This window comes from Sarcophilus harrisii, chromosome 5 (genome assembly GCF_902635505.1).
Source record: "Sarcophilus harrisii chromosome 5, mSarHar1.11, whole genome shotgun sequence".
Taxonomy (NCBI): Eukaryota; Metazoa; Chordata; class Mammalia; order Dasyuromorphia; family Dasyuridae; genus Sarcophilus; species Sarcophilus harrisii.
The window spans coordinates 191,854,837-191,973,396 of NC_045430.1; the positions used below are offsets into that span (position 1 = coordinate 191,854,837).

The 118,560-nt window shown below is 36.1% G+C and overlaps 4 protein-coding genes and 1 pseudogene across 5 annotated transcripts; 1 reads left to right on the forward strand and 4 right to left on the reverse strand.

The window, feature by feature from the left end:
* Positions 1-9,524: 9,524 nt before the first annotated feature.
* On the reverse strand, positions 9,525-89,656 carry LOC100922928 (annotated as a pseudogene).
* Positions 12,542-13,487, reverse strand: LOC100915625 (olfactory receptor 9A4-like). The gene is given in 2 exon segments (XM_023505611.1): positions 12,542-13,195; positions 13,197-13,487. Coding segments are annotated over 2 exon segments (840 nt in total). The 5' UTR covers positions 13,383-13,487.
* Positions 26,894-27,988, reverse strand: LOC100915886 (olfactory receptor 9A4-like). The gene has a single exon (XM_031940230.1). It carries the CDS (start codon positions 27,986-27,988, stop codon positions 26,894-26,896), a length of 1,095 nt encoding a protein of 364 aa, XP_031796090.1.
* LOC100919708 (olfactory receptor 6V1) lies at positions 89,194-90,160 on the forward strand. Its single transcript, XM_003772667.2, has one exon. It carries the CDS (start codon positions 89,201-89,203, stop codon positions 90,158-90,160), a length of 960 nt encoding a protein of 319 aa, XP_003772715.2. The 5' UTR covers positions 89,194-89,200.
* Positions 90,161-100,162: 10,002 nt separating this feature from the next.
* Positions 100,163-109,354, reverse strand: LOC105750826 (olfactory receptor 6V1-like). Of its 2 annotated transcripts, XM_031938194.1 has the most exons (4): positions 109,063-109,354; positions 105,834-105,890; positions 104,206-104,315; positions 100,163-101,256 (listed from the first exon to the last, which is right to left on the reverse strand). In XM_031938194.1, exon 4 carries the CDS (start codon positions 101,111-101,113, stop codon positions 100,163-100,165), a length of 951 nt encoding a protein of 316 aa, XP_031794054.1. In that variant the 5' UTR covers positions 101,114-101,256; positions 104,206-104,315; positions 105,834-105,890; positions 109,063-109,354. The 2 variants fall into 2 exon arrangements, with proteins under 2 accessions (XP_031794054.1, XP_031794055.1); XM_031938195.1 differs by lacking the exon at positions 109,063-109,354 and having other exon boundaries at positions 105,834-105,985.
* Between the last annotated feature and the right edge of the window lie 9,206 nt (positions 109,355-118,560).

Genomic DNA, 118,560 nt, shown 5'->3' on the forward strand with positions numbered 1-118,560 from the left:
TCTCTCTGAGTACACACATGCCCTAAGGTTCAATCTTTACTGCAGCCCATCTCCTGTCCAGCCCATACCTTAGGGTCTGCTGATCTGTCTGTCTGTTCCTTGGATGGAAAAGTGACTCATTGTGACTTTTTAATTTGATTTTCCTGATTTGATTTCAGTCTGTCCTGTTTTCAAAGTTGGTATATAGGAGCTATGGCAGGTGAGTTAGGTAAAAATGCTTCCTCTCACTTCACTATCTTGACTCTATCTATATAAAGACTATTTTTTTTCTTTTGATTTGACCACAAAAGATAAAAAAGAACTATGTCTGGTTTTTGAAAGCTGATAACATTTCTTTGGGATAATAATCTCATGATAATAAGCTTTTCAAGGACTCCTGCAGCTAGAACTCTGTATTTCCATATTCTCATTTCCATGGAGGATATAGGGAGAATATATTTCCAGCTTTCTAATAATAAGTATTAAATGAACAGGAGCTTTCAAAGATAAGTGGGAGATTAAAAAAAAAAAAAAACAAGCAGCAGGCAGCAGGAATCCAGTGAGAAGATAAAACAATGAACTAAAGCAGAAGAGCCTTTTCCATCTAGCCTCCTACAATTTCATACTTCCTCTTTCTGTCCTAAGATAAATAGTGCTACTGGACATTGCTGTGGGGGACAGTGAGGTTTTTATCAGAGTTATACCATAAGAATCTGGATCATTTGGGGTTTTGTGGTATTTTATTTTAATGACTCTTCTGAAACCAATTTAAGTATTCTATTGAGCTTATTTGAACTATTGGACTTCCATAGTTAACAAGACTGGCTTCCACATTATCAAAATTGTTGATGACTTTCTTTGCCACTTGTTCTATCCCAAGCAAGATTCAGGACCAGGCAAAGTTCAGCATCTATGGATCACTTCAGATCATTCCTTTACTAAGAACGTATTCCACTATTCTCAGATGGAGGGAATTCACAAGGTGGTCATAAAAGCAATCCAGGAAGACAGAAATGGGCAAAAGCCACTGGCAAGGAAATGATGAGAGAGCACATTTTAATTTCTCAAAGAAACACAAAATGCCAATCAATAATTAGCAAGTTTAATTGTCTATTATAAGCAGGGCCACTTGAATATAGCACTAGAAGCATTAGAAATAAGAAGGAAAAAAACTAAATAATCCCAATCCTTAATTCTGTTGAGAGAAATGACAATAATATGTGCATGAGCAATAGATATACAAAATAATTGGACATTCAGTGTTTTGCCTGAAGTGATATTTGAACCCAAGAACTCTTGTTTCAAACAAAAAAAAAATGGTTCTCTGGAGTGATATTTGCAATATACATTAGGGTAACTTTTAATGAAATGTACTAAAGCATAATTGGCTTGGAATATTAGGACTCAAGCTATTGATACATTATCAAAAACCAGTGACAATCTATAAGGAGGCAACTGTAAATCCCTTAGACTTCTGATACCACCAATTGTCTAATGGAGATTTCAAATTGGACATCCTGAAAATATCACCTATTAGAATATGAGCTCTATAAGGACAGGATATACCTTTAACTTTTTTCTATACCCAGAGCTTAGTAACAGTATCCAGCATATAATAGATGCTTAATAAGTATCTATGACTGACTGACATCTCAAACTCAACTTGTCTAAAATTTTCATTATTATTTTCCTCACATCTTTTTCTTTCTAAATAGTTACATTTTTATTAAAGGCAGCACCATTTTTCTAATCTTCCAGATTCATAACTTCTCTCATAACTTTAATCCCCCTAGCTCTATATATCCTTCCAGTTGCCAAATCGTGCCCTTACTTCATCTATAGCATTTTTCCCATTTGATCTTTTCTTTCCACACATGTATCTACCACCTTAGTTAAGACTCTCATAATCTCCCCCTAATTATTATTGCAATATTCTCCTAATTATATTCCTGCCTCAAATCTCTCCATAGTCCAGTGCAGTCTCTACACAGTTGCCAAAAGAAATCCCATTAAGTATACAGAAAAGACCATTTGATTCCCCCACTTAATAAATTCCAGTGACTCCCTATTGCCTCTAGGGAAAAAAATTATAAACTTCTTTTGGAATTTTTTCTAAATTCACAAACTTGTCCCAAACTATCTTTCTAGCCTCATTGTACATCATTCTCTACCCACTCAGAGATCCAGACAATTGTTCCTCTGTTCTCCATTTTATTTCCTATTTCCAGGTCTTTTCTCTGTCCATTCCCTATTGTTTCCCTCCTCATTGCTTTCTAGAATTCCTCTTTCTTCAAGATGTAGTTTAAACACCCCTTTATACATGAACCTTTTGTGAGACTACCAACTGCTGTTGCCATCTCTCCCAAATTATCCTTTATTTTACTTTTTATGGGCTTATATTTATTTTATTCATATTTATTCTGCCTATATATATACATTATATATATATATGTATATACATGTGAATTCACTGTATTTTACATTGCAAAACAATTTCTTTTTGAATAGATTGTTTATTTTTATTTACATCTTCAACTTTTTGTACAGAACCTGCCATAAGGTGTTTGTTTAAACTGATCAAGCATTAACTCTGCTCCAACCAATTTTATAACCACAGAAAAGACATTCAGCAAATGTCAGCAAATCAGTCCCTTTCTCTCTGGTGTAGAAGTTGTGCTCTCTCATTGGGGATAGAAGATAAATGGATCTGAGTTGCAGCTTCCAAAATGGAATATAACAAGACAATATGAAGAGAGAAAGAAAGAAAAGACAAATTTGCTGTCTTCTAAGATGCAGTTGCCTTTTTTCCTGCCTCAGAAATATAAGAGAGAGTAAATGTTGAGTGTTGTGAATTAAGAGATGGCTCAAAACTTAATGTATAGTCAACAATATATCCTATAAAAGGCAAAAATTCAAGAGACTAGAGCTTCACAGGTTTACTTCTCTTTTTCTTCCCCCTCATCTTCACAATTCTATTTATATAAATTATACAAACTCAAAGAATATTGAGGTACTAAAGAAGACTATAGCATCAGACTCACACTTCCTTTTGGGATTTGTCAATAGTAGCCACAAAATGGTTGGAGAGGGAGTTCAGGTTGTCAAGCAAGAGATGTTATCTAACTAACTTAAGTCATATAGAGCCTTATAGTCAAAGATATTTTTCCTTTTTATATCTTAGAAATGAGTTCCAAAGTACAGATCAAATGCCTATGAGTTCTAATTGGTTCACTAGGTGATGAGCAAATAATCTTGACCTTTGTAGGATAATACTCTGAAAACTGACAAGAGATAGATAAAACTTTTTCTTAATCTAATGAGTATGCATGTATGAGACCTATATGCCTAAAAGATGTGAAGCTTTACCCTTGCCTTATGAGCTTTTAAAGAGAGGGCAGTTGTTATCTGTTCCCTTTTTTAAAATTTTGTATTAAACTAAAAAAAAAAGAATAGAAAAAGAAAGATAGAAAAGGAAAACAAAGCAAAACATTATCTTGTACCCAGTAGAAGATCAGGGAAGATCAAAATATATAACAAATTTCCATTTCAAGAAAGCATATATAAGAATAGAAGAGATTATGTTCATGACTCACCATGTTTTCTTTGCTTTCTTGTAGGTTATCTTTTTACTTTCCTCTTTTTTCCCCTTTCTTCTATCCCCCCTCACCTCCTCCAAGAAGGCTATAGTTAAGTGTGTGTGTGTGTGTGTGTGTGAATACATATACATATATATATATATTTACACAAACAATACACATATCTTTATACACATATACATGTACTTACATGCATACACATACCTATTTGATACATATCTACACATATGTAAACATTCATCTAAAACAATATTAATATGGCTGACATATAATGTAGATTTCTCTCTTAACTAAATCTTTAAGTTTGACTTTATATAAGATCAATGATTAATAGCCCTATTTTTTTCTAAGAAATTCTATTCCTGATCCTTGTTGTAGTGTTTGTATACATCTCTTATTTTCTATTCCTGCTAACTCTTCTACTTTCATTCTATTCTTTAACTTGACTTGCTATTACTTAACCTCTTTCCATCCATGGATTGCTCCCTTATCTTCTCCCCAGACCTTTCCTCCCCTCTTTATCCTTTTTCTATATTAACCTATATCCCTTGTCTCACTGTCATAAATCTACACATCTTTCTATAATTCATCTTGCCCTATTCCCTCTCTTCCTTATTCTTTATAGATTTTGGAGGGTGCTAAATTGTTCATGGAATCCATTTCCGTATGAGCACTCTCCTTTCCCCTCTACTGCCTGTGTCGGTTCTCTCTCCGTACCTAATTTGGGTAGCATAATTATTATTTTTACCTTTTCCTAGACAGTTTTGCTTTTTTAGAGTGAGATAATACCTAATTCTGTTCTAATTTTTATTTTTTGCTACCTAATTACTGATATCAATCTTAAAAATATGATATACATTTCCATGTAAAAATGTAAACAATTTGTCCATGTTGAGAGCCTTGAAATTAATCTTTGATGTTGACTCTTATATGCAAAATTTTCTATTAAATTCAAATTTTGTTGAGACAAAGTCCTAAAAGTCATTGAATGTAAATCTTTGATGTTGACTCTTATATGCAAAATTTTCTATTAAATTCAAATTTTGTTGAGACAAAGTCCTAAAACTCATTGAATGTTGGGTATATTTTTTATTTTCATTCAGTATTATGGATAATTTTGCTGGATATGATATTTTTTACCACAGGCCTAGTTATTTTGCTGATATATATTATTCCAGAGCCTGTGGTCTTTTCTTGTAGCTGCTGATAAATTCTGTATAATCCTAATTGTAGATACGGCACATTTGAATTTTTTTGTTTGTTTGCATCTTGCAAAATTTTCACTTTGATCTGAGGGTTTTAAAAATTTGGGAACAATATGTTTTCCACATAAGTTCTCTTTTAGGTGATGATACTTTGGATTTGTTTTATTTGTATTTTTATTTTTCCCTCTTGTTCTCTCATAAAAGCACAATTTTCTTTTATTATTTTTTGTATCAAGGTTCTTTTTTTGGTCACAGCTTACAGATAGTTCAATTATTCTTATCTTTTCTCTTCTTGATCTGTTTTTCAGATTTGTTGCTTTTCTTATAAGATGCTTCCACATTCTGTTCTTTTTTTCATTCTTTATAATTCATTTTGTTATTCTTGGCCTCTTAGCTTCACTGTCCAATTCTAATTTTCAAAGAATCATTTTCATCTTTAAGACTCTTTATCTCCTTTTCTAGTTGGTTAACATTTTTTCCATAATCATATTGTTTTTCTTGTATGTTTTTCTTTTTCTTTTTAAAAGTTTTTCCTCAATGTCTTTTGACATTTAATATTTAAATTCTTTTTAAAGTCCTTCTATAAATTCTCTCTGGACAGGGAGTCATTTCACATACCTCTTTGTGGTAGAAACTTTTTTTAACTTCAGTATCTTCCTTTGAAGATGAACCCAGTCTTCCTTGTTCCCATAGTAAGTTTCTATAGTTGCCTTTTTTTCTTTTTTTGCCTGTTCACTAAGAAGTTTTAGAATAAGCTCCTATAATTGTGAGGTGAGAGAGATGGTGGCTCCAGCCTCCCTTCAGCTCTGCCTTCTGACCTGGAAGCCCAAACCAAGAGTTTCCCACTCCTGCAAGTGCCTGCAGCCGGCAGTGTCACTGCCCTTCTGCCTCTGTACTCTCACCCAGTGTCATAGTTCTGCAGCACAACTGGGCCTGGCATACCTAATCAGTCTTCCAGGACTTAGACCCCAGACTCCACACGGGACGTGAAAGTTCCCATATTTAGGACTGAAGCTCCAGCCAGTCCCAGCTTGCCCCAGAGCTCTCCAATCGATATTTCTGCACAGCTAACCTGAAGATATTTGCCCTTCATGCAGGTTTTTTGGGTTGTTCCAGGAGGATTCCTATTCTGCCCAGAGTCTTCTTTGTTTTTCACCAGTCTATGTTCATTCTGAGATAAAAATTTGTTCAGTTTGGAGGGAAAATCTGGAGAACTTGAAATTTTCTGACCTTCCCAGAATCCTTCCCTATGTCTTCTTATATGGAAGAGGTAGCATCTCCAATGAGGATTCCAGCTGGATCTCAGGTTGTCACCATCATTTGTAACAAGTGAATTAGTCATTCTTACTCTGTGAATTATTTTAATCAAATCACACTCCTAAAATTTAGCTGACAGGAGCCAGTCTAATGATCTTGTGATGAAGAGAGCCATCTCGACCCAGAGAGAGGACTGTGGAAACCTAGCGAGGTTCACAATATAGCGTTTTCACTCTTTTTGTTATTTTGCTTGCATTTTATTTTCTTTCTCATTTTTTCCTGGTTTGGTCTGATTTTTCTTATGCAGCAAGATAATTGTATAAATCTGTATGCATCTATTTGATTTGACATACATTTCTACCATGTTTAACATAAAAGAATGAAAGTTTAACAGGAATAGAAATGTTGAAAAAGGAGGTTGTAGATTTTAAAGCATAGGAAAACAATGCACAGAAAATTTGGAATGCACATTCCTGGAGATTTATAGAGTATAAAGAAAATGGAACAGCATACAGAAAACCATATAGGAACACAGTGAAGGTCATAATAAAGTTGGAGAGCAAAAGAGCTAAATTAGCAAAGGTATGTAAGAAATCAAAAGAAGAAAAAATGAACACTTGGAGTAGAGGATGAACATCATAGGCATTTTTCAAAATTTGGTCCAGAATCACTCTTATTATTCCTTTCTTAGACTTTGAGAACACCTCCAGCCAGCCATATCTGAACTGTCATCTACCTGATTTACAGCCAATACACTTCAGCCCCATTCTAGAAGGAATTCTATTCCTTAGCCCCAGGCCTGATGGAGGAGCCTGAGAGGTACAACTTAAATAAAGGTTACTCTCCCAGAAACTCTACTCATTACCTGAAATGGCATCTTTGAGACTTTATTTTAAGTTTCTGATCAAACACCCCAGGAGGCTTAAGGCATGAGTAACTCTTAATTAGCTGTTCTTAGATTAAGGGAATGTACTGGTTAAATTAATGCATTAGATGTACTAAGAAGAAAAGGCAGATTGGGGGAGGATAATATTGGGGAGCAAGAATTCAATTTTGTCAAAGGAGATGAAGGCAGGCCTCCTGGGTGGGTGGTTACAACACAAGTCTTTGGAGAACTGAGGTGCAAACACTTGATATGGGTAAGTATTAGGGAAGAGGGAAAGGAGAAAACAATCAGGTATGATGAGTCAAATGTAGTCATTATAATCTCGTTCTAGTCTCAATTCCACTGACTTTCTTGTGAGAGATAAGGGAAAATGAATTTCTCATGTTTAGGAATAAAATGGCCCTATCCTATTTCTATTCTCTCTTTGCTTAAGTGAAGTACAAGTAGAGTTGTTGTGAGCTCAAATGAGATAATAGATCTAAAGCAGGTTACAAACCTTAAAGCATTATATGAATCTCTGCTATTATTATTATTATTATTATTATTATTAGTTATCATTAGCCTATAATCACCAGGCCTCCAATCTGATGATGACATTTTTTCCTGAGCTTTGTACAACACTCCTGATGAACTGAAACAGTGTCTACAAAGAAATAGAAGTTTGCTGGTGAATGTTTTGAAAAGACTCTTGAAAAAGAAAAGTCTGCACACATACTTTAATGTTTAATTTGAATTGTTAACGCTTTCTTAAATCTAAACAGTGAGCAAAGCAATATATCAAATCCTGATATGTAAAGACATTTGTTTCTGAGATATGAATGCCCACATTGAAAGTTTAACAGGATATGAGAACTGGTTTGAATCGACCCATGATACCCCTGAGTACAAAGTGTGAGATTATCTCTTTTTTTTCACCCCCTGATCTAATTAATTACTCATTTTATATGTTATTGCCCTCTAACCTTTTCTAGGTTTTGTAAACTGGCTCATTAATGAAAACAAATACAAAATTGAAGATGCTTCCCAGTTTATACTGAATGTAAAATTATTAACATCAACTAGATAAGGTATTCTAGGGGGCTCCCATTGCAACAGTAATTTTCAACCCCAAGAAAAAGCTACTATTTATTTTTTTTTAATAATTTTTCCTCAATTACATATAAAATAATTTTTACCATTCTTTTTTTTTATTTTGTGTTCCAAATTCTATCTATACCTCGCTCCTTCCCCTCTCTGAGATGGTAAGCATTCCAATATAGGTTATACACATTATAATCATGTAAAATATTTCCATATTAGTCATTTTGCACAAGAAAACTTAAAAGAAAGAAGTTAAAAAATAGTATGCTTAGGTCTATATTCAGATAACAACAGTTCTTTCTCTGGAGGAGGATAGCATTTTTCATCATGAGTCCTTTGGCATTATCTTGGGTCATTGTGTTGATGAAAATAACTAAGTTATTCACAATTGTTCATCATATATAGTATTGCTATTACTAAATAATGCTTTCCTGCTTCTCCTTATTTCACTTTGTATCAGTTCATATAAGTTTTTCCAGGTGCTTCTGAAATTATTCTGCTTGTCATTTCTCATAGCACAATAATATTCCATTAGTTATCTACCACAACTTGTTCAGCCACTCCCCAATTGATGGGGATCCCCTCAATGTCCAATTCTTAGCTACCTTAAAAAGAATACTATAACTATTTTTGTATAAATAAGTTATTTTCCTTTATTAAAAAAAAGCTCTTTGGGATATATATACCTAGAAATGGTATTGTTCAATCAAAGGTTATGCACATTTTTATAGCTTTTGTCTCTTAAACTACTATTTTAAAATGCGTGAGAGAAAAATAAACTTACAAATGAAAAGTATAGAGGGTAATATGAGAGTATATACCAGATCTGGTGGTTGATCTCCATTAAAAAAAACAGTTTTGTTCGTTCCTTTGGCTTATGATGGCAGTGTTTTTCAATGTGGGAACAATTTTCTGATTTCAAGAAGAATATGGTCTGATTCTATAGGATATGTAAATCACAACTCAATGAAAGAGAAAAGGAGTGGCAGTTCAATCTCCCAGTAAAAGCCAGTTTTAATATTATTTTCAGCAGATCTAATCTCACCTTTCTTTTCACCCATTATAGCTATCATCTACTCCTGGACACCTTTCTGGTATTCATCTTTAAGAGAAATTATAACCCTAACTTAGGCATTTACAACAACTTTGTAGGTTGTGATGTTTAAAAAGATTTGAGATATATAGTTTCTGCATAATTTAATCATTTTGTTAATAAAGCCATCAGCAAATTATTAATAAAATAATTATTTGGCCCCAATCAATGGGGGTTACAGTTTACATGCCTTTTAAAGGGGAAGTGTCCCGGAAGGGTGCTTATTCAACTCTAATTAGTCAAATGGGAAGTGGGCTATCTTGGAGTACGTAACTTAGGTCACTCAAATCTTGGTCAAAGAAACATTGATTTCCACTTCACCTACAGAGAAAATCAAGATTTTCCTAAGATTTATCTAAATAAACATAATGAACAAGAATACATCATTTAATACAAATTTAGAATTTCTTTTACTGTCTAACCAGATTTTAATCTGAGTAAATTTTTGAGAGATTTACCAAATTAGTTGATTTTGGATGAGGAAGTAGAAAAGGGGGAAAAACTTGGTCCTAATACAATAATAAGTTATTAAACATAAGAGAAAAATATTCATTTCTCAGAAGTTTAAATCCATCCTTTTGTTCTTCAGATCACCTTGTGACTATGATAGGTGGGACAGAATGAGCATGCTCTTGAATCTGGGATAATGACCAGTGAATGGTGCCTCCAATTCTGTTGGTGATATAGTTTGCCCTGTGAGAAAAAAATAGCACAGGATGAGTAGAAAAAGGATGAGTTGTAATGTTCATCCTAGTAACATAACATTCTTTTCCCTCCAATTATCCTTCTTTTGCACCTCTTTATTTTCATTTTTATGAGCATGAAATCATTCTTCCAGGTTCTCAGACTTTTTAAAAAATCAATTAAACCTCCTGTCTTTGAAGTTACTAAAGATTTATTACTGGCTAAATCTGATGATCTTTTTTTCAGTCTTTATCCTGTTTAATATCTGTGAACACTGTGAACACAACAGTTAGGCACACTAGTGCCTAACTCCTTACCCATACAAGTTTTAGGATAGTTTTTTGACTAGTCTCCCCCACCTCCTTAAAAGGTATTGAAGTATTCTTAAGTCAGGGGACTATATGCTCAAAATGTTGGAATCATTTCTTTTACCCTCAGTACAAAACTGCCATGAATAGTTCCAGGTATAACGTAATGCTTAGCTGGAGGAAAATGATGGATAATTCAGGAAAAGCAGCTTGGCCCAGCTGAAAACTTGAGGTGTCCTCAGTGAATATCTTGGTTGATCATCTTTTCTATTCTATTATGACTCAGGGATTTTTTTTTATTATCAAATGACCTACAAGTGTATCATTTCATTCCAATATTGAACCTCAACAACCAAGCCACTAGCTTGAGTTAGACACAGCCCAGCACAAGGAATTTTTCTTTCCAAGTATATCCTGTCTCTTCTTTGAATTGTTCAACACAATCTCAGTGTTTTATCTTTCAAACATCCACATCTTTAACCTCCAGAAACTTAGAAACAATTTTCTAATCTGTTTAGCAATCTTTCAAATTAAGAGTCTTAGTGGGTTTCTAAGCCATTTGTTAAAAATATAAAAATGTATCACCGTCAAATTAGATTACAGCAATACCAGAGAAGACAAAAATTTACCAGTGAAAATTAAACAAAATCCTTTGCATAATTGACAGATGGGATTAAAAAATAAGAATCATAATTTCATAACTGTGGCTAATAAAATATTACTTTTGAGGGTAATGCAAGTTCAAGAGAAAGGCAAATACTAGGCAATATGAAGAAAAAAAAGGGACAGATAGAGGTAGTATAGAGCCTATCTGGAGTACAGAGTATAGTGGCTTTCTTTTTCCAGCAATCTCATTTGGAGAGCAGAGCAACCATTCAGTTCTGTACTCCCTAAGACTATTCATCTTTACTTCACCTGGGCTATTTGTTTTTCGTTTGCCTTGCTGCTGCTATCCCACACTCCAGAGAAAGCCACCAGAGCTCTTGCATGAGAGAAAATGAGCTATTCGACTCTGAACTTCCTGGGAGAAAGAATGGTCATTTTAACAGTGGCCATTTTTTGCTGCGCTTCTCCCTCAGCCCAACTCCAATCACCCATGGTTTTCACTTCTGTCTCTGAGAATTATACTCAAATCAATGCTTTCTGCCTCTAGAGAAGTTAGTGGACTACCCTATAATTGCACTCATCATCTTTTTGACTTTCCAAACCTTCCCACACAACCACATTACTATATGTGTGTCTCACTGATTAGAATAAAACTTAAGCTAAATGAGAGCTGAATAAGCTTACCCTATGTTATCTTAGTCTTAGCGCTTAGCACAGTACTTCATTTTTACTAAAAGCTTTTATAGATATTTTTCATTTATTCATTCAAACTTCTATTTGTGAATTATGGACACATTTAATACCAAATATTGAAATAAACTTCTTTTAAAATGTGACCTTCACATTGCTATATCACAATATGTTAAACCAAGATTTTCAGTAACAATTACAGATATTCAATTGCATTGTTCTCATTATTTGCTATAAAAATGACATTTTTAGTGAGAGTGAAGGTTTTAGTGCCATTAATAAATAAAATATTATTATCAAAATATTATTTTACATTTATCTCATCCTTTTAATTTCTTTGTGTTTATAAGTACAGAAATGTATATGTACATCACTAATAAATTAGAAAATATGAATATCATTAATGGGAGGTCATATGACCAAAAAAATCTGAAGACAATTGTTTTATGCCATTGACATTCTGAAAAAGCACAAATTCATATATACTTATACATGTATACCCATGAATATATGCACGCATGCATGGAGCATCTCTACAGAGATAAGGGATTCAGTGTCTATCTTCTGGAAGCAACCCTAGGCATTACCATTAAACCAAATTCAACTATGTTTTAGTGTTGTTTTTATTTGTATTAATGTAGTTACTTTACATATTCTTCTTTTTATTTTTCCTCATTTGTTCCATCTGTTCATCCAGGCTGAAATAACAATTTATAATATAAGATATGAAGGAATCAATGTGAGACTGCACAAGAGCTAATGAATGATCATTCACAATTTTGGGGTACTATCAAAGTCCTGAAGAGCAAATCAATTTGGGGAGGCAGAGGGATCAATGCATCAAACAAAACTTTCCCAATTCTTACCAGATAAAGTCTTCACTTTCTACCTCTTCTCATCCTACATATTGAACTTCTTTGAAACTGAGTGACATTTTAGTAAGAACAAAATAATGGCATTGGAACCAGTTGGGAAGAAGACTCCTAAAGGATGGTGGATATGCCCATTAACTTTCCTTGCACACTTTTAAAGACAAGAAAACTCATTGTATAATATTTGATAATTATGACCATTAATTAGCTTAAAGACTGAAAATACAACTGAAAAAAAAAAAATATATATATATATATATATATATATATATATATATATAGTTCTCACTGTAAGATGCCCCCAGAAGAGCTAACTCTTAAAAAGATAACATTTCTTAGGGCTTCTTTGACTTGATTATTCCTAAGAGTAAAAATGAAGGGCGTCAGGAATGGGGTTACCACTGAAATCATCAGAGATACTATCTTGTTATACTCAGCTGCCTGAGTCTGTTTGGGTTTCACATAAAGAAACAAGCAGGTTCCATAACCTATCACCACTACAGTGAAGTGGGAGGCACAAGTGGAGAAAGCCTTTCTCCGGCCAGAGGCAGAAGGAATTTTTAAAATGGTAGAGATTATATAGGTATAGGAGATGACAGTTGGAAGCAAAGAACCCAGTAGAACAACAGTGGCCATCAAGAAGAGAATAAACTCTAGGAAAACTGTGTCATCACAGGAAAGCTTGAGCAATAGCCCTCTCTCACAGAAAAAATGATTTACAAGAGTTGACCTGCAGAAGGAGAGCTGAAAAGTAGCATAGATTGGCCAAATTTGAAAAAGAAACCCAAAAACCCAGGCCAATATTACCACCCAGAGACAAACTTGACTGTTCATGATGATGTTGTATCTTAGGGGGTTACAAACTGCTACATAACGGTCTACTGCCATTGTTCCAAGTAATACAAATTCTATTGTCCCCAAAGAGAGATACAAAAAGAGCTTGAGTGGCACAGGCTGAAAAAGGCATGGTCAAGACTTCAGACATTAACAATCCTACTAACATGGGAGGAATGATAGTGGAGGTAACCAGGATGTCCAGGAGAGACAGATGACCAAGGAAGAAATACATGGGAGAGTGTAGTCGGTGATCAGCACAGACAATGACAATAATTATCACATTTCCCATTAAAGTCACAAAGAAGGAGAAGAAGAAGATGGCAAAGAGTGTGTGACGGAACTCTGGAGAGCCAGAAAAGCCTTCAATATAAAATCTGATGAGTCCAGAGTGATTTCCCACCGACATTAAGTCGTCTGTTCCTTCTGATAGCTAGAAGGAAAAATAAAGTTAACATTATCAATCAAAAGTTTTAATTCACAAAGATGTAGAGATATATCTAGAGTATGCTTAAGATCAGTTTTCATTGGCAACAGTTCAGTACCAAATTGGTGTTTGTTAGTCTGATAACTACAATCATTTGCCAATGAATGAATTTACTTTCTGGATTATGAATATGAAAAATGGCATCGCACAGAAATTACAAAAACCCAAAGAAATCCCTAAAATGCTTTCAAATTAGGTTTCCCATTATGGAGAGATAGCTTGCCATTGTTGCTTTGACCTGTAACCATATTTCCCTTGACCCAACATTTTTGGGTCTTTCTATAAGCTGTTATTTCCGTTACTTTTATTTTTTATTTAATTATTCCTGTTTCTATTATTAGTATTATGAAACATTATTTCTATAAGCTTTTAAACCCAGAATAACCTCATACTCTGTATTTTCTGCTCCTCTACATCTCTTCCTTTTCTAAATCTTGCTTCAGATCTCTACCAATATAGTAGAACTAGAAAGACTTAAGAACCCAACACGTAATTATCCTCTTGCTATATTAACAACAATTAAGTATTGTATTTATATCATAATCATTTGTATTACTAGAGATAACCTATAATTTTATGATCAGAAGGAAACTTAGGTGTCAGGTAGTCTACTCTCACTTATTTATGGAAAAGAAAATATATTCAGAGAGGGAAAGTGTATTGTTGCAGGGCACAAAGCTGGTTAGCAGGAGAGATTGCAATATAATCCAGATTTCTTGATTCTCAATTCTAACTTTTTCTCTCCAAACACTTCTTCCCTTTGTAATTCTTAATTTTACATACTATTGTCTTCTTTTCTTCGGATAGCCATTTAGATATCCTTGTGCCACTTTGGAGGTCTCCTAGGCAGGATCACAAAAATACATTCAAAATGCTAAGTTTTGGGTATCTCTTTTAGATATATTAGTATGTAAAGATCATTTTTTTATGACTTTTGGACACTTTTTAAAATAGTTTTTTTATTTTTCTAAATACATGTAAAGATAGTTTTCAACATTCATCTTGCAAATACTTGTGTTCCAAATTTTTCTCTCACTCCCCCTTCTCCTTGCCCTAGAGAGCTAGCAATCCAGTATAGGTTAAATATGTGCAATTCTTCTAAATATTCTATATTGGCCAAGCTGGGCAAAAAACAATCAGATCAAAAGAGAAAAAATGCAAGATAAAAAAAGAAAACAAGAAAACACACATTAACAAATAAAGATAAAAATAATATTTTTTTGATTTCTCCATAATTCTCTCTATGGATACGGATGACTTTTTTCCATCACAACACTATAAAAATTGCCTTGAATCACTTCTTAAAAACTGCTTTTGTTGCCCTTAAGTGGACTAACAGTATTGTTGGTAAATGTGAAAAAAAAAAAAAGGTGTTGCTGGATGGGATCAAAGGATATGAAGGCTCTGCTGTAGTTCTTGGGAGGAATCCCAAGTTTACAGGTTGTAGAAGAGAATTTAGAATGTTCTTTGTCCCTATCACTTCACCTAGATGAAAGAAAGGATGACATGAGCTAAAGCCAAGCAATCTGGCTATATAAGTCAGAAAGCATTGTGAGGTACTGTTATATAGTGGGCCAGGAGGCATCCAATCTAAACTCCTCCTTATTTCTTTGGGTTAGTTTGACAGAACTGAGGAAATGTTTGTCATTTTAGCTCTTCATCAGTTTTATCAGAAACTAATTCCACCTCCCAAGACCCAGCGTGTCATATTACTTGATACCACTTGAAAAAGGCAGCAGTCTGAGAGAATAAATGGTTTCTCCAAGACTAGAACCAGTACCGGAGTTCAAGTCTTTTGACTCCAAACTTTTAATTAATTGTACTAATGACAGAAAGAGGACAGAACTAGAAAAAGAATACAGATATAGGAAATGAAAGACCTGAGATAGAAATAAGCTGAAATTAAGTATCTGGGAAGAACCAAAATAAATCATAATAATAATTCTTTCCCCTAAACCATAGCTCTTCACCTGTAAACTCAGGGATTAGAATGCAGCACCTATGCAGTTCTTTCAATTGTTAAATTTATAAGATATAAATCAGAGACTACCACTGGCCTCACAATTAGTGCCAGGTTGAGAGGAGCATTCTAGTAATGACACAAAGGAAACACTTTGGAGAGCTGAGCAAATGACACACAAATAGTAAAAGAAAGCCAAGGACTTGCATTGGGACTTTCCCTAACTAGGAACATAATAGAAAGAGCCAAGGGGCCTGTGAGGAACAACACAATATGGAGATAACAGTGTTAAATTTTAGTCAGAACTCCTGAGTTTCATTACTGTCTAGGTCCTTTAGAGTTTTATGAATGTAGTCTGCTTGATCTTCCATTTCTTCATCTGTGAAATGGGAATAATATTTGCAACATTTACTTTACTGGGCTTTGTAAATTGTAACTCACTTCATCAGTGTGAGATATTAGTATTATTATGAGACATAAATTTTGTACATCTCTGAATCATATTTAGATCTAAAAGGAACCCTAGATATGGTCACCTTGTTCAGCCTCCTCATATTGTATAGCAGACTGACAGAGAAAGAAAGGAATAATAAATCTCTAAGCCAAGTCAAGTCCTCTGCCTCCAAATCTGGTATTCATTTTAACATACTATAGTCTTCATATCTCACTCCTCAAGGCTACATAAGAGAATGGCTTGTTGGAAGTAAAAGTAGGAAATTTAAAAAGGGAATGAATGGCACCTAACAGCTGAGAAAGATCCTTAAATGGGAACTGGATAACACTTTCATTTCTAGAGACCATTGCCACTCTGGCAATTGAAGCCCTGGCATCCTGAAATATAATCCCCCACACAACCAGCGTAAATTTAGGGTTCCATCATCTATAAGCTTTTAGATTTGAGCCGAGTATGTTGAGCCGAGGCAGCGTATGTTATACGTTATGTTATACCATTTCTATGTTATGATAGAAACGGTACCAGACTCCAAGTTATGGGGCTGAATTTGAGTTATAGCTTTGGATGAGTGAATTGATTTCTCTGAATTTCAGTTTCCTCAGTAGTAAAATGGGGATAATGATTATTGCAGAGGAAGAGGGAAGGAGCAAAAGCAGGAAGATACAACTTTTAAGTCTTACCTCTATTGACCATGTGAGCCTGAGCTAGTTATTTCTTTGTTCAGTATCTCAGATGACTCCCCAAACTAGAACCCACAGAGATGGTACTGAATGGCATTGGAAGAAGTCACCTCTTCAGGAATTCCTTATATTAGGGAAAATACAGAATACTTGCACTTCCTGCCTCACAGACTTACAATAAATGTCAAAATAGATCATGTATGTGTTTTATATAGTAGTTACATAAAATTATATGTATTACATATGTGTCATATAACATATGGTACATAATATATACCCATATAACATAGCATAGCATAGCATAGCATATCTTGTCCTTAGCCATCAGGTTAGTATATCCATGACATTCATCTGTTTCCAGAGCTTCCCCTTGAAAGCTGGCTTTTTTCCTTCTTCCAATCTCACCAAGGCACATTCTTGAGAGCAATCTGGCTTCTCTATTTCCCTTTTTCCACTTAACACTCAAACAAACAGTGAGGGTATCCCAGGACCAAAAGACAAAGATTTTGTCAGTCTGACATAAGGCTATAGTGTATTCAACATGGATGAATAGATTTTTTTTAAAGTAAGTATGAATGAGTAACCATGAACTGTGCTAAGCAAACCTACTGACCACCAGGTCTGTGAACTTTACCTGAGACACAAGCAATACAAAAATGAAAAGGTAGAATTCAGGACGTAAGTCCAGTTGCTTTTTCTATACCATTGACCTCTATTTCTGTCCAGCATGGGTGACTCAAATAGGAGAACCTTGATTGTATGTCCATCTATTTCTACTCCTTGTTTTAGTGGTCTCAGCCCAGTATTTCTTGCTCTCTCTTCTTATTCCATCACCAAGAGAAATACTAAAGAAAATGCTTACCTCTTTCACAGGAGAACTCACAGATAGACTGTTTCCCAACAAAGAACACAGTTTTTATTTAAGATATTTCCTGGAAGCTGAGCTTCTGTTATTGATGTTGCTCCATCAATTTACAGGGAAGAAAGGGATGAATCTCACCAAGTGCCTTAAGCAAAAGAATAGAAATAAGGCTGCTGAGGACAATCCTGTTGCCTCTCCCTTTTTCCCCTTTTACTCATCTATCCAACCCTGGAGGATTCAGTGCTGAAACTCTTATTTTTAATGAGCCCAAAAGCAAGGATCCCCTCAGGACCTAGCCTAAGGGAAACCAGAGAAACTTCAACCTCTTCCCTTCTGGCCAATCAGAACCAGAGTTTTGAAAGTCTTGTTTAAAGATACTAATCCATTTTTCTAGTCCCACTTCAGTCATCTCTTCTCCAGGTGAATTCATTGAAAGTGCCAATATTATTCTATGTGCAAAGCTGAGTCCCCAGGGGCAGATGCAGGGAAACAAGAAATGTAACATTTATTGATTTTATGATAAAGCTAACTTCCCATGTGCGAGGTTCCCCAGATGGAAAAAGCCAAAAATGCAGAGTATTCATAAAATCTCAGAGACCAAAATACATGTCAGATGTCATATGACCCCAAACACTACCCAAATCACAAACCCAAGTCTCCAACATTTGTGAAAACGGATCATTCTGTCTCTGTTTTAAGAACTGGCTGTTCATTTCACCACCAATATGTCCCACTGTGGGTCTGCTTTAATAGACCAGAATATTTTCTGTTTTTTATTTTGTTGGATTAAAACTTGTCTCCCTATATCATTCCTAAATATTTCATAGTTTTACTATTTGGAATCAAACAAAACCATTCTATTTCCTCTTTGGCATGGTAACCATTGAAATATTTGAAGATTAGGATCATGTCTCTACCAAGTCTTCCCCAAGAATAATATTCTCACTTTTTTCTACAGACTCCCATAGGACAAGGTTTTCAGAACATTGCCCCTGAATACCATGCAAGTGTGCAAGGGCACAGGGCCTTAAATCTAAAAGATTGGAGTTCAAATCTGTCCTGAAGATTTTATTAGTTGTGTGGCTTGTGCATGACCTTGGGGAAGTCATTTAACCACTATCTTACCTCAGTTTCTTCACCTGTAAAATATGGATAATTATATCCTCTATCTCTGTTGGGTACTGTGGTACTTAGGACAGTGCATGGCACATAGTTTGTACTTAATAGATACTTATTTCCTCCCCTTGCTTTTCAGTCCCATCACTACTTTGTCACTTTCTTTGAACTTGTTCCACCTAATAAATATTCATCCCTAAAATTTGATACTCCAAAATGGACCCAATATTCCAGATTAGGTCTGCTTACATTACTAGGTGTGACTTTGTAACTACTGCCTCCAATTCTTGCAATATGGTTGGGTCATTTCCTTTTCCATTCCTTCATATCTTAGATGACACCTTCACACCTCTTCTTGAGAATTACTCATCAATGGGAACAAGATACACCTTTCTAATGCTCATCATAAATTTCTACATACTGTTATTCAATTTAGAACTACTTGATCAATGCTTACTAAATTAATGGATGAGAAGATGGATAATTAGATAAAGGGGAAAAATGTTTAGAAGAGGATGCATAGGATAAGAACAAGTTGTCTTTTCATAAACATTCAAGATATTGGAAAATAGGGATAAGAGTTAGAGACACTCTTTATGAAGGGTGGGCTTCAGATTGAATGAGTCTTCCACAAAGTCAACAAAACAGTCTCTCAGTTTCTTAAGCTACAAATTAATATCTCTTCAAAACATAATGATCTTTTTCCTTGATGATCACAATCTTATTCTCCAAAACCACAGTGTTATTGTTTTAGAGTAGGACTTTTTTTTCCTTCTTTGTATCTCCAGTGTTTAGGACAGTGTTTAGAACATAATAAACATGACAATTTCCCCTGCAAACACCTCTGGTACCTTAGTTGGTGAGTACAGAAATTGTGACAGAAAAGTAAAATCAAAATTGGATTAAGAAATACCAAATTTGTTTTTACTTTATTAACACATACATTTCTATTATATTGGATTTTAGGAATACTAGCATGAAAGAAATCTATTAAAATACAAGGGAGGGCAAAAGGACTTAAGGGAATGAAAAAATTGCATGATGCTCATCACATTATAATTATTAATACAAACATTCTAAGATTTTATAAATGAAGTTTACAAACACATACACACACACATATACACACATATATATTTCTACATTTTTTGGTAAATTTCAGTTGTTTGCTTAATATTTAGCAGAACATGCACCCTAAATGAAATTCTTACCAATGCACCCAAACTCACACAATCCAACTATTCATGGAAAAAAGTCATCCAGTGATGGCTGAATAAGTTTAGGTATATGATTATAATGGAGTAGTATTGTGCTATAAGAAATGATGAGCAAGATGCTTTTCAGAAAAACCTGGGCAGACTTACAAGAATTGATGCAAAGTGAAATGAGCAGAACCAGGAGAACATTGTACAAAGTAACAGCAATATTGTATGATGAATGCTGTAAATGACTCAATTATTTCCAGAATTACAAAGATCCAAGACAACTCTGAGGGACTTATGATCAAAAAATGCTATCATTTCCCAGAGAAAGAACTGATCAAATCCAAATGTAAATAGAACTTTCCTTTTTAAAAAACAACTTTATTAATCTGCAAGGAGAGAAGTTTGTCTGTGTTTTCTTTGGTACCATGTCTCTTAGGGAAATGTTTTCCATGACTGCGTATGTATAATCAATGTCAAATTATTCACCTTTTTAAGGAGATGTGGAATAAGGGAGAGAAGGAGAGAATTTGAAAACCTCAAAAATCTTTTTTTTTTAAATGGTAGTTGGGGAAACTAGATAATACAGTGGATAGAAGACCTGCCTTAGAATCAGGAGGGCTTGAGTTCGAAAATGGCCTCAGACACTTGACACTAACTAGCTTTGTGACTCTGGCCAAGTTACTTACCTCAATTTCCTGGCCACCTCCAAAAAAAATTAATGTTAATTTTTTATTTACCTGCAGTTGAAGAAAAAAAGAAAAGCTTAACATAAGATTTCCATACCCTTGTGAAAGTCATTCGTCACCAAAAAAAACAACCAAAAAAATCATAGTATCATAACTTTAAAACTAGAATAGATCTTAGGAGTCATTTTCTTCAAAGCACTTTATTTTATAGATGAGAAAACTGAGACACAGAGACATTCAGTGTTTTGTCCAAGATGACATTTTAATCGAAGACTTCTGATTCAAAATCTAAATTTAGATTGCCTAGAACAGTATCTACAATGTACCTTAGAGTAGCTTTTCCATAAAAGGTACTGGAATCCTTGAGCTTATTTGGCTCAAGGTACTAATACTCAGGCTAGTGTCAGAGCTAAATGGAAGATTAAGTACAAACAAACAAACAAACAAACAAAAACAGATCCATTTGAAGTCAGCAGTAACAACCTCAGACTTCTGAAATCCAGTCACACATCTACAGTTATCTATAGGATATTTCAAAGGGAATAACCGGCAGATGATATTTACTAGATTGTGAGTTTTTCAAGGACAATAACCCTATCTTTCTAGCCAGAATTCAGCACCAGTATTTAGCACATATTAGGTGCTTCATAAATGTTAATAACTGACTGCCATCTCAACCTCAGTTTGTCTAAATTTCACATTGTGCCTTCCACAATCCTCTTCTAAATGTTTAAAACTCTGCTAATGGCAGCACTATTTTTCTAATTTCCCAGGTTTGTCAGCTCACTTATAATATGAGAGCTTCACTCTCCCTCATGCTGAATATTGGGCCAGTTGTCAAATCATGTATTTGCCTCCTCCATAACATTTTTTCCATTTGATCTCTTCTTTCCATTTGTATAACTACCACCGTAGTTCAAGCTCTCATCACTTCTCCATAAATTACTACAACACCCAACTAATTAGATTCTTGCCTCCAGTCTCCATAGTCTAGTTTATCCTCTACACAGCTGCCAAAATGGCTTTCATTATATACAGAAAAGACTACTTGATTCCCTAATTTAATAACTTCTAGTGGCTCCCTACTGCCTCTAGCATAAAATATAACCAGTTCTATTTAGCACCTTAAAAAATTTATAACCTTACTCCAAATTATATTTCCATCATTCTTAACCATTACTCCCTGCCCATCTCTCAGGGATCCAGCCAAGTATACCTCCCTATTGCCCTGTTTCCTATCTCCAGGTCTTTTTATTGACCATTTGCCATTCTAGCAATACACTCTTTCCTCATCTGTGCTTTATACAATTTATACAATTCCTCTCATTCTTCACAATGGAGCTCAAGCACCATTTTATCCATGTGAAGCCTTTCATGACCCCGCCAGCTGCTAGTGCCCGCTCTCCCAATCTATCCTTTTTTCACTATTTATTTATATGTGTTTTATTTAAATTTTCTCTGTCTGTATTTATATATGAAATCATTGTATTCTCTATTACAAAGCAATCTCCTTTTGAGGGAGGATTGGGCCATTTTTGTATTTATATCCTTAGCTCCTTGTACAGTTCCTGGAATACCTTGATTGATTGAATTGGTTTAAGTGTTACTCCTGGCACAGACTACTTTGTGATCATAGGAATGATTTTTAACCTCTCAGCAAATCGGTACTCTTCCCTTCATTAAGGATGAATCTATTAAGGATGGATCATATGTGAGTCTGAGATTTAGATTCCAAAAAGAAATATAACAGAAGAGGAAGTAGGATAATAATTTAGCTCTCCCTTCATCAGTAAAGTTGGTAAAGATATGGAGAGGGAGAGAAAGAGACAGAGAGAGAGAAAGAGAAAGACAGACAGACAGAAAGACACACACAGAGACAGAGACAGAGAGAGATGAGGGGGGAGAGATAAGGGGAAGGGAGGGAAAGAAAAAGAGAAGACAGATTTGCTATCTCCTGAGCTGCAGCTTCCTTTTTGCTTTTTGCTTTCTCAAATCAAGACCAGTAAGGGACTATGTTGTGATTTAACATAGAATGACTCAAAACTTGGAGGAGATGGAAGAGTCAGCTATACATCCTGTAAAGATCTAGATAAGAAAGTAGAAGTGACAGAAGTTGCATCCCTCTTTCCCACTCTCTCTTTACAACTTCATTCCAATTTCATTCACATATATTATCCAACTCAAAAGATCATGATGGACAAAAGAAAATTACAGTGATCTAGATACACAAAGTCCTTTAGGGTTTGTTGGTGGTAGTCCTCAAATTATGAGAAGAGTACTATAGGTTGTCAATTGGGAGTCTAAGCCCAAGACCACAATTTGATGGCTTACTACAATATATATCAGCAGTCTTGTAAGGGCAGAGGTGTGACTCGCCCTATCATGTGTGCTAAATATGGACCCTCATACATGTAATGCTATTGGTAAAAACTGTTTTTGTTGTTGTTTATCCCAAATTCTAGAAGAGGACCTATGATATCACTTGAGTTGTAAATGAATTGGAAATGAATTCTGCAGAGATATTCAAAGTCATTAGATTGACACTCTCCTCCAGTGTCATGATAAAGGTTAGGAAGCCTCACGGACAAAGCTGGGAGTCATTCAAACCATGTGAATTTGTCATTCATGCTTTGTGAATTCCTTTAATCAAATAAAATTTAGCTGAGATTTTATTGAAGAGAATTGGGTGGTTCATAGGATGGAAAGGGATAGGGAGAAATTTAGTACCATGAAACCAAGAAAAGCTGTATCGATCTTCAGAGAAAATGGGCCAGCAGGTATAAAGGAGATTAAGGGTGTAAACATAGAAACATATTGAAGATGCAATAAAGTTATATGGAAGTTTGAGAACAAAAAGGTTACATTAACAAAGACCAAAAAAGACATGAACATATGGAAAGGGGGAGGAAGAATGTCATAGCCAGTCTTCAAAGTCTGGCTGAGATTCAGTCTTACTTATTCCAGCCTATTTTCTTTGAAAGCCCCCTCAGCCAACCAAACCCAAAGAGTCATTTCCCTCAGTCCTCCAGCCAACACACTGCAGCCTTACTCTGGAAGAAATTCTTTCTTATCCCTTAGCTCTTGGCCTGATAAAGATGCCTGAATGCTGCAACTTCAGGGAAGGTTTCTCTCAGACTACCTGAAAGTCCATCTTTTGAATTTGATTTCAAGTTTCAAATTCAGCCAGAACACTTAAGGAGCTGTTATTTCTCCTTTATTTTTGAAGAGGACCTGTGATATCATGGGGTGACATTTTGCCTTGTGAATTAGATTAAAGTGAGGGAGAGTTGCAAAAAGTTGTCAGTCTCACTCTCTCTTCCTGAGACATTGCAGTCTAGTGGAAGGACAGAAGTCAAGATGAATGGTGATGATCTAGGATGCAACAGGTGAGTTTGGCATTTTCTATGCCTGACCTAGCTCTAAGCTATCCACAGTGCCTGCTTCAGCTGCCATTATGGCCATTGGGATGAATGGTTTTCATCCTGGTATTGCTCGAGGGAGAGTTCATTTTCTGAGGGTAGACAACCCCTAACTCAATGACAGATTTGCAGCCTGTCAATCACCCTCAACCTGATTTAGCCCATCTTCCAGGAAGATTGGCCAGCATGTAGCCACTGTGGATGCTATAGTTCTTGGAACCATAGGTAAAAGTTGGATGAATAAGGTCACACCAATGATGGATGAGCAGCCCTGAAAAGGGCTTGGCAAGCCCTCATACCAGAAGTTTAAGATAGTTCTTTATTAGCCATTTTGTTAGATTAGGGAGGAAAGCTATCTAAATTAATCAAGTAGCTATACTAAGGGGAAAAAATGATGTGGGGAACAGAGTAGATATTGTGGAGCAGGCAATCAATCTTGGAAATGGAGGTGTAGACAAGTCTAGGTGGGTGGCTCTAATCAGAGTCTTTGAAAAGCCAAAGATATTTGATGAGGAGAAGAATGGGAAAGAAGAGGAAAATCAAGACTGAGTGTGTTATGAAACAGAACTAGGCATTTTAGCTTAGTTCAGGCCTCTATACTTTCATTGATTTTCTTGTGATGGATTGGGAAAATGATTTTTTTTTCTACCCCTCCCATTGACAGCAAGCAATCCAATATAGATAAAATATGTGCAATTCTACTACATATATTTCCATAGTCTTCATGCTGCACAAGAAAAATCAGAAAAAAAGAAGGAAAAAAAAAAGCAAACAAACAACAACAAAAGTGATCATATTATGCTTTGATCCACACTTAGTCTCCACAGTTATTTCTCTGAATGGAGATGACTCTATCACAAGTCTATTGGAATTGCCTTCAATCACTTCATTGTTGAAAAAAGTCCATCACAGTTAGTCATCACATAATCTTGTTGCCATGCACAATATTCCTTTGATTCTACTTACTTCACTTAGCATTAGTTCATGGAAGTCTTTCCAGGCTTTTATGAGATCATTCTGCTGAGCATTTCTCATACAACAATATTCCATTACATTCATATATCATAACTTATACAGCCATTCCCCAAATGATGGGCATCCATTCAATTTCCAGTTTTTTGACATTAGAAAAAGGACTGCTACAAATATTTTTGTGTATGTGGATTATTTTTTCCTTCTTTAAAATCTCTTTGGGATACAGATCCAGCAAAGACACTACTGTATCAAAGGATATGCCCAGTTTGATAGCCCTTTGGGGAAAGTTCCAAATTGCTCTCCTGAATGGTTGGGTCAGTTTGCAACTCCACCAACAATGCATTAGTCTTCCAATTTTACCACACCCCACCAACATTTTTCATTATCTTTTCCTGTCATCCTAGACAATCTAAGAAGTATGAAGTGGTACCTCAGAGTTGTCTTCATTTTCATTTCTCTAATCATAGTGATTTAGAGCATTTTTCACATGAATAGAAATGACTTTAATTTCATCTGAAAATTGTCTGTTCATACCCTTTGACCATTTGTCACTTGGCGAATACATGTAGTTTTATAAATTTGAGCCAATTCTCTATATATTTTAGAAAAGAGGCCTTTATCTGAAACACTGGTTGTCAAAATTTTTTCCCAGCTCTCTGTTTCTCTTCTAATGTTGGTTGCATTGATTTTGTTGGTACGAAACATTTTTAATTTAATGTAGTTGAAATTATTGATTTTGCATTTCATAATGTTCTCTACTTCTTTGGCCATAAATTTCTTCCTTCTCCAAAGATCTAATAGGTAGACTACCCCTTGTTCTCCTAATTTGCTTGCAATATCACCCTTTATATCTGAATCATGATGTCATTTTAACCTTATCTTGATGTTATGTGTTAGATGTTGGTCAATGCTTAGTTTCTGACAATATAAGGACATTTAACAAATGCTTTTCATTTATTCATTCATTATTCTATTTGTTTCTTTTTGAGTTATCTTTTCCAGCTATGACAGTCTTTGATATCAAATACTGAATTAGCTGAATTCAGATCATGACTTTTGAATTGCTGTATCACAAAATTTTAAACCAAGAGTTTCAGGAATACTGATGTTCAATCACATTGCTCTCATTATTCATTATTTAAAGTTACATTTTAGTGATGATTTTCTCATTAATAAATAAAATATCAAAATACTATTTTCCATTTATCTCATTCACTTAAATTTGTTTTTATTTATAATGTACATAATACAACTCTGCTAATGAATTTACATAACTGATTAATTAGTGACTATACATGTATTGGGGGTGTTCAAAAATTTTACAAGGAATTGTATAACCAAACAGATTTGAAAACCATTGCTTTTACCATTAATATTCTGAAACAGCAGATACTCACATATGCCCCCCAACCAACACATACCTCTTTTATAACAAAGAAAATCATTTAAGTAAAACAAAAAAATGTAGTAACCAAATCTGACAATATATGCAAAATTCTTCTTCATTAATCCCTGATCCTTTAACTGAGAGAAAGGATATGTGTTTCAGCTTCTGTCCTCGGGGTATTGCCATTAAATTGAGTTCAACTGTTTTAGTGTTGTTTTGAATTATGTTATTGCAGTTAATGAATATTTTTATCCTCCTGATTCTCCTTTGCTGGCCCTTCATCAATTCATCCAGGCTGAAATATTCATTTGTCAAGGTCTTTCCAGAGACTGTAGTATAGAATGGAAGGAAATGGTGTAGGGCTAATGACCATTTACATATTTGTGGTTCTGATTGTCAAGGTCCTGCACAGGAAATCAATTTGGGGAGGGAAAGAATGAGTGCATCAAAAAACCTGTCCTAGTTCTTATTAGAAACTTTTCACTTTCTACCTCTTCTCTAGCAAATCATTTCCTTCAAAACTGAATGACATTTCAGCAAACACAAAACAATGGCATTGATGTCAACGAGAATTAGATTCCTAGAAAGAACATACCCACTAACTTAGCCTTGAATTTTCCCAAGGACAAGAGAATTACTACTTGACGATTACGGTGAGGAACTAGTTTACTCCAAAAATCCAAAATGTATACAATTGCCATTGAAATATCCTTTGCAAAGGGCTTACCATGAAAGAGATGACAGTAGCGTTTCATCCCATCTCTCAGAACTTCTTTAACTTTATCATTCCGCAGAGTGAAGATAAAGGGTGTCAGAAATGGGGTTACCACTAAAATCAGCAAGGAGACAGTCTTGTTATATTCCACAGCTTCGGTCTGCTTGGGCTTTACATAAAGAAATAAACAGGTGCCATAACCAATTACTACATATATGAAGTGAGAGGCACAAGTGGAGAAGGCCTTTCTCCGGCCAGAGGCAGAAGGGATCTTTAAGATGGTGGAGATTATGTAGGTATAGGAGATCACAGTGGGAAGCAAAGAACCAAAGAGAACAAAAACGGCCATCAAGAAGAGAATAAACTCTAGGAAAAGTGTGTCATCACAGGAAAGCTTGAGCAATAACCCTCTCTCACAATAAAAATGACTTACAAGAGTTGACCTGCAGAAGGAGAGTTGAAAAGTAGCATAGACTGGCCAGATTTCAAAAAGAAATCCAAAGACCCAGGCCAAAATTACTACCCAGAGACAAACTTGATTGTTCATGATGATGTTGTATCTTAGGGGGTTACAAACTGCTACATAACGGTCTACTGCCATTGTTCCAAGTAATACTAACTCTACTGTCCCAAAAGAGAGATACAAGAAAAGTTGAGTGACACAGGCTGAAAAAGACATGGAGAGGACTTCAGACATTAACAATCCTGCTAACATGGGAGGAATGATAGTGTAAGTAATCAGGATGTCCAAGATAGACAGATGACCAAGGAAGAAATACATGGGAGAGTGTAGTCGGCGATCAGCACAGACAATGACAATGATTACCACATTTCCCATTAAAGTCACAAAAAAGGAGAAGAAGAATATGGCAAAGAGTGTATAGCGGAACTCTGGAGATCCAGGAAATCCTTCAATATAAAATTTGATGAGTCCAGAGTGATTTCCCACCATTCAGTCTTCTGTTCTTTCTGATAGGTAGAGGGCAAAAGAAAGTTAACATTATCAATCAAAAGTTTTAATTCACAAAGATACAAACATATTTAGAGTATGCTATATCTTTCACCTGCTTATATGATATATATATATATATATATATATATATATACACACACATATATATAAAGATCATCACCTTTAAATGGCAAGAATTTAGTACTAAATTGGTGTGTATTGGTCTGAAAATCACGATCAAATGCCAATGAATGAATTTACTCTCTGGATTATGAATATGAAAAAAAAATGATGTAGTATAGAAATCACAAAAGCACAATAAAACAATATGAAAAATTCGGAATTAATTTATATTATAAGCCTCTTCTTTTCCTTTATGATAGCCCCTTAGATATCCTTGTGCCATTTGGATGTCTCTTAGATAGGATCATAATGATACTTTCCAAATGCTAGGTTTGGGGTGTCTCTTTTAGTTATATTAATATCTAGAGATCATTTTGATAAGTTCTGACCACTTTTTAAACAGTTTTTAAAATTTTTCCAAATACATGCAAAGATAGTTTTCAACATTCACCTTGTGTTCTAAAATTTTTCCCCTCCATCTCCCCCCCCCATTCCAAACAGAAAGCAATCCAGTATATGTGAAATATGTATAATTGTTCTAAGCGTATTTCCATTTTCCTCATTCTGGACAAGAAAAATTGGACCAAAAGGGGAAAAATCACAAGAAAGGAAAAAACAAGAAAAAAAACAATAACAACAAAAAATGAAAATACTATGCATTGATACACAATCTCCATAATACTCTCTCTAAATGTGGATGGCTCTTTCCATCACAAGTCTATTAGAATTGCCTTGAATCACTTTATTGTTGAAAAGAGCCAAGTCTATCACAGTTGATCATGTTGGTTCTGTGTACAATGTTACAGATCATCTTTTAATAGTAAGAAATAAGAAGTAATAAAAATAACAACTAACATTTAAATAGTAATTTCTATGTGGCATCATACTTAGCACCTTACAGATGTCGTCTCATTTTATTCTCACTACAACCTTAGAAGATAAGTACTATTATTAATTTCATTTTATAGATTAAAAAACAGAGGCAAGCATGGATTAAATGATTTGCCCAGATTCAGAAAGCAGTATGAGTCTGAAGTTATATTTAAACTCAGATCTTCCCGATCCAAGTCTAGTGATGTATCTACTGTTCTATCTAACTATTCAGTGCATCGCTAAGCTGGGTAAATGGAATCATATATCAATTTTCCAGGAGCCATGAAACTCCTGGGAAATTAGTTTATACAATGACAGAAAGAAGATGGAACTAGAAAAAGAATACAGTGTAGGGAGTGAGAAACCTGAGCTGGAAGTAAGTTGAAACTAAGCATCTGGGAAGAGCCAAAATTAAGACTTGTAAATATGTCTTCAAAATATTAGTTTATATTTCTAGTCATATGAAAAGATGTTCCACTGATGCTGAGTGAAACGAGCAGGACCAGGAGATCATTATATACTTCAACAACAATACTATATGATGACCAGTTCTGATGGACCAGGCCATCCTCAGCAACGAGGTCAACCAAATCATTTCCAATGGAGCAGTAATGAACTGAACCAGCTATGCCCAGAAAAAGAACTCTGGGAGATGATTAAAAACCATTACATTGAATTCCCAATCCCTATATTTATGCACACATGCATTTTTGACTTCCTTCACAAGCTAATTGTACAATATTTCAGAGTCTGATTCTTTTTGTACAGCAAAATAACGTTTTGGTCACGTATACTTATTGTGTATCTAATTTATATTTTAATGTATTTAACATCTACTGGTCATCCTGCCATCTAGGGGAGGGGTGGGGGGGTAAGAGGTGAAAAATTGGAACAAGAGGTTTGGCAATTGTTAATGCTGTAAAGTTACCCATGCATATATCCTGTAAATAAAAGGCTATTAAATAAAAAAAATTAAAAAAAAAAGAAAAAAAGAAAAGATGTTCCAAATCCCTATTGATCAGAGAAATGCATATTTAGACAACTCTGGATACCACCACACACCTGTCAGATTGGCTAAGATGACAGGAAAAGATAATGAAGAATGTTGGAGGGGATGTGGGAAAACTGGGACACTGATACATTGTTGGTGGAATTGTGAATGAATCTAACCATTCTGGAGAGCAATTTGGAACTATGCTCAAAAAGTTATTAAACTATACGTGTCCTTTGATCGAGCAGTGTTACTACTGGGCTTATATCCCAAAGAGATCTTAAAGAAGGGAAAGGCACCTGTCTGTGCCAAAATGTTTGTTAGCAGCCCTTTTTGTAGTAGTTAGAAACTGGAAATTGAATGGATGCCCATCAACTGGAGAATAGCTGAATAAATTGTGGTATATGAATATTATAGAATATTATTGTTCTGTAAGAAATGACCAGCAGGATGATTTCAGAAAGGCCTGGAGAGACTTACATCAACTGATCCTGAGTGAAATGAGCAGGACTAAGAAATCAACAACAATACTATATGATGATCAATTCTGATGGATGTGGCCCTCTTCAACAATGAGATGAACCAAATCAGTTCCAATAGAGCAGTAATGAATTGAACTAGCTACGCTCAGTGAAAAAACTCTGGGAAATGAGTGTGAACCACTACATAGCATTTCCAATCCCTCTATTTTTTATCTGCCTGCATTTTTGTTTTCCTTCTCAGGTTATTTTTACCTTATTTCTAAATTTGATTTTTCTCTTACAGCAAGATAACTGTATAAATATGTATACACATATTGCATTTAACATATATTTTAACATATTTAACATGTATTGATCTACCTGCCATCTAGAGGAGGTGGTGGGGGGAAGGAGGGAAAAAGTTAAAACAAAAGGTTTTGCAATTGTCAATGCTGAAAAATTACCCATACATATATCTTGTAAATAAAAAGATATAATAAAAAATTTTTTAAAGAAATGACCAAAAGGATGATTTCAGAGAAGCCTGGAGAGACTTACATGAACTGATGCTAAGTGAAACAAGCAGAACCAGGAGATCATTGTACATGGCAACAACAAAACTATATGATGATCAGTTCTGATGGATGTGGCTCTCTTCAACAATGGATTGATTCAGACTAGTTACAATTATTCAGTAATGAAGAGAGTCATCTATACCCAGGAAGAGGACTATGGAACTAAGTGTAGACCAGTACCTACCATTTTCACTCTTTCTGTTGTTTGTTTGCAGTTTTGTTTTCCTTCTCAGGTTTTTTTTCCTAGATCTGATTTTTCTTATGAAGTAAAATAACTATGGATATGTATACATATATTGGATTTAACATATATTTTAACATGTAATGGAATGCCTGTCATCTAGGGGAGGGGGTAGGGGGAAGGAGGGGAAAATTCGGAACAGAAGGTTTTGCAAGGGTCAGTGTTGAAAAATTACCCATGCATAAGTTTTATAAATAAAAAGGTATAATAATAAAAATAATATTAGTTTAAAGCTTGCTTCTTTCACTCCCTTTTTCCTACTCAGTTCTCAAACCCTTAAAATCTGGGTCCCAAAACAACCATTTAAATAAATTATTTTTTTCAAGATTGCCAATGAAGTCTTCTTCAATAAATTTCATTGCCTTCTTATTACTCCTTGTCATTCCTCAACTTTTCTGATACTATTTAAACTACCCTTCTTTTTATTTAAACTATCCCTTCCTTTGGCTTATTCCTGCATTCCCTGGCTTTCCTGATATTGCTCACTGATGGCTTCCTTCCTAACTATTGGACCATTCAATCTCATTCTGCTAGTTGAATCATTAGCTGTGTCCCATATTCTCACTCTATTCCTTCCCATTCCAAATCATATGAACATATATATTCCCCATAACTGTGTCTTAATTCTTCACAGATTCTCTCACTCTTTTGAGCTCATCAACTTTTGTACATTCCAACATTATCCTAATACAAGCAATTCAATAGTAGGTAGCTAATAACTGTATATTGTGTTTAATTGAGTTAGAATGAATATCCATGTTATTACTTATTTATCTTGCTTGATACTATTATCTAAACCTATAACTTCAATAAAGAATAACATAGTTGCAAACAGCATGATCTAATAGGGTATAAACTTGGTTTAATTCTTAGATGCCAAATTTAAATTCCATTAAATTTAGTTTATTTAAATTCCATTAAATTTAGTTTAATTTCTTCTAAAAAAAAAAAAAGGTTGGACTAAATTCTTTCCAAGGTTCCTTCCCTATGTTAGACCATGATTTTAAAAGAGCTTTTGTTGCCCTTGAGAGGACTAACAGGATTGTTGGTAAATGTAGGGGAAAAAAGGATATGAAGGCTCTACTGTTGAGCCAGTAGCCCTAAGGAGGAATCCCAATTTCAGAGGTGGTAGAAGAAAATTCAGAATGATCTTTGTTTCACATCAATCTCCCTATAATTTCACCTAGATGAAACAAAGGATGATATAAGCTAAAGCCAAGAAATCTGGCTACGTAAGTCAGAAAGCATTGTAAAGTGCAGTGATACAGTAGGCCAGGAGGCATCCAATCTAAACTCTTTGGTTTAGTTAGACAGAACTGGGGAAATGTCAATAGACATTTTGGTATTTGATAGCAGAAGCTGAGAGATTAAATGACTTCTCCAAGACCACTTGATAGCAACTGGAGTGAGTTCAAGTCATTTGCTCCAAATTTTTAATTCTTTCTCCTAAACCACAGTTCTTCACCTGTAAACTCAGGAATTAGAATGCATCACCTATGCAGTTCTTTCAATTGCTAAATTTGTAGAATATAAATCAGAGGCTACCACTGACCTCACAATTAGTGCCAGGTTGAAAGGAGCATTCTAGTAATGACACAAAGGGAACACTTTGGATATCTGAGCAAATGACATACAAATAGCAAAAGAGAGCCAAGGACTTGCACTGAGACTATCTCTTATTAACAGTGAGGAGAAACATAAACATAATAGGAAAAGCCTGGGGGCCTGTGAAGAACAACCTGGCATGGAGATAATAGTGCTAAAGTTTACTCAGAACTACTGAGTTCCCTTATTATCTGGATGCATTTAGAGCTTTATGAATTGAGTCTCCATGACCTTCCATTTCTTCATTAGTGAAATGGAAATAATATTTGCAACTATTACTTTACTGAGAATTATAAATTGTAAGCGATTAGTATTAGTATGAGACACAAATTTTGTAAGTTTCTGAATCATAGATATAGATCTAAAAGGAACCCTAGAAGCGGTCACCTTGGTCAGCTTCCTCATTTTGCATGGCAGACTGACAGAGAGAGAGGAATAGTAAATCCCTAAACCAATTCAAGTCCTCTGCCTCCAAATCTGGTATTCATTTTAACATACTATACTCTTCATGTCTCATTCCTCAAGACTACTTAAGGGGAGGGCTTGTTTGAAGTAAAGGTGGGAAATTTTTTAAAAGGGAGTGAATGGCACCTAACAACTGAGAGAGATCATTAAGCTGGGAACTGGGTAACACTTTTCATTTCTAGAGACTATTCCCTCTCTGGCAATCCAAGCCCTGGCATCCTGAAACGTAATTCCCCACACAACCAGCATAAATTTAGGGTTCCATCATCTATGAGCTTTTGGATTTGAGCCAAGTAAAAGAGGCAGCATGTAGTATAATAGAACCAGTACCAGATTCCAAGTTATGGTACTGGATTTGAGTTACAAATTTGGATGAGTGAATCAATTTTTCTGAATTTCAGTTTCCTTGATAATAAAATGGGGAAAAAAGATTCTTGTAGAGTAGGAGGGACAGAGCAAAAGCAGGAAGATACAACTTTTAAGTCTTATCTCTACTGACTATATGATCTTGAGCTAGCTATTTCTTTGCTCAGTGTCCCAGATGACTCCTCAAACTAGAAGATGCAGAGATGCTTTTGAATAGCATTGCAAAAAATCACCTCTTTAGGTGCATATTAAGGAAAACACAGGATGCATTCACTTCCTCCATCACAGACTTTTAATAAATATCAAATTAGATCATGTATGTATATGATATAGTAGCTACATAAAATTATATGTATTACATATGTGTTATATAATATATATCCATATATTCTAACATAGCATAGCATAGCATATATTATTCTTTAGCCACCAGTTAAATATGACCATGACAATTATTCATGTCCAGAGCCTCCCCTGCTATTTTTCCTTGAAGCTGTTTTTTTTTCTTCCCATTTCACTAAGGCACATTCTTGAGTGCAATCTGGCTTCTCTATCTCCCTTCTTCCACCTAACACTCAAACAAACAGTGAGGGTACTCCAGGATCAAAAGACAAAGGTTTTGGCAGTCTGACATAAGGCTTTAGTGCATTCAGCATGAGTGAATAGATTTTTTCAAAAAAAGTAAGTGTGAATGAGCAACCATGAGCTGTGCTGAGCAAACATTTACTGAGCACTAGATCTGTGAACTTCCCTGCCTGATACACAGGCAATACAAAAATGAAAGGCAGAATATCATGGAGAGATAGACAGATGCCCCAATAAAAATCCACCTTCTATATAGTCCTTTCCTTTATAATTCCCTGTGTGGGAGGTGGTATAAATTTTTGTATTTCCATTTTACTGGTAAGGAAATTTAGGCTTGCCTATGAACACAGCTAATAGGTGTCAGATTTAAGATGTAAGTCCAGTTATTTTTTCCATACCATTGACCTCTACTTCTTCCAACAGGGATGACTCAGATAAGAGAACCTTGATTGTATTGTCTATTTCCACTCCTTGTCTTAGTGGTTTCAACCCCGTAGTTACCAGTTCTCTTGCCCTCTCTTCTTATTCCATCACTAATGGAAACACTGAAGAAAATGCTCACCTCTTTCACAGGAGAATTCACAAACTCAGTTTCCTCACAAAGTGCTGGGCTTTTGTTTAAGATATTTCCTAGTAGCTGACAGAGGTTTTATCAAAGCTCTCTCAAGAGAGCTTCTGCTATTGATATTGCTCCTATTGTTATCAATATTGTTGAATATTGATATTCCCTCTAGCGGGGAAGAAAGGAATGAATTTTACCAAGTATCTTAAACAAAAGAATAGAAATAAGGCTGTTGAGAATAACCCTGTTGCCTCTGCCTCTTTTCCTTTTTACTCATCTACCCAACCCTAGAGAATTCAGTGCTGAAACTTTTTAATGAGCCCAAAAACAGGGATCCCCTTAGGACCTAGCCTAGGGGAAACTAGACAAACTTCAACTTCTTCCCTTCTGGCCAATCAGAACCAGAGTTTTGAAAGTCTTGTTTAAAGAGACTAATCCATTTTTCTAGTCCCATTCCAGTAATCTCCTCTCCAGGTGGATTCATTGAAAGTGACAATCTTATTCCATGCCCAGAGCTGGGTCCCCAGGGGCAGATACAGGGAAACAAGAAATGTATCATTTATTGATTTTATAATAAAGCTAACTTCCCATGTGCAAGGTTTCCCTAGATGGAAATAGCCAAAAATCAAAGATCAAAAGACATGTCAGATGTCACATGACCTATATACTACCCAAATCACAGATTGCCTCCAACATTTGTGAAAACTGATCATTCTATCTCTGCTTTAAGAACTGGCTCTTCATTTCACCACCAATATGCTGCACTGTGGATCTGCTTTAATAGACTGAACTATTTTCTGGTTTTTTTTTTATTTTGTTAGATTGAAACCTATCTCCCTATATCTTTCCTAAACATTTTATAGTTGTATTCTCTGCAATCAAACAAAACAATTCTAATTCCTCTTTGGCATGGTAACCATTGAAATATTTGAAGATGGAGATCACGTCTCTACCAAGTCTTCCCCAAGATGAATGTTCTCAGTTCTTTCAACAGACTCCCATAGGGCATAGTTTTCCAGGGCAATTATAAGTCAAGGGCACAGGCTTTTAAATCTAAAAGATCTAAGTTCAAATCTGCCCTGAAGATTTTATTGATTGTGTGGCCTGTGCATGACCTTGGGGAAGTCATTTAACTACTATCTTGCCTCAGTTTCTTCACCTGTAAAATGTGGATAATTATATCCTCCAGCTCTGTTGGGTACTGTGGTACTTAGGACAGTGCATGGCACATAGTATGTACTTAATAGATACTTGTTTTCCCCCTTGCTTTTCAGTTCCACCACTACTTTGTCACTTTCTTTGAATTTGTTCCACCTAATAAATATCCAACCTTAAGTCCAATACTCCAGTATGGACCCGATATTCCAAATTAGGTCTGCCTACATCACTAGGTGTGACTTCATAACTACTGCCTCCAATTCTTGCAATATGGTTGGGTCATTTCCTTTTCCATTCCTTCATGTCTTTGATGACATCTTCACACCCCTTCCTGAGTACTAGTCATCTTTTGGAACAAGATACACCTTTCTAATGCTCATCATGAATTTCTACATACTACTTATTCAACTCAGAACTACTTTATCAATGCTTGATAAATGAATGGATGAGAAAATAGATAACTAGATGAAGGGGAAAAATAATTAGAAGAGGATGCATAGACTAAGGACAAGTTGTCTTTTCCTGAACATTCAAGCTATTGGGAAATAGGGATAAGATTTAGAGACACTCTTTATGAGGGATGGGCTTCAGATTGAATGAGTTTTCCACAAAGCCAACTAAAAAGTCTCTCAGTAGAGTTTCTTAAGCTATAAATTAGTCTCTGTTCACAACATAAATTTTTTTTCTCGATGATCACTATCTTATTCTCCAAAATCATTGTGTTTTGTTATTGTTTTAGAGTAGGACTTTTTTCCTTCTTTGTATCCCCAGTGTTTAGAACATAGTAGACATGTCAATTTCCCCTGCAAATACTCCTGGTAACTTGGTTGGTGAGTACAGAAATTGTGACAGAAAAGTAAAATCAAAATCGGATTAAGAAATGCCAAATTCTTTTTTACTTTATTGATATATACATTTCTAACACATTGGATTTTAGGAATATTAGCAATAAAGACATCTATAAAAATATAATGGAAGGGGAAAATACACATGGGAATGAAAAAACTGATGATATTCTTACCACCTTATAATAATTAATACAAACATTCTAAAGCATTGTAAATAAAATTTACACTTTTATGTATATATTTATACATTTTTATAAATTTGAGTTGTTTGATTAGTATTTAGTAAAATATGCATCCTAAATGCTTATGCTAAAAATTTTATTAAAAATTGTTTTGTTGTCAATCCTTTTATCTTGCATAACTCCATTTTCCACTACTTAATCACAAAGGTGAAAATTCAGGATGAAAATTCTTATAAATGCACACAAACTCATGCAATCCAAATATCCATGAAAAAAAAAACAATCCAGAAATGGCTGAACAAGTTGTTGTATATGATTGTAATGGAGTAGTATTGTGCTCTAAGAAATGATGAGCAAGATGCTTTTCAGAAAAACCTGGGCAGACGTACAAGAATTGATGCAAAGTGAAATGAGCAGAATCAGGAGAACACTGTACAAAATAATAGCAATATTGCATGATGAACAATTGTAAGTGACTCAGCTATTTGCAGAATTACAAGGATCCAAGTTAACTCTGAAGGTCGTATGATGAAAAAATTCTATCAAAATTCTATCACTTCCCAGAGAAAAAACGGATCAAATACAAATGTAAATAGAAGTTTGCTTTAAAAAAAACCTTTAATATTAATCTGGGGGAACAGAGGCTTGTCCATGTTTCTTTTTGTGTAATCAATGTCAAATTATTCATTTTTTCAAGGAGATGGGGAATAAGGGAGAAAAAGAGAAAATTTGGAAAACTCAAAAATCTTTTTTTTTTAAATGGTGGTTGGGGCAGCTAGATTGCACAGTGGATAGAAGACCTGCCTTAGAATCAGGAGGACTTGAGTTCAAAAATGGCTTCATACACTTGATTCTGGGCAAGTTACTTACCCCAATTTCCTTGTTCCTCCCAAAATGATTGTTAATTTTTTTATTTACCTGTAATTGAGAAAAAAGAAAAGTTTAACCCAAGTTTTCTATACTCTTGTGAAATAGTCATTAATCACCAAAAAAGTGTCAACAAAAAAAAAATCATAGTATCAAAGCTTTAGTAATAGAATAGACCTTAAGGATCATTTTATTCAAATCACTTTATTTTATAGGTAATCAAACAGATACAGAGACATTCGGTGATTTGTCCAAGGTGGCATTTAAATCCAAGACTTCTGATTCAAAATCTAAACATATGTTCCCTGGAGCTATATCTACACTGTATCCTAGGGTAGCTTTTTCATAAAAGGTGCTGAAATCATCCTTGAACTTGATTGACTCAAGATACTAGCACTCAGGCTATTGTCAGAAGTAAATGGAAGCTTAAGTATAAAAAAAATACTGACTCATATAGAGTCAGTAATAACTCCCTCCGACTTCTGAAATGCAGTCCCACATCTTCAGTTGACTGTAGGATATTTTGAATGGAACATCCTGAGGACAGTACTCACTAGATTGTGAGCTTTTCAAGAACAATAAGCCTATCTTTCTAGCCAGAATTCAGCACCAATATTTATCACATATTAGGTGCTTGATAAATGTTAATAACTGACTGCCATCTCAACCTCAGTTTGTCTAAATTTCACATTGTGCCTTCCACAATTCTAATGTGGAATTCCTCTTCTAAATATTTAAAACTGCTGATGGCAGCACTATTTTTCTAATTTCCCAGGTTTGTAAGCTCACTTATAATATGAGAGCTTCACTCTCCCTCACGCTGAATATTGGGCCAGTTGTCAAATCATATCTTTGCCTCCCCCATAACATTTTTTCCATTTGATCTCTTCTTTCCACTTGTACAACTACCACTGTAGTTCAGGCTCTCATCACTTCTCCTTAAATTACTGCAACACCCAACTAATTAGATTCTTGCCTCCAGTCTCCATAGTCTAGTTTATCCTCTACACAGCTGCCAAAATGGTTTTCATTATGTACAGAAAAGACTACTTGATTCCCTAATTTAATAACTTCTAGTGGCTCCCTACTGCCCCTAGCATAAAATATAACCAGTTCTATTTAGCACCTTAAAAATTTATAACCTTGCTCCATCCAGCCAAGTAGGCCTCCCTATTGCCCTGTTTCCTTTCTCCAGGTCTTTTTATCGACCATTTGCCATTCTAGCAATACACTCTTTCCTCATCTGTGCTTTATACAATTTATACAATTTCTCTTGTTCTTCACAATGCAGCTCAAGCACCATTTTATCCATGAAGCCATTCATGACCCTGACAGCTGCTAGTGCCCCCTCTCCCAATCTATCCTTTTTTCATTATTTATTTATATGTGTTTTCTTTAAATTTTCTCTGCCTGTATTTATATGTGAAATCATTGTATTCTCTATTACAAAGCAATCTCCTTTTGAGGGAGGATTGGGCCATTTTTGCATTTATATCCTTAGCTTCTTGTACAGTCCCTGGAATACCTTGATTGATTGAATTGGTTCAAGTGTTACTCCTGGCACAGACTAGCTTTGTGATTATAGGAAAGATTTTTAACCTCTCAGCAAGTCAGTACTCTTCCCTTCACTAAGGATGAATCTGTTAAGGATGGATCATATGTGAGTCTGAGATGTTGATTCGAAAAAGAAATATAACAGAAGAGGAAGTGGGATAATAATTTAGCTATCCCTCCATCAACAAACAGGATGAAGCTATGGGGAAGGGCAGAAAGAGAGAGAGAGAAAGAGAAAGACAGATAGAAAGATAGAGACAGAGACAGAGAGAGACAGAGACAGAGAGAGTTGAGGGGAGATAGGTAAGGGGAAAGGAGGGAAAGAAGAGAAAACAGATTTTCTATCTCCTGGGCTGCAGCTTCCTTTTTGCTTTTTTTTTTTCTCAAATCAAGACCAGTAAGGGACTGTATTAACATAGGATGACTCAAAACTTGGAGGAGATGGAGGAGTCAGCTATACATCCTGTAAAGATCTGGATAAGAAAGTAGAGGTGACAGAAGTGGCATCCCTCTTTCCTACTCTCTCTTCACCCCTTCATTCCAATTTCATTCACATATATTATCCCACTCAAAGGATCATGAGGGACAAAAGAAAATTACAGTGGTCTAGATACACAAAGTCCTTTAAGGTTTGTTGGTGGTAGTCCTCAAATTATGAGAAGAGTACTATAGGTTGTCAATTGAGAGTCTAAGCCTAAGACCACAATTTCATAGCTTACAATATATAAGCAGTCTTGTAAGGGCAGAGGTGTGACTCGCCCTATCATGTGTGCTGAATATGGACCCTCATGCATGTAATGCTATTGGGAAAAACTGTTTTTGTTGTTGTTCATCCCAAATTCTAGAAGAGTACCTATGATATCACTTGAGTTGGAAATGAGTTGGAAATGAATTCTGCAGAGATATTCAAAGTCATTAGGTTGACTCCTCCAGAGTTTAAGTCCAGTGTCATGATAAAGGTCAGGAAACTCAATGACAGATTTGCAGCCTGTCAGTCACCCGCAACCTGATTTAGCCCATCTTCCAGGAAAGTCGGTCTGGATGTGGCCACTGTGGATGCTATACTTCTTGGAACCATAGGTAAAAGTTGGGTGAATAGGGTCACACCAAAAGTGAATGAGCAACCCTGAAAAGGGCTTGGAAAGCCCTCATGCCAGAAGTTTAAGGTAGTTCTTTCTTAGCTACTTTGTTAGTTTAGGGGGAAAAGCTATCTAAATTAATCAAGTAGCTATACTAAGGGGGAACAGTGATGTGGGGAAGAGGGAGGATATTTTGGAGCAGGCAATCAGTCTTGGAAAGGGAGGCAAAGACAAGTCTAGGTGGGTGGCTGCAGTCAGAATCTTTGAAGAGCCAAAGAGATTTGATGGAAGACAGTATGGAAGAAATGGGAAAGAAGATGAAAATCAGCAATGAGTGTATTATGAAATTTTAGTTATTTTAGCCTAGTTCAGGCCTTATACTTCCATTGATTTTCTTGTGATGGATGGGGGAAATTATTTTTTTCTTTTACAAATGAAATGTTCATAATCTCTCCTCTCTCTTCCAGTATAAGTGGAATAGAAGCTAGGTGTGCTGTGAGTCTCAAATGAGGTAATGGGTATAAACATGTTTGTAAATTTTAAAGCACCATATGAGAGTTATTGTTATATGAATATTATTATTAGCCTCTTATGAATATGCCTCTAATCTGATAGTAACTTCTTTCCTTGAACTTTTGCATTGTACTCCTACTGAGATTAATCAATTTTTATAGAGCAACATGGGAATCCTGGTGAATAAATTAATCTCAAAAAAAAAAGGATTCTAACAAATTTTTAAGTCTGAAATGAATTGATAACATTTACATGTGTTTTTTCTTTCTTTCTTTCTTTTTTTTGCTGAGGCAATTGGGGTTAAATGACTTGCCCCAGGGTCACACAGCTAGGGAGTATTAAGTGTCTGAGACTAGATTTGAACTCAGCTCCCCCTGACTTCAGGGCTGATGCTCTAACCACTACACCACCGAATTGCATCACATAAGTCTTAACAATCAACAAAGCAATATATTAAATTCTGATATATAGAGATGTTTATTTCTAGGATGTAAATCCAATCTAGGATGTAAATCCTTCCTCTATATATGGTTTGATCCACACTTAGGCTCCACAGTTGTCTGGATGCAGATGGCTCTTTCTATTACAAATCTATTGAAATTGCCTTCAATTACCTCACTGTTGAAAAATATCAAGTCCATCACAGTTAATCATCACATAATCTTGTTGTTGCCATGTATAATGTTCCCTTAGTTCTACTAACTTCACTTAGCATCAGGTCATAGAAATCTTTCCAGGTTTTTCTGAAATAAGCCTGCTCAGCATTTCTTATACTGTAATGGGCTGAGGTTTGAGTTGATGCACTGAGGTCCCAAGTCCGTGAGGCTAAATAATAATTGGGCTATACTCTATTAATATACATGATTGGATAAAGAATGGTCCCTGCCCACTCTCCGTGCAAGTCCTGATGTATTGTATAGGAAATGACGATTTTGGTGGGTGGAGGCAGAGAGAGACAGGAAGAGAAGCTGGGAGAGATTGGGCCTGGGTTCGATTCTCCTAGCTGCTGGTCGTGTGGCTGCTGGTCTAGCTAGCTTCTTGACTCAGCTGCACACATTGCTATCGCCGATTCTCTTCCACCTCCCATCCTTCTTCACTGAGAATAAAAACTGACGATTTTCCCCTAACCTGAATTCCTGACTCCTGCTGATTTAAAAATACACAGTCTTCACATTTGGCGCCCAACGGTGGGAACCAAGGACTGAAGAAGTCTCTGGTGACCAGGAACTTGGGTCAGTATTGTTAATAGACAAACAGGGAACTTATTTTCTTAAAAACTAAACCAGTAATCTTTTTTTTTGGCTAAAATGGGACAAATGCTATCTAAAGACTCTCCATCCCCGCCCCCAACCCCTTCAACCCCTTCAACCCCACCCACTAGTGGTGCTATAGAAAGCATGCTTAAGCTGATAGAAGGACAAGGGCTACTTATAACTTGGGAACAGATAGCTAGACGTGTGGGTACATTAAATCGCATCTCCCCTTGGTTCGTAGAGCAGGAGCATATCTCTCGAGATAACTGGTCCCTGGCTGGACAACAGTGTCCACGTATTACAGTGAAAATGGTCCTCATTCATTTTCCATTGAGGCATTTTATTTATACAATATAATTCAGTTAGCACTAAGAAACCCTATCCCTAGAAGAAAGAAAAAACCCATTGCTCCCGCTCAGAGTAGCCAAATAGGGAGGCCTGATATTAAGGAGGAAGGCAATGAAGAAATTAATGACCATATCCCCACAGGGCATGGAGACTTAAGTGAGCAAGGGTGTGGTGACTTTCCACCTCAGGAGGCAGCTTCAGCCTTACCTCAGGAGCAAGTGATTGACTCTCCTCCATCAACTCCACCCTCCAGGATGGAGGGAGGAGGGGCGGGGAGGGGAGGGAATTGACAGCACCAGCACCTCCCCCCCAGTATCCAATTATGAGTAGATTACAAGAGGGCTTAATGAAGGCCAAAGAAAAGGGCATGGACGTCAGGGAGTTCCAGCCACATATCTTTCCTGTAATTTCCCAGTTTAATGCCTCCGGTCAAGAAAGTCAAAGATACGCCCCTTTTAACATAGAAATCATCAAAGACCTGAAAAAGGCTTGCACTCTTTATGGGGCTACATCAGCTTATGTTAAGATGCTATTAGAGAATTTGGCTTTTGAAATCTTGATTCCTAATGACTGGAAATCTATAGCAAGGGTATGCCTAGAACCTGGACAAAATTACATGTGGCTTTCTGAATATAGTGAGCTCTGTAGGATACAAGCCCAACAAAATAGTCAAAATGCTGTTCATGCTGTGATCACCTATGACCTACTAACAGGTATAGGTCCCTATGCAGATGTCACAGCACAGATTAATTATTCAGTAGCATCATATGAGCAAATTGCTGCTAATGCTATCAAAGCATGGGCTTCAATTCACAATAAAAATGACAAAGATGAGGCCTTCACAAAAATAACACAAGGGCCAGATGAACCCTTTGCTGACTTTGTGGGACATTTGCAGACTGCTATCACAAGAACTAATGAGGAAAATTCATCAACAGATGTTTTAATAAGGCAACTTGCTAAGGAAAATGCTAATGAGGTGTGCAGAAGAATTATACTAGGACTGTGCAAGGATGCTCCTTTAGAGGAGTTCATAAGATGCTATGCCACAGTGGGCACAAATGCCTTTTATAGCCAGACTATGATGCAGACTTCCCAAGATCCCAACATGGGTAGACAGGGTCCCTTCTGGCAAGGGACTTCTAGAGAGACACGACAATGCTTTCAGTGTGGTGAAGTAGGGCATCTGAAAGCTCAGTGTTGGTATAGAGGCAGAGTGAGAAAACAGGGTGGGAGAACAAGACCCAGTACACCATGTCCAAAATGCAACAGAGGCTTCCATTGGGCCACAGAATGTAGACAGGTTCAGGGAAACAGGATGAGGGGCCCAGCCCCAGGGCCCCAGGCAAAAAACACTTGGGGCATGATGGCAGCCAATGGTGCACCCAGAGAGTGCCTAGACGGCCAATACCCCAATATGACCAATCAGCCAGGGAGCCATATGATGGGAGAAAGGGATTATACAATCAATCAGCCAGGAAGCAACCTGATGGGAGAAAGGGATTACAATTAGGGAGAATAGAGTTGTATGTAGCTGAGACAACTGAGATACCCCTGGAGAGGTGAAATCTGTTCCTCTCCAGCCTATGGATCCCTTGCCTCCAGGCACAGTAGTGTTCCTCTCCAGCCTATGGATCCCTTGCCTCCAGGCACAGTAGGCTTGACCACTTCACCTCCTGAGAATATGTACAAAACAGTGTCCATCCACACACTGATGTGGGAAACTGGGGAATGTGTAGATAATATCCCAGTCACCAATACAGGCAGACAATGTGTGACATCACCCAGGAGAAATAGTAGCATCAGGTTTACTCATACAGAATCCTAATAAGCAGCTTGGTGATAGTCACCCAGATTCTGATTTCAGATCACAAAATCCAGCAATATATTGGACAGCAGCTGTAACAACTGACCAACCTATGCTCACGATCTATATAAATGGCCTTCCATTGGAAGGATTGGTAGACACTGGTGCAGATTGGACGGTCATTAGAGGTGCCAATTGGCCCAGTCACTGGCCAAAGATTAAAGCAGACACTTACATGTCTGGCGTAGGAGGATCAATAGCAGCTGAAGTTAGTGCTGCCCCTATGAGATGGACTTTTGAAGGCAAAACAGGAGTTTTTACTCCTTTTATAGTTGAAAAAATTCCCATCAATCTGTGGGGAAGAGACGTTTTACAGCAATTAGGGTTAAAATGAGTACTTCGGTTTTTTAAGCAGGGCTGCTGTTGAAGGCCTGCCAACACTTTCACCTGTTCCTGTCCAATGGAAAACTGATACACCAGTGTGGATAGAGCAGTGGCCCTTAAGTAACAATAAAATTCAGGCCTTATTAGATATAGTACAGGAGCAGCTTGACCAAGGACACTTAAAACCTTCTCTAAGTCCTTGGAATTCCCCAGTGTTTGTTGTAAAAAAGAAATCTGGAAAATGGAGGATGTTAACGGATTTAAGAAAAGTGAATGAACAGATGGAAACTATGGGAACTCTTCATCCTGGACTTCCATCTCCTATTCAGTTGCCTAGAGAATGGCCTCTTTGGGTCATAGATATTAAGGATTGTTTCTATTCTATCCCTCTGGATAAGGAGGATATGAAAAGATTTGCCTTTTCAGTGCCCAGCGTTAACTTAGCTGAGCCTTATAAAAGATATGAATGGACAGTTTTGCCACAGGGAATGAAAAACAGCCCTACTATGTGTCAAATGTATGTTGCTGCTGCTCTTGCTCCAGTAAGAAAAGCATTCCCAAAAGTTATGCTATTATATTATATGGATGATATATTGGGATGCGCACGTGAGGAACAAATCTTAGAAGCATGTCTACAAAAGACCATAGAAACACCAAGGAATTACACATTATACATAGCACCAGAAAAAAATTCAAAGACATGCTCCTTTTCAATATTTAGGATATGAAGTATACCTAAGGTGCTTACAGTTCAAAAACTCTCCTTAAGAACAGAAAAGCTAAACACATTGAATGATTTTCAGAAATTGATAGGAGATATCCAATGGATGCGACCAGTGTTAGGTTTGACTACCTATCAGTTACAACCGTTATATGACATTTTAAGGGGAGACAGTGCTTTAAATTCACCACGCCAGCTTACAAAAGAAGCTCAAAAGGCTTTGAGAGAAGTTGAACTGGCTTTATCCAATGTGGTTGAAAGAGTCACTCAAAAACCCTTGGAGATATCAGTTTTTGCCACACAAGAGGCACCCACAGCAGTCCTTCATCAAGGAGACAGTGTGATAGAGTGGGTGAACCTCCCTTACACCCTACCCAGTGCTTGTGGCTAGAATTTTATTAAAGGCCACTAAGCGAGTAGTACAATTATCTGGGACAAGACCTGACAAGATATACACCTTTTATACCAATACACAAATTAATGTGTGTTGTGAGACCATCCCAGAGTGGCAAATTTTATTAGCCATGGCTCCAAATTTTATACATGGGTCTCCATTAAAGATAACTAGACTATTACATAATTGGCGATGGATTCTTGAAGAAAAAGTTTCTAAAGTTCCTCTTAAAGGACCAACTATCTTCACGGATGCATCCAAACATAATATTTGTGCTGTGTACTCTCATGATCTAACTATAAAGAGAGTAGTCAGAACTCCTTTTCAGTCCACTCAGCAGAATGAATTGTACACGATCATTCTAGCTCTTACTTATTATCCAGGAGACATAAATATAATATCTGATTCGGCCTATTCAGTAGGTGTGGTACAAAGAATTGCCACAGCCCAAATAAAATTTGCAGCCTCTAATATATATCAGCTCTTTAAGAAACTTCAAGAGTAAGTGAGAAGGTAAGATCTATATATTACATGTCCATTCTCATAGTGGACTTCCAGGTCCCATATTTGATGGCAATTCAAAGGCAGATAGCCTTCTAACTATGTTGGTCAATACCCCTTTGTTCCAAGAAGCCCAGGCATCTCATTCTAAATATCATCAGGCTGCTCGAGCTTTATGTTTACAATTTGGAATAACAAGAGAGGAAGCTAGGAGCATAGTAAAAGCCTGTATGGCTTGCCTTCCTTTCCACGCTACTACACTGCCTCCAGGGAAGAACCCTCGTGGTTTGAGACCCAATGAAATCTGGCAAATGGATGTGACCCATTATAAATCTTTTGGTCGTCTGTCTTTCATCCATATTGTGGTAGACACCTTTTCGGGATTCACTTTTGCAATACCAGCAGCAAAAGAGACAGCCCGAGTGGTCACTGAATTCCTCACACAAGCATTTGCCATTATGGGCGTGCCACAAGCAATAAAACAGACAATGGTCCTGCTTATACTTCAAAACATTTTGCACACTTTTGTGCACAGTATAAATTTTACACACCACGGGCATACCTTTTAATCCTCAAGGTCAGGCAATTGTAGAGAGGAGAAACAGAGACATTAAGATGCTCCTCCAAAAACAAAAGAAAGGGGAAGCCCCAGGTAACCCTAGAGAACTTCTAAATTTAGCTCTTTATAGTAATAACTTCTTGATTTTTTGGCAAACATGCACTGGCTGCAGCAGACAGGTTTTATAACCCACTGGAAGGGCAGTGTCCAGTGCGAGCAGCTCCACTATCTTTAGATAATCGCCAGGTGATGTGGAGAGATCCAGAATGTGTTGAATGGAAGGGATCAGATAGGTTAACTGCTTGGGGGTTTGCTTATAGCTCTCTACAGATGGAGCAGATAGGTGCCAACGAGCCATATTCGCCTTGTCCATTGCAGAGAGACAGAGCAGACCCTTGAAACAAAGGAGAAGACCCAAGAAATATCGGGTGCTTCTGTTGCTGATTGTGCTCACCATTGAAAGAGCGTGGCAGTTATGGCATTTGACTCATGGACATCAAAGATTGTTAGACTTCAAAACCCTCAGGAATCATTGGATTCTCTAGACATGATAAGATTGTTGTAGGACTTGAAAACCCTCAGGAATCATTGGATTCTCTGAGACATAGGACTTGAAAACCCTCAGGAATCATTGGATTCTGTGACATAGGTCTTGAAAACTCTCAGGTATCATTGGATTCTCTGAGAAATGATAAGACTGTTACAGGACTTCAAAATCTGCTGGAATCATTGGATTCCCTAACACATAAAAAGATTTTGCAGGACTTCAAAAACTCAGGGGATCATTGGATTCCTTGACATGTGAAGCAATGGACAATAGATTGGTTTTGGACTATCTCTTGGCTGCTGAAGAAGGTGTATGTGTGACTGTTGTTTACATATCCTCCTTCTAGGACTTCTGGTGATCTTTTCCAACACCATGTTGATTTATATTGTTTGCTATTCTGCTACTTGCATGTACAATTCATGTTTGTTACACCACATCGAGCCTGCACTGACTGTGGGGAGAGTCATCCCTAATAGCCTCTGCATTATTGCTATGTGCTTGTGTAATACCTCCCATGCTGATGGGTTTGTGCATAATAAGACCCTTCAGCCCAGAAACCTGTTAGCAACCCCCACTTCCCTTTGTGCTTTTCATCTCCCTTCCTGAGATATCAGGGAGGCTGTGATCACCTCCTTTTCGGTGCTTTCACCTCCTTCCCTGAGAAGTTAGGGAGGCTGTGATCACCTCCTCTTGGGGGCTCTGACCTCCCTGAGGAGTCAGGGATGGCATGACCACCTGTGTTCTAAAATAAAAGAAAGCAGGAGATGTAATGAGCTGAGGTTGGAGTTGATGCACTGAGGTCCCAAGTCTGTGAGGCTAAATAGTAATTGGGCTATACTCTATTAATATACATGATTGGATAAAGAATGGTCCCTACCCACTCTCCGTGCAAGTCCTGATGTGTTGTATAGGAAATGACGATTTTGGTGGGTGGAGGCAGAGAGAGACAGGAAGAGAAGCTGGGAGAGATTGGGCCTGGGTTCGATTCTCCTAGCTGCTGGTCGTGTGGCTGCTGGTCTAGCTAGCTTCTTGACTCAGCTGCACACATTGCTATCGCCGATTCTCTTCCACCTCCCATCCTTCTTCACTGAGAATAAAGACTGACGATTTTCCCCTAACCTGAATTCCTGACTCCTGCTGATTTAAAAATACACGGTCTTCACATTATACAACAGTAATATTTCATTACATTCATATGCCATAACTTATTCAATCATTCCCCAAATGATGGGCAACCACTCAATTTCTAGTTCTTTGCCACTAGAAAAAGAGCTGCAACAAATATTTTTTCATGTGGGTTCTTTTTCTCTTTTTTTTTTTTTTTTTTTTTTGTCTCTTTGTGATACAGACCCAGTAGAGACACTTTTGAATCAAAGGGTATGTCCAGTTTGATAGCCTTTTGGAAAAAATTCCAAATTGCTCTTCTGAATGGTTAATTTACAATTTATAACTCCACCAACAATTTATTAGTGTTCCATTTTTCCACATCACCACCAACATTTATCACTATATTTTCCTATCATCCTAGATAATCTAAGAGGTATGAAGTGGGACCTCAGAATTGTCTTCATTTTCATTTCTCTCTAATCAATAGTGATGTAGAACATTTTTTCATATGACTAGGAATGGTTTTAATTTCATCATCTGAAAATTAGCTGTCTTTGTCTTTTGACCATTTATCAGTCAGGAATGCTTGTAACTTTATAAGTTGAGCCAATTCTCTATATATTTTAGAAAAGAAGCCTTTGTCAGAAACACTGGATATCAAAAATTTTTCCATTTTCTGCTTCTCTTCTAATGTTGATTGCATTGGTTTTGTTGGTACAAAATCTTTTTAATTTAAAATAATCAAAATTATTCATTTTGCATTTCATAATCTTCTCTAGTTCTTTTATGGTCATAAATTCCTTCCTTCTCCACAGATCTAAGAGGTAGACTGTCCCTTCTTTGTTTTCCTAATTTGCTTGCAATATCACCATTTATGTCTGAATCATGAAGCCATTTCGACCTTATCTTGGTATATGGTATCAAATGTTGGTCAATGCCTAATTTATGCCAATGTATGGACATTTAACAAATGCTTTTTATTTGTTTATTCATTCTTCTATTTATATATTTGTGAGTTATCTTTTTCAGATATGACAGTTTTTAATATCAAATATTGAAATAAACTGAACTCAGATCATGACCTTTAAATTACTGTATTACAAAGTTTTAAGCCAAAAGTTTCAGGAATAATGATGTTCAATCACATTGCTCTCATTATTAGTGAATATGAAATTTTTCTTGTGATGGATGGGGGAAATGAAATTTAAAGTTACATTTTAGTGAGAGTTTTCCCCATTAATAAATGAAATATTAAAATATTATTTTCCATTTATCTCATTTAAATTTGTTTTTATTTACAATATACATAACACAACTCTGTTAATGCATTTACATAACTGCTAAATTAGTGACTATACATGTATTGGGGGTGTTCAAAAATTTTACTAAGGGATTGTATAATTAAACAGCTTTGAAAACCATTGTTTTTACCATCAATATTCTGAAACAGCAGACTCACACATGCCCCCCCCACACACACACTCCTCCTTTTTAACAAAGAAAATCACTTAAGTAAAACTAACCAATGCAGTAACCAAATCTCACAGTATATGCAAAATTGTTCTTCGGTAATCCCTGATCCTTTAACTGAGAGAAAGGATATGTGTTTCAGCTTCTGTCCTCTGGGTATTGCCATTAAATTGAGTTCAACTGTTTTAGTGTTGTTTTGAATTATGTTATTGCAATTAATGAATATTCCTATCCTCCTGATTCTCCTTTGCTGGGCCTTCATCAATTCATGCAAGATGAGATATTCATTTGTCAAGGTCTTTCCAGAGATTGTAGTATAGAATGGGATGGAAATGGTGTAGGGCTAATGACCATTTACATATTTGTGGTTCTGATTGTCAAGGTCCTGCACAGGAAATCAATTTGGGGAGGGAAAGAATGAGTGCATCAAACAAACCTGTCCTAGTTCTTAAAAAAAACTTTTCACTTTCTTTCTCTTCTCTAGCAAATCATTTCCCTCAAAAGTGAGTGACATTTCAGCATACACAAAACAATGACAATGATGTCAACTAAGAATAAGATCCCTGAAGTAGAATGAAAATGCCCACTAACTTTGCCTTGAATTTTCCCAAGGACAAGAGAAATCCATACCACTTGATGATTATGGTAAGGAACTAGTTTAAAGAGCAAAAATTCAGAACTACTCCAAAAGTCCAAAATGCATATAGTTGTCACTGAAATATCCCTTTGGAAGGGCTTACCGTTAAAGAGATGACAGTAGTGTTTCATCCCATCTCTCAGAACTTCTTTGACTTTATCATTCCGCAGAGTGAAGATAAAGGGTGTCAGAAATGGGGTTACCACTGAAATCAGCAAGGAGACAGTCTTGTTATACTCCACTGCTTGGGTCTGCTTGGGTTTTACATAAAGAAATAAACAGGTGCCATAACCAATTATTACATATATGAAGTGAGAGGCACAAGTGGAAAAGGCCTTTCTCCGGCCGGAGGCAGAAGGAATCTTCAAGATGGTGGAGATTATGTAGGTATAGGAGATAACAGTGGGAAATAAAGAACCAAAGAGAACAACAATGGCCATCAAGAAGAGAATAAACTCTAGAAAAGCTGTGTCAACACAGGAAAGTTTAAGCAATAGTCCTCTTTCACAGAAAAAATGATTTACAAGAGTTGACCTGCAGAAAGAGAGTTGAAAAGTAGCATAGACTGGCCAGATTTCAAAAAGAAACCCAAAGACCCAGGCCATTATTACCACCCAGAGACAAACTTGACTGTTCGTGATGATGTTATATCTTAGGGGGTTACAAACGGCTACATAACGGTCTACTGCCATTGCTCCAACTAATACAAACTCTATTGTCCCAAAAGAGAGATATAAGAAGAGTTGAGTGACAGTCTGAAAAAGACATAGTCAGTATTTCAGACATTAACAATCCTACTAGCATGGGAGGAATGATAGTGGAGGTAATCAGGATGTCCAAGACAGACAAGTGACCCAGGAAAAAATACATAGGAGAGTATAGTCGACGATCAGCACAGACAATGATGATGATTACCACATTGCCTATTAAAGTCACCAAGAAGGAGAAGAAAAATATGGCAAAAAGTGTATAGCGGAACTCTGGCGATCCAGGAAAGCCTTCAATATAAAATTTGATGAGTCCAGAGTGATTTCCTACCATTCAGTCTTCTGTTCCTTCTGAGACCTCGGGACAAAAGAAAGTTAATATTACCAATTAGAAACCTCAATTCCAAAAAGTTTAGAGACAGATCTAGAATATGTTATATACCTCACTTACTCATAGGATCTATGTAAAGATCAGCTTTCATTAGGAAGAATTTAGTACTAAATCAGGTCATGGCCAAATATCAATGAATGAGTTTATCTTCTTCTCTACAAATATTAAATAGTAATATAGCATAAAATAGCTACCACAACAATCATAGAACTCCACAGAAATCCCCTTATCTCTTTACAATTTGGTTTTAACTTGCCATTATAGCTTGTTAACTTGACATTTTTGCTTTGACTCCTAACAGTACTTTCTTAGTATCAGTTTTGTTTCTTTCTGTAACCCATTCCTTTCCTCAAATGCAGAATTCCCCAGATTCTATATTTTCAGCTAATACATATGTCTTCTTCTTCTAAATCTTGCTTCAGATCCCCACCTAATGGAAATAGAAAAACTTAAATACCCACTTTAAATTAGTCTCTTGCTATATTTCCTCAAAAATTAAATATTGTGTTCATATCATTCACATAATTTTTAAGCACTATAGACATCCTGGAATCTTATGATCAGAAGGAACCTTCAGTGTTATGTATATGGGCCTCAATCCTTTATAAATGACAAAACATGCTTAGAAAGGTAAAGTTTGTTGTTCAAGGTCACATATCTGCTTAATATCAGAAGAATGGAACCCAGATCTCTTGACTTGAACATTCAACATTTTCTCCTCCAAACCTATCTTTTATTTTATAATTCCCAGTTTTGCTTATCATTGCTTCCTTTTCCTCCATATATTGCCAGGACAACAACCCACATATATCTACATATCTTCTTGGATGTCCCTTAGGTCAAATTCTTATGACACCTGCCATATGCTCTATTTTAAATGTCTGCTTTAGGTATACAAATGTCTAGCACTGATATTTTAAAATTAGTGGTAACAATAGTTTTATTCACTATCTGGTTATGCTCAAATGTGGAACTAGATAGAAAGATTGATTTTCCAGTAACCAAGGAAACTTCTGAGAAGTCAATTTTCATTCATGACAAACAGGATGGAGAGAAAAAGGGGGGGGGGTGAGTGAAGGAGGGAAGGAGAGAAGGAGGGAGAGAAACAGGTACAAAGACAGAAAGAGACAGACAGAGAGACAGAGACAGACAGACAGAGACAGAGACAAAGACAGAGAGAGAAAGAGACAGAGAAGTAGGGGGAAAAGTGAGTTGGGAGCAAGCTAGAATTGGATGTCAAGATAGCACCACAATTGAGAGAACTAAAACTAAGTCTTAAAATCCTAAATTCAAGATTTGTTGCCTTCTCTCTTCATTTCCCACTCGCTTCTTGACCCATTAAAATTTGGCTCCCAAACTCACAGTCTAAATGAATTGTTATCTCCAGGGATACCACTGATCTCTTAATTGCTAAGTCTTGTTCCCATTTTTCTCCTTGTCCTTCCTAATGTTACTTACACTCCTAGCCAAGCCTTTCTTTGAGCTTATTCTCTCATACTTAAACTTTTTGTGACATTATTCAATCCTAATCCCCATCCTATCTGTTTTACCACTCGTTCTTACTCTGCTTTACTAAATATTAGCTAATTGACATTGGATTGACAATCATCAATCCAATTATATGATCATAGAGATGCCCCATCAATGTCTTGGTTCCTCAGGAATTGTCTCATCACACCAGCTCGCTTGTTTGGTTTATTAGTAACTCAAAAAGAAATAATTCCTAAATATATGCATCCAGTCTCAGTCACTTCAAATTCAACAAGTTTCTAGTGAAATCCATTATCTTTTCTTCTTAAAATGTTTCTTTTTCAGGTGAAGGCAACACATCTTCCAGCTACCCAATTCACATCTTCAGAGTCATTTTAGACTTTTCACTCTCTCATTTCCAACCATTTGTCAAGGCTACTAGATTTTACCTTCACAATATCTCTTGCACCCATCCTCTTCTCTCCATTCACACAATAAACACACTAGTTCAGATTCTCATTCTTCCTCATCTGGATTTTTGCAATAGACTCTAAATACTTCTCTCCTACTTTCCATCTTCTCTGATTCATCTTTGTACACAACCGCCAAGATAATCTTCCTTATATACCTGCCTGATATGCCTCATATCACTCCCCTTCTCAGAAATCTTTAGTGACTCCCTTCCGTCAGTATCTCCATATATCCAGTTTGTCCCCAGAATTTGGGGAATTCTGAGTTTGGGGAAAGAAATGGGTTATAGAAAGAAACAAAATTCAGTATGGCTTCTAAAAACCTAGAGTCTTGCTCCAGGCTATTTTCAGAGTTATTTCCTTCATATTATTTAGCTTCACATAGTCTATGTTCCATCTGATCTGGGATCTCTGTTGTTTCCAGTAATTAGCATTCTGTTTCCTATCTACATGCCTTTGTACAGGCTCTCTTGTGTTTCTGGAAATGTGCTCCCTTATCACCTTTCCCAAGCTTTTTTCAGGACTTACATCATAAACTACTTTCAAATGGAAAGCATTTCTTGATAACCAAGATATTAGTGTACTTCCCCTCCTTGAATTTTATGTGGAAAAAGAGCTTACTTCAAAAAGGGAAGACTTGGATTTAATTAATGACTTTCTGATCTTCACTTACTTTTTTAGTGTCCCAGATAATACTCCAAAGTATAAGTTGCAAAGATGATCTTCATCTGCACTGGAGACATACCCTCATTAGAAGCTCCCTATATTAAAGAAGTCAATAAAAATCTTTTTTATTATACTGCTTTATACAAATTCTTATTTTATTCCATAAATTAAAAATAAAAATTAACAAGAATAACAAAGAATTCACAAGGCATTTATACTTCTTGCCTCGAGAGTCCTTATGAGGCTCAAGGTAAATATTGTATGTAAAGTGTAACATGAACAGTTGCTGTTGCTGTTGTTATTATGTATCAATCCTTAGACATCAGATTAGTATCTCTATGGTATCCACCCCTGCCCAGGATCTCCCTGCTTTTTCACTTTGAAACTGGCTTCCTTCTCTTCCAAACTTACTTAAGACACATCATTTGACAGCAGTCTGGATCCTCCTGCTCCAAGTACACTTTAGACAAACAGTGAGGACATCCTAGGCACATAGAACATGGGGTTAGTGCCAGACCACTCCAAGGCTTCAGTGTATTCAGCACAAGTTAAGAGAAAAAATTTTAAAAGAAAATATCCATGAGCTATGCTAGTGAGTTCAATGAAACAAACATTTACTAAGGAATTGAAGTGAGGGAGGAATGGGCAAGGTTACCTGCCTCACTTTCCCCTTCAGAGTCATCTGGGTCCAGAGTCAAGAAATAGATCCAGAAAATCTATTCTTCTGAATGGTCCTGAATCAATGGGAGACTTTGGCCTTTTTAAGCTAAAATCTTCCACAGATCTCAGTTTAACTGAGGTTGTACCCATAAAGTGATTTAAACTAGGTAGTAACTGAGGTAAAAATTTCTTCTTTAGTCTAGTCCAAACAAATATGAATGAATGAATGAATGAATGAATGAAGCTGGGAAGAGAAAACCTTCAGGGTTTCTTATCAAAGCAGAAATGACAGCTCTCTCACTTAAATTCAACTCACTTGCCTGGCATGGCATAACCTCCCTGATGCCATGGTCTACTTTGAGAATGAAGGACAAATAGTAACAACAACAATAATGACTCTTTTAACTACCGTGCTTGAGACACTGATAATACAAAAATGAAATAAGGTAGAATCTCATGGAGAGTTAGATGTGTGCACCAATAAAAATTCCCATTCTGTCTAGTCCTTTCCTTACAAATTCCCTATATGGGAAGTAATGCAAATATTTGATTTTACCTCCACAATTTTACCTCTTGCATCCATCTTCTTCCCTCCATTCACACAATAAACACGCTAGTTCAGATTCTCATCCTCCCTCATCTGGAATGAGGATGACAGATGGGGAATTTTAAGTCTGTCCATGGACACAACTAATAGGTGGCAGAATTAAGACTTAAATACAGCTACTCTTTCCATTCAAATGACCGATCTTGATTCTGTCTGATTCTACTCTTTGTTCTAAAGCAGAGGTGAGAACCTTTTTTTCTGCCAAGGATTATTTGCATATTTATAGCATCATTTGTGGGCCGTATAAAATTATCAACTTAAAAAGTCAACAGTGGAAGGTTGGTGTACCTAGCTTTTAGCTCATCATCTCTTGTGGTTGTTATGCAAATAATTTAGTTCTATTCTAAAGGCTTCTCTGGATGGTAAAAGGAGCCTGGTCCATAATCTCCCAGATCCCTTGCCCTCTCTTCTTATTCCATCACAAAGACAAAGAAAAAAATGCTCACCTCTGTCACAGAAAATTTACAGATAAAATCAGTTTCTCCACAAAATGCTGAGCCTCCATTTACATTATTTCCTAACAGTTGACTGAGGCAAGCCTCTACAGCAGTGGTTCTCAAACTTTTGTTTTCAGCACCTTTATACTATTAAAAATTATTGAGGATTTGCCCAAAGAATTTTTGTTTATGTGTGTTATATGTATAAATATTGATCATATTAGAAATAAACATTTTCTAATTTGTAAATCATCTGAAAGGGTTTCAGGGGCCTGTAGGACTCTCTGGACCACACTTTGAGAACCACTGTTCTAGAATAACTCTTGCTAGTGATGTTGCCCCTTCAAATCACAATGAAGAAGGAAATGAACTTCACCAAAGACCTTAAGCAAAAGTACAGAAGGAAGGATGCTGAGGATAGTCCTGCTCTCTTTTTTCCTCTCTCTCTCTCTCTCTCTCTCTCTCTCTCTCTCTCTCTCTCTCTCTCTCTCTTTCTCCCCTTTACTCATCCATCCACCCTGGAGGATTCATTGCCAAAACTGTAGGTTTTAATGAGCCCAGAAGCAGGGATCCCCTCAGGACCTAGTCTAGGGGAAGCCAGACAAATTTGAACTTCTTCCCTTCTGGCTAATCAGAACCAAAGCTTTGAAAAGTCTTGTTTAAAATGAAAAAGGATCTATTTCTATAGTCCCACTCTGGTAATGTACAAAGGTGGAGCCTCTTCAACATTAATATCATCCTTTTTCTAAGCCTGAAGGAATATTTCCTATTCCTGAGTAAGTTCACTTTGTCCTTTAGTTGACTTCTCAAGGAAAGTTCACTTTGACTTCTCAAGGAATGTATCATCTATGCTTTGGTTGTTATCTATGTTGCAGGAACTTGCCCCTTCTGAAACTCAAGAACAATACTTAGGAGAGATGGCTAATCTCCCATGTATGTCATTTATTAATTACAACCTTGTAGCCCCTCATGGTTATCTCTTTGATGAGCTAACACATCTGTATTCCCATGGTCAATAGCCAAGAAGGAGGGCCGAAGTCCAAAGCCCCTGGTCCGTCCATAGCCCAAATCCTTGGCCCAAAGCCTTCTTTGTAACCCCATAAAAACTCCTGCTCTAAAATGGCTCATTGGAGTCTCATCCATGGAGAGGACGCTCTGTTTGGAAAAATTCCCAGTTTGGGACTCATAGGTTGAATACGGAACCCCCTAGCCACAGTGAATCACAGTCGGTGCTCCCCCAAATTGATGATATTTTCTCTCTCTTTTTCTTCTATCCTGATTATTATATTAATAATTGTAGTATGTTTAGTTGTTATTCTTATATGCTGGTTTTGTTATTGTAAAAGGTCTATTCTTTGCTGCTTTTAGATATTATTATTAAAGTTCTTTTATATTTGGCTTCTAAAACACATGCGTCATTTGTGATAGCTAATTCGAACCTTAAAATCTCACAAGGCCCAAAACTGGCTCCCTAGGAGAAAAGGGTATCAGAGAAACAGATACAGGAAAATACAAGAAATGGAGCATTTATTGATCTTTTTAAAAGCTAACTTACTATCTGCAGGATTTCTCAAATAAAATAGTATGAAATTCAGAGGAGTTGTTCACTGTATGCTAAAGATCAGAAGAGAAGTCAGATATCACCTTACCCACATGTTATCCAAATCACATATTGTCTATAACACCTGCATTCTTTCTCTGCTTGAAAATGGTATGAAGCATCTCATTACTTCAGCAGCAATGTGTTCCATTTTGGCCCTGCTCTAGTAGCTAGAATGATTCTGTTTTTAATTTTATTGGATTGAAACTTGTTTTCCTATATTTTTCTTATGTTCTTTTTAATTCTACTAGTAGGGATTTAAAACAAAACAATTAATTGTTCTTTGGCATGGTAATCATTGAAATATTTAAAGAAGATGGGGATCATGTCCCTACCAAGTCTTCAAGCTAATACCCCCAGTTTCTTCAAAACCCCAATGGGGCATGGTTTTCAAAGGCCACCATGTGGTTGCCTTTTGGTACATACGGATGTCTATATTACATTAAATAATGTTGAAACACAAATTATATTCAAAATAAGTATGTTGAAAAGAGGTAGCCCCACATTACTTAAAGAGCTTGACTCTAATTAAAGTATTGATTGGGCTCTGTTTGCCTGCTTCCTCCTATAATGTAATCCTTCAAACTTCTTTAGAAGTTCAATTTTACTTTATACAAGTTTTAGACTGATCCAATTCTTTCAATTCTCTTGTTCACTAATGAAACAAGATTCATTTTTATTCCCTGTTTTGAGGACTTCCTGACTTCAGGTTGAATAAACCAAGTTTTTATTTAAACTAGGATTTTTCACATCTATCTCCTCAGCCCAGTGTCTGGCATGTATTAGGCACCCAAGACATATTTAGCGAATTAACTTCTTAGAGTTCACAGCATACAGCATATAGCTATTATCTATACCGTTAAAGTCATGTTTCCTTCAACTATTCTCATCTGTTATTCCTCTAGACTGTGAGCTCCTTGACATGGACATAATGGACATGGCTCTCTTCAACCATGAGATGACTCAAACCAGTTCCAATTGTTTAGTGATGAAAAGAGCCATCTATGCCCGGAAAAAGAACTGTGGGAACTAAATGTGGTTCACAACATAGTATTTTCACTCTTTTTGTTGTTGTTTGCTTGAATTTTATTTTGCTTTTTTTTACTGGTTTTATTTGATTTTTCTTGTGTGGCATGATAATTGTATAAATATGTGTGCATATATTGAATTTAACACACATTTCTACCATGTTTAACATATATTGGATTGTTTGCCATCTAGGGGAGGGCATGGAGGAAGGGGACAAAAATTGGAACACAAGGTTTTGCAAGGGCTAATATTGAAGAATTGTCCATGCATATGTTTTCAAAAATAAAAAGTTTTAATAAAGAAAACAAAAACAATAAAATTCATCATAAGGCCCTATCAAATTCTCATCCTATATCTCTCTTCCCTTTCCCAGCCAAACTCCCAAGAGAGAAAAAAAGTGGTCTCTGCTTATTACTTCTACTTCCAATTAGTGCTAAAACACAAAAATAGGAGAACAAGGGTTATGTGAAGGGGGAAGAGCAATAAAGTCAGTTTGGTGGAACCAAACTGAGGTGTGGAGGTAAGGTGTGTGTGTGTGTGTGTGTGTGTGTGTGTGTGTATGTATGTATGTATGTATGGACTAAGCAGAAATAGATATGTGCACAAAGTATTTATTGGAACCAAGTTGCATAAGATTTTAAATGTCAAACAAAGGAATTTGTATTTTACTCCAGAAATATTAGGGAGTGATAATTTATTAAGTAGAAAAGTAAAATGAACTTCAGAGACACCATTTTGACAATAGAGTAGTTAATGAATTAGGGGAAAATCTTGAGGTAAAGTAAACACTAAGGAGACTAGGTGAGAGATGAGGGCCTGAACTAGGAAAGTGACTATGAGTAGAATGAAAAGAATTGATGTGAGAAATGTTGTAGAAGTAACATTGGTAAGACTTGACAACTGGTTGAATTTGGTAAAAAAGAATGAAATATCAAAAATGATTTCAAAATACCAATCATGGGTGATTGATTCAAAATAAAAAACTATGTATTTATTCCTTCTTTCTCTCATCGTTCTCAGCAGTAAACAAAATTAGTGTCAAAGAAGATATATGCAAGTACTCTGTGATGATCTTTTGGATTGTGAGAAATTCTATACATGTAATAGCTTCAAAGGCCTCTTGCAGAGACTACCATATTTGTAAGAGGGAGTAGTTTCTTGAGAGACTGACAGTTTAATTGTGATTCTGAAACACTACCTCTCCTGGGTTACAGTTTTAGAGCTAGAAAAGACTTCAGAGGCCATCTAGTCCAAACTTTCAATTATATACATGAGTAAACTAGGCACAGAGATGTCCGGCAAATGCCCAGGGTTGTTATTAATTTTGTTCATTCATTTCATTTCATTTCATCCTGACCCCATATGGAGTTTTGTCATTCCCTTCTCCAGCACACTTTATAAATGAGAAAACTGAGGCAAACAGAGTTAAGGGATTTGCTCAATCACACAACTAGTAAATGTCTAAGGATAGATCTGTACTCAGTAAGATGAATCACCCAGCATGTTAACCACTGAGCCAACTAACTGCTCAGGGTTACACAGCTAATAAATGTCTGAGCTTGAATTTAAATGGAATTCTTCCTATTAGAACTGAAGAGAAACTTCAATAGGACAAAGAAAAAAGAGAATAACCTCTCAGATAATTTCTTTCCAAGTCTTTGTCTTGAAAAGAAATAGGAAGAGAATTTTTCAGAAGAAATATGAGGGCTGAATGGTAGAATTCTGCTTCCAGAACTAAATCACAGTTGTGGTTAAAAGAGACTCTATCTTTTCTTTTTCTCATGCTGATATAATTATATATATATATATATATATATATATATATATATACACATACATGTGAATATACACAGAGATAAATAGGCAGGTTATTTAAGCCTAATAGATAAAGGTGGATGTAGAGATAGAAGTGAAAAATTTTGGGAAAGGAAATTTAATAAATTACTTTTTATAAACTGGGTAGAAGCTCAGAGCTAATTGATTAAAGGAAAGATATGTTGCACTTTCAGTAATTTGTAAGAAAATATAAAAATGAATTGTTTAATTTTAAATTTAAGAGTTAACAACAGGAATTAATAAAAAGAATGATAAAGCTGTCATCTGTCTACAAAGGGAAAATGTAAATAAGCTTGTTTTATCTGCATTAACCTGGTCTTAGATAGATGTGGACAAGTTCTACTGCATTTACATTACACTAATATTGACTGAATTCATAGAAAGTATCATGTAATGGAAAGTGTCAATCATCTAATGTAACCTCTTAATTTCATAGTTGAAGAAACTGAGATTCACACAGGAAAAAGTAATTGCGCAGTTAGTTATACAACTAATCAGAAATGAAGGGTTAGGAATTAGATCTCCTGATTGTATAACTCTTCCCACTAGGCAATAGTGAATGCTAAACTGAATTGAGAAACGGAACCCAGGATTTATTATCTAGAGCTTTTATAAGGCTTTTGTCGAGAGAGTCCTCTGTACCAGGTACATTCTTGGGATATTTTTTTAATTGATAAGTGCCTTGCAGATTTTATATGACTATCATATACCAATATTTATAATCTCACCCAAATTCTCTCTTACAACAAAAAATAGTTAAGTATAATTGGCAAACACAACAACTATGTCTAACAATAAATACACACTTTATACCCTTAGTATTACACCTTTCTGACAAGAGGGAAAGACTTTCATTATCTCTTCTAAGGGAACAAGACTTCAATATAATATTTCACAGCTTGAGCTATATATACTCCATGATAGGATAGCCTAGGATAAGATAGAGTGGGGTAGGATAGGATAGGATAGATAAGATGGGATAGGATGGAATATGATATGATAGGATAGGATAGAATGGGGTAGGATGGGATGAGATGGATTGGGATAGGATAGGATACAATTAAACAATCAAATTGTTATCTGGTTGGATATGAGAAGTAGGAAATTAGCAAAGATGACATCAAGAACATAAAAGACTGGGTCTATAGTGACATTACTGAAATGGTACAATCAGAAGAAGGAAGAAGTCTGAGAAGAAAGATAAAAACTTAGATTAGTATACAATGATTTAAAAAACATGCCAGTAGAATTATTCCATTGAAAATTAGAATTATGAATCTGGAGTTTAGTAGAGACATCAGCACTGGAAATAAAACTCTTCTGTATGAAGTCAAATTGAAGTCAAGGAAATTCCAAGGGAGATGCTATAAAGAAGGAAGAAAATAAGATTGATAGCAAAATCTTGGAGAACACCCACCTTAAATTATCAGGGAAAAAACAGAAACCAAGGAAGGAGAGATTAGAATTCTGAAATGAAAACCAAAGTGAGGTGATATGTCAGAAGTCAAAGGAGAATAAAGCCTCTAATATGAGGATGTGAACAGCAGAAGAATTAAAGAGAATGAGCATAGAAAACTTTATGAAACCGAAATATTAATAAATTTTTAGGGAAAAAATCAGAAGAATTATGAGTAAAAGAAACATATCGAAGAGGATTGAAGAAAGAAAATGTGGTGAATACACTGAGATTTTAAGTATAGACTTTATTTTTAAAGTTTGTTCATGAATAGTAAATGAATGATTGTTCTTTGTTCTTTGAGTGTTCTTTGACTACTGATAACACTTTGTGATGATAATTAATCCCATGAGCCATTCATGAGCTCCTAAAAAGCTAAAATAACTGTAGTTTCATTTTCTCAATTTCCCTGTAAGATGGAACCAGAAGCAGTGGATGAACAAAGAAGAGTTTCATTCAAAAGTATTTGCTTTCTTAGTCTACTTATTCAGCTCTCCCCATCTTAATCACATAGTTGATACACTTTGAAAACTCTTCCTTTGTCTCTATGTCTCTGCCTCTCTGCCTCTCTGAGTCTCTCTCTCTCTCTCTGTCTCTGAGTCTCTCTCTCTCTCTCTCTCTCTCTCTCTCTCTCTCTCTCTCTCTCTCTCTCTCTTTCTCTCCCTCTGTGTGTGTGTGTGTGTGTCTGTCTCTCTCTGTCTCTGTCTCTCTGTCTTTCTGTCTCTGTCTCTCTTTCTGTCTCACACACACACACACACACACACCAGTCCAAAGTTCCCAAGAATGACATCTATGCTGAAGTGTGCAAATCTGGCTTTATTGGAGTGGAGAAGGGGTAATAATGAATCAAACTGTCCTGAATAGAGGTATGTGTACTAAGCACATAAACAGCCACCTGGAATCCCAAAAAGTTATCTAGAATCCTTCCTTATCCTATGTCCACCAGACATGAACCACCATCAAGTATCTCTAAAGTTTGTGGAGATGGATGCTTCTTTTGTAGATTATTGATTTTAACTGAAGTAGGCATTATTGAGTTTTTCTCTGTTGAATGAGGGGATCAGCAATGCTGAGAATGACCTAAATTTCTAAGTAGACATGACTAAGACCCTAGTGAATTCCTCTCACTTTTTCTGCCCTATTTTTCCTGTCTCCCAGAGATGTTCAAGGCAATTGACCATGCAATTAGTAAAAGTGATAGCAAACAGTTGTCCCCCAGGATCCCAGGAGACTTGCTGATCCCATCTTCTATACCCATTGGGAATATGTTAAGAAAGATAATGTATCACCAGCTAGCCCAAATTCTTCCTAATTGGTACATAATAATAATAATAATTCCAAACACAAGTGAGAGAAAAAGAACCAGATAGCAGGCAGCAGGCAGCAGGCATACAGGGAGAAGAAGATACAGCAGTTAACAAAGGCCAGAGAACAAAAAGAAGTATTTGTCTCAGTAGAATCTCTTTCTATCTGGCTTCTTCCAATTTCACACTCTCCTTCTATACCTAGATGGATGCTGTCACTGGACACTGCTGTGAGGGATTGCAAGGCTTTTTAGCAAAATCCACCTTAAGGATTTAGGTCATTCTGTTTTTTTGTTGTGTTTTATTCTAGTATGCCTCTTCCCTTCTGCATTGAGAGAGGGGAATGTCTGCTCAGATTGACCAAACCCCACCTGGGTCAGATTTCACTTCCCCATCCCTCATCCACTGAAGAATAATATTTAGGACAATGATCCTCACATCTTAGCTATATAAGAACTGTAGCGTGCCAGCTAGGGAAAACCAGTGGCAATTGAAAATGACATTCATTTAGGGAACACTGAGCAAGCTGAGAGGCTCAACAGAATAAAGCCCATATAAGTTCCATTTATTCATCTGGATGTACTATGAATTAGTTTCCTGCTAAGCAGTTCTATGAAGCCAAGAGCTTTCACTGAAATTCGGCTTAATGTTAGGCTTAGAATTCAGTTAGCATTGAGTGTAATGGGCACTGAAGATATTCAGGAGTTAGGACCACTTACATGGTCTTTCATCTTTGAATTTGGACCTTTTAACTCTAGATTATATAACTATCTTCTATAGGTGCTTCACAAAAGGAAGAATAGAAAGTCTAATGTGTTCCTTTCTGCAATGTTATTTCCCTGAAGAAAATAAAATTATCCCATTCTGCTTTAGTTGATCCTGTTATTATTTTCAAACTGATAAGTTTTATTTCAAGAGATCTAGAGCCTTTCTGGAAATTGGGAACATTTGCTCTCCTCATAACATCTAATTCTGACCAGAGAAACCCAATGGGTGAGTGATAAACTCATGAAATTCATATTCATTATCTCATTTTGTGACCAAAATTCTTCTGTGATGTACAGGGCAGAGATTTTCTCCATTTTACAAAAAAAGGAAGCTAAGGTTCGGAAAAATTAAGTGAATTATACTGATTGAATTTGAAATCTCGAATAGACTTCACGTAATATCTAAAATTCATTTTATAAATGAATAAATTTAGGTGAAGCAATTTGCCCAAACTCACACAATTAATAAGTGTGGGATTTGGTAGCTTAGTCCAAATCTGCTGCCTCCAAATCCAGTTCTCGTCACTAGACCATGTTCCTTTTGTGAAGCATATGTGTGTGTGTGTATTTTGTGAGTTTATATTTTGTCCTAAAAGCAAAAGAGTCACTAGAACTTCCTGAGCATAAGGGAAGTGAAAGATGTGAAGTAATTTGGAAATAGTGGAAAGATTCCCACTACTTTTTAGCAATTAAGATCATTGAAACTTTGAAGAGAAAAATTACAGTTGAATGATGACATCAAGAAGCTAGGCTTCAAAGAGGATTCAAAGATTTTCTTCCTCTATAATTCAGGGTTGGGAATTGACTATTGATATAGGATCAGGAAGCTAGGGATTCAAGGTATAGGAAAATATAAAGTTGAACTATAGGGTTAAGGTGGGAAAATATGAAGTGTGAATCCATGTCAAAGGCAAAGACCAGACTGAGGAATGGAGGGAATGGAAGTTCTAGTAAAAAAAATTATATATTTTTAGAAGGAGGGTAAGAAGATAGTTTTACAGATTAGAAAATCAACCTAAGAACTGTTTAGGCTTCATCAATCTAAGATAGTTATTCCTCTGAAATAGGCTAGGCCAGCAGGACACTCAGAATTTTATAATTGATCAAGTATTAAACTCAACAAACATTTGTTAAATATCCACAATGTTCAAGGCACTTCTCTTAGTCAGTTTACCCATTTCTGCAATGTCTTTGGGTCCCTTCTATCTCTATTATTAGATATTTCACACACACATATATATATATAATATTATATATTATTATATCTTTAAGCTTTGGAGATATTGTTGAACCTTCCAGGCTATATTAGTCCTTAAGAGTTGCTGCAAGTTTTAGAATCCTCAGAGAATGAAATGAATTTTGATAATGGACAATATGGAGTTTCGTGCTTACATACATGCAAAAGTACCTACAAACATTTTCAACAGTACATGAAGGAATGGATAGGGTGAAGGAGAGAAGTTGGTTGGTAAAGTGAACTTTAGCAGCAACCCCCCAAAAATGTTGATAAGAGTAAGGAAAAAATTAAATAGCCCTATTACTAGAGTGAGTGTCTAAATTTTGTGATAGAATGTGTGCCTCTGGAGACCATCAGAGAAAAACTACACCAGTCACCCATTGGGTTGAGATTATATAGAATCCTTTTATCCCAGATAAAAAACTGAATTAATGACCTTTCTGAACTCTGCTTATCAAAACAAAACAGCAAAGGTCAACCTAAAGGAATTTTATTTATTGATTTCATATTCTGACTGTCCTTAATTTAGTAACACTAGTAAGCTTTGAGACTGACTAAAAAGAAATAGGAAAGAATTTCTCACCAAAAAGATAGGTCTGTCTCAAAGAAACATGTATCAAAGGAAGCAGCAGGTGAGCTATTAAACTACAGCAGCAATAAACACCCAAACCTAAATACTGATATTGATGTGCTTCTTATATTCCTTCCTGTATCTCTCTTCTCCTCTTTCTAAATGTCTCTGGGTATTTTTCTTTCTCTTTCTGTCTTTTTAAAAAATTTTCCCATTCTCTCTGGGTATATCTCTGTTTTCTTTTTATGTATTTTTCTTTCCCTCTAAATTTCTTTTTCTCTCCTTTTTTAGCTTATTTCTTTCTCTTTTCTGCTGTGTCTTTTCTTTCACAGTTTATCTATGGTCTCTTTTTCATTGCAAATCCTTCCACTATCCTCCAAAACCTCTTTGCCTCTTCTCTTAAATATAGGCTACTCTGACCAGAAAAAAAAAAATGGTAATCATAAAGCCCTAGTGTCAGGAATCAAGGAGTCCTCTCTGGTCATGGGGACTATCCATTTTGAGTGTGTGTGTGTGTGTGTGTGTGTGTGTGTGTTTCTATTCATGTGTGTGCTCTATGTAAATGAATGCTAGGAACTATGCTTACATAATCACTTCCTAAGGAGTATTGGAAAGCAAAGCACCCAGAGCTCTTAATAATGTTCTGAGGTGAAAAACCTGTGTGAATATGCCCAGGGATTTCAGTTTCACCTCCCTTTTATTCACAATTTCCTCTGCACTTATTTTTTGGCTGTTTTTTTTTTTTTAAACAACCAGTTCTACTTTGTAACAACACCTGAGTGTCCTGCTGTAACAACAACCAGATCTTTTGCTCACCTTAACCCCTTCTGTATTCCATATGATTTAACAGCTTCCTGAATCTATTTCCTTTTGTTAAACTGGGATTAGTTGAGTCTTAGGTTTTGCCATCTAGACCACCTCCACTTTGCCCTAATGGTTCCAGTCCCTAAGACCAGCCCTTTTTATTAGAACCAAATAGCTCTTCTTTTAAAAATGGATTCATTGGATCTCTACTAGTCTACCAATTCTTAGACTCATCCTCAATAAACAGTCCCAGAATGTGATCTACACTTTAAATGTTATATTGCCTCTCTTCATAGTGACCCACAATAAGCTTTTTACTTCTTTGTGTTTTAGTTGTATTTTTTCCTGCTTTCACCCACAGTTTCTCTTCTTAAAGACTGGACTGGGGAAACATGCTTAGGTGTCTGGATACTGTTCATCCATTAGGTCAGTTCTCTCTCTGAAACTGCACTGCTCCCTTTTCAGTATGGTTAAGCTAGTATTATGTTTGTATAGTTATGTATTTAAATGCAATAGGGCTTTTATGTTTTAATCATTTAAAAGCTGTTTTTATTGAATACTATACTGTTTTGAAAGAAAAATAAATTTCTTTGAAAATTTAATTGCTAAGATTTTTCTTATACCCTGGATATAGCTTAATAAACTAATTCACTGTTAGAAATGTGTATATGTGTATGTAAAATAAACGGTGTATTAAGGTTTTGTTTGTTCCAGTTGTTTACTAATTTCAATTGTGTCTGACTCTTTGTGACCCCATTGGGGGTTTTCCTAGCAAAGATACTGGAATGGTTGCCATTTCCCTTTTCTAGCTCATTTTATAGCTGAAGAAACTGAGGCAACACCAAAGTGACTTGCTCAGAGTCACACAGTTAGTAAGGGTGTGGGGTCAGACTTGAACTCAGGAAAATAAGCCTTCCTGACACCAGGATTGTCACTCTATCCATTGTATCATCAAGGGTACATACAATGTGTTTAATTTCACTGAAAACAGTTTTCATCTTCATGTGCTAGTTCAATTACAATTTTGTTCAGTTACAAAACTTGAGAAAACTTAACCTAAATTAAATTGTTATTCCCTTTATAAATGATAATAATTCAAAATTCCTGGGTTTAAAAATAAATGACTTATCTTTTCAAAAATAATAAAACAATGTTTGCCTGAATGTTAATTGTACGCTTTATAAATATAATTAAATTCACCAACTCTGATTTTGTTGTTGATGTTGTCATTAATTTCATCGCTCTGGAAATCCTATGGTGGAAAAATGATCTAAAGATAATAGTTGTAGAAGAAGTTGAGAGATAGCCAATAAATATTTATTAAGCATCTCTTATGTGTAAGGCACTATGCTAAGCATTGAGAATTTAAAAAAAGAGGCAAAAATAGTTCCTTTCCTTAAGGAGCTCACATTTTAATGGGAGAGACAATCAGCAAATAAATATGTACAAACAAGCTATGTTCAGGATAAATAGGAAATAACTGAAACAGGGAAGGCACAATAATGAAGAAGCACCTCCCTGTAAAAGATAGGATTTTAATTGGGATGTGAAGGAATTAGGGAAGTTAATAGGTAGATATGAGGAGGGAGAGCATGAATGAAATTCCCAGAGCAAAGACATGGAATGTTTTGTTTATGGATCAGACAGAAGGCCAGTGTCAATCATCATAGAGTACTTGTCAGGTATCAAGGTCTAACACTATAAGAAAGAGTAGAGGGAAGACACTAGGATATGAAGGACTTTGGATGAGAAACAGAGGACTTTGTAGTCGATCCTGGCGATGATAGGGAGCCATTGGAGTTTACTGAATAGAAGAAGTACTCAGAGATTGTATCTCCTTTCCCTAAGGCAGAGAGGACACAGAAGTAGATTGTCCTGTCTCAAGTGCTCTGTGACTAGAAACTAGGTTGACAATTAAAAAAAAGGTGATATCTATATGTTTCTGTCTTTTTGCCTTTTCTGCTCTTTCCTTTTTACTTTTCTCTTCAGCTTCTTTCACAATCCTTTATCTTCATAATATGAACTTCCTGGAGATCAAAATACATTGAGACCCAAACAGGACACTCTAGAAATTGGATTGACATGGGCAATGAGAATTAGAGCCTTAATTGAAGCCAACATCACCCATAAGCAACTGCAGTCTGCAACCAAAATGACTGTCATGTGCCTCTGAGCAGGCAACTTAGAGATACTATCTTACCTATGTTTCCTTTCCATTCTGTGATCCTAGAGTCAAAGGGAACAACTCTTTTCTATGAACTTCAGCTAAGTTTTGTTTTTTCTCCACTTTTTTCTCCTTATCCTTAACCCCTCACACACACACACACACACACACACATCTAATGCTTGGAAATCTAGAAGGATCAGAAGAGGAAAATTGTTGATGGTGAATATATCCAAGGAGATGCCTTTTAATCTATTTCTTTTTTCCTTTATAATTTATATACAATAAACTATGTGACCACAGGATGCTAAATCTCAGAATCTTCTACTATATGGGAAAATAACCCAAAAAATTAAAATATGTCATATGTAACCTCAGTCCCAAAGCTCATTGACATGAAGATCTTTCTTTATTAGTGGGAATCAAAGGTCCATGCCCCCTGACTCAGTAAATGGAAGTTCAGAGAGGTATAGATTAATGTCACATTTAAAGCAACATTCTATCTTATCCTAAATGCTACATTTGAAATCCAGCTAACTCAGAATTAATCAAAGTTGCTTTGGGGCTATGCACCGATGGGAAAGCAGCTGATCAGACTAAAACAAGCTCAGGATATCCTACCAGAAACAACTCACAAAAGATTCACATCAACATTAGGATTGGAAATGTCTAAATTTGCACATCTCAGATTTCTTTTGAACTACTGTAATTCTGCTTTGTCACAATAACAACAATGATAATAATACAAACATAGATATTTTGATTGATAACTCATGCATTTTCTTGAGTTTATGCTTACAGCAATTTTATGAGATTAGATTTTATGATTTTAAAAGTATCTTTAATTTCTCTGATCCCATGAAATATGAAGAAGAATCATCTTTGTGCCCTTTTTATAGACATAGAAAACTGAAACTGTTAGCAGTTAATTCATTAGTGGCCCTGGTTACAAAACTTGGAAGTGACAGAACAAGGATTAGAGGTCAATTATTCAAACTGCTAATCTAATGCTCTCTACTCTTAGCCCTATTAGAAATGGATCATGAAGGGCTTATAGCTTCTGGTGGCCACTAGTTTATACATTATGCATTAACTCAATAATCCTCTAGTTTGAGCAGATACAGCCTAACCTTCAGGCTGTAAAAACAGATTCTTAACAGCTGTATCAAAGGTTAGAGCTAGAGACAGCATAGCAGTTTCAGATATCAGCAAGCAAGACAATGGGAAAGCTGACTTCATATAATGAAGTGAGTGGTTACTCATAAAGTGTGATTTGAGAGTTACTGAATTAATTCCCTTTTCTCAAAATATTTTCTACATCCATCTATCACATAAGATTCTATTAATTAGCCTCCTTTGTTTTGTTATTCTTAGAGAAATATACTAAACTCTTATCAGTCAATTATTTATACCTTAGAACGAGATAGTTCATCAGAATAATTTCTCCATCATGCTCAGAAAAGGAACAGGACACTGAGGGAAAGGGCCTTTGCCCTGGGAGGACAGGTCTGACTTAAGGCAAGAAGCTTCAATGTATAACATCAGCATGTTGGGGACCAGGAGGGAAAAGAACTAGAAAATAAAAAGGAGATATAAGTACTTCAATGGAGGAAAAAAAATGGCAAACCACTCCAGTATATTTGCCAAGAAAACCCCAAATGGGGTCACAGAAAGACAGATTGAAATGTCTGGACAACAACAAATACCCCAAAGATAAACTTGGCTTATTTTATACAAAATTTTCTCTTCTTCTTGAAACAGTCCTAATTCTAGCTTCTGTTAGAGGAAAATTTTCAGGTTAGCAAAAAGAGAAATATTTGACCTAACTAAGAAAGAAAAGGAAATTATGAAGGTGATATGGAGATGTCTGGAATTTGAACCTATAATGGAGAAATTTGAGAGGAAAAGTTGAAATTCTACTTCCTGTTTCTCTGGCAAGGATGCAGGATGAAGAAAAAGAGAGATTATAGATAAACTTAAGAAGAAAGTGTCAAGGTGATTTTGAGGAGTTTGGACAGGGTTTGAGGTGAAGACCGAGCTTGACAGAAATAAGTTTGGAAAACTTGAGGATAAGCAGAAGAAAGAAGAGGATTAGGAATTTGGGACCTAGGGAAAAGAAATTTTTGATTTCCTTCACAGGCTAATAGTACATTATTTCAAAGTCCAATTCTTTTTATACAGCAAAATAACTGTTAGGACATGTACACTTATATTGTATTTAATTTATACTTTAACATATTTAACATGTATTGGTCAACCTGCCATCAGGGGGAGGGAATGGGGGGGAGGAGAGGAAAAATTGGAACAAAAGGTTTGGCAATTGTCAATGCTGTAAAATTACCCATGCATATATACTTGTAAATAAAAAAGCTATAATAAAATATATATATATATATATATATATATATATATATATATATAGCAGTCTTTTTCCTGGAAACAAAATTTTGGAAATCGAGGAAATTCCCATCAACTGGGGAATGGCTGAACAAGCTGTGGTATATGAATATAATTAAATAGTATTGTACAATAAGAAATGATGAACAGGCAGAAAAAAATTTTGGAAACACTAAAAAACCAAACTGATGGAAAGTGAAATGAGCACAACCAGGAAAAGATTGTATACAGAATCAGCAATAAGTATGAATGGCAGCTCTTCTCAGGAACACAATGGTCTATGGCAATTATAAAAGACGGAAAAAGGAAAAGGCTATCCAGAACTGATGGACTCTAAAAGTGATTGAAGCATACATATCATGATTAATAGGGAAATAGGTTTTAAATGATAGCACACACATACCTATATCAAATTGCCTACCATTTTAGGAAGAAAGGAGAGGAGATGGAGAAAAATTTAAAACTTGAAATCTTATAAAAATAAATACTACAAATTGTCATGACATGTAATTGAAAATAATTTAAAACAAACAAACAAATGTACCTTTTTGCATCTGGGTCCTAATCTGATCTTGTTAAAACTTTATAACAGTCTATGATCAGAGAAATGCAAATTAAGACAACTCTGAGATACTACAAAACAGGTTAGATTGGCTAAACTGACAGGAAAAGATAAGGATGAATGTTGGAGAGGATGTGGGAAAACTGGGACACTGATGCATTGTTGGTGGAGTTATGAACAGATCCAACCACTCTGGAGAGCAATTTGGAACTATCTATACTCAAATGGTTATCAAACTGTGCATACCCTTTGATCCAGCAGTGTTACTACTGGGCCTATATCCCAAAGAGATCTTAAAGGAGGGAAAGGGACCCACGTGTGCAAAAATATTTGTGGCAGCCCTTTTCGTAGTGGCTAGAAACTGGAAACTGAGTGAATGCCCATCACTTGGAGAATGGCTGAATAAATTATGGTATACGAATGTTATGGAATATTATTGTTTGGTAAGAAATGACCAACAGGATGATTTCAGAAAGGCCTGGAGAAACTTACATGAACTGATGCTAAGTGAAATGAGCAGGACCAGGAGATCATTATATATTTTCTTTTGCTGAAAACCAGACCTAGCATCAAAGGATATAAGTTATAAAGGGAGAGTTAGATTTAGAGGGATAATGATTATAGTACTAGACTTGATTAAAAACTGTCTTAGACATTTTCTAGCAGTATGTCCCAGTTTTGGGAAGAAAATAGGAGTATATTACCTCTCAGTTCTCTTTTTCGACTCTAGGAGTTGTTAATTGTGACATCAGAAACCATCAATCAAAAACATTTATAGGTGCTTACTATATACTAGCATATGGGGAGCTAAGTGGCTCCCCACTTAAGGGAAGGGCCGATCTGAAGTTAGGAAGACTCATCTTCATGAGTTCAAATTCTCAGACATTTACTAGCTATTAACTTTTTTTACCTCAGTTTCCTCATCTGTAAAATGAGCTGGCAAAGAAAATGACAAACCACTCCAGTATCTTTGCCAAGAAAACCCCACATGGGGTCATGTAGAATTAAGCATAACTGAAAAAAGCAGCTAACCATATGCCAGGCATTGTGCTAAGTTGTAGGGATACAATACCAAGAAAGGAGTAATTTCTGCTCTAAAGGAGGTTGCATTTTTATGAGGATTATGCCAAATATACATATAAGTATATATAGAATAAATTTACCAAACTTTGAAAGTCCCTACCCTAGCAGTTATTCCAACTTGGAACTTGGATGTTCCCACTATAAACATAAAATGAATTTATCTCAGCCTATTGTCAAAGAATGTCCAGCCCTATAATTCCCATAGTTTGCCTGGGGTGTGAACCTGATAAGCTTTAATTGAACAATTTCTATGACTTGGTATCTTTGCAAAGTAAATGTGTATAATCAAAGAACATCTACCATATCCCACTCCTATATGACATCCATTTAAGCTTCCTAAAAGCACACGGAGAAGACAGAGGCTGGATGTAATTAAAAATACCACATTCTTGCAACTGTCCAAGCATTTAATTGGGCATTTTAAGCCAACTTATGTGTCTTCAAGTCAAAAACTCTGCCTTACACTGTCCTTTTCCCATACTTTCCCCCCTTTGTCTAGAGGGCCTTCACTCCCTTCTCCCTGTTTTCTATCTTACTTTGACTAAGGTCTCTACAGGAAGAAAGAGATCAGTAACATAGTGACTTAGTGTTGAGAATGTTTCATTGTAAAGGATATTAATTCTTATTTTTCAATCTTTCATAAACTTTATGACTCATTTCTGATACCATAAAGCTTTTTGTGATTCTGGAAATAATCTCTACTTCCTTGTACCTCTCATAGTCAATCATCTAGTAAACTATGGTGCTACTATGCTCCAAATGCTGTACAAGCTTTGCATCAATCATGTCCTAATCTGTAATGTTTATTATATTTATGCATGAGTTATATTTCTTAAACTAAATTGTAAACTACTGAAGGACAAGGACCACACGTTATTTTTGAAATCTTGGTCATAATATGCCTTACTCATAGTAAATGCTTCATAAACATTTAGTGAATTAAAATAGGTGAGTTATGTACATATGTTGGAATATGGTAGAAAGGTAGGGTGGAAAAAATTATCCAAATAGAAGTTAGAAAGGAAGAGATTATCTCGGGGTGGGGGGAGTGGGAGGAGGGAGAAACTGAGTAAAGTTTTGCATAGTCCCAGAAGGAGGACTTGTTTCTTCAATGTTTCACCAAATATACAAAGAAGGGGAATAATTAGCCCCTTGGGGACCAAGGTAAAGGAACTTTGGAGGCTGATAAAACTATTGACTATGTTTCTCCTTTTCAGAGAACACAGCAAATCACCCCAGTTTAAGGGGGGGGGGGGAGCAAGGTTAAGGAATGAGAAGTAGATAGCTCAGAAAATGGCTACTTTCTTCTTCCAGTTCCTGTAGTCCTTTGAAAAAATCCTTTTAATTAATGACAAAAGTAGTCATTAAACAAGAGATAGCAGCATCTTTGAACTGTGTAGCTGCAATACAATCTACTCTGGGTAGCACTTTGGGACAGTGGCCAGAACCAGTCTCTCTCTCTGAAAAGACAGAGTTTGGTTTTGGTTTCGGTTTTGGGTGGATTTGATTTTTTCTCCAGGAGTGTCTCTCCTTCCTTCTTGCTATTCCCAGCATCATTCACTGGAATGGTAGGACCCACCAAAGAAGCATGTTTTCTGAGTGATAAAAACCAAAGTGTGTCATATCACTTCTCTGTCACTCTGACTTCTCACAGATAGATCTACTAAGAACTTATTCTTCTTGATATACCTCTGCCCCTATGCCTACTTAAGTACTTCCATTAAAATTCCTCCTTTCAATCCCCTGTACACTTTCATTTGTTACCACCCAGCCAACTTCCAGGATTCTAGAATCCCTAGTCAGACTGCAATCAGATCCCATGGCCTCAATAAGTAGGGTGAGAGGGGTAGAGTGGAAGTGCCTGAACTAGAGGGGCAAAATTCCAGGAAACAAGAGATCTATTCTTATCTCAGAGAGGTTTTAGCTTAGATTTTCAGGAGAAAGAGAAACCAATAGTACTACTAGTGATTGTTGTGAAAGAGAAAGGATTTGATTGTATGATTTCTGTACCACTCTGTAGTTTCTTACTGCATGTGAGAGTACAGTCTTTCCTTATGGATCCACAAACTCTCAGTGATTTCTCTCTGGGAAGATTTCTTGCTAGAAGGTTTATGTTCCCCATGCAACATAGCAGATTTAGTGCCTTTGTAGGTATTCCAAGGGAACCTAGGATGCAAGAGGCAATCTGGGATATCAAGATATTACCGAAGGGAGACTAGTGCATTTTACTTATTTCTATGAGAGTCCAGGAAGAATCTTACCCATAATGAAGTCTGGAAGACTAGATGTCAAAAAAGGACTGACTAGACCAAAAGGAGAATAAATTTATTAACACACTAAGGAAGATTACATGGGTTAGAACAGTTTCAACCCTTTAGGGTATATATTAGGCTTTTGTAACCTTTTAGGCCTACTTGGAGTCTATAACCAATCAGTGGGCATTTCATGGCAGAATGGAAATGGGGGAAATGTGTAAGCTTTGGATCACAAGAGTTTCTAAATATCAGGTTTAATCTTGTGGGGAAAGCATTTCTCTGTGTTGTCTTATCAGAATTCCCTGTATTTAATGGAAATCTCTAAAAGGGTAACATCCCCTTTTAAAATAAAATCATTCTATTTCATCTTGTTGTTATCAGTAGGGAGGGCAATAAAGTGTAGGCCCCACAGTTCTATTTCCTTGGTCTTGAATGTTCATTTACCTGAGAAACAGATGGTTCTCCAAAATTCACAGTAAATAGGTTTATTCACTTAGGCACCTAGGTAGCACAGTGGATAGAGTGTCAGGCCTGGAGTCAGGCAGACTCACCTTTCTTAGTTCAAATGTGTCCTCAGACATTTACTAGGTATATGGCCCTGGACAAGTTGCTTAACCCTGTTTGCCTCAGTTTCCTCATCTGTAAAATGGGCTGGAAAAAGAAATTGGCAAATCAGTTCAGTATCTTTGCCAAGAAAATATCAAATGGGGTCACAAAGAGTCAGGCATGACTAAAATGACTGAATAAAAGCAAGAGTTTATTCCCCTTCTGTACGTTTTCAAGAGCAGGTCTGAGTGAAGAATCCAAGATGAAGAGTAGTTAGAAATGGACAGGCTGGCGCCTTGTTGAAATTCACAGTCACAGACTCTGAATAGTCATGGTCATGTGCTTGCTCCTGATTTATTAAAGGACTCATCCTGATGATTCTTAATGTCTGATGGGTTCTAACACTTAGTAATTGGGGTTGGCTTTTATTACCCTCAAGGAGTAACCTTTCAGGGCTTGTTCTCTGAGGAGCACGTGACTCCCTCTTAGTTGGGGGACTGAAGGGAGAGGGGTGCCTGGCCCTCTCATTTATGCCATTCTTTCTGGTATGCTCTTTTTGTGGTAGCAAACGCTCACTCTCCATGTACATATCCCTGCCCCAAGCACTGAAGGCAGATATCAAGGAAAGCATGCACCTAGTGAAAATGTGGGACAGGAAAAACAAGCAAATGCAGAATGGCATTCTGCAGAATGGTATGTTACCTTTCAACTCATAGAATAGATTCCCTCCAGATCAAGCTCTCCTACACTGAAACCAAAGTTTCTGGTTCCAAGATCATAATTAGTTTGCCGCAAATTTATTTAATGAAATAATATACCAAGGAAAGTAGTTAGGAAGCACTTCTGCAAGTTCTTCTTCAGTTGTTTCACTGGTGTCCAATTCTTTGCAACCCTTTGGTTTCTTGGGCAAAGATACTAGAGTAGCTCAACATTTCCATCTGTGGCTCTTTTTGCAGATGAGGAAACTGAGGCAAACCAGGTTAAATGACTTGCTCAGGATTTTATACCTAATAAATGTCTGAGCCTGGATTTGAACTCAGGTTTTCCTAACTCCTTACCTCTCTTTCTAGCCCATGTGCCATCTAGCTACACTATAAAACTAGGATACACTCTCCCATTTCATCATTGGGAAATATGGATGCATATGTACACATGGCATATATGTGGAGGAGCAATTCATTCTTCAGTACAGCAGAGACACTGATAGTAAGTACTAAGACTAACATTTGACTGCTTTGGGTCTAGTGGATGCTGTTCTACTAGACTTGGCTATACAGAATCATCTCCATTGGTGGGCTGGGGAACTTTCGACTTCTAGTTTCAGGAGCAATTCTTGGTTATTCCAACTGAGGAAAATGGATTCTACCAGATTCCTTCGGTCAGGGGTGTCATAATGGATGGAAAACACTTTGCCAAGCTTAAGGTGTTACATAAATACCAGCTGCTGTTGTCATTGTTGTTGCTATTATTATTATTACTAATTATTCTTATTATTAGCCTAGAGTCACCAGGCTTAGTCTGCTGCTGACTTCCTTTCACATATTCCTGCTAAGCTTAAGCAACTTTTATAGACCAATACAACAGTTTTCTTGTAAATGTTTGACAACTGGGCTGGGTATAGGGGTATCTGGGGACAAGGAAAGCATACACACTTTTAAGATTAATCTGCATTATTCACACTTTCTTAAATCCAAACAAGTAGTAAAACAATAAATCAAGTCCTAATTTGGAATAACTGGTTATTTCTGAAGTGAAAATTGAACAATGGTTCTCTCAAGCTTGTAAAAGTTGGCTCCTACATACCTTTGCCCTTGCTTCAGAAAACCAAAGGTTTTTTTATGGATCTTAGGAAAGTAGCCATACTTTATGCCATAAAACAGCAACAGCCTTAGGATAAATAACCATAAAAAAACAAAAATATTTAGCTTTTTTTTCCTTCCCTTTTCTTTGTGAACTACTTTATTTATTCCTTTCTCCAGTCTAGACTAAAAAACCTTTCATCTCTAGGAGGAGTTTTTTTGCCTCAGGAATCAAATCCTTCTGGCCACAAGGCAAGATTCTCCTAGTTAACCTCCCTGGATCTAATCTTTTCTTTGAACTAAACCTCCAGATTAAAAGGCTTTGGATCTTCAAACTTTATTCTATCTCCTGGAATGTGTCTGTATTTAGTCTTATAGGTTAACTAGTCCTGATGTTTATCCATAGAAGGGATACTTACCTAATGATTTCCAAATAATCTGAGGTTTAAGGTTACCCAGGTTTTCAACACTAAACTTTTACTTTTTCATGTAGGTGAGTGAGCTAGGAAAAGGATAGAAAAAAAGCTAAATTTAGGGAGCAAGTTAGTTGTCTCTCTCACCTGCTCAGTCAAATTCCTGGTCTTTCAGCTAGAGACATTTCCAGTCAAAGCCAAAAGGGATTTTGAGCTCCCCCTTACACAAATAAAGTGTAGGTGGGGGTACTGAACCTTTAGAAAGTTGAGTAGCCATCATTTGCACTCCACATACCCGAGAGAAACAAGCATGACCAAATCTGATTTCAAGTTAATAAAGTACTTGGCCCTGACTTATTCCAAATAATTAATGTGTTTTCAAATATTTGTGAAGACAAAAAAAGAACATAATTAAAAATAGTTCCAGGAAAAAAAAAAAGGAACTAGAGAAGCATATTAGGAGGGCTTACAAAAGATAAGGAGACATTAAAGTCTCATGTTGGCCCATACCTACAGATACATAACGATTTTTTGTTTCCCATATTTTTCTCATCTGAGAGCTATTGATTCTCTAGGGAGAATTTTTTGACAATATCTTAAAATGACCTTACTGATCTTCTCTTTATATAATATAGAAAAAAAACTGGGTTGAGAAAGGTTACAATACCATCTTTTGGATGCTATAGGCCTGCAATTAATTATGAATACAACTAATTATATTATAGTTGGGATCACATTTCTAAATGTTATGGGATTTCTCAGTCTAGTTTCTTAGATACCCCTTGGAGACTTTCCCCCACCAACAAGTCCGTAAGACTGATGACCATATAAAGTGAATAGTTGTACTGAAAAGAAAAAAATATATATGTTAGTCTACTAGGAAAGACACCTTGATGGTAGCAGATTCAATTTCCTAAGCTACAGATTTGGCTTCCAAAGTTTTTTAAGCCTGGCTTTAAGTATACAACTAATTAGTTAACAAATAGAGTATAGTCTTTAAGGAATTCGGTCTGGAAAATTCCTAATTGTGTGTTGGATGCACATTTGTGGGATCCTATTTTAACTAAAAAGTGTTGTGTACAGCAAAGTTTTGTGTATTCAGTCTTAAGTAGGCTAGATATAGTTGAATCAGGTTTTGTTATTCATTCTACAGCAGAAGAGAGGAAGTAATTCAATCAAATTCTGATAACAAAATTGTTTTCTTTTTATGAAAGTATGAAATTATTCCTTAAATACTTTGCAAAAAAAATACTGATATTCATCTATATAACATTCTCATGATCTATAAATCCAATTGTTTTTAAAATCCAAATTTGTGCTTTCATTGCATAGAGAACTCATAGGGAGGCTACTTCCACAACCAAGACAAACCAAAAACAACTAAGAAAGCTTAGTTTTATAGAGGTGCCCCAGGAACAATGAGAGATTAAGTGAATTTTTCGGTATCACATGTAATAAGTTACAGATCTGAAGCTATCTATGACTCATCTTTCTCATCACTAACAACTGCTAACCAAATGTTATCATCAGACAGATAAAAATAAGAATTCTGGGAAAGTCAGCCTTCCTTCTTACACCATTCCTTCCACCCCACCTCACATCACCCTCCTCAGCCAATCAGTTCTGGTTATAGACCAGTGCTTCCCATCATCATCCCATGTAAGCAACTCATATGAAGAAGGGACCAGTCATCCCCACCAAGGGAAATCCAGTAAGACAATATAGCAGAGAGACAGGAAGCAGCATATATTGGGCAGCTCACCATTACCACCCTGACAACTCTCCCTCCTTAAATCTTGGAGATAAGTAGAGCCCAGATGGCAGAGTAAAGGCAGGAGGGATTCACCTGAGCTCTCCCAAATTCCATTCCATGCAGTTTTAAAATTATGTCTCAAAATGAATTCTGGAGCAGCAGAACAAACAAAAAGAAATTAGTTAAAACAATTTTCTAGCCCAAGACAGCTTAGAAGGTCATCAGGAAAAGTTTGTCTCACTGGAGTGAGAAAAGTCTGCCTCACTAGGGTAAGAATAGAGCACAATCTAGCTCAGGCTGTGCCCAACAAGCCAGCAGCTGGCATTTGGGGCAACTAAATCAGCAGCAGCAGCAGTTTCAGATCTCTCAGCACACAGATTATAAGAGGGGTGCTCTTTGTGATCCACTTCTTTCTCTGAGTGTTCATTAGCCACTTCCTGGAATTTTCCCAGAAATCAAATTTGCCTATAATTTTCAGTCTCTACTATCTCCTTCTCCATTAAAAAAACTTCAAGACATTTATAGTTCTCCAATCTTGTGGTCTCTTATCAATTCTCCCTGATCTCTCAAATAGCACTTGCCAGTAGTTCAGTAATCATACAATGGTGTTCTTTCAGTGCTAGAAATGCAGCTCAATAGGTAGGACCAGGTGATTTGAATTTATTGAGGGCTGCTTAATGTTCTCCTAACTTATCTTGGATATCAAAGCTCTGAATGTCATTTCCTGGTTGTCCTTTACACTATTTTTCCTTGGTCTAGAAAACAAAGGCAAAATAGGTATCAATCAGGTCTTTGTTTAGTATGATGTCAGATCTTTGATTCTCCTCTTCATGTCAATATAGCCAGAATTAAACATCTTTTGGTTGTCCTTGGTTTTCCTCACCAATTTATTTTTCTAAATGTCATCTACTCACGCCAGATCTACAAAGTCAGTGCTATTTTCTCACTTTACTTCCTTGATATATAGTAACTTTTGCTACTGATGAACATTCTCTCCTACTGGATATATACTCTCTTTTCTAGGTTTTTGTGATGTACCCATTTCAGTCTTTTCTTAGTATGGGGTATGAGATGTTGGCTTTGGCTAGTTTCCCAGCAATTTTTGCCATGTGCTAAACACTTCTGCAAATATTTCATTCGATCCTCACAACAATCCTGCAACATAGATGCTATTGACCATATTTTACAGTTAAGGAACCTGAAGGCAAACAAAAGTTTACTGATTTGCCCGGGGTTATATAGCTAATAAAGAGCTACATTCTTCCTGACTCTAAGCCTAGTACTCTATTCACTCTAATACCAGTAGGGACAAATTTTAGAAAATTTAAATCACTGTTTCTTCATCATATCCTATCCTAATGAACAAACTATTTCCCTCTGCAGATGAGGGAAACCTCATTGAGAGAAGCTAAGTACTATTGTATCCTTATTCTATATCCTTGCTGCATTAGGGGAAAACATATTTCATTTTGCTAACTAAACAGCTAAGTAGTATGGTAGATAAAACATTGAGTCTTCAGGAAGACTTGGGTTCAAATTCAGCCTCAGAAACTGCCTAGCTATGTGACGTTGGGTAAGTCATTTAATTACTGACTACCTCAGTTTCCAATTGTAAAATGGCTATAATTAAAATAGCACTAAACTTACAAGGTTGTTGTGAAGATTAAATGAGATAATATTTATAAAGCATTTAGTGTAGGTCTGGCACACAATAGATAACTAATAAATGTGTATTCCCTTCTTAATTGTTCTGTGATTTGTGAGTGTCTCATTTTTTCTCAAAATCAAACCTGAACTAAGAAAGTACTGATAGTCAGAGTCATCTCTAACAAATGGTTTTTTTGCAGAAGACTTTATAGGGCCATAAGAGGAAGTGAACTCTGCTGTAGCATCCTAATAAGAAATGGAGTCAAATACGTCAATAAGAGATAGTCTGGTGCCTAGACCAAAGATCTTACTTAGAGAGAACAAGCCCTGGAGCCGAGTTCTGCTAGCCTAATCAGATGAACTCTTAAATCTTTATGCAATCCACTACAGTGTCTGTCTGAATGCTTTTCAGGCTACTTTGTGGGATCATCATCCAACTACAGGTCACTGACAAACTCTGTTGGTTATCCAAAAACTTTGTATTGGTATGGCAAAACCAGTATACCTTCAAATTTACAATGTTTTCCATATCTGTTCTCTGTAATTCTATACATTTCTTTTTATGTGTATGAAAACATGGTTTTGCCTCCTAAACATTTTTATCTATAAATGGCCATTTTCCCAAGGAATAAAAATGAAAAAATGTTTCTTGCTTTAAGATATACAAGTGTTATGTACGTATACCTCATTATACATAACTATGATCGTAAATAAAGTCTCATTAGGATCTTTGTATACTCGAATGGATTTCCTCTCACTAATGGAATATGAAGAACAACTAGGTGGTGGAGTAGATAGAGTGCTGGGTCTGGCACTCATCCTGAGTTCAATCTGTTGTACCATCTTTAATAAAGACATTCTAACAGTTGTACCAGCTTTAATAAGGAAATATTTACTTCAAAATTAATAAAAAGGAGGGAGTTCAGGGAGAAGAAGCCCTTTCCCCTCTAATCCATCCAGTTCATTGTGTCTATGCTAGGATTCAATGTGCAAGAGAAAGATCTGTATAGGAAAGAGTAGATTAAAAGAGAGTGAGCAACCCAGTGTCACCAGTTTTAAAGAATAAGGCAGCCAAAAGAAGTTACCCCCTCCCATATGGTAGGGGACTTGGGGGCCTCCAATTGGGCATGCCCAGATAAGCCAGGGCAGTATACTTAGAGGTCCCTTGTGTTTGGCTTTCATCCCTAAAACCATATCAACTTCCAACTGCTGTTGTCTTTCTGGCTAAAAGTAAATTACACTTTGTACATATTTTCTACCTACTTCTAGGTATGCTTGTTATTCCCACCCATACCCCCAATGTAAGTTTTTTGACCCCAGGGATGCATTCATTTTTATCTTTATATATCCCAGACTTCGCATGGTGACTAGGCAGCAAGGCATTTATCAATTGATTGATTGATTAATCATAGGGATCATTTTATAGCTGAAATGTACTTGTGTAATCATCTTGCCCAATTTTTAATGTTTCAGTTGGGGAAACAGGGCTGCAGGAGTTAAAAAGACTTACCCCAAACCACACAATTAGTCAAAAGAGAATGAAAGTCTCCTGATGGAATACAGAGTGATTTCCACTATACAATAATAACAATCTAATTCAGTTGCAGAACTAAGAATCAGCAGCCAGTGCTTCATGTCTAGGATTAATCCAGAAGACTTTTTGCCTTGATTGTCAAAGAACTAAATTTTTCCCATTCTCCCCCCCCCATTTAATAGTACTTTATTTTTTTTCCAATTACACGTAACGATAGTTTTCAACATTCATTTTTATAAGATTTGAGTTCCAGCTATTTCAGAACAAAAAGAAAAAAATCTTGAGAAAGAAAAAAAACAAAAAAGTGAAAATAGTTTGCTTTGATCTGATAGTTTGTTTTCTAGATATGGACATCATTTCCCATCATGAATCTTTTGGAGTCTTGGATCATTGTATTGCTGAAAAGTACTAAGTGTTACAATGTTAATGTTACCATGTACAAAGTTCTAGTTCTGCTCACTCCACTCAGCATCAGTTCATATAAGTCTAGGTTTTTCTGAAATCTGCCTGCTCATCATTTCTTATAGTCCAATAGTATTCCATTATATTCATATACTAAAACTTGTTTAGTCATTCCCCAATTGGTGATATCCCCTCAATTTCCAATTCTTTGTCACCACTAAAAAGCTGCCCTAAACATTTTTGTACAATTGAGCCATTTTCCCTTTTCATGATCTCTTTGTGATACAGGCCTAGTAGTGGTATTGATGAATCAAAGATCATATGCAGTTTTATAGCCCTTTGGGTATAGTTCCAAATTGCTCTTCAGAATGGTTGGATCCGTTCACAACTCTAACAATGAATCTGTGTCCTTATTTTTCCATACCCCTGCTAGCATTTGCTTTTTTCCTATTCTGACTTATTAGCCAATCCAATAGGTGTGAAGTTGTACTTCAGAGTTGTTTTGATTTGCATTTCTCTAATAGAAAGTGATTTAGACTGTTTTTTTATATGACTACAGATAACTTTAATTTCTTTATCTGAGAATTATTTGTTCATATCCTTTAATCATTTATCAACTGGGAAATGATTTGTATTCTTATAAATTTGACTCAGTTCTCTATATATTTTAGAAATGAGGCCTTTATCAGAAACACTGGTTGTAAAAATTGTTCTCCAGCTTTCTGCTTTCCTGCTAATCTTGGTTGCATTGGTTATGTTTGGGTAAAGACTTTTTCATTTAATGTAATCAAAATTTTCCATTTTGCATTTATAATGTTCTCTATTTCTTCTTCCCTTCTCCATAGATCTTACAAGTAGACTATTTCTTGCTCTTCTAATTTGCTTATGGTATATTACCTTTATGTCTAAACCATGTGCCCATTTTGACCTTATTTTTGTATCTTTTTATACAGATTCAAATTGTGCATTGATTGTTCCTAACCTTTCTGCTAAGAGAAGAGAAGTATGTTTCATCATTCAGTTCTCTGGAACTAAGATTCTTTCCTAGAATGGTCAAAAGGTCAACCACAGCTCTCCTAAGACAAAATGCAATGAGATAATAGAATTGATATGAGAGGCAAAGGAATGCAAAAAGTTGAAGATAAGATTTCACATATCAGAGACTGAATGAATAGTAACATTATTGACATAAGTAGGATAGTCGGAAGGAAGAACAAGTTTTCGGAGAAAAACAAAAGCTTAAATTTTGGACAAACTGGGTTTGAGAGATAAACAAGTAGAAATATTTCCTCGTCATCTGGAGATGCAGATCATGAGGATAAAAAGGATATCAGATAGAGATAAAGATTCAGACTCCTTTGAGAGGAACTAATCTTCCCGTATAGAGATGGTGGCTGAGGCCATTTGAAGAAATGTGTTTTGTTTAGTTTTTGTTTTTGTTTTCCAAGGGAGAGAAGGTAAAGAGAGAAGTAAAGTAAGCTGATGGAAAAAGTTTGGACATTGCTTTTGAAGTCAGGAAAAGGACAAATGACAAAGAACAAGAAAAGGAGAAGCCAGAGTGGAATTGTATGAGTGAAACCAAGGGGAAAACCCATTTGAGCATAAAGGCATAGATCAATGAAAGAATATATGGCACAGATTGTGGAGAGAAGGAAAAGGATAGAGATTGAGAATTAAATCAAATATCATTGATTTTTGACAATTAGGAGGTTATAAATGACCTTTGAAAGACTATTTACAATAGAATCATGAGAGACAAACAACAGCTTGCAAAAGATTGAGCAGAAAGTAGATGATGGAAGAAAGAGGTACATTAGTTGTAGACTTTTTTTTTTCAAAAAGTTTGGCTATGAAGAGTAGGAGAAAGATAGTTTTCTTTGGTGAAAGTCATTCTCACTTCTTATAAATAATTAATTCCATGGGTTTAAGCCATTGAGGGAGTTATTCACAGTTACAATTCTAGAGTTCAATATTTCCAATTCTCTTATAGGACAGAACCAGAATAGGGGAAAAGAATATCCTTTCAAAGGTGTCAAATGCCAAACCTGTCAGCTTGCTCACTGCACCCCTATGTTTAGTCATATAGTTTTAATTGATGCAGGATAAAAATTCACACACACACACACGGTGCTCATTGAGAAGTATAGTCCAAAGTTCCTCAAGCTACTGCATGTCCTAAAATACCCATCTGGCTTTATTCAAAATGAGAACTAGATCCGGTTGTTATATATTACGTGTATCACACATATATACAGCCATTGAGACTTCAGAGAGATGCACTGTATTCTCCATCTGCTACCATGGATCTTTCAAGGCCATTGGTTCCAAACACATTGCATTTGTTTACCATTTTTCCTCATTTTTGCCTCAGAGAATAATTTGTATAGAACCTCTTCTTGTGAGGTCACAGGCAATAATGAAATCTATCTGTCCTCCCCTCCCCCCCAGACACATCGAATTAATCTGGAAACATCAGAGGTTCACAAGTAGGAAATCCATTTAAGGAGCTTTAAACTAAGGAGCAACTACAATCAATACTACTCTAGTGAATCTCTGTAGTTCTTTCTTCCCTTCTTTTCTTGACCTTCTCATTGTTTTCTGAAGCATTTAACTCTGTAGTTAAATTAAAAGGGGGCCAAAGAGCTTTCCCCAATCTCCTGGGATTTCTGCTTCCTATTCCTAAAGAAACTACTCAGGTGGCAGAAATAGTAGAGAAATTGATGCAAGAACAAAGCATCCTAAGAAAAGAGAAAGTATTGGATTGAAGCAGAAGTGGACCTGGTGTTCGGAGGGCCTTAATTTGTCTCGATAGGACACATCTCCTTCTGACTTCCTATAGGGTACATGCCTTCCTATGCCTTCATGGAAGGTGACATTCTGGAGTCTGGTGTGAGAGATATCAAGCCTTTTAACAAAATCCCAAAGAACTGGAGCTATTTTCAGTTTTAATTGTATTTATTTTGTTATTATTATTTGAGTGTTGTTGAAAAGCATCTATTCAGTTATTCCTATCTCTACTCCTTCATGTCTATCCAGCAAAGCCAGATTTCACTTTTCCATCTTTGATCCACTGAAGAATCTGGTTTACATCTCAGCAGTAAAGACTGTGGGACTCTAATAAGGAGAGATCCAGAGGTAAGTGAATAACAAGCCTATTTGGGCAAGGAGAAAGGGGAAGTTCTAAGCTAAAAGACAGTAGATCCAGCCAAGTCTATGAATCTGTTTAACTTAGTCTGGATTTGAATTTGGAATTTATGTTGAAAGTAACAGAATAAAAGGCTTAGATAGACCTTTTAAAATAGATTTTTATCACTTAGATTCATCTCTATCTGGATGCTTCAATTCCCTCAAACCAGTGCTGTCTTCTATGATTCTTCATATAAGAATTAAGAAGTTTGGGCCTGAACCCTGCTTTTAAAATATTGTTTCACTGAAGAAAGTGAAATTGTTCAATGATATTTCAGTAAATCCATAGTCTTTATTCTAAGAGTTCTAAGACCATTCCTTCACTTTCTGGGAAATGGAGACATTCGCTTGCTTCTTAATTCTGCCTCTGATACTTGTTACCTGTGTATCATATATGATTTACATTATATACAATATATTATATTGTATAACTATGTTAAATTATAACCCTAAACTCTATTAATAACATGAATAATGACATCTACTTATACTATACAAAGCATTTTCATGTGCAGTAGTTCACTTGATGATCATAGTCATTCTTGTGACATAAGTGGACTATTTTTATAATATCCATTTTATAGAAAAAAACAATGGTGGCTCTGAGAGATGAAATAACATACTCACAAAAGTGAAAAGTTAGAAGAAATTCTAGGTAATGTCTAATAAATACTCCCCCATTTTAGATTAAAAAACTGAGTCTAAGAGGTAAAAATGATATACCCCCAGGTCACTAAAATGGTAAGTGGCAAAAAGAGATTCTGGCCCCATATCCATTTCTCTTTTCCCTATATCATAACTGTAAACACATGTGGTTATAGGACTTGTTTTCTAATTGTAGCTTTTCATCATCCAAACACAACTTTCATGATGTGATTATTCTGTTATTCTATTATACAATAGAAGGGATAGAAGTTCAAATAGAAGTTTGAAAGACATCAGGGATATTGATGGCCTTCTTTCTAGCATCAATGCTCTCTTTAATACCTCAAACAAACAAAAAACTAAATGTTTTAAAAATGTTTCATATTTTCTATATTTCATCCATATGCAAGATATTAAATTCCATAGTGTAAGATGGACCAAGAAGATACTCAGTCCTTCAAAACTTTTAAAATTCAATTTAATTCAATAAACATTTATATTTTTTACTCATTATGTACAAGACACTCCCCAGGTCTCAGTTTCTCCATCTGTAAAATAAGCTAACATCTCTTTTAGCTCTTGCTTTTTATAAGTGTAATTACTTAAAATTTTAGATTCTGAGCAATTTACAAATTTTATTACTTTTTGATGGATATCATGAGATAAAAGCTGTAAGCTTTAATAAACAAATAATTATTTATTTATTTATTATTAATATTTATTTAAAAATAAAAACTTTAAACTCATAATGTTAACTGAAATATAAAAATTGACAATATGGTTACCACATATTCACATTTACACAGAAATACATGAATATTTAAATAAAAGGTGAATATTTGGTCAAAACGATGGATTAAAGTGGAGGACATAAAATGTTTTTAGGAAGAAAGAATTGGACACAGCTATTAAAGTGCAATTATGAGAAACATGCTATATAACTCCCTCCAAAGAAAATGATGGACTAAGGGTATAGACTGAGACATTTTTTTTCTGGACATGGTCAGCAAAGGAATTTGCTTTGCATGTTTATACATATTTATTACAAGAATTTTCTTTTTCTTTGTTTTAGGGGGGTGACCAAAGGAAAGAAAAATAATAGATTTTTGTTCATTGAAAAATAAATTATTTTTAAGTACATGGGAGAATTTGTAATTTAGGAGTGCATCCAAAAATAACAACATCAGCAACCAGCTGACTTGGGCAGAATGGTATTCTGCTACTATCAAATTGGACCTTGAGCTATATGATCATCAAGGTTCTTTTAGTCATCAATTTATAAAACTAAGTGTTAGTGAGGTCAAACCAAAAGTGATTTTGCATATTGGTTTTCCATTCTGGTTGCTCTCAGTTCAGTAGCTCTGGTAGCTTTGACATGAAACATTTTTGTTTGTTTGTTTTTAAGAAAGAATTTCTACAACAACAGAAGCATCACAGACGCTTACAAGGATGCATGAGGTGGGCCACTAAAATACCGTCCTTGAATAAGTATAAGCAGTCCCTAAACCTAATTTAGACATGCAATTTTCTTGAGACAGCTCTGATTTGACTATTCATTCTTTTCACTATCTCTCTTCTGCTAAATTTCATTCTATGTTTCTGTTTATTGGCTTCTTACTATTCCTCCCTTCCCCCTTTTTTATATATTTTCTCTTTGTGTTTTTTTCTGTCATTGCTTTGTTTCTATACTCCCTCTCACTATCTCTCCTCTCTCCTTTTTTTTCTCTCTTCTCTCTCTCTCTCTCTCTCTCTCTCTCTCTCTCTCTCTCTCTCTCTCTCTTTTCTCTCTCCCTTTTCTTTTTCTCTGTTTTTCTGCTTTTCTATTTCTCATTATTTATCTGTATATCTGTGTTTGTTTTGTTCTGTTTCTCTAATTATGTATTTTGTATCTCTCCTTTTTTCTTTCTTTTGTGTCCTTTTTCTGTTTATTTCTCTTCATCTCTGCTTCTCTTCCACAGTTTCTCTGCCAGTGTATTTTTTTCCTCCCATCCTTCCCTACAAACCCTTCCCTAACAGCTCACTATTCCTTTCAGTACAGATGACCCTCACCTGGAATATGGCAAATCTAAGCCACCCATCCGAATTTATCCTGTTGGGTTTCTCAACCTTAGGTGAACTGCAGGTGGTGCTCTATGGACCCTTCCTGGTACTTTATCTTTTGGCCTTTGTGGGAAATGCCATCATTATTGTTATGGTCCTAGTTGATGCCCACCTCCACACCCCCATGTACTTCTTCCTGGGAAATTTTGCCTTACTGGAGATCTTTGTCACCATGACTGCAGTGCCAAAGATGCTCTCAGACCTCCTTGTTCCCACCAAGACAATTTCTTTTACCTCCTCCATGGTCCAATTCTACTTCTACTTCTCCTTCGGTTCTACTTCCTTCCTCATTCTGGCAGACATGGCTATGGACCGCTTTGTGGCCATTTGCCACCCGCTACGCTATGGCACCTTTATGAGCTGGGAAGTATGCATCCGTCTGGCAGAGGCAGCCTGGGCAGCACCCTTCCTGGCCATGGTGCCCACTGTTCTCTCCCGGGTGCAGCTCTCCTACTGCCATGGCAACATCATTAACCACTTCTTCTGTGACAATGCCCCACTGCTACAACTGGCCTGCTCAGACACATCCCTCCTAGAGTTCTGGGACTTCATGCTTTCTTTGGCCTTTGTCCTAAGCTCTTTCCTGGTGACACTTGTCTCCTATGGCTATATCGTGACCACCGTGTTGCGTATTCCTTCTGCAAGCGGCCGCCAAAAAGCCTTCTCTACCTGTAGTTCCCACCTCACTCTAGTCTTCATTGGCTACAGCAGCACAATCTTTGTCTATGTTAGACCCAGCAAGGCTCACTCTGTAGAACTCAATAAGATGGTGGTCTTAGTCACTTCCATCCTGACCCCTGTTCTCAATCCCTTCATTCTCACTTTCCGAAATGAAACAGTGAAGACCGTTATCCGAGGACAGATTCAGAGGCTAAAGAGTCTAAAGAATTCAGCATGAGTGGAAGGGTGGGCTCCAATTTATAAACATAAAATAGTAGCGACTAATTACAACTGAAAGGGAAGTCTATGTCACCCTATAAAGAGAAGGGTCACCAGATTTCATAATGGGATCATGGAGGAATGTCTTTGTCATCTTCCTTCTCCCTTTTTAGTGCCATCCATAAACTTTGCTATCACCCTACTTATTTTGAACTTTCATCTGCCCCAGAGAAAGTGCATCCCATGCTTACCTGGGCAGACTTAAAGTCTCTGAATATACAATATACACAGATGGAATAATGAGCAAAAAAGAAATGCACATACAAGTTATTTATCAAGAGGCTCTAGGATCAAGAATGAGTGTCTGCTTAGGAGACTCCATTCTGAGGGTGTGTTTATTCCTATATTTATTTAATCTTTATTCATATTTATCCTATATGTGCCCTTTGTGCATGCTATGGGCCATGCTTCTAAATGTGTGAGTTTAAGTATATGTTTGTGTGTACATATCAGAGAAAGAAAGAGAGCACATACTATGAAAATGTTTAGGGTGTTTCCTGAGAACATATGAGAGTTTGTATATCTATGACTGATTATTTGATTGTATAACTATGAGTTTTGTACATAGATATGTACATATCTACATATCTGTTTTTATACAGAATTGTGTGTATATGCTTTAGGTATGCTCTGTGTGTTGCAGACATGTTGTGTGTATGTGTGATGCTATTTAGGTCTATATATTTGTTATGAGCACCTTTTATAGGTGCAATGTCTATTGCAGGCATGCTAAGCTTGTATGTGTGTGCCACGTAGGTCTGTATGTCTGGGCACACAATTTAAATGTGTGTTTATATAACAATTAATTAGGAAGGAAATGTCAAATGTGAGACTATGTCCTGCTTGTATGTACATATTAATTGGGGCTTATGCTCTGTGGAGTAAAGTTCCTATGAAAAGTTTGAGAAAATACTCAGACATGATTTCTAGAGGGAAAATCCTTCACAGAGCTTCCTTTTTATGTTCATTTATTTATTCTTTCAAAAAACTCAATCAATGTGTACTGTCATAGGTTATTGAGGCAATACAAAGAAAGAAAGACATAGTCTCTGCCCTCAAGGCAATTATAGAATATTCTGTAGGAGAACTGAAATACACACACACACACACACACACACACACACACACACACACATGCACACACACACACACACGCACACACACACAAACTAACACAAGTCAGATTGTCACATGTGAGTAGAGTGTAAAGTGTTCTGAGATCAAGGGAGAAAAATCACTTCCAGTACATGTATTTCAGTAGATGTTGGACTGATCGTGCAAGGAAAGCTGCAATCAATTATTCTTCATGTTTCAAAAGGTCCAAAGAAAAGCTAAAACTAAAGCAAACAGAATTTAAATGGGGCATAAGAAAGAACTCTTTGACCTTCAGGGAAGGAAGATGCGAGTATCTACCCCCAGAAATCATCAAGAAATGAATAGAAAACCAATCACCTTTTCTGAAGTGCATGACCTTATCAAGTTGAAAGACAAGAAGCTAAATGATTTCTGGAGGTTTCTTTGAGATAGAAAACCTAGCTCATTTCCTGCTTGGCCACCACTAGAGGGCTGTGGATACCTTTTGTTATCTCAAGGTCTTGGGATCATAGTTCTCTATATGATATGTCATGAATCTGGCATGAACTGGTTTATATGACCCTGGAATGTCAATTAGCCTATCTGAAATCACTTTTCTCATGTGAAAAGCAACAATAATAATAGTTGTACAACTTAGCTGGCAGAGTTATTGAATGGGTTCAGGATTGGAACGCAGATTTCCTGACTACAAATTAGACTCCTTCTACTATACCCTAGGTAAAGTAGGAAAAAATTATTTTATTCTGAGTATGAGGATTTATCAGGACCCATACATTTAAGATAAAATATTTGATTATTTATCTCTTCTCCTTCAACAATACAGAGGGGGAAATAAATATGGGCACTTCTTCAGGCTACTGGATCCTTCTTAGACAGAGGCTGAGCTATTCCAAAGATGGAGATATGCTTCTATATGCTAAGAGCTTCACGCAGAGAAAAGACTCTAGTGTCATCCAATCTGTTTTAGCTCCTCTCTCTAAGAGTCTTCATATGCTAAACAATGATAACTGTAATAATTAAAATAGTGTAAATGAGACCCAATGTTTATATATTGTTTCAGTATTTATAACAGACTTGCACAAACATTATTTGAATTTAACATTCCACCCATCTACTCTCTCCTCACAACTCTTGAGGGGATTCATTTCTAAAGGTTTTCCAAATCCTATAAGAAAAGAAGAAAGATTATGATGTGCCCTTTTAAAACACAGAACTCTGAGACTCTGACAAGTTAACAGGCTTAACCAAGATAAAAAAGTTCGTATTTGGCAGAACTAGGGCTGATTCATATGACATTGCAACTAGACCTATTGGATTTGCAAGCCCTTCTGCTTTTTCTGACTTCTAGTCATTACCTCTTTTCAAAAAATATATTTTAATTGATATATTTTGTTTCTACATTACTGATTTTCCAATGTCTTTATTTCCCATAAAGCCATCACATATAATAAACAAAAATTTAAAGAAAAAGAGGAAGAAGAAAAAATCAATCAGCAAAACAAATCAGTTTTTAAACTCATTTTTTTTCCTAGACATAACCTTCAGAAAGAATTTTGAAAGTATTTGCAAATTTTTATATCCACAGACCTCCAACTTTATATCCAACCTCCAACTTGAAGGTATACAAAACACACTTCCACACTACCTCCAAAGTAGTTGAAGGAGGTACCCATTTGAAGCACTGAAGTGTATACCAAATAGTAGGCATATCAGAGGTCAAAGAGTATAGACATCTTAGTCACTTTATTTATATAATTCCCAATTGTTTTCTCAAATACTTGTTTTAATTCACAGTTTTACCTACACTATATTAGTGCACCCATCTTCCCCACCATTATTCCAATTATCTTTGGGAATTTGATAAATATAAGTTAATACCAAGAATTGTTTTGATTTGCACTTTTCCTATTATTGGTGACTTGAAGCATTCTTTCATATGGCTGTTAATAGTTTGCAATTTTGGGAGGGAAAATTATTTGTTTATATCCTTTGACCATGTATTTATTAGGGATTGATTTATGGTTATAACAATATAGGTATATACATATCATATATATATAACTATATTTATAAAAACATGTATATGCACACAAAATTTATATTATATATTATTATATATTAATATCATATTAAATATTGCATACGTACATATATGTGAGCATGTTAGTTGTTTATATATTTTGTATGCCGAAATCTTTCTAAGAAATTTGATACAAAAACTTTTCCCCATTTAATCACTTTCCTTCTTTTCCTAGATGCATTAATTTCATTTGAAGCTTTTTTCTTCTATCTTATTAATCCTGAAAAAAATATACCAATCCTTATCAGTCCTTCACACCTTAACACAAAATAATTTACAAAATAATTTCTTTCATTGCTGCCAGATGAGATTTTAAAAATGTATTAAAAAACAAGTACATATATATTAATTTTCATTTTAAAAATTAAGTTCCAAATGTTCTTCTTCCCTTCCTTCTTCCTTCATTGATAAGGCAAGCAATTTGACATCAATTATCAATGTGAAGGTATCCAAAACACACTTTCATATTAGCCATGTTGCAAGAAAAAATTGCAAGGAAGAAAAAAAAGAAAGTGAAAAAGTGTTCTTCAACCTGAACTCTAAGTTTTCTCTTTCTAGAATTTTTCATCATGGGTCTTTTGGATTTAGATCATTGTAATGATTGCAATAGCTAGGTTGTTGATTATTTTTGCAATATTGCTAGTACTCTGTACAGTGTTCTCTTGGTTCTACTCTCTTTATTTCGCACCAGTTTATAAAAATATTCCCAGGTTTTTCTGAAAGCATTCTGTTTATCAGTTCTTATCGCACAATAATATTCCATCCCAATTATATACCACAACTTGTTCACCATTCCCCAATTGATGGCATCCCTTCAATTTCCAGTGCTTTGACATCAGAAAAAGAATTGTTACAAATATTTTTATACATATAATCTTTTCTTTTTTCTTTAATCTCTTTGGGATACAGATCTGGTAGTCGTCTTGCTGGGTAAAAGGATATACACAATTTTATAGCCCTTTAGGTTCAGTTCCAAATTGTTCTCCAGAATGAATGTATCAATTCACAATTCTTATCAACAATTTATTAGTGACCTTATTATCCCATATCCCTGCTAGCATTTGTTATTTTCCTATTCTGTCATATTAGCCAATCTGATACGTATAGGTGGTACTTAAGAGTTTTAATTTGCATTTCTCTAATCAATAGTGATTTAGAGAAGCCTTTGGGAGGTGCAATGGATAGAGTACTAGCATTGGAGTCAAGAGGCCCCACATTCAAATCTGACCTCTGATTCTAACTATATGATCTTGTGCACATTACTTAGCTACTCATTGTCTCCAATCTTCCTTCCAAAGAAAAGCTTTTTAAAAAATTGTGATTTAGAGCATTTTTTTTCATGAGATCAGTGAATTTGAACAAGGGTAGATTTAATGGGACAAAAGGAAGGAATAATTATGGAACATGGAGAAAAACAGATCTAAGGGAGGGTTTGTAAGCTTTAGGTAGCAGTTTTGCAACTTTAAAGTTAGGCAACTTTAAGAAGACAGTAGGAGGAAAGAAAGGGGAAAAAAGAACAGGGAGATGGGAGTTTAGACCAAACATATATATGGATAAGTGTAACACAGACTCTAAGAGCTAGCAAGGAATGAAAGATCACATAATTCATTCCCCTGCTTCTAGAAACCACCACACCTTACTGTTCTTGAAACTCCTCCAGAACAGGAATTTTTAACCTGAGGTTCATGAATTTTTTTGAAATTTATTTTGATAGCAATATTTCGATATAATTAGTTTCCTCTATATTTTTATAGAATTCGTTTTATGAATTTAAAAATATTCCTTTAAGAAGGGGTCCCTAGATTTCTCCAGACTGACAAAAGGATCCATGACCCACAAAAAGCAAAAAGTTAAGAACATCTGATCCAATTCAAAATTTTGCCAACAAACATGTTTTATGAGCAAAATTATCAAAGAATGATGACTCAAAAAGTATGCCAATTATTCATTTTTTAATTTTTCCATCTTTCAAATTTTTTTTATTATTCCATCTTTCAGGCCCTTGAAACAAAATCCCTGTGTAGTACCCCTCCCAGTTCCATAGTTGACTTCCTTCCATTGGTGAATGCATTTCTGCAATTGTTAAAACATTTAACTAGTTATGTGTGGTAATTTCCAGTGTAAAAAGTCAAGTGGTCAAGACCTTAATACCAAAAATTAATCTGTTTTTAAGTTGGAAATTCTTCCCCTGTGTATGGTAGGTTTTCAAATATGAATTCTTTTTGTAAAAAATCATAGTCATCCTTCCAGTTAATTCAGATACTAGTTGTTGAGAAAAATCTCAGACTGAGTTCCTAAAGAGCTTCAGGATACTCTTACGTATCACAAGTCAAATAAAGTGAATAGTTGACCTAAAATTAGTATCCTCAAGGAGACATCCTGCTGATAGCAACCCCTATCCACTTCTCCCTAATGGAAAGATGATTTTATAGATCTTTTCAGGTCTGCTTAGAGTACAGAGCCACAGAGCACTCTATGGTGCATAAAAAAAATTAACTAACCAGTTAAGGGTTAAATTCCCACATTTCAAAGGATCTTTACTGGAACCCACAGCATTTCCCAGATATAATGATCATACCAATATTCTGAAAGAGTAAGAAAGTCTCAGATTGAGTTGTCATAAGTTCTCAAAAGTGGTCATGAGTGCTCGAAAGAGCAGAAAAGCCTCAGGTTACAGGCTTAGATTATTTGTACTGGGTGCAGGATCTTGTCAGTGAATCATAGCCAAAATGATTTCATATACAGCATATTACTAGAATAGCATTGTTCTTTCTCCACTAGACTACATGAAGCCCTTCTCTGATTCTCTGAACTGGGAGTAATCTCTGCCTCCTTGAGTCTCTCCTAGTACTTTGTGTCTTTCTTAGCTTATACAGAGCCTAATTTCATTGTACTTGATTACATATGTCTTCTATATCCCTGATTTTTTCATTAATCGTTTTAGGTTAAGAATCATACCTCATTTCTTTTTTCTGTTCCTAGCATTGAACATAGTCTACAGCAATTCTTTTTGGTTTAGACTTATGATTTCATTAGTTTATGAGTGTGAAATTATAGATTCAAGAAGTCAAGGCCCCTCTAGTCAAGTTTCCTTTTACTGTTGAAGAAACCGAAGTTCAAAGAGATTAAAACAATTTGCTTAAGATCACAAAGGTTAAAAAGCCCTCTTTTGAACCCTGTTTTTTTTAAACACCAGAATGCACTTTCTTCCCACTACACCAGGAAGTTTGTTTTACTGTATTTTACCAATGTTCATGAGAATTATTTTGTAACATATCACTGGAGAGTTCCTAAACAATGAAAGTTTAAATTATTTGCTATGGGTTCAGTCAGTAAGCGTCAAATGCAGAGCTTGAATCCCAATCAATTAAAATTTGGAGAAACAGATTAGAAGGGGGGAGAGCAGACAGAAGAAGGGGAAAATGTGTAACTGAAAGAGTTAGAGAAGCAGAGATGATCTCAGGAGAAAGAACTAAGTAAAGTTTTTGTGCGGTCCCAGAAGGAGATAATTGTTTCTCACATGTTGTTCAGTTTTTTTTACACTAAGTTTACAAAGAGGAATAATTAGCCCATTGGGAACCAAGGCAGAGAAACTTCAGAGAATGAGAAAACCATTGACTCTTTTGGCACTTTTACAATTAATGCAGCAGACCAGCTGCTTCATTCAGAGAGGATAGCAGAGGAGAAATTCTTTCTAGAAATCCCAACAAGTAGTTAATCTCCACCTGTGCTATCTGTGACATGTAGAAAAACCCCTCAGTTAAGGACAAAATGGCAAAATTTTAACAGAGAAATTAAGAGTTCTGGGTGATGAATCCATAACATGGGTTCCATGGGTTGGTATGTAAGTTATGGATTTGTGAAACCAAATATAGAGAAATGAACAATCAGGAAAGTTTTCGTGTTTCATGCATTACTTTAAGAGAATTTGGCTATAGTTTCACTTCCTAGAGAGAAGCCTTTTATATGGGAGGTGACTTCTTCTTTCCTATTTTGGGGAAAGTCTCATTCCCTAGATGTGCTGTAACCTGTATAGGCTTTCTGGGAAAGAAAGAGATCTGTAACATAGATAGTTTAAGAAGACTTGAACATCCAAACTTCCGTATTGCCTCTATGCCTTAGGGATACAAAACAAGATCAGAGTTTAAGCCAAAGGTCCTACAGACTGTTCTCACCTAGAGAAGAAAGAGGGTTGCATTCAGAGATACACTTAGCATCTTGGCTCTATAAGAATTGGAAGGTGTCCAGTACCATCTCCACCCATTCCTCCATACTCTCAGTTTCCTCATCTGCAAAATGAGAAGGGGATTAGGAGCAGCTAGGTGGCATAGTGGATAGAGCAGCAGCCCTGAAGTCAGGAGGACCTGAGTTCAAATTTGGCCTCAGACCCTTAACACTTCCTGGCTGTGTGACTCTGGACTTGCCCAGGGTCAAGTCACTTAACCCCAATTGCCTCAGCAAAAACTTAACACTTCCTAGCTGTGTGACCCTGAGCAAGTCACTTAACCCAATTGCCTCAGAAAAAAAGCCCCCCCCAAAAAAAATGAGAAGGGATTTGGACTAAAAATGCCCCGTATTCTCCTCCTGTTCTAAATATTTCAAGTTAAGTGCCCTGGGAATAATTGTCTTTTAGAATGCTTATGTTTGCAATGGCAGCAGTACAGGTCTACTGCCTTTGTGAGACATTCTCACTGAGATTCAACAGATTAACTGGGGTGGATGGAATTACCATGGAGAGGTAATGCCATCACAATATCTATAAGCAGAATGCTTTAACTCTTTTATGAGATCCTCCCCTTTTCATTATTGCTTTCTGCAGTGGACAGAGAGGGGACTAGATTACCAGGTTTCCATAAAGGGCAGAAATCAATATCAACAATCATTTAGTAAAATGTCTACTATGTACCAAGCACTAAAGATTCAAAGAGAGAGACAGGAACAAGGACAGATACAGAGAGAGTGAGAGACAGAGACAGAGAGAGAAAGAGAGAGACAGACAGATAGACACAGAGACACAAAGACAGAGACAGAGTGACAGAGACAGAGAGAGAGAGAGACAGAGACAAAGACAGAGACAGAGAGAGTGAGAGACAGAGACAGAAAGAGAGAGAGACAGACAGACACAGAAAGACACAGAGACAGACAGAGAGAGTGACAGAGACAGAAAGAGAGAAAGACAGAGAGAGTGAAAGAGAGAGAGAGACAGACAGAGACCAAGAGACAGAGACAGACAGAGACCGAGAGACAGAGAGAGAGAAATGGAGACCATATTTTAGGAAAGAACAAGCTCAAACCATGAAGATAGAGATAAGGGCTAAAAGTCCATCCTAGCTGAGAGACAGATGCCTATGTCTGGGAAGTAACTAGATCTCAAGAACAAGCTTGAGTAAAGGCTCAGAGATGCAAAGCAGTTAGAGGCAACATGGGCTCAGATCTCTCTGTAGATAATGATCCTTTTAATGGTCCCAGACACTATAATATGATTCCTTCTGATTCTTAAATGGGGCCAACTTCACTAGTGATACCTGGTAAGAACTAATACTTAGTAAACTGAAATCTTGGTTTGCCTTTACCTCATTTTTGGAGTAACCCTACAGAACTTGTCCAATAAAAAGCCCGTGGTTTCCTCTTAGCCCACCCTCTGTGCTTCACTCCTTTCTGCTCCCTCTATTGTTACAAACATTTTCCAGGTGCCAATCTCTATTCTAGACACAATAGGAAGATACGGGGGATGGAGCACAATCTGGAAAAGATATAAAAACTCAAAGAAACATCAGTGAATGCAAATAAAGACACAGAACTTAGATTGGGAGAAAAGAACGTTTATAAAGCAATTAGGTGTCATTATTTCCTCGACAATCCCAGAGAAGTAAATATCTTCTAGCCTTTTTATATTGATGAAGTATGTGGATGCCAAATGATTCCAAATGATTAATGAATGCCATAGTTAAAAATAATACAAGAAAAGAAAAAAGTTACAGTTAGTCTGGAAATATAAGACTAGAGATAGAGAAGGTTCAGGAAAAGCCAAAGAAATAGTTGTCCTGACCAGCACATACGCAGTGGAAGTTCCTTGAAACTTAGAACATGTTTGTGTTAAAATGTTTGTGGCAGCCCTTTTTGTAGTGGCTAAAAACTAGAACCTGAATGGATGCCCATCAATTGGAGAATGACTGAATAAGTTGTGGTATATGAATGTTATGGAATATTATTGTTCTGTAAAAAATGACCAGCAGGATGAATACAAAGAGGCTTGGAGATATATGAACTGACGCTGAGTGAAATGAGCAGAACCAAGAGATCATTATACACGGCAACAAGACTATACAATGATCAGTTCTGATGGATGTGGCCCTCTTCAACAATGAGATGATTCAAACCAGTTCCAATTGTTCAGTGATGAAGAGAACCATATATACCCAGAGAGAAGACTGTGGGAACTGAGGGTGAACCAGAACATAGCATTTTCACACTTTCTATTGCTGTTTGCTTGCATTTTGTTTTCCTTCTCAGGTTTTTTTCTTTCTAGATCCAATTTTTCTTGGGAAGCAAGATAACTATATAAATATATATATATAATATATTGGATTTAACATATATTTTAATATATTTAACATGTATTGAACTACCTGCCATCTAGGGGAGGGGATGAGGGGAAAGAGGGAAAAATTTGGAACAGAAAGTTTTCAAAGGGTCAGTGTTGAAAAATTACCTATGAATATGTTTTGTAAATAAAAAGCTTTAATTTAAAAAAAAAAAAAACATGTTTTACATTCTCCATTCTTCTTATCTGAGGGCCCCTGAATCTCTGGAGAGTATCTTTTTGACAATGTCCTCGATGACTTCCTTGACCTTATCATTCCTAAAGGTGAAGATGAAGGGATTGAGGAAGGGGGTCACCACAGATGTCAATAGGGCCACCACCTTGTTGAAGTCTGTAGAGTGGCCCTTACTAGGTCTCACATAGATGAAGATGGAACTGCCATAGCCAAGAACCACCACAGTGAGGTGGGAGGCACAGGTGGAGAAGGCTTTCTGACGACCAGAGGAAGAGGAGATACGCAGCACAGAAGCCATAATGAAGATGTAGGAGATCAAAATTAGCAGCAGGGTGGTCAATACAAAGAGAAGAGAAAGGAAGAAGTCCATGCGTTCAATGTGGTGGGTCTCTGAACACGAGAGTTTGAGAAGTGGGGCAGAGTCACAAAAGAAATGGTCAATGACATTGGGGCCACAGAACCAGAGCCGGCTTTTTTGGATGGTGGGGGAAATGATTGAGAAGAAACCCACCACCCAGCATGCTACCACCAGCCTAATGCAAACTTGGTTGCTCATGATAGTTGGGTAATGCAAGGGGCGGCAGATTGCAATGTAACGGTCAAAGGCCATGGCAGTGAGAATGAGGAAATCAGTAGAACCCAGGGAAAAGTAGAAGAAGGATTGGGTCAGGCATTCAGCCAGGGAGATGGTTTTGTGTGTGGACAGCAGATCGGCCAGCAGCCTGGGCACAACAGTGGAAGTGACAAGCATCTCCATGAGGGAAAAGTTGCAAAGGAAAAAGTACATGGGTGAGTGGAGGCGAGAATCAAGGTAAGTGATTGTGATGATAGACAGGTTCCCCAGGATGATCAGCACATACACCAACAGGATAAATAGGAAGAGAAGGACCTGGAATTCTTGGAGATGAGAAAAACCCCAGAGCACAAAGTTCCTGACCATAGTATGATTATTCATCATTCAGGATATCAGTTTATTGTGCCAGCTGTGAGGCAGAACAAGTCCATTAAGAGGTCACCCAATTTGAGTCATTGTATCAAGCATCACATAGGTACATATATCTCCTGGGGTCTCTGGAACCCTGGTCTTCTGGATATGAATCCCTGAAAAAACCAAGGTGATATAATCCCATTAGAATTTCAAATGGAGAAAGGAGATTATCTAGTAGGTTATTTACTTGAGAGTGGGAGTACAGAGAATTAGCATTTCCTCTAAATTTTGCAGGATCACCTTCTCATAGGAGAAAAGTTACATCCAACTTCTTTGGTGATCTAAACGTGCTAATCCCAATCACAATCAATGTTATGAGCAATATAGACAAAATAAATGAACAAAATATTAAACTTGACAGTAGATTAGCACAGTACTAGAATTTCATGCTAGAGAAAAAATAGATTCAACAGAATTTATCTGAATTCTTTAGGTGTGGAACTTACAGAGTTTTCCATCAAATACTTCTATAATTGCAAGTCTTGGCACCTGCCCCACGGCTCTGAATTCATTGCTCAAGTCTTTCCTTATAGTAAGCAATTAAGAAGTAGCCATTGAGTCAATGAGCCAATGAAAGAATGAATTTCTCCTTTCAAACACAATTGTTGGCCACAATTATTCCATTTCTAGGAAGGGGGGAAAAGAAGGCTTTTTCCCAGATGGAATAATAAAACACCAAATAGACATTGAGACAGTTCCAAATTGGAGGTCCACAAACCCTCACATTATCTTCACTATGGCACATCCCATATACAAGTGCTTATTACTTAAGAACCTACAATGTACTTATTAACCAAACAGTAACATTCAGGATCATTCTCTTGGCTTTGTAATTGTCCCCCTCCAATAATCTGATTCTATATACTTTATCCACCTTATCTGATTCCACAATAGCTAACTATAGCTAACATTATTGAGAATGTATGAATATTGGAGTTAGAGGAAGAGGACAAGGATCTTCATCCTAATTTTTCCATTAAGTGACTGACCTTAAAATCACTTTCCAGAGCATAATAAAGAGGAAATTACATTTTAGATCAAGAAGACTGAGGTTCAAATCCTGGTTATGTAATATACTGACTGTAGGATATTGAACAAGTTGCTTTACCTTCCTTGTAATCTTCCTTGTAATTGTAAAATGGGGCACTGGACTACCTGACCCTTTGAGCTCTAAATCCTGTGAGTTCCTAAAACTCTGTTTCCTTAGCTCTAAAATGGGATAGTCTTCCCTGTCTTTCAAGTAATAAATGGTAAGGCTTATATGTGATTACTATTGAAAAGTACATTGAAAATTAGAAAGTGAAATACAAAAATTATGCATTAATATCATCTTTGATTATTCTTCAATGCAAGCCTTTTTTTTATCATCAAGGATTCTTCCACTCATAGCTTATGAAAAATATATGCTCATTATACCTCTGTGTCTATGCTTATCATGTACCCTCCATGTAAAATATCTTTCCTTCTCCTTTCTATTTAGTTTTTATCTAGACTCCAAGGTCCATTTAGTTCTAATCTAAGTTTCTTTATCTATGCTTTGCTGATCATTCTAACCCATGATAAATGTCTGTTTTTTTTCTTGTCTTAACATGGCCTTGTATCCCACTCTAATAAAATCTTTCTAATCTTTTATAAACATTTATCACCTTTAAATATGTATATGCATAAGTACACATATATACTTAACTCCTGATTGATGTGAGCATCTCAGTGGAAATCTCCATTTCCTCTCCCATTCCTCTTCCCAAATATATGATCTTCCCAAATACACAGACTCATACATAAATTCTCTACATAAAACTTATTTCAATGTATTCATATGCACAAAAGTAAAGGTGGGTTCCCAGACATTCTGCCTTTGGTTCCAATTGGCTGATAGAATCTTTAAAATTGATAGGTTGGTTGTTGTCCTTTGTTATTGAAGAGAATCAACATGACATCACTATGCTAACCTTGGGACTGTGGCTGATCAGACCAAAAGAAACTGGGAATGCTCTGCCACACGTTGGATGCAAATAGTCCCTATGAACATTTGGGGTAGCTTCGCAAACTTTGCACAATTCATGCTCATTCTGATCTAATTCAATTCTGCTTTGCTCATAGACCACAGCACTTTCTCTAATGAGGTACACCATGCTGGGCGATCCTGTGCCAGTGCCTCCCATGTGATGCAATCAATTCTAAAGTTCTTAAGAGAGACCTTGAGAGTGAACTTGTATCACTCTTTCTGACCACCTTGTGGGCACTTGCCCTGTGCCTATCACTAAAATAATCTTTTTGGTAAGAATACATTTGGCATTTGGCCTTTAAAATTAGTGATACTGAACTCTTTGCTCCACCCCCACCACCCTACCTCTCTACCTCTCTTTCAATTACTCTTATTTGCTGTGTCCAAAAAGGGAAAGGCTTAAATCTACCTATAGTATGGACACTATGAACTGAGCCAGTAAGAGAGGAAGCACTTTCCTTCCCCTTCTCCCTCTTCTTTTGCTCTGACTTCAAGAAATGATCCTGGAAATATTCACTTTTTTATATGTTGTTTGTCCTCAGTTTCAGGTATGGGAGATAACTTTCATAGGACCCAGGAATTTGAACCATGGTGACCTTGAAACTAAGATTGGAGATACCCATGGTATAGTCAGCAAGCCCAGCATTTTGTACTTGTTCAATCATTTCAATCATGTCCAACACTTTGTGATCCCATTCGGAATTTTCTTGGCAAAAACACTGGAGTAGTTGCCATTTTCTTCTCTAATTCATCACATAGATGAGAAAACTGAGGCAAACAGGGTTAAGTAACTTGCCCAGGGTCACATAACTAGTAAGTGTCTGAGATCAGATTTGAATTCAGGAAAATGAGTCTTCCTGATTCTAGGACTATCACTATTACTTACTGTGTGTCACCTATCTGCCCAGCATAGATGCCCTGAAAATCCAGGATGATCAGGACCAAACTCTGAGAGCATTTTTTTGGATTTGAAGCAGACACTGTGTGCTTTGGGAACTCAGTTCCTTTTAATGAAATAATCACAGTTGCTAAAGCCCAAAAAATAATTTCTTACCTGGTAGACTTTCTGTAGCTGGACCATCCAGAGTGAAGTCTTTCAGATTTAAGGATTTAGAGCAATTGCATTCTGTGAATAGTAGTTAATTAGCTTATACATCAGCATTCCTAAAAGAGAAATAACTGGTACAACTTTTTCTGGCAAATCAAAGTTAACAATAAAATGTGACAATACTAGTGGCTTTAACTAACTCCTCTTCCTTTCACATCTCTCTTTGACTCCTTTCCCCTTTAAGTCCTTTTTTCTCTTTCTATGTCTCTCCCAACATCCTTCTTTTTCTGTCCTCTCCCCCATTTACTTTCACCATTTTCCTTTCCTTACCTCTCCCTTTTTCTGTTTTTATCCCTTTTTCTATATTACTTCCATATTTTTTCCTCTCAGGTTGCTTTACTCTTTACTTTCATAATTAACCATAATATACCATTTACTAATATATTTAATTACATAATATGCTAATTACATATTTCTTTGGAGTCTATTCTTAATTTAAAAGTAGTAAGTCTTCTAATCGAATTAAAACCAAAATTGTTTCTTTTTGCCTATATGAGACTCAATTAATTTTTCCTCCATGCAACTGAGTCCCTGACCCACCATAGAAAACAAAAGCAGTATGGCATCTATAAAAAAAATTGCTGCATTTCAGTTCTTATACTCCTAGGCCTTCCTATCCCCTGCAAATTTTTCTATTTCATACAAACAGCCATCAAGCCTGTGTTCACATTGTATCCTCTTTTTGAATGTCCTCACTCCTCAAATTGTCTATCAAATTCCTACTACCCTTTAAAGTCTAATCAAATGTTGCTTCTTCTAGGAACCCTGATTCCTCCTCATTAGATCGACTTTTGAATCCCACAAAATATTATTCTGCTTCTTTTTTATGCCCTTTCAATATTTAATTTTATAAAATTAGTTAATTTCATATTTCCACTATAGACTGATTTCCATGATGGTGTTCTAGCTAAATTTTTCAGCTCTTCAGTTCCCAACAGTTGTTTTCTGAACACAGTAAGCACTTATAAATTTGATAAATTACAGTGAAGGCTATGGTAAACTTTTGCCCTAAATTATAGTTAAAGATGATAAGAGTCTCAACTGCTTCATTCTATACATGAAGAAACTTAGAAAAAGAATTTAAGCAATTGATCCAAGATCACATGTAGCAAATCTCATTTGAAATACATTGAATTGACAAAGTCAGAGGACCTGGTTAGTTGTATCCATAGTATTTATCACTTAAGAAGCTTCATGGCTTCATAAGCAAGTCACCTTAACCTTTCTTATCCTCAGTTTATCTATAAAATAAAAATAATTGTATTAGTAGTCCCTAAACTCCTATTGTGATAGCAAGCTCCTTGAAGACATAAACTTTGTATTTCAAGTTTATTTAACACAGAGGTTTGATATAACTACTGTTGGATGCATATATCCATGCATATTGAATGAACAAATGACTTTCTAAACCTTTGTCCAAGGCCTTTATGAGTCCAGATAACTTCATCTCTGTGCCAGTTTATGGGATGATCTCCAGCCATGCCTTCCCAACATCAAAGCTAATCTAAGACCATGAAACTTCAGACCACTAAAATTCCCAGGAACTGGGCTAGATCATTACCTTGGCTACTTACCACTCAAGTGATCTCAGGCAAAGGATGTCACTTCTCTGAAGCTCCATTTTTTTAAATCTATAAAATGAAGGGTATGATGTCCCAAATTCCTCTTAGGCTTATTTAAGATAAAAGATAATAAGCAGCAAGGTTATTATGGAACTTTAAATGCCAAATAGAGAAGGATATATTTGAGCCTGGAGATAATAGAAAGGTTAAAGAGTAGGCAGGTACTCTTTACAAACGTTACCTTCTTTTATCCTCTCAGTGCCCTTGGAAAGTAGGTATATTTTAATCCCCATTTTATAGATGAAGAAATTAAGACAGAAGACAGGTGATTTGCCCAAGTTTACACAGCTAATAAGTATCTGAGGTTAAATTCAAATTCATGTATTCTTGACTTCAGATCCAGTGTTTTATCCATTGCAGCAATTAGCTACCTACAATATATATAGATAAAAATAATATATTTTTAAGAACTGGCAGATATTTCAGAGTACTATCTCATCCTACTGTATTTAAAAGTCTTCCAGAACTTGTGGTTCTTAACCTACAATCCATGAACTTGTTTTTTTTTTAGTAATATATTTTAATAAAAAACAATTTTAATATAATCAGTTTCATTTTTAGTTCTATGTACTTTATCTTATGCATTTTAAATTATTATTCTGAAAAAGTTCCAAAAGCTTCACCTGTCTGTCAAAGACTCCATGACACAAAGCCATGACTTATGACCCTTGGGGTTCAAGAAGTCTATGAATAGATTTCATAGGGTCTCTGAACTTGGATGGAAAAATACTTACAGTTTTATTTTCTCTCATCTCAAGCTAAAATTCAGCATTTCCTTTAATTATTTAAATCGTTATTCTGAAAAGGGGTCCATAGGTCTTATCAGATTGTCAAAGAGATCAATGATGCAAAAAAAAATTGAGAATGCCCAAGCTTCTCTACGTCAATCATTCCCATGTTCCATTTCTATCAGCAGGCTCACTAAGGAGGATGAATGGAAAGACTACTGAATCTGGTATCAGAAAGTCACATTATGAATCCCTGTTTCCTCATTTACTGTCTATGTGACTATAGATAGCTAGAATAGGTCTTGATTTCTTTATCTGAAAAAATAGGGACTTAGACTAAATGAAGCTCCTTCCAACTTCCAAAAGTATAAAAAAATAACCCTAACTTCTGTCTTAGTTTCTTCATCTGTAAAATAGCGACGAAATCAAAATTCTTATACACATTTCCAAATTCCTCATATTCTAGATTTCCCATTCAGTTAAATCACAGTGAATTTTTGATTAGGATAAAACTTTCCAGTATTGGAAAGACCTCCAGCCATCACTGAGTCCAGCCCATACTTTAAAAAAGAAGCTCCACCCAAAAAAGTGGTCATAATATGCATACTAAAGAACAGATAGTTCCACTGGGTCTTGGTCATTCAACTTCTGGAATAACATGTTCATTTTGGGCACCATATTTTAGATGAGACATTAATAAGCTAAAGTGTTACAAAGGAAGGCATACAGTCTGGGGAAGTACCTCAATATCATTCCAGATAGAGAAGAGATAAAAGTACCAGTAATATTTGCTTTTCTTCAAAAAAGACATTACATATCCCCATTTTGGCATTTTTTCCAGGCTGTCTGCCATGCCTAGAATATTCTCCTTCCTCAAATCCATCTGTTTATCATCCTGTCTTCCCTCAAATCCAACCTAAAATCCTCTCTTCTATAGGAAGCCTTTCCCAACCTCATTCTTCCTATTGATTATTTCCAATTTCTATTGTCTATAAATTATTTGCATGTTTAACTGTGCATTAAACGTTGAGTCCCTTGAGAACAGGGGTTGTCATTTACCTTTCTTTGTATCTCCAGTACTTAATACCGATCATGGAACATAATTAGTACTTAATATATGTTTTCTTATGGGCTGATATATATCTTAGAGGAAAAATGATGTAGGAGAGACATTGTAATTGTTGTAAGTTTTTGAAGAAAGATAGGACTCATTTTACTTGACCCTAGAAGGCAAAGGGGGATTCAATTGATGGGATTTTCAGTGAGACTGATTTTTGGCTAAATATAAGAGGTAGTGCTTCACATTGGGAAAAGCTGTTCTTTATTGAGGTCAGGAGGGGGAGAGCTAGATGATACAGTGGATAGAGCATTTGACAGAGATTCAGGAAGACTCATCCTCCAATCAAATATGACCCGAGACACTAAGAGTGTGATCTTGGGCAAGTCACTTAACCCTGTTAGCCTCAATTTGCTCACTCGTAAAATGAACTAGAGAAGAAAATCTCAAATGACTCCAAGATCTCCTCCAAAAAATCCCAAATAGGGTAACAAAGAGTTGGACACAACTGAAAAATGGCTGAACTGCAGCAAGGAATAGGGGTAAAGTCCTAATAACTAGGGCAAAACAAAACTTGAATTAACTGCCATGGTAGTTAATAGGTTTCCTTCAAATTGAAGGATTTCAAATGGATCATAGAAGATTATTTATCAGATTCCTTATTGAGAAGAATCCCTATTAAATTCAAATTAGACTACATGACTTTTGAGATCCCTATAAACATAGACAGTATAGGACAATAAGGACAGCTTGAGCAAGATGTAAAAACATAAATCTCACAAATAGTCAGGTTTATCCTCCTTTTCTTCAAATTTACCTGCTGCTTTTCTTCAAATTACCTTTTTTACCTCTATAAGGGAGGCAGGGGTACCAATTCATACCGCTATTCTACCTTGGCTAGCCCAGCCTCTGCCTTCCCTGTTTGACTGAAGACCTCAGCACCTGGCAGACAGGACTTAGAAAGCTCAGATGATCAAAGAAAGGAGGAACACTGTATCGTATAGTTTAGTTGTGCTTAGCACAGGACTTAACACCGAGTAAGAATTTAATACATATTCTCCCTCTTTGTCTCTCTGTTCATGTGTCCATGTCTGTCTGTCCAGTCTCTCAGTCTCTCTCTGTTTCTCTCCATCACACACACACACACACACACACACACACACACACACACACACACTTTCTCTGTTTCCCAATTTTTCGTTTCTCCCTCTCTCCTCGGTGTCCCTTTCTCCCCCTTTCTCCCTGTCATTTCTCATCTCTAGTAGAACCCAGATTAAGCAAAGATAGAAACCTGCAGGAGATTAAGGCTATTACAAGCCATCATATCTTCATTGCCTTTTCTATTCTGACTTACTGATCAGGACTCTTAAAGATAGCAAATACATGAACCACTCACCTGAGTCAGCTAGAAGCCTCCATCTCTTCTCATCTCTGACAACTGACTGAATGACATTTCTGCCTGCAATAAAAGCATGATAGTCATTCCCAGGAAGCAGTGACCATCTGGGTACACAGTCATTCCTCAAGTACTATCCCTAACTCTGAGAAGGGGAGTTCCAGGGAGGAGCTGTGTCAGACCCTGGACCTTGGAAAGAAGCTATGAACCTTGAAAGGAAGCATAAGGAGTGTCTGCCTGCCTGCCTATACTCTCTTGTCTCTCTCAAGGCAAAATTTTCCTGTAGCTGAGTCCTTTCTGGCTGCCCTAAAAGCCTCTGTGCTTGGTATTCTTGGGGAACGGAATACAACAGGAATCCTTCAGGAATATAGATAAGTAAGAGAAAATGACTCCATGCTTCCAACTCCCTGAGAGGAGAGGGCTGGGCAAATCAAATCACTTGTTTCATTTATATGCAATAGCTAAAAAGGATAAAGCTTTGGTCCCCATAATGGTAAGTTCCCTAGAGGGAAAAGTGGGAAGGGGAAAATATCTCCTAGGCAAATTCACCAGAGACTGGAAATCAGGAAATCTGGCTCTTTTCTCACACAACTACCTGCTCTTGGGACTTTACTATCTTATCAATGATGTTCCCCATTCACTCAGACTACTATGGTTCCAAAACATTAATTTTTTTAATTTATAAAAAAAGACTTCTAAAATCTTTATAATTTGGATAAATGCCATGACATGACACAATTCTAGATAAAGGAAGCTAAAGCACAGTGCCCATTTTCTACCAGAGAGGTGATGGACTAAAAATATAGAACAAGACATACATTTTTATATCTGGTCAACTTAGGATTTGTTTTGTTTTATTATGAATATTTGTTATGAAGGTTTTTTAAAATTCAAATGGAAGGAATAGGAAGGAAAGAAAATAAAATTGTTCAGTGGAAAACTAAATGTAATTAAAATTTTTTAAATGAGCCTTGTCAGTTCTATTTTCACAATACCCCTAGCATCTTGTAGTCTTGATTTTTTCTTACCCTGTCTACTTTCTTGCATTATCAGAATAACCATTTAATATTAAAATAATCATACAGTGGATGCTTTTCCCTTTAATCTGCCCTTTAAACTTCTGTACAATTAATATTTTTATGTATAAAACTGACTATATTCCCTTCTGCTCAAGAACCTTCAGTGACTCTTCTTTATAGCTCATCTTCCTAAACTGACATTCAAGATCCCCCTCAGCAATCTTCTCTTCCTACCTTACCTCATCCTGTGATTCAAGAAACTGTAGCTTGCACAGCAGAAATATGCTTGTTAAAAAAAATCTTGGCAGATAAGCTAAATTAGTTTGGAGGTGAGTTAGGTGATGTATACCCCAAGCATGTAAAGACATTGACCAGCAGAATGAGCAGATGAGAATAATTTCTTCCATTAGCCACAAAGATGGCTGAAGCAAACACTATGGAACACTTAGAAGTTCGTCAGACATAGAAGATGACAAGGTCATGCACTATATCCTGGCCCATCACCAATCATCCTGACTTTTATCTTACCACTGGAAGACTCTGGAAGAAAGAATCAGGCTGACAACTTTGTGTAACTCTGCCTCACTTGAATCCAATTCACGGGCAAGTCAACACATCATCCCGTTATGTCATTAGTCCTTTTTGAAAATGAAAGATGAACCACATGTCATATTACTTCCCCCCCACATAACTTGTTCTTTAGGCAAACTGTACAAATCACCATTTTAGTACTTTTCTTATACCTTTTTTCATTCATTTCCATGTCATCATTATATTTTTATATTGTAATGTTTCGGTGATGAGTTTTGTGGAGAAATCTTATTTTACATAAATCCTACACATTTCCTAGTTCTTATTCCAGTATTCTATATGTTGATGGAATTTAATTAATATTTGTTGAATTTGATGAAAGTCCCCTGAAAATATTTTACTTTATTCATTTATAGTTAGTGAAAATAAATCAAATTCACTTTTCCTAAGTTTCCTGGTATGTGTGTGGGGAGAGAGATGGAAAAAGAGCAAGCCAGTGATTTGAGTCGAAGGCTTTATCTCCAAAAACCAGAGAATCAACAGGGCATTAGAGAAAATGGAAGGACAACTGAAGACAAATGTGTAAAGTTGAAATGATGATTCAATGTGTTAAGTCTTAAAGGCATGTGGTAGTTAAAGCTATTCTCTATTTTATCTTGGAGCAGTTCAGATTTACAAGATAATGGAGAAACTGAAACCATTAATTGTTCATCTCAAGATTTTATATTGCTGACTTCAAATCAGGAAAGCTGAGAAAGAAGTAATTGGCACATTTTAACTCAATTCAATTTTATATTTAGCCAGTGTTCATCCTATGCACTTGATCATCATGCTGATGTTGGAGTTGAGGAGAAAGACAGAGACAAAGACAGAAAGAGGGAAGTATAGATAAGAGAGAGATGTAATAATACTATAGAATCTATATAAGTTTAAGTATATTATATACTGTTGCTGGAGCTATAAAACCGATTATGTTTTACATTATGTATCCATTATATAACAGAATTTGAAACAATGTATGAAAAGTCACTATGTTATTGATACTACTTAACCTAGGAATGGCACAACTAGACTACATAATAAAATATTCATAGTAGTAATATTTGTGACAGCAAAAAAAAAAAAATGAACTCTTGCCCAGATACTTTGCTTTTGTTTTTAAATGTAGCAAAAGACAACGTTATGGTAGCAAAGAACTTTGACTAAAGGTCACAATTAGCAATGGTTAGAATTAAGTAGATCTAGCCAGAAGTCAGATTGGATCCAAAAATGGGAAGTGGGAGGATAGTAGAAAAATAGATTGAAAACAGGAAAGGACCTTAGAAGTCATCTAATTTACCTGCTATCCCATTTTACAGATGAAACCCAAAAGCTGAATGAGTTTACAAACTAGTACATAGGAAAGCTCGCATTTAACCCCTAGTCCTCTGACTGCAAATAGAACATCCTCATACTTTCAAGTGCTCTACTAGTTTCAACTTTATCTTCCAAGAGATATTGTATATCCTCTTTTCTTAAACACATTTTATTTCAAGGAAAACAAGGAAATACAAGATAAATGGAAGGAGATACTTCAAAGAGTCAGATACCCCTGTCCCAATTCAGCCTGAGCCCCACAGAATTGGACAGTTGGATAATTGATATACAAGAGTTCAAGATGTAAGGAAGCATCGGAAGTTGAAAAGTTAGAGATTTGGGTCATCATTTTCTTAGTCTGCATGTAGTTTCTCTGTTCTCTCTCTCAAGGGCCCAATTATTCCTTTACTTTGTAAAGTTGGTAAGATACTAAAGAAATTAGTAGAAAGTAATTATATCCTTCTGAGATTTAATACAACTTTATTCAGCTCTTCCTCCCAAAATAATCACTCTTCCCCAGTTCCATTCAAACTTTTGCCCTCTCCCTCCCTGATCTATCCCTAATGGAATACAGAGCTAGCATTCTTGACTCATAGATGGGTCATGGTTCAGATTTCAGAACAGGTTCTCTGCTCAATACCTATGACCCCTCCAATCAAAAGCCTGAGAATTACAGCATGTTTCTCACCTTAAATCCAAATTTCTTATCCTGTCATTCAAGCCCCTACATCAATGGAACTTACTATCCCAATCCTTTGCATTCCAAACTTACTCTTCTAGCCCCATTTGCCTTGTCTTCATGTCCCATGTCCCATAAGCCCTTGTTAATCTTATCATCCCAACATGATTTGTTCATTCTACTTGCAAATCTTTTTTCACTCATTCCTCCTATTCTGAATATACCTCCTCATTCTCTCATTCCTCCTCTTCCAATCTTGTCATGTAACTTTAGAACATGATTTTAAATTCTTTTCCTAAATTTGCCTGGTTCTGACTTTTCTTTCATTATCCAGAGACTCAGTGTATACTACATTCAAACCATCCTTTATTCTTTTATAGATACTAGTGAAAAATTCTGCAAAGATCCAGGAGTCATGGAGTAAAATTATTCAGTTTACTAGAATCTTAGGAGTCTGGTTGGTTCTATTTCCACTAAAGTTCTTGTTCCATCTTCTTTTCTTCCTTCTCAAAGCTGCCACCACTCTAATCCAGAACCTCATCATCTCTCACTTGGTCTATTACAATACCAGTGGTAGAGAAGAGCTCTCCTACATGGTCTTCCAGATTCCAGTCTCTCCCCCTTTCCAAGACATCCTCTAGACATTTCCCAAAGTGGCATTCCTAAAGCACTGCTCTGATCATTTCATTCCCCCTACTCCATAATATCTAGTGCCTCATCACCAGATCTTTGATCAAAAAAATAGTCATTCCTTCCTCATCATAATGATTGCCCCCACAATTTGAAAATCTGTGTTAAAATTTTTTGGTTCTCTCTTCATACCAGAGAAGTCTGAATTTTTCTTTTTCTTTTATGGAGTGTATACAGTACATTGTTGTAAAAATTGGATAAAGTATTTGGTCACAGGTTTTGTGTTGTCTGCTGGCCTTTGCATGTTGTCTGTAACCTCCACAAAACTCCCCAAAAATTCCCATTTAATTTCTTCTGCCAACCCATGATATATCGAAATCACAATAAGGTAAGTCACAATGTAGAAGGGATTACTGTACAAACTTTTCTGCTGGCCATTTAAAGCCCTTCATAAACTGGCTTTTCTAGGTTTCTTATGTATTGCTTCCCTATATTTACTCTTTAGGCAGGCTAGGTTAGTCTACTTGCCACTGCTCACACTTGGCATAATCTCATGTCTCCATGCCTTTTCATAGGCTGGCCCCATGTTTATAATATACTCCCCTCATCTTAAATACACTTTCTAATCATCTCTGACTCTTAAGTATTCTTACCTTCCCAATCTGGAATTGTGTTTCCTAAAGCCAAGAACAAATTTATTTTGGTTTTGTATCTCATATTCCTAGCACATAGGATGTGCTAAATAAGTGCTTATAGATTGATTTACCATTTTATTCTCCTCTCAAGTATTTTCATTAACTCCCTATGACCTTTTGGACAAAATATAAACTTCTTTTCATATAAGCTTGTCTTTTAAGGTTATACATTATCAGACTCTAGACTCTCCGATAGACTTATCTCACATCATTCTCCTTCACTTTCTCTGGGCTTCAGTGAAACTAGTTTCTTCTCTATGCTCAAAAAGTTATCAAACTGTGCATACCCTTTGATCCAGCAGTGTTACTACTGGGCTTATATCCCAAAGAGATCATAAAGAAGGGAAAGGGATCTGTATGTGCACGAATGCAGCCCTCTTTGTAGTGGCTAGAAACTGGAAACTGAGTGGATGCCCAGAGTGGAGAATGGCTGAATAAATTGTGATATATGAATATTATGGAATATTATTGTTCTGTAAGAAATGACCAACAGGATGATTTCAGAAAGGCCTGGAGAGACTTACACGAACTGATGCTGAGTGAAATGAGCAGGACCAGGAGATCATTATATACTTCAACAACAATACTATATGATGACCAGTTCTGATGGACCTGGCCATCCTCAGCAACGAGATCAACCAAATCATTTCCAATGGAGCAGTAATGAACTGAACCAGCTATGCCCAGAAAAAGAACTCTGGGAGATGACTAAAAACCATTACATTGAATTCCCAGTCCCTATATTTATGCCTACCTGCATTTTTGATTTCCTTCACAAGCTAATTGTACAATATTTCAGAGTCTGATTCGTTTTGTACAGCAAAATAACGGTTTGGTCATGTATACTTATTGTGTATCTAATTTATATTTAAATATATTTAACATCTACTGGTCATCCTGCCATCTGGCGGAGAGGGTGGGGGGTAAGAGGTGAAAAATTGGAACAAAAGATTTGACAATTGTTAATGCTGTAAAGTTACCCATACATATAACCTGTAAATAAAAGGCTATTAAATAATAAAAAAAAACTAGTTTCTTCTTTTTTATTTAACTGTTTTGTTGTCATTCTCCATTAAGCTGTAATCTACTGGAATTCAGGGGCTGTTTTTCATTTTTATCTTTGTTTCTCCAGATTTAACCCAAAGTCTTAGAACTTGCGATTAATAATTACACTTCTATTAGGAGGAATTCCCACAGAGTGGGTAGACAATTACATTTGGAGTCAGGGGGATCTGAATTTTACTCACACTTTACTGACACATTTTAGTGGCCAACCTCTCAGTGCACCCAGACATTTCAGACTATAAGTAAAAACTAAAAAGCTGCATTGTTAGAGGGATTTTTACACTGGGAGTTCCTTACACTGGTAATGTTTCAAGTCCTAACTCAGAAAAAGGTAAGAAAAATAAATAAATTTGAAAGCCCAACACTTCACAGTACCTTGCACATGATATGAGATTAATACCTGTTGAGTGAGTGTGTGTATGTATAAATATATATATATATATATATATATATATATATATATATATACACAGTTTATTTTCTATCATTATATATATACAATTTAATTTTCTATCATTAAATATACATATTTATATTCAATATTTGATACTTAATTTAATAATTGATTGATAGATTAATAACAATTCATTTGATTTTAATATTTAATATATTTGATGATAGAAAATTAAATTAAATTGTAATTATGATCTAAGGTCATTAGTATAAATTTTTGTTATTTAAAAGCTGGGTAGTACACTGGATAGAGCAGATACAGTGTGGAGCCAGGAAGATTCATTTTTCAGAGTTCAAATCTGACCTCAAATACCTACTAGTTGTATAATATTGGACAAGTACATAATCCTATTTGTCTCAGTTTCCTTCCCTTTAAAATGATTTGAAGAAGAAAATGTCAAACCCCTATAGTATCTTTGCTAAGGCATCCTAAATAGAGTCACAAAGAGTCATGACTGGGAAACAACTGAACAACAAATTTTCACAGCTCATTTCTTTATGTTAGCTTAGGTAACAGTTTAGAACTAATTTCTAAAGGTGTTAAACATATATTATCACAACGTGTAGAGTTTTTGTCAGTAGGATTGCTGTAGGGATTCTCCAAAAAACGTGCTAAGTACTCAACAGAAACCTAAGTGGGAACTTTTGTCTTCATATCCTGATTCTGAAGTTTATATTAACCTAGTGACCCTAAAATATGCATCTTAGACATTAGGGTCTGCTAGATTGTTGATAAATATAAACCATGTACAGTGATCAGTCAACCTGTATTTGCCCATAGAAATATATGTACTAACAATAACAAGGAAAGGTTTACTCTTTAATGATTATTCTCTTTTGACATATACCCCCAACCCATTCCTTCCTTCTACCATCACCCTCTTTCCCCACCTCCAATAAAAACCAACTAACTGGCATTTTGAGCATTGAACTGCCTCCAACAGTGGTTACTTATATAGTTCATTCTGGAATTAACTGGAATTAACTTCCTTTCTAAGTTTTATTGGGTACCCCTCTGTATCATCCCCATTTAAATTCTATATATCCCACTTGTAGCTTGAAATTTTGGATTTAAACCATCTTGACCTTTCTTTGTGTTTAGAGGAAATTTTAATTTCTTGTGGACCCTACACAATAGCCCCACTTATATTCCAATTCTCTCAGGGTAGATAAGTTAGACATCAAGTCTACCAAGTGAAGGCCCAACCACTATAAATAACAGATGAAAACATTTGACCTACAATCTGGCATCTGAAATGTTAGCTGTTCTGAGAAGCTTCTGTTTCATCTAGAAGAACTGGGGAATGGAGGTAAATATGAATTTATGACCTGTCATACTAGGTTAGCTTCAACAAACAACTTATAATTAGTCATAACTCTTCTTCTATTAAAAATTATAAAGTTCTTTAAGGTTTAAAAAGTATACACCAACCATGAAAGGTGGAGTGATACCCTTTTTAGAGAGTTAGATAAATAACATCTTGTCTTTCACAATAACTGGTTTTATGACTTTGGTCAAATCATTTAACATTGAGATGCCTATTCCTAGCAATTTTACAAGAGTAAGAGGTGCCGACCTCTACTGGCAGAGAATTTCTTCTTCTGGGACTTAAGAGCCATCAGTGAAACGGGTTCCCTTGCCGTTTGCATAATATCCCCTTGAAGTTACCATTGACATTATTATCTCCATTTTTTCAGATGAGAAAACTAAGGTTTGGAGAATTTTCTATAGTCACATAAATGTCAAGGTTAAGAATGAAACATGGGTCTTTTGACAGCTTTTCTTCAATGCTTCTCTATGAAAACAATTCTTAAAAATGAGTGGAAATGGGCAACTTGATATATTAGTTACATTGTTAACGTAGAAACCACATTCTAATAAACACACACATAGCAACTTATCCTCAGTATGGTTGATCATAAGGGATTTACTCAGAATTATCTGTCTTGGTCACTAGCCATATTCAGTGTGGTGCCCAATAAAAAGAATCCTGGTTCTACTGTATTCAGAGGATCTGAGTTTGGATATGATCTCAAGTATTTAATAACTATATGACTCTGGGCAATCTCATAATTTATCTGTGCCTTAGCAGTCACACCTGTAAAATGGAGGTGATAATATTTTCACTACCCACAGCACAATGTTGTTAGAAAGGTATATTTAATTCAAATTCTGTGCTATTGTCAGAAAACAGAGAAGATGATAATCTGGTCTGTGCTAATACTGTCACCTGGTGGCCACACTGAGGAATTATCTATCAATACATTTCTTCCCCTTTGAGTGGTGTCCAGGATAGACCCTCCATTTTTTTCCTCTAAGTTTCATCCGTCAGTTAATGTCACTCTAACATTTTTTCAAATCTGCAGATACATTAATCCAGCTTTCTTCTCTTTCCCCTCTCTTCCAAGTTTTGTCCAGGTATCTTAGGAAAATGGCTTTCCCTCTTTAATTCCATTTTCTTTGTGAATCAAACTTTAATGAAGGTTGAAAAGCATAAACTATTATTATTCATTAAAAGGAGTAGTATAGGCCTAAAGAATGAAATAAATTAGATGTGATAAAAACCCCTAAAGTCCTTGAAAGTGTCCAGAAGTCCATGTTTGACATTATAACCATCTTAACTACTTAGCTACCCTATTACTTCTTTATCTATTGGAAACTAAGCTTGTAGAATAAGATTGTATTCACTTTTTTTTTTTCCTGAAGTAGAGCTGCTGTATGACATTGCTTACATATTAATATTCAATATGGCTTACATATTGAAATTTCACTCCACTAAAATGTCCATGCTTTTTTTTTCAAAGGTGTAGGAGACAGGGAGGCAACTTTTTACCATCTAACAATGCCTTCTCATCTTGTAACTGTGAATTAATTTATTCAACAAGATCTATTAAGTGTTTTCTATGTGCCACACCTGTACTAGGAGGTACACCAAGGGCATCTTGGTTTCTGATAATGAGAAAATCATTGAGATCCATAAGGTGGTAGCAAAAACAATTTGTATTGAATGTAAAATAAGCTCACATTTGAACATCCACTTACAATAAGCAGTAAAATTTTGTTTAGTTT

Excerpts from the sequence above, each read along its gene's own strand:
- LOC100919708 (XM_003772667.2), top strand. The coding sequence starts at position 89,201 with ATGACCCTCACCTGGAATATGGCAAATCTAAGCCACCCATCCGAATTT.
- LOC105750826 (XM_031938194.1), bottom strand. The coding sequence starts at position 101,113 with ATGATGAATAATCATACTATGGTCAGGAACTTTGTGCTCTGGGGTTTT.
- LOC100915886 (XM_031940230.1), bottom strand. The coding sequence starts at position 27,988 with ATGGTGGGAAATCACTCTGGACTCATCAAATTTTATATTGAAGGATTT.